This window comes from Neofelis nebulosa, chromosome 5, assembly GCF_028018385.1.
Source record: "Neofelis nebulosa isolate mNeoNeb1 chromosome 5, mNeoNeb1.pri, whole genome shotgun sequence".
NCBI classification, from domain to species: domain Eukaryota; kingdom Metazoa; phylum Chordata; class Mammalia; order Carnivora; family Felidae; genus Neofelis; species Neofelis nebulosa.
Genome location: NC_080786.1, coordinates 154,902,984 through 155,046,604, shown reverse-complemented (window position 1 = coordinate 155,046,604; position 143,621 = coordinate 154,902,984). Strand labels below are relative to the sequence as shown.

The 143,621-nt window shown below is 50.6% G+C and overlaps 1 protein-coding gene across 3 annotated transcripts; it reads right to left on the bottom strand.

Annotated features, from left to right (window-relative positions):
* Positions 1-41,279: 41,279 nt before the first annotated feature.
* BACE2 (beta-secretase 2) lies at positions 41,280-133,051 on the bottom strand. 3 transcript variants are annotated; one of them, XM_058732059.1, is made up of 9 exons: positions 132,331-133,042; positions 92,843-92,931; positions 82,237-82,453; positions 78,250-78,378; positions 76,723-76,857; positions 75,240-75,341; positions 70,445-70,594; positions 65,256-65,424; positions 41,280-41,770 (listed from the first exon to the last, which is right to left on the bottom strand). In XM_058732059.1, the coding sequence occupies exons 1-9, from the start codon at positions 132,619-132,621 to the stop codon at positions 41,517-41,519; spliced, it is 1,536 nt and encodes a 511-aa protein (XP_058588042.1). In that variant the 5' UTR covers positions 132,622-133,042; the 3' UTR covers positions 41,280-41,516. The 3 variants fall into 3 exon arrangements, with proteins under 3 accessions (XP_058588042.1, XP_058588043.1, XP_058588044.1); XM_058732060.1 differs by lacking the exon at positions 132,331-133,042 and adding an exon at positions 116,123-116,239; XM_058732061.1 differs by lacking the exon at positions 65,256-65,424 and having other exon boundaries at positions 41,567-41,770; positions 132,331-133,051.
* Positions 133,052-143,621: the final 10,570 nt, after the last annotated feature.

Here is a 143,621-nt window from a genome sequence, read left to right as displayed (position 1 = left end):
CACTTAGTATGACGTCCTCAAGGGGCATCCGTGTTGTGGCATGCGACAGGATTTCATGCTTTCTTAAGGCTGAATAATACTCCGTCGTGCATACGTTCCACATTTTGTTCATCCATTTATTTGTTGATGAACACTTGGGTTATTTCTGCCTCGTGACTACCGTGAGTAACGCTGCTATGAACATAGCAGATGGATGCACATCTCTTCGAGACCCTGCTTTCAATTATTTTTGGGTACACACCCTGAAATGAGATTGCTGGATCATATGGCAATTGTATTTATAAGTTTTTAAGGAACCACCGTGCAGTTCCCCTCGGTGGCTACACCATTTTATATTCCTAATATAAAGTATTGGTGTGCACGTATTCCAATTTGTCCACATCCTCACCAACACATGTTTTGTTTTGCTTTAAAATTTTTTAAATAGTAGCCATAAGGGCTATGGGCTGGTATCTCACTGTGGTTTGATTTGCATGAGTCTCTAATGATGAGTGATATGGAGCATCTTTTCGTATGCTTTTTGGCCATCTGCATATCATCCTTGGAGAAATGTCTGTTCAAGTTCTTCGCACATTTTGTAGTCTGATTTTGTTGTTGTTGCTGCTGAGCTGTAGGGGTTCTTGAAATATTCTGGATATTAATTCCTTATCCGATGTACTGTTTGCAAATATATCCCGATTCGGCAGGTTTCTTTTCTGCTGTGTTGATTGTGTCCTACGATGCACAGTTGATAAGTTTGATAGAGTCTCCTCTATTTTTGTTGTTCTTGCCTGTGCTTTCAGTGTCACGTCCGAGAAATCATTGCCAAAGCCAGTGTTGTGAAGTTTTTCTCCTGTGTTTCTTCTAGGGGTTTTACTGTTTTAGGACCTACATTAAGGTCCTTAATCCATTTTGAGTTAGTTTTCGTATGTGGTGTTAGGGAAGGGCCTCATGACATTCTTTTGATGTGGATGTCCACTTTTCCCAATACCATTTGTTGAAGAGACTGTCCTTTCCCTATTGAATGGTCTTGGCATCCTTGTCCAAGATCATATGACCATATATGCAAGGGTCTCTTTTTGGGCTCTCTGGTACATTCCATTGATATATACAGAATCTTTCTTTATGCCAGTACCACGTTTTTGATTACTGTAGCTTTATAATAAGTTTTGAAATCAGGAAGTGTGAGCCTTCCAACTTTTTCTTTTTCAAGATTGTTTTGGATATTCAGAGCCCCCTCGGATTCCACTGGAATTTTTGGTTGGATTTTTCTATTTCCGTAAAAAAAAAAAAAACACAAAACATCATTGCGATTTTGATAGGGCTTTCATTGACTCTGTAGACTGTTTTGGGTGGTAATGATAGCTTAATGATAATAAACCTTCCAATCTGTGGACACCAGGTGTCTTTTCATTTATTGGTGACTTCCTTCCTTTCTTTCAGCTATGTTTTCTAGTTTTCAGTGTATAAGTTTTTCTGCTTCCTTGGTTAAGTTAGGGTTTGTTTTCATTTTGCTCTAATCACCTGCATTAGACCCTCTTCCCCATTCTCAGCCAGTCTGTAACAAACATGTCTAATCAATTCTCCCTAGCAGCTCCCATTATTTGAGAAAAAAAAAAATGATATAATTTCCATTTCTGCTGATCTATACTAAGGAATTTTTTTTCTTTTATAAAAAGTAAACGCTATGTATACTAACAGTGAAAAATGTAAAAAAAAAAATCTATGAGGCTAATAAAAGGCGGGATGACTATTTAAATAAATTACTATTACCCACTTGGAACTCAACTCAGGAACTTAAAATGATTGGTATCAAGATTATATATTACTTGTAATATACATGGAAAATATACATGAAATTTACTTTAAGTGAAAAAGCAGGAACAAAAGCAGACATTTATGCCTATAAGAAGACTAGACGGAAACACATAAAAGCAAAAAACCTGTGGTATTTGCCTGTGCATACTATAAAGCCACATTACCTAAAAAAAAATTTAAATAAATAAGCACTACAAGATATGGAAGCAACCTAAGCGTCCATCGATAGAGAGATGGGTAAAGATCTGCTGTAGATATATAATGGGATATTACTCAGCTATAAAAAAGAATGAAACCTTGCCATTTGTGACAACATGGATAGACTTGGAGAGTATAATGCTAAGTGAAGCAAGTCAGACAGAGAAAGACAAATACGACATAATCTCACTTCTATGTGGAATCGAAAAAACCTACCAACCAACCAACCAACCAACCAACCAACAAAAACCAGAAACAGACTCATGAATACAGAGAACTGGTGGGTGCCAGAGGAGAGGGAGCTGGGAGGATGGGTGAAACAGGTGACGGGGACGAAGAGGCACAAACTTCTGCTTGTAAAATAAGTAAGTCCCAGGCTGAAAGGTACAGTACAATATTGGAATGCCTTTGTATGGGGACAGATGGTAACTAGCTGGCAGTGAGCGCTGTGTAGCAGTAAGGCATAGAATGCCGACTCATTGTGTTATCCACCTGAAATGAACACAGCACACAGTTCCTCCTCAATTCCTCATGCGTCTGTGGGCCACCTGGGCCACAGGCTCATCTGCACAGCTCTTCCCCCTCAACAGGCCCCTTCCCTCCGCTAGGTCCAGGGTTCCCTCCCCAGAGTCCCCAGAGACAGCTACTGTCCCTAGCATACCCCGTGGTCCTCAGAGCCTGTCTCCGCATACGCAAGCCTGCGTATATCTCCCTCAGCCTTTTTACACAAAAGATATATTGTACGTGGTGTTTCACAACTTACCTTTTTATGTTAGAATATCTTAGAAAGCTTTGTACATAAACACACCTGGGCTTTGCTTATTCTTCCTGAGTGCTGTGTTCAATTCCATGGTTGGGTGAAGCACGTCTCTGTTACTTTTTTTTTTTCAAAACTTTATTTAAATTCTAGTTAGTTAACATGTAGTGTAATATTGGTTCCAGGAGTAGAATTCAGTGGTTCATCACTGACACACAACACCCAGGGCTCATCACAACCAGTACGCCCATCACCCATTTAGCCTATCCCCCCCACCACCACCTCCTCTCCATCAACACTCAGTTTGTTAAGAGTCTCTTGTGGTTTGTTTATCTCTCTCTTCTTCCCCCCACGCCCTCCACCATGGTAAATCGTATCTTTAAGCCACACCTTTTATTTTGGGATGAACATATTCTTTAAATAGGTGTAGAAGGGCAGTTTTGGTTATTTTTAGTCTTTTGCACTATTAACAATGCTGCAGTGAATAACCTTCATGTATCCACGTTGGCATAAATATTGAGAAACGTTAAAAACAGATTTTCTAAAAAGTGACTGCTCGGACTTCAAGCTATACTACAAAGCTGTAACCATCAAGACAGTGTGGTACTGGCACAAAAAAAGACACTCAGATCAATGGAAGAGAATAGGGAACCCAGAAATGGACCCACAGACGTGTGGCCAACTAATCTTTGACAAAGCGGGAAAGAATATCCAATGGAATAAAGACAGTCTCTTCAGCAAGTGGTGCTGGGAAAACTGGACAGCGACATGCAGAACAATGAACCTGGACCACTTTCTTACGCCATACACAAAAATTAACTCAAAATGGATATAAGACCTAAACGTAAGACAGGAAGCCATCAAAATCCTCGAGGAGAAAGCAGGCAAAACCTTTTTGATCTTGGCCGCAGCAACTTCTTACTTGACATGTTTCTGGAGGCAAGGGAAGCAAAAGCAAAAATGAACTATTGGGACCTCAACAAAATAAAAAGCTTCTGCACAGCGAAGGAAACAATCAGCAAAACTAAAAGGCAACCACCAGAATGGGAGAAGATATGTGCAAATGACCTATCAGATAAAGGGTTAGTATCCAAAATCTATAAAGAACTTATCAAACTCAACACCCAAAAACCAAATAATCCAGTGAAGCAATCGGGAAAAGACATGAATATACGCTTCTCCAAAGAAGACATCCAGATGGCCAACCAACACATGAATAAGTGTTCAATATCACTCATCATCAGGAAAATAGAAATCAAAACCACACTGAGATACCACCTCACAACTGTCAGAATAGCTAACATGAACAACTCGGGCAACAACAGATGTTGGCAAGGATGCAGAGAAAGAGGATCTCTTTTGCACTGCTGGTGGGAATGCAAGCTGGTGCAGCCACTCTGGAAAACAATACGGAGGTTCCTCAAAACATTGAAAGTAGAACTACCCTACGACCTAGCAATTGCACTACTAGGTATTTATCCAAGGGATACAGGTGTGCTGTTTCAAAGGGATACATGCACCCCAATGTTTATAGCAGCGCTATGGACAATAGCCAAAGTATGGAGAGAGCCCAAATGTCCATTGATGGATGAATGGATAAAGAAGATGTGGTGTATGTATCTATCTATTTACAGATAGATATATGTATCTATATACGTATCTATATATATATATCTATAGATGTATCTATAGATATACACACACGCGCACACAATGGAGTATTACTCGGCAATCAAAAAGAATGAAATCTTGCCATTTGCAACTACGTGGATGGAACTGGAGGGTATTATGCTAAGTGAAATTAGTCAGTCAGAGAAAGACAAATGTCATATGACTTCACTCCTATGAGGACTTTAAGACACAGAACAGATGAACACAGGGAGGGGAAGCAAAAATAATATAAAAACAGGGAGGGGGACCAAACAGAAGAGACTCTTATTAAATATGGAGAAAAAAGAGTGTTGCTAGAGGGATTGTGGGGGGGAGGATGGGCTAAATGGTAAGGGGCATTAAGGAATCTACTGAAATCATTGCTGCACTATATGCTAACTTGGATGTAAATTAAAAAAAAAAAGTGATTGCTCTGGCATACTTTCGTAGGTTTAAAAGCCATTTGTGACTTGTATTTCTTTTTCAGGAACCATCTAGTCATATCAATTGCCCAGTCTTCTATGAAGCTGTTAGCCTTTTTCTTTTTGAGTTGTGGTAGCTGTGAGAAATACTTTGTTGACTAGATAATACATTTATATAGTCCAATTTTTTTTAAGTGTCTTAAAAGATATATGGTGATAAATCACCTCCGTACTCACATATCCTCTTTACCTAGTAGAAACCCGGAGTTATTAATTTCTTGGGTGTCCTTCCAGAATTTCTTCCGACATACCCAACCAAACCCCACCGCGCGTGCACACACGCACACACACACACACACACACACACGTGAACAAACTGTCACATACTCTGCCCCTGCCCCCACCTCTTGCTTGTCAAGGTATCTTGGAGAGTTTTCACTTGTGTCTACAGAACTCTCCCTCGTTCTTTCAACAGCTACAAAGCATCTGACAGCGTGGATGGACCATAATTTATCTAGCAAGCTCCTCACTAGAGACATTCTTTTCCACTTCTCATTAGGACTAACACTCTAACAAGAATCTTGCACGTAGAACTTTTCACTTACGTGAAATGAATAAAACAACAATAACAAAACTATCTTTGATGTTGGGGCGCCCAGCTGGCTCAGTTGGTAGAGCAGGGCAGTCTTGGTCTGGGGGTCACGAGTTGGAGCCCCATGCTGGGCATAGAACCTACTTAAAAAAAAACCCTAGAAGCGGAACTGCCGAGCTTCTGCTATTTGTAATTTTGATAAAAGTTTGCCAAGACGGACCTGGATGGCTGTTGCACTCATTGACAACCATGCTGATGCACGTTTGTTTTGTGATAAAGTCTTCTCCAGGATAATTTTCCCTACTCTTGATTTGCACTTTACTTGCTTACTTGGGAAAGCACTGCCATTTAAAATGGGTCTCCCCTTATTACACATTTAAAAAAAGGGGGGGCGGGTGCCTGGGTGGCTCAGTTGGTTGAGCGTCTGACTCTTGGTTTCGGCTCAGGTCATGATCATGGTTCCGTGGGTTCAAGCCCCACGTCGGGCTCCGTGCTGGCATCACGGAGCCTGCTTAAGTTTCTCTCCCTCTTCCTCTCTCTTCCCTTCTGCTACTCATGCTGTCTCTGTCTCTGTCAAAATAAATAAGTAAACGTTTTAAAAAATAAAACAATTATCTGATTTTTTGTTTTTACAGCTTTGGAGTTTTGCCTTACTTAGAAAGGCCTTTCTCCCCTTCCCCACAGTTTCTCATTTTTTGATTAAAATATTTGATCCCTCCATATTCACTCTGATGGAGATTTTATTCTCTTCCCGTCTGGCTAGCCGGTCGCTTGCTATTTGTTGAATGATCATTTCCTAACATTGACTGAATCGCCCCGTCACCATATTAAGGCTCAAGTGTACTTGTTTTGATGTCTGGACTTTATATTCTGTTCTCTCTGCCTCGTCTCCTTCTGCTCAGGTATTAGTGATCCTTGCGTGTTCACTTTACCCATGAATTTTGGATTCAGCTGTCACTGCTCATGTTGGCTGTCCCACTCCAGCCACAGAGCCCCCAGCATGGGACACACTCTGATCTGGAGGCTGGACTGAGAGATCTTTTTCAGCCCTCACAACAGCCTAAAGGGAAGTTATCTTAACCCCTTTACAAGTGGTAAAGTGAGAGGCGCCTGGGTGGCTCAGTCAGTGAAGCGTCCGATTTCGGCTCAGGTCATGATCTCGTGGTTTGTGAGTTCGAGCCCCACATCAGACTCTGTGCTGATGGCTTGGAGCCTGGAGCCTGCTTCGGATTCTGTGTCTCCCTCTCTCTCTACCCCTCCCCTACTCGCATTCTGTGTGTGTCTCTTTCAAAAATAAGGATTTAAAAACAAATTTTTAATGGTAAAATGAAGCATCAATTGTCATAAAAGCCATCAGCTAGGGAGTGAGGATTCCAAAGGATTCTAAGTGAGTCCGAATGTACTAAGTGTATTTGCTTGCTGAAGTCACAGCACAGGATGGGCCAGGGCCTCCTAATGGCAGTACTCTATAGTCACGGCCCCTAAGTTCTGTCTCCTTGGATCCTCAGAATGACCTGGCTTCCAAATTCTCCATCTCAAAAATCCATAGCACATAAGATGCTAAGGCCTTTTAACTCTTCTTTCAAAGAATTAGATTTAGCCTCTTAACAACTAAGCCAGTTGTTTTTCTTACTGATCCCATAGCTGGAGACTCCACATGTTGAAATGCCTGGAAATTTCTGGAAACGAACTTCCCTTCTTCTGGGGCAGGTGTTAGACGTCATCACTGTGTCTCCGCATCACTCACCCTTTATTCTGCACCCTCTTGTTTCTCTACGCTGCACTATGTTTATTTAGCTTTTTGTGACTTTCCGGTCACTAATTACATAGCTCTATCTAATCTGCTGTTAAACGTGGTCATTTGAGTTTGTTGTTATTGTACAGACTTTTATTTCTAGGAATTCGATTTGGTTCTTTTTCAAAGCTACTTATAATAGAACTTTATATTATATAATTTTCTGTTTCCTGAAGGTATCTTAAAGCCTGATTTGACTTTAATCATAATTAGTGTAGCCAGTTAACAGTCTAGAGCTATAACCTAGAGATTATTACAGTCTATAATCTGATTATAATTTGTTTGAAGTCTTTGCAAGCTGTTTTCCTGGTTTGTAGTTCATGGAGATTTTTGCCTGACTGGCTGTGCACTGGGCATTGTATTTGAAAAAAAAAATGTGTGAAAAAACGTCTTCGGGCCAGTGAAAGTAGTTTGCTCCTGAAAATATTTGTGTTTGTTTTTGCTGGGATCTGAGTCATGACCACTCTGGGACCATCTATAAAAATATACATATAGGGGTACCTGCATGTCTCAGTTGGTTAAGCATCCGACTTTGGCTCAGGTCATGATCTCAAGGTTCACGAGTCTGAGCCCTGCCTTGGGCTCTCTGCTGTTAACACAGAATCTGCTTCAGATCTTCTGTCCCCCCTCTCTCTGCCCCTCTCCCGCTGGCCCATGCGCTCTCTCACTCAAAAATGAATAAACATTAATATATATACACATATATATGTATATATACATATATATGTGTATATATATATACACACATATATGTATATATACATATATATGTGTATATATATATACACACATATATATATAGTCAAGGCTTGAAAACTCATGAATGACCTAGTTGATTCAAAACTGGCTATAATTCAACATAAGCTGTTCATTTGAGGTTAGTGTCTACCCTGATGGAGCTGGGCTCCCCGCCCCCCCCGCTTTTTTTTTTTTTTTACGTGGAAGGTCTGCTGTCATACTCCTTCGTGCTAATATGGGGGATTAACAGTGCCCTTGGATAGAATGCGGCTTCCTGGCATGCTGCCCCCAGAGGTGGGGGTGCCTCTTTGGGGAGCATAGGGAGGTGGTGAGCTCAGTCTGGAGTAGGGGGCACAAGGTGACTGGGATGCTAGAGAAACATCACGGTAAACAAGGAGGAACGCATTGTCAACAGGGAGGCCGTCAACTGTAAGGGACAACGAGCAGGAGACATAAGAGATAAGGGCAAGATCAGTCTACCCCCGTGACTGGTGGCCGAGGATAATGAGGACTTCTACATGACATTGACACATGCCCACAAAGGGGTCTCTGCAGAGAAGCCTTCCCTGGGCACCCAAAAGCATAAGCCCAGAGCCCCACTCCTCTCGCCCTATCACTCTTCTTCAGTGCACTTAGCACCAGCCAAGTTCTTTGCCTTGTTTGGGGAGCCGCTCAATGTCTGCGGGGCCACATCCCGTGCACTGCCGGCCCCCGGGTGCCCAGCACAGAGCCTGGCACAGAAGCGTTTCTCAACAGATCTCTGGTGAACACGCGAGTACGTGAACTAATGAGTGAACCAAGGATTCCACTGAATGAGACACAGGTCGGGAGGGCGGCAGACCGAAAGGGGAAAGGAGTTAGGACTCTGATTTAGGTACTGAGCGAGCAGGTCAAAGGCTGCCCAAAGGCAGAGTTCATAAACAGGAGGATTTACAGGAATCTGGAAAGAAGGAAGGTCACAAACAGGAAAGGAGTAATCCAACTAAAGGTAATAAAGACCCACCTGAGTTTTCTTCTGACCACGCGAGGGGCCACAAATGGAGGACACGGACAGCAGACCATGACTGTGGCCACACCGCACTGTCTTAGAGCCAAAATATATACCAGGTGTCTTTTTTTTTTTTTAACAATTTTTTTTAGAGCAGCTTTAGGTTCATAGCAAAATTGAACGGAAAATAGAGGTTTCCCATAGTCCCCCCTCCCCCACCCCGTCAACATTCCCCACGGAAGGGTACATTTGTTACAAACTGATCAATCTACACAGACATGTCATAATCACTCAGAGTCCACTGTCTACACTAGGATTTGCTCATGGTGTTGTAAATTCTGTAGGTGTGGACAAATGTACAGCGACAGGTTTCCAGCGTCATAGTATCACACGGAGTAGTTTCATTGCCATAAAAATCCTCTGGGCTCTGCCTGTCATCTCTCCCTGCCCCCAGCCCCTGGCAACCACTGATCGCTTTACTGTCTCCCCAGTTGTAGCGAGAATGTCCTACAGTTGTAATCATACAGTACGTAGCCTCTTCCACCTCTTCCGACGGGCTCCTCTCACTTAGCGATCTGTGTTTAACTTTCCTCCCCATGTCTTTTTACGACTTGGCAGATCATTTCTTTTAGCACTGATTAACCCATGGTTGTTTTGGATGCACCCGCTGGTCTCTTCACCAACTGAAGGACATCCCGGTTCCTTCCAAGCTTTGGCAATTATCAGGAAAGTCCCGAAAAACAACGGTGTGTGGGTTTTGGCGTGCACGTAAGCTTTCAAGTCCTTGGGGTAAAGATCAAGGAGCGTGACTGCTGGGTCATTCAGGAAGAATACGTTTAATTTTGTAAGAAACCCCCCAAATCGTCCAAAGTGGCTCTACTGTTTTGCATTCCTGATCCATATCCTCACCAGCATTTGGGGTTGTCAGTGCTCTGGGTTTCGCCTATTTTGAACAGGTGCATAGAGGTGTCTGTGTCTTAATTTGCACTTCCCTCAGGACATATGATGTGGATTATCTTTCCATTCACTTATCTGACATTTGTATATCTTTGGTGAGGTGTCTGTTAAATCCTTTGGTCCATTTTAAATTTAGTTGTCGGTTTTCTTATGGTTGAGTTTTTAGAGCTCTTTGTATACTTTGGGTGACAGTTCCTTGTCAGATGTGTCCTTTGCAGATATTTTCTCCTGGACTGTGGCTTGTCTTTTCATTCTCTTGACACTATCTTTTGGAGGGCAGACATGTTGAACTTCAATGAAGTCCAGCTTATCAATGATTTCTTTCAGGATCACGCCTTTTGTGTTGTATCTAAAAGGTCATCAGCATACCCAAGGTCATGTAGGTGTTCTCCTAGTTTATCTTCTGGGAGTTTTATAGTTTTGCATTTCACAGTTGTGTCTGGGATCAGTTTTTCTTTTTTTAATGTTTATTTATTATTTATTTTGAGAGGGAATGAGATTGCGTGAGTGGGGGAGGGGCAGAGAGAGAGAGGGAGAGAGAGAGAATCCCGGTCAGGCTCCGAGCTGTCAGTGCAGAGCCCGATGCAGTGCTCAGTCCCACAAACCGTGAGATCATGACCTGAGCCAAAATCAAGAGTTGCAATCTTGACTGAGCCACCCAGGAGCTCCCGGGATCAATTTTGAGTTAATTTTTGTAAAAGGTATAAGGTCTATTTCTAGATTTGGGGATTTTTTTTGGGGGGGGGGTTGGGTCTTTTTTTTTTTTTTGCATGTGGATGTTCCATTGTTCCAAGATCATTTGTTGAAAAGACTATCTTTGCTCCCTTGTCTTTGCTTCTTTGTCAAAGATCAGCTAACTATATGTGGGTCTATTACTAAGCTCTCTAGTCTGTCCCATTGATCTACTTGTCTATTCTGTCACCAACACCACAGTGTCTTAATCGCTGTAGCTTTATAGTAAGTCTTGAAGTTGGGTAATGTCAGTCCTGCGACTTTGTTTTTCTCCTTCAATACTGTGTTGGCTATTCTGAGTGGTTTCCTTCTCCATATAAACTTTAGAATCAACTTGTCAATATCCACAAAATAACTCTCTGGGATTTTGATTGACTGGGGTTGTAGTGAATCTACAGATCAAGTTGGAAAGAACTGACATCTTCCAAGTATTGAGTCCTCCTACCCATGAACATGGAATATCTCTCCCATTTACCTTTTCTTTGATTTTGTTCATTAGTGTTTTGTAGTTTTCCTCATATAGATCTTGTACATATTTTTTTTAGATTTATACCTAAGTATTTCATTTTGGGGGGTGATAATTAAATGGTATTATAACGCTTTTAGAACTGCTGAGATTAAATGAACTGATATATGGAATGTGCTGGCACAGACAGCCCGAAGCTAGCAGGCACTGAGACATGTTATTGTTTATGCACACTGCACTTTGTCCTATAAGGTACTGAGGGTTGCCAGAGTCTGCTGAGTTGGGAGTGAGGTTGTTCAGAGTCCAGGCCAGCTGACCAACCACAAGGAAAGTAAAGGCTCTCCATTTCCTGGGAGGTCTCCTAGGAAAGCCATAGGACAATGGAAGAGCCGACCCTTCCAAGTTCTTCCAACCTTGGAAGAGGAAATGTTCATCTTTTTTTTTTTTTAACATTTATTTATTATTGAGGGACAGAGAGAGACAGAGCATGAGAAGGGAGAGGGACAGCGAGAGAGGGAGACACAGAATTCGAAGCAGACTCCAGGGTCTGAGCTGTCAGTACAGAGCCCGACGCGGGGCTCGAACCCACACACGGCGAGATGTGAAGTGCCTGTGATCTGTTTCCTCATGCCTCCCCGGGGAATGGGAGGTTTGTGAGAAACAAAACCAAAAAAACAAACACCCAAACTCATTTCCTTTGCTGCTGGTTTTCACTTTTTATGAAACAATTTTTGCTGGCTACAGTGACTGAAATTTGGAGGATGAATAGCATGGAAATCAGATCAGACTGACCCTGATCTCCTAGCTCCATCTCTCGGCAGCTGGCTGGTCTGGGGTGGGAGCTACTTTGGAGGTGCAGAGCGGATGTCCACAACACCCATCCCAGAGGTGAGAGAATACAGAGAAGGTACCAGAACGATGCTGGATGTAAGAAGGGAACCCATAAATGGTCACTATTATTATTTTTAAGAGATTTTAGGAGTTATTTTATTTCTCACTGTCACAAGCAACCAAGAGGAAAAATTAGCTGAATTTCAGCTTTGATCTAGAAAAAAGTTGGGGCGCCTGGGTGGCTCAGTCACTTAAGCATCTGACTCTTGATTTCGGCTCAGGTCATGATCTCATGCTTCCTGACACGGAGGCCCCCATCAGGCTCTGCTCTGACAGTGCAGGGCCTACTGGGGATTCTCTCTCTCCATCCCTCTCCGCCCCTCCCCGGCTATCTCTCAAAATAAATTTTAACAATAAATAAATAAATAAATAAACGGAAAAAGTTAAGTAAGAGACTACCACAAACACACCGTGGGACACCTGTCCTAGAATATTCCGACGAGAAAAGATGTTTCCTAAAGGTAAGTCCTTTGGCAAAGAACACAAACCATGTCAACAGCGCGCGTAATGGTCCCAAAATGCTAAAAGGAGGAAAACACAGGATTGCTGAAACTCGGTGACTGGGAAGCGGGACCAGCTGCCATACGTTGGCGGTTGGGAACCTGGGGAGCACTGCCCTCGTCCTCCACCGCACCCCAAGCCGTCACCCATCACTGCCGGGCCCCCACGCGGAACCCGCAGCCCCACTTTCTCTTCCACCCTCCTGTGAGGCACCCGAGACGGCGGCCCCCTTCCCAGCCCCCCAGACAGCTGCCCACCTCCCCCACCTGGGGCGGGATCGGAGCCTCTCTCGGGATGAGTGACGCCTCACTTGGGACACGTCCTTTCGGGAGGGGGGTATCCTCGGAGAACTGAAAGCATCAGCAGCGAAGGGAAGGGCAAAGCGTCGCAGAACTCACCGCAGTCCCGCACCAACACGGGGGTCCCCCGCGGCCCCACTGCCCCGCCTGTCCCGCGCCACGCAGTTCTGGTGACGTCACCCCCCCCCACCCCCCCCACCCCCCCCACCCCCCCACCCCCCCACCCCCCCACCCCCCCCACCCCCCCACCCCCCCCACCCCCCCACCCCCCCCACCCCCCCACCCCCCCCACCCCCCCCCGCCCCGCTGGATGACCCGGATGGCACCCGCCGGGGGGGGGGGGGGGCCCTCCGCTGCCTCCCCAGCCTCCCCTGCCTCCCCTCCTTTCCGGATGCCCCCCACGTGTCTCGTCCGCCCCGCTTTCAAGGAGAAGCACGGGTCTCGGGCCCTGACCCCACGCGCGACCCCGGCCGCCCACGTGGGGTCAAGCCCGGAGGCCCTGTGTCGGGGCCGGGTGTCCCCGGCGGCCGAGAAGGGCCTGAGTCCTCCGACCCTCGCGCCGCATCCCCGACGTGAAGGGCGGCTCCCTTCCAACCCCGGGGTCCCGCCCCTGCCCCGCCTCGCCTCGCCCCGCCTCACCCCGCCTCACCCCGCCTCGCCCGCGCGCTCTCACCCTGCCGCCGCCCTTGTCCGTGGGCCGGAGCCGGTGTGCGCCGCCCCGCCATCCCCGCCGCTGGGGGCGCCTCTCCCGACCTGCCCCCTCCCTCCTCCGCCCTCCCCCCTCCCCGCCGCCTCCCCACCGCGCAGGCCCCGCGGCGCCGAAAGGGGGCCCCACCGCCTCTCCTGCGCCCCCCGGGTCCCGTGGGCGCCACCCCCGCCTCTCCTGCTGGGCGGACCCCGGGGAGCCACAGACGGACCACCGAGGCCTTCCCTCGGCCGCCCTGCCGTAGGACCCCCTCAAACTGCCTTAGGCTTTTCTGCCCTTGGGGTCGCTGAAACTGCTCAGCCGGAGGTCCCTGCAGGAGGGTCCCACAGCCAGAAGAGTGTGCCCCACAGCGGCGGGGCCTGCGAAGGGGCCCCTGCGGGGTAGTGTGAGAGCTCTCGGCCTGGAAGCCTCGTCATTGCTCCTGCTACCCGTAGGCACACACCGGGCCGGCTGCTCCAAGCCGGGCGTGGCTTCCTCCCTGCCCTTTATAATCACCACTCATTGTTGGAAGGTAAGAGGAGACTCCCTGGAAGGACTTTAGAATTAAAGTGCTTCTGAGAAAATGCTCCATTAGCTGTCTCAATCCTGCCCGGGCAGTACTTCTGCGTATAAAGTGGGATCAGGGACTGCTTTGGTAGACACCCCCGCAGGCCCGTGGAAGGCAGGGCCTGTGTTTTCTCTGGGTCCTTCTCTGGGTCCCCAGTCCACCGCCCTGGGTGGGGCACTCGGGGAGCGCTGGGCCACCACACGTGTGCTGAACGAATGCCTCTTAAAATGCAAAGCTGGCCCAAAGTCCAGGCTTCACCTAACTCCACTCCTTCTGAGCAGCTGTACCAGTCAGCTCGGGCCAGAACAGAACACCTCATACTGGGCAGCGAAAACAGCACAGGTTCATTTGCTTCCGGTTCTGGAGGCTTCAAAGGGCAGGACCAAGGTGCATGAACATTAGGTTCTTGGGGAAGTCTCTCTTCCAGGGTCACAGAAAGCTGCTGCTCTGCTGTGTGCTCATGTGATAGAGAGAGAGGGAGAGAGAGAGAGCACTCTGGTGTCTCTTCCTCTTCTTGGGCACTAGACCCTCATGACCTCCTCTAGGCCTGATTATCTACCATTGCACTGGGGGTTAGCACTTTAACATCCGCGTTTTGAGGGGACACAAGCCTCCGGTCCGTAACAGCATGATATCCAAACCCAGCACCCCGCAGCCTTCCAGGAGGAAGTTATGGGGAGTTCCCGCCCCATCCCCCGCCGGACCCCCTGCCCCTCAGTGCTTTCTGTTGCAGATGAGGACATTGGGAACCCAGTTAAGTGACTTGACTGTGGGGTATGCTGTGACTCCTGTGCTATGTATAAATCCTGTCCCTTTGAAGTCCCGATCTTCAAGAGCCCCATGTTGGATTCAACTGGGAGAAATAACAAGGTAGTATTTGGGGCACCACACTTGTGGCAGAAAACAATGCTTCGCACTCCTACCAACCAGTAAACTGTAATTTGAGTTCAGGCCACAGGGATCAGGAAGACGGTTGATGTCACACCTTCAATTCTTCCTGTCATCAGTGTTGACAGGTAAGGTGTGTTTGATCAAGGATTTGGCTGGAGGAAAGCTGTTTTCTGAGAGAAACAAAACCAGGAAGTTCTTTCTCACAGTTTGCTCTTGACCTTATTAAACGGAACAAGTCAGAAGGCCTGGTTAAGAATGCAGAGCAGGGGCGCCTGGGTAGCTCCATCGGTTAAGCATCCGACTTCGGCTCAGGTCGTGATCTCACGGTTCGTGGGTTCGAGACCCGCGTCGGGCCCTGTGCTGACAGCTCGGAGCCTGGAGCCTGTTTCAGAGTCTGTGTCTCCCTCTCTCTCTCTGCCCCTCCCCCACTCATGATCTGTCTCTCTGTCTCAAAAATAAAATAAAACATTAAAAAAGGTTAAAAAAAAAAAAAAGAACGCAAAGCAAAAAGTCCTCGGTCCCATTGCCTTAGAGCAGCCTTGCCAAGCAGCCTGGCTTACTTTGTCCCCATAACGGTAAACCTCCTTTGAGATGCGAGCAAAAAAGCTGCTTTTCCTTTCTAGAGTGAAACAGTGATCGGCAGTGATCAATTAAATTAAATACATATGATTAAATTAAATTAAATTTAATGTGATTAAATTAAATATATATGCACACGTCTTGCTTAGAGGCGACGAGAATTTTCAAAACTTGGTTTTTAAATATTTTTTATGTTTATTTATTTTTGAGAGAGAAAGAGAGAGACTGAGAGCGAGGGGGGGAGGGGAAGAGAGAGGGGGGAGACATAGAATCCGAAGCAGGCTCCAGGCTCCGAGCTGACAGCACAGAGCCCGAGGCGGGGCTCGAACTCGCAAACCAAGAGCTCGTGACCTGAGCTGAAGTCAGATGCTTAACGGACTGAGCCACTCAGGCACCCCAAAACCTGTTTAATAAGAATGTCTGCTTTCCTTCTAAAGGGAAAAACAAACGAAGTTGTTACTCTTTCTTTGATTCAACTTCTTCCCATCACCATGCACCTTCTTTTCCACCCAGTGTCGTAGAGAGGATGTGAGTGGATGAATCGACATTTCCTGCAGACCTGTCGCTTCGATGATTTCAATTTACAACCACAACAGTGCAGGAGTGGAGTTGCTGTACCCATTTCACAGATGAGGCCGCTGAGGATCAGAGAGGTGCGGTGAGTTGCTCAGTGTCCCACAGCTGGCAAGATGCAGGCTGAGGGTAGCGTGACAGTCCGCTCCTTTGTGGTCCTCCAGGGGCATCCATCACCCTGCATCGTAAGGATCTGGTCCCCTCATCTGCATGGGCACGAGCTCTCCAAGCCTTGTTTGTCCGGCAACTGGAAGGATCCTTGGCACACACTGCAGATTTTTCATGCGTCTGAATGAACAAATGAATGAACGAATGAATGACCGCGTGAATGAGCGAACAAATCAATTCTGTGGAAAGTGGAATAACGGTGGAGATTTCATGTGATTCGAACGGATAAGTTCCAGGTTCTGATCCCAGCTCTGCCTGTTTTCTAGGCAGCCCAGCCCGCTCTCCCAGCCCCTCATTTTCTAGCCTGTGCAACCACAGGACGATTGTTGTTATTCACCCCCTATTTTCATAAAAATGAGGTGAAAACTCCCGTGTAGTGTCTGTGCTGCCGGAAGCCAATCACGGCCAGGGGATGGGGGGAGGGGGCAGCAGGGAACCCGTCAGCTCTCCCCGGGGTGGAGGCTGAGCCCCACCCCCCCCCACCCCCCCACGCGCACAGAGTGGCCCTCGGGGTTTTCCCAGGTCCTGACGGAGCAGAGCACAAAATTCGGTTTGTGTTCGGGCTGCTCCACACCCTGGCAGCTGATGTTAGTTAAGAACGTGTGCTGTGCAGCCAAGCAGAGGGCGTGTGAAAAGTCCCAAACACCAGCCCTCGCCCCCAGCCCACGGCTTCCATCGCAGCAGTGCTGGTGAAGGCCTGCTTCTCAGCCGGGGTTGCACAGCGGACCCGCGAGTGCATCTGACAAGTACAGAACCAAGGTCTCACCCCCGAGATTGTGATGTCATGGTCTGGGAGAGACCCCGGGAACCGACATTCTTCGAAGAACCCGAGGTAACTCTCACGTGTCCACGAAATTAGGTCCTACTGAGTTGGGATGTAGGGTTTTTCAACCGGAACACTATTGATGTTTGGGGCCCGATAATTATCCGCCGCGGGGCTGTCCTGGACAGAGCGGGAGACTCAGCAGCACCCCTGATCTCTGTCTGCTGGTCGGCCAGCAGCAACACCACCCGTCGTGACCCCCAACAATGTCTCCCCGGTAGGCCTAAGGGCCCCCAGTTGAGAGCCACTGGATTTGAGAATGAGGAGGGGTCAGGCACCCGGGTGGCTCAGTCGGTTAAGCGTCCCACTTCGGCTCAGGTCATGATCTCCCGGTTCGTGAGTTCGAGCCCCACATCGGGCTCTGTGCTGACAGCTCGGAGCCTGGAGCCTGCTTCGGATTCTGTGTCCCCCTCTCTCTCGGCCCCTCCCCTGTTCGTGCTCTCTCTCTCTCTCTCAAGGATAAATAAACACTAAAAATAGAATGAAGGATGGGAGGAGAGAGACTACCGTGGTATTTGATTCCCAGTGGGCCACCCCAGGTCCTATATCACCTGGGAACTTGTTAGAACTGCAGACCCCACCCCCACTCCACCTGAAGGGGGATCCTCACATTCTCAAGATCCCTGGTGACTCACGTGCCCGTGAGTGTCTGAGAACGCGGCCAGGGCTCCAATGTTGCGATCGCTGGGAAGCAGCTGGTTTATTGCAATAGTAATTCACCGTCAGCATCCAGAGAGTAGGACATCAGAGCCTTGGAAGGTCAGCGTGCAAGGGGCGGGGAGCCACTGGAACCTCCCAGACGTGGTGGTTTGCTTCCCTGCATCAGAGCTCCGCTGGGCGAGTGGCAGGGAGGCAGGGGAGAGGTTGTCCCTGGGGTGTACCTGAGATGAGCTTTGCTTGATGGGAGGGCTGTGGGTGGGACAGCCCATTGAGAGGAACCCTAATGACCGTCATCACCAGGGAACTGGGTGAGCAAGTCTGCCATTGTCACAGGCAACCCTACGTTGCCCTACGTCTCCCTCCTCGACACCGCGCAAATGACAGTCATGTGAGGCCGGTGCTTCCTGCCGAGTGAAGGGGCCTGGCCTCTGGTGCGGTGAGGGTGAGGGAAGCGTGGGAGGGACTGAGCTGGCCTGGCCAGGGCCGTCAGGGCACAGTGTGGCGGGCACAGCCAGGGCCACAGCCGCCGGGGAGCAGAGGGCAGGCCTGCCAGCTGGCTTTGCACTCTGTCCCCTGACAACCACGCCTGGGTTGCCCTCCGGCCTCCCCCAGACACCTGTGTGGGCGAGAGCTGGGCGGGACACAGGTGTCAAGGGCAGCTTGGAAGGGCAGGGGAGCCACACAAGGGCAGCCTTGGGGATTTATGGAAATGGGATGGCGGCCCCATGATAATTATCCTGACTTCTCTCCCCTCCCCCACCCCCCAGCACTGAGCACTGACGGCAATTATCTCAGGCACTTCACTGTGAACTTGCTTGTTACCTAACCCTTCTGCCCTGGGCTGCAAGCTCCATGAGGAGAGGGTCTTTGACTCACTCAGAGCTGCCTCACCAGGGCCTTGGGTGGGACCTGGGCCACAGTCCCCACTCCCTAAATGTTTGTCCAGTGGCTGGAGACAGGAATGGAATATAAGGTAGACAGGCATCAGGTTTATTTTCATAACCGCGGAGGCCGCCTCTTCCTCCTTCCTCTTCCTCCGATGACTTGCTTTTCTTTATACTTCCCTGCTTTTGTGAAGTTAGTTTTAAGTGTTTATTTATTATGAGGGGGAGAGAGAGAGAGAAAGAGAGCAAGAAGGGAGGAGGGGGAGAGGGAGACACAGAATCTGAAGCAGGCTCCAGGCTCTGAGCTGTCAGCACAGAATCCGACGCGGGGCTTGAATTCATGAACCATGAGACCAGGACCTGAGCCGAAATCGAGTCTGATGCTTACCTGACTGAGCGAGCCAGGCACCCCATTTACCTGCTTTTTAAAAAGTTACTTGAGGGGCGCCTGGGTGGCGCAGTCGGTTAAGCGTCCGACTTCAGCCAGGTCACGATCTCGCGGTCCGTGAGTTCGAGCCCCGCGTCGGGCTCTGGGCTGATGGCTCGGAGCCTGGAGCCTGTTTCCAATTCTGTGTCTCCCTCTCTCTCTGCCGCTCCCCCGTTCATGCTCTGTCTCTCTCAGTCCCAAAAATAAAAAAATAAAAAAAAAATAAAAAAAAAAAAATTAAAAAAAAAAAAAAAAAAAGTTACTTGAGGGGCGCCTGGGTGGCTCAGTCGGTTGAGCGTCCGACTTCAGCTCAGCTCATGATCTCGCAGCTCGTGAGTTCGAGCCCCGCGTCGGGCTCTGTGCTGACAGCTCGGAGCCTGGAGCCTGCTTCCGATTCTGTGTCTCCCTCACTCTCTGCCCCTCCCACACTCATGCTCTGTCTCTATCTCAAAAATAAATAAACATTAAAAAAAAAATTTTTTTTTAAAGTTACTTGGGAGGAGGCACCTGGGTGGCTCAGTAGGTTAAGCGTCTGACTTTGGCTCAGGCCATGATCTCACAGTTTGTGGGTTTGAGCCCCAGGGTGGGCTCCCACAGAACCCACTTGGGATCTTCGGTCCCGTTCTCTCTTCTGCCCCTCTCCACCCTTTCTCAAAAATAAACAACTACAAATTTTTTTTAATAAAATAAAATTTTTTAAATAAATTAAATAAAATTAATTTTTTAAATAAATTAAAAATTTTTTAATAAAATAAAAGGTTACTTGGGGTTTCCCTAGCAAAGGACCCAGAGGGGTGTCTCCATCTTTCTGTTGCCAGGGGCCAGGGGTTTGCTTGCATTCATTCTCTTCTCTTTCAGAGACGTTAAAAACTGCTTGTAGGTGCGCCTGGGTGGGCTCAGTCAGTTGAGTCCGACTCTTAATCTCAGCTAGTTCATGATCTCATGGTTCATGGGTTCGAGCCCCGAGTCAGGCTCTGTGCTGACATCGTGGAACCTGCTTGGGATTCTGTCTCTCCCTCTCTCTGCCCCTCCTCTGCTCTCTTTCTCTCTCTCTCCCTCATAATAAATAACATTAAAAAAATAATAACTGCTTATGTCAACACTTCCTATTTCTTCTAAGAGTTCAGCTTAGCAAATGCTTCCATCCATCCATCCGTATATTCAGTGACAGAATAGGGACAAAGGTGAGGAAAAGCATGCCCCGGGTCACCTACGCCTGAGCCGCCACGGGGAGGCGGGTCTTGTATCCCCATCCTTCAGGGAGGGGTTATCAGTCGGGCCCCGTCCCCCTTCCACTCACACAGCTGCTCCCCGGGAGCTTGGGAGGCCCAGGCCTGAGGCTTGGAATGGGGGCCAGTTTTAAAGGGTGAGGGAAAGAAAGGCCTTATTGACAGCCGAGGCAGGGATCACGACACAGGCCACCGGGGCCATGACAGGCATAGACCCGGGCTCACAGCCTCCTTCCTTCCGGAGGGTTACGTTCAAAGTGCTGATCCCTGCTAGATACGTGGATGGGTGCGTGGGTGGGCGTGGGGAAGGGGCTGGGGGGTAAGCGGATTCGTGGGGAGGGCCACAGCACTTTCAAGGGTGGAACGGACAAGTTTTTGCCAAGTGCGTGGCACAGAAATGGATCTCAACACACGCCCCTAGTCCACTGAGGGTTTTTACCGTCTGGAGACTCAAAACTTTTTAATGAGGTTATAAAAAGCATAGAGAAACCCAGATAAGCTACCGTGCACTCACTGATCTAGAAAAGAGGCATCATCTACCCCCAGCCAGGCATGGCGCCCGATGCCGCAGCCTGCTTCCCACCAGGCTGGACACAGGCCCAGCTAATCAACATCCTCGGGGGGAGGGCTTGGTTTCTGTCCCATCTCAGGTCCTGCTGAGACGGCCTTCCTTCCAGCGGGAGGGGAGACCTGGCCGGGGTCTGAGAATGAGGGGCAGCAGCGTGTTTCCTGAAGGCAGGGTTGGGGGTGAGGGTGTAACCTAGGCCTTGTTACTTAAGGGGGACCCTATCAAGGGAGCTTGTCACAAAGGCCCCGCCCCTCCTGGGTGGCTCAGTTGGGTAAGTGGCTGACTTCAGCTCAGGTCGTGATCTCACGGTCCGTGGGTTGGAGCCCTGTGTCCAGCTCTGCGCTGACAGCTCGGAGCCTGGAGCCTGCTTCGGATCCTGTGTCTCCCTCTCTCTCTGTCCCTCAAAAAATGAATGAAAACGTCAAAAAACATTCAAAGAAAAAAAAAAAGAAAGGCCTCACCCCAGACACAGAATCCAAAGGCGAATTTTAACAAGATCCCGCCACGATTCGCATCATGTTAAACCCGAGAAGCTCTGGCCCAGAGAATTCTGTGCAAAGAGTATCTGCGGTCTTGGGGGTGAGAGTGAGTCTGGGGCCATTATGGGAACGAGCACGGGGCAGGTGAGTGGCAGCCAGGAGAGGTTTGAAAACCACTGTTTCCTCCATCTGTCCTCCTGAGGGGCCAGCAAGCCGGGGACTGGAGCGTCCCTGCTCTCAGCCAGCTCCCAGATCCTTCTCCTCCTTGGCACGGGTGCTTGTTCCCAGTGCATGGACTGCAGTCAATAAACAAGATGTAACTTAGCGACTCTGAGCGGAGAGATCTGCTCCTTCCCCGGCCTGCTGGGCCGGGACGCGCACTTCTCCTTGAACGTTCCTTCCTCACACGTGCAGGGCTCAGCCTTCGTGCTCATCCAGCAGAGCAAAGCTGAGACCCCGAGTAGAAAATGGACCAAGAAGGGGCGCCTGGGGGGCTCAGTCGCTTGAGCATCTGACTTTGGCTCAGGTCAGGATCTCATCGTTCGCGCGTTCGAGCCCCGTGCTTCTGATCCTCTGTCCCTGCCCCCCTCTGCCCCTCCCTGGCTTGCGCACTCTCTCTCCGTCTCAAAAAATAAAAAAAGTTAGGGGCGCCTGGGTGGCTCAGTCGGTTAAGCGTCCGACTTCAGCTCAGGTCACGATCTCATGGTCCATGAGTTCGAGCCCCGCGTCGGGCTCTGGGCTGATGGCTCAGAGCCTGGAGCCTGCTTCCAATTCTGTGTCTCCCTCTCTCTCTGCCCCTCCCCCGTTCATGCTCTGTCTCTCTCTGTCTCAAAAATAAATAAACATTAAAAAAAAAAAAAAAAGTTAGAAAAAAAGAAATACTATTTTTAAAAAATGGACCAATGAAATGAAGCAACCGTTTGCAAAACACGTGATACACAGAACAAAAAATGTAATGTTGCCAACAAGCGGGTGCCTCTAAAACTAGGCGGGGCTTGACAGATAATATTAACATATGTCAGGCGACCAGTCTCATCCCACTGCTGACAGGATTATGAATTTGGGTATCTTCCCGGAAAAGTATCCAAATACCGACAGAGCGGACAGACCCTCTGTTTCCCAGGACCCAGGGCTGCTGTCTGCACTACCTTACGGCACTATGAGAGGGATCCAAGGAGAACGTGGGGTCCAGAGAAAACAAGCCCAGAGACCACAACACGAGCGTTTCCCGCTAACACGTTCAAACGATCAAAACACGAATTGGGTGCTATAATGGTTGCCACGCAGGAATCTGGCGTTCCTATTCTCCCATGCTTCTAAGTTAGGACAAGTTACCATTTTCTTTCTTTTTTTTTTTTTTTATGTTTATTTATTTGGGGGGGGTGCGGAAAGAGAGGGAGACACAGAATCCAAATCCAAAGCAGGCTCCAGGCTCTGAGCTGTCAGCACAGAGCCCGACGGGGGGCTCGAACCCCTGAACTGTGAGGTCACGACCTGAGCCAAAGTCGGACACTTAACCGACTGAGCCACCCAGGCGCCCCACGACGAGTGACCATTTTCTAGCATGGTTTAGAACTGGTTCTGTCTGGACCCGGGTGCTCCGTGCTTCCTGCACTGCCAAGACCTCAGTAACAGGTCCTTCCACTGAGCACCTGTTACGTTCTCGGCGGGGCAGAGTCAGCCAGCATTGGTTCTGGTTGCTGGGACGGTCACATGGACCCAGGAGGGTGCCACAGGGCAGGGTATACAGAGATGGGAGTGCAGCAGGTGTGTCATGGGATAGAGATTCAGGTCAGGCTGAGGCTGGCCTTGAGTGCTTGAATTTGCCTTTTTTCTTCCTGCTGCTGCAGTAAGCCAGGGGCGGTGTTTAGGCTGGAGGTGATTCAACCCAGAGAGAAGGCGGTGTCAAGGTAGGACAGGCAGACGGCCAGGGTACAAACAAGGAGACCAACTCAAAAACCCAGAAGACAGGGGCACCTGGGTGGCTCGGTCGGTTAGGCATCTGACTTTGGCTCAGATCATGAGCTCGGGGTTTGTGAATTCAAGCCCCTCATTCGCCTCTCTGCTGTCAGCACAGAGCCCCCTTCGGATCCTCTGTCCCCATCCCCCTCTGCTCCTCCCACACTTGCATTCGCTCTCTCTCTCTCTCTGTCTCAAACATTGAAAAAAGAAAACCCTAGAAGACAGATCACTGGAGCACCTGAGTGAGAGGGGGATCGATATGAGGCCTCTAGAAGGTAGAACCAAGTGACTAATGACCCACCCAGGGTGGGGAATGGAGGACCAAGAGGACAGGAGAATGACTCAGGTTTCCCGCCCAGGCTGTGGTGGGGCTGCCATTGACCAAGACAGAAGGAAGGATCGAGGGAGAAGGAATCGAAGGAAGGATCAAGGGAGAGGGACAGCAAGAAATCAATGGGCAAGATTTTCAAATGTATTTTTTCATGGTACTTGCTGATTATAAATATATATTTAGGAAGTACATAACTTGTAAAAGAATGGTTTAAATCACCTGTAATTCCTTCGTCAACGTTTTGGTGTTTTTCTCTCCGGTATTTGGTCTGTCTCTGTCTGTACGTGTGTGTGTGTGTGTGTGTGTGTGTGTGTGTACATTTAAGACGGTGATCTCACTGCATAGACAGTTTATATCATTTTTCTCTTAGTATAATCATTTCCTGACCTTAAAATTATTAAAATAGATTTTTAAAAGTTGCCTTGCATTGTACCCTATGGGTGTATAACAATTACTCTATTCTGTTAGTGCTGGACACTTGGATCACTGCCTTTTTTTTCCACCTTGAAAAACACAACTGGGGGCGCCTGGAGGCTCAGTCAGTTAAGCGTCCAACTCTTGATTTCGGCTCAGGTCATGATCCCGGGGTCGTGAGGTCGAGCCCCGCGTCAGGCTCTGCACTGGTGTGGAGCCTGCTCTAAATTCTCTCTTTCTCTCTCTCTCTCTCTCAAAATAAAAAAAAGAAAAAGAAAAACACAACAATATGTTTGTAATAAAATCTTTATTCACGTTTCAATAAAAAGGTTTAAAAATATCTAAATAACCAAACGAAAACGTTCCAGTAGTAAAAAAACAAAAACAAAAACAACGCCTCCCCCCCCGCCAAAAAAACCCCCATTGAAATGATATAAAAATATATACAATAAATGGCAAAGGCCAGACTCCCCGGCAGGTAAGTCAGCAACTTGCCCTTCTTGTCCTGGGAATCACAGAAGCAACATGAGAAACACGAAAGAATGGGAGCCACAGAGCTTTGAACTCTGTATTTCTCCGGAAACCAGGAGCGGAGATAAGCCCAAGGAGAGATAAGCTGCCAAGGTTAGAGCCAGGAAACCCAGGAGGCTGTGTGAAACTCACATGCTCTGTCCCAGTGGGACCTCCTGTGGACAGCTGGTCCCCTGCTCCCCCGTGAGGGAGTGGTTTGAAAAGGAAATCGAGGTGCACCTGGGTGGCTCAGCCGGTTGAGCGTCCGACTTCTGCTCAGGTCGGGATCTCTCGGTTCCCGAGTTCGAGCCCCACGTCGGGCTCCCTGCTGTCAGCACAGAGCCTGCTTCAGATCCTCTGTGCGCCCTTCCCCCGCTCATGCTCTTTCTCTCTCTCTCTCAAAAAGTAAATTAAAATATAAAAAAAAATTAAAGAAAAAAAAGAAATAGAGCAGAACCGATGAGCCGATGTTACGAGAAATAACATGTGGGAAAGCTTCCCATCTAACAAAGAACGCTTTCCAGAAGAGGGTCTTCGGAGAGCGGATGACAAATGCGAGCATGCCTTTCATCACCAATTAAAACAAAACCAAAAACACCTCACGGAAGCAATTCCTTCAGGGAAGGAGACCCGTAATGAAGGAAAGCAAAGCAAACGTTTGAGGAGAGCAAAATGATAGGAAGAAATGAAATCCAAGCTGACCAAACTCAAGAAAGACGCAGAAGAAAAAGACAAAGTCATCAGAAGACACACACGTGGGGGAAACAATGCTTAGGAAACCAGAGTAGGCAACATGGTTCGAGAGAAATGAGGCCGGTAAAAAAAACTTGGGGGAATAAAGCAATATTTTTCAAGTATTATAAAGTGATGGTTATCAAAGACGAGCAAGACAGAGATCCCATATGTATAACTTAAGTTCACATACAAGTGGGGAGGGGCCAAAGCATCGGATCAGAAGAAACATTTAACTTTCCTGGACCCCAAATGGTCAGCATGAGACAGGTCATTATATACACATTAGAGAGCTTTTGAGTTAAGAGTCTTTAGGGCAGCTAGGGAAAAAAATGTCAAGTCATATAAAATAGGAGGGATAAAAAGCTGGTATCTGTTTCCCCCAAAGCCATGTTCAAAGCCAGAAGGCAGCAATGCTATGCCATAAGGTGCTCAAAAAAGAAAGAGGGGCGCCTGGGTGGTTCAGTCAGTTAAGTGTTAGGACTCTTCCCCCCCCCCCCAACATTTATTTTTGAGAGAGAGAGAGAGAGAGAGAGAGAGAGAGAGAGAGACAGAGTGTGAGTGGCAGAGGGACAGAGAGAGGGAGACACAGAATCTGAAGCAGCTCCAGGCTCCGAGCTGGCAGCACAGAGCCCGACTCAGAACCTCAAGATCATGACCAGAGTCGAAGTCGGTCACTCAACCCACTGAGCCACCCAGGCGCCCTGGTGTCAGGCCTCTTGCTTCCGCCTCAGGTCATGGTCTCCCAGTGGGAGGTCAGGCGCGCACTGGGCATGAAGCCTGGTTAAGATACAATTCTACCCGCACTCAGAGGAAAACGTATTGCCACAAAGCTTCTATCAAGGAAACAGAATGAAAATAAATGCATTAATCATCAATCAAGAAGACATGTAAGCAAAACAAAGAGAAAAGAGATTCATAAAACAGAAATGAATAAGGACAGTAAACAGTCGAATTAATCGGTAAAACCTTTAAAACAATAAACCCTTCAAAAAATAAAATGGGTAAGTCATGAGCTAACCTGACATAATAAAAAAAAGAGCACAGGGAGGGGTGCCTGGGCGGCTCAGTGGGTTAAGCATCCCACTTCGGCTCAGGTCATGATCTCACGGTCTGTGGGTGCGAGCCCCGCGTCGGGCTCTGTGCTGACAGCTCGGAGCCTGGAGCCTGCTTCAGATTCTGTGTCTCCCTCCCTCTCTGCCCCTCCCCCATTTGTTCTTTCTCTCTCTCTCTCTCAAAAATAAAGAAACAAAAGTAATTTTTAAAAAAGAGCACAGATACACAAAACGAAGAATAAAGGAAAAACAAGTTACAAAAACAGGCAAAATGGAGAAAGGAACCATAAGACTGTTATGCTTAACTTGTAAGGATAATCTGGCACCCTGAATTAAAATGCATAATTTTATAAGAAGATATAATTTATCAAAACTGATTTTAAGTCAAGAGAGAGAAAATCTAAACAGACTGTTTCCGCGGAAGACACAGAGAAAGGAGTCAACGTGCTAGTTGGCAAAACATCAGACACAGAGAATTCTAAGGAAAATCTACCAAACGTTTTAAGAGCCAGTAATCCCATTACCACACATAAGCTCTCCCAGAGCGCAGGAAAAGGGTAAACATCCAAATTATCTTTATGAAGTGAGCGCAGCATTGATAACACCTGGCAGGCTGCAGAAAAAGGAAACGATAGACAAAACACAGTTGTGAATATGGTTCAGAAGGTGTTAAGTAAAACACGAGCAAACAATCAAAAGAATCAAAAAGAAAAACACGTTACTGGGGCGCCTGGGTGCCCGACTTCAGCGTCCGACTTCAGCCAGGTCACGATCTCGCGGTCCGTGAGTTCGAGCCCCGCGTCAGGCTCTGGGCTGATGGCTCGGAGCCTGGAGCCTGTTTCTGATTCTGTGTCTCCCTCTCTCTCTGCCCCTCCCCCGTTCATGCTCTGTCTCTCTCTGTCCCAAAAATAAATAAAAAACGTTGAAAAAAAAAATTAAAAAAAAAAAAAAAAGAAAAGAAAAGAAAAACACGTCACAACCAAATACAGGTTATTCCAGAAGGGCAAATGGTTCACTATTAGGAAATCCGGAAATATAATTCACAATATTATTAAATCTAAGGAGATAAATCACGACGTCCTCCATAGATGATAAAAAAAAAAGTACCTAACATAATTGTAAAATTTATGATAAACTTCTCAATAAAATAGAAACAGATGGAGGCACCGTGGGTGGCTCAGTCAGTTTAGCATCCAACTCTTGATTTTGGCTCGGGTCATGATCCCAGGGCCATAGGATCGAGCCCCGTGACGGCTCTGCGCTGAACGTGGAGACTGATTGAGATTCTCTCTACCTCTGCCCCTCCCCAACTTGTGCACACACGCGTACGTCCTCTCTCTCTCTTAAAAAAAAAAAAAATAGGTGGTATAGCAGTTGGGGTTCTCCAGAAAAACAGAACCAAGAGGATGTATAGATACATAGATTTATTTTAAGGAATTGGCTCACATAATCGTGGAGCTTGGCCAAGTCCAAAATCTGGAGGACGACCAGGCAGCCTGAAGACCCAGGAAAGACTCCATTGGCAGTTTGAGTCTGAAAGCTGTCTGGAGGCAGAATTCCATCTTTTCTCTCTTAAGACCTTCAACTGAGTGGACGAGGCCCACCCACAGTATAGAGGGTAATGTGCTTTACTCAACGTCCACTCATCTAAACGTTAATCTCATCTAAAAAAATACCTCCATGGCCACACTGACACAAAGTTAACTATGAGAAATGGATACTTCCTCAACATAATAAATCATCTCTTTCTCAAGTAGTATCAGGTTTAAAGTCATGAAAGAGGGGTGCCTGGGTGGCTCAGTGGGTTAGGTGTCTGACCTCGGCCCAGGCCATGATCTCACAGCTCCTGAGTTCGAACCCCGCATCAGGCTTTCTGCTGTCAGCGTGGAGCCCGCGTTGGCCAAACTAAGGAATTCACTACGAAAGCATGATACAAAATCGGTATATAGAAACGAGCAGATTTGGGGGCACCTGGGTGGCTCAGTCGGTTGGGCATCCGACTTTGGCTCAGGCCATGATCTCACAGTTTGTGGGTTCAAGCCCCACGTCGGGCTCTGTGCCGACAGCTCAGAGCCTGGAGCCTGTTTCAGATTCTGTGTCTCCCTCTCTCTCTGACCCTCCCCCATTCATGCTCTCTCTCCGTCTCAAAAATAAATAAACATTAAAAAAATTAAAAAAAAAAAAAGAAAAAAGAAACGAGCAGATTTCATATTCAAAAACAACAACCGGTTAGGAGATGTATGTAACTGGAGAAAGATCTCATTTGCAGTAACAACGACAAAAGGTTAAACACCCAGAAATAAATTTAATAAGAAATTGGCAAGACTTTTACCAAGGAAACTTTAAAACGTCCCGAAGGAACAAAAAGGGAGAAATTAATGACTAGGAACACATTTCCTCTTCTTGGATAGGATACCTCAACAGCAGAAGGGTGTTGAGTCTCCCTAAGTTCCACTGCAAGTTTATGAGATCCCAATAAAAATTCCAATATATGTTTGGGGGAGGCATCTATACAAACTGATTCAATTGTTCATATGAAAAAATAATAGGAAACGTTTGAAAAAGAAGGGCAGTATGAGGGGCTCCTGGGTGGCTCAGTCAGTTAACCATCCGACTTCAGCTCAGGTCATGATCTCATGGTTCGTGAGTTCAAGCCCCACGTCGTGCTCTGTGCTGACAGCCCAGAGCCTGGAGCCTGCTTCGGACTCTGTGTCTCCCTCTCTCTCTACCCCTCCCTCTCACTCACGGTCTGTCTCTTTGTCTCTCTCAAAAATAAATAAATATTAAAAAATTTTTTTTAAAAAAAGAAGGGCAGTATGAACACAGTAGCCATGACTATGAAAACTTGTGTAAAATTATAATACAGAGGGGGCGCCTGGGTGGCTCAGTCAGTTAAGCATCCAACTCTTGGTTTTGGCTCAGGTCGTGATCTCACAGTTCGTGAGACTGAGCTCCGCACTGGGCTCTGCATTGTCAGAGGTTGGGATCCTCCCTCTCTCTCTCTCTCTCTCTCTCTCTCTCTCTCTCAAAATATATAAACTTTTTTTTTTTTAATTCTAAGACTGAAAAAGAAATTGTAACACTGAAACAACCAGGTGCTGGCAAGTCACAGAACAGACCAATGGAAAAGAAACACAGGGGAAAGAAAGAGAACGCACAGCACAGGGAACAGAGTCCGGAAGGAGGCACAACCCCACGCATCATTGGAGGCACAACCACACACAACAATGATGTGTGCGATAAAAAGGCATCGTAAGTCAACAGAAAGGGTGAGCTATTGAAAAAGAGTGAGAACTGGGTGCACCTCCCAATGGGAACACCACACCTCACACCTTGCATAAGCTTCTTCCAAATGGATTGAAGGTGAAATGTTTACCAAAAAAGCAATCCACAAATATAATCAGAAGAAAACATGTGTATAAGTCTCTTTATAAACACCCAGGTGGGAAGGCTTTTCTAACAGACTTAAATCCAGAAGGCTTATCAGAAAACATTGTGTAAAGTTGAGTATGTGTGAGAGTGCACACCTTTCTCAAAGGCAAAAACAAAACAGAACGCAACAACCCAAACCCATCATATTCAGTCAAAAGACGTGACGAACTGGAAAACAAAATTGCGACTGATAAGAACCGCCCCCCCCCCGCCAACCTGTCTACTTTATTATTTTATCTTATTTTATTTTATTTATTTTTAAGTAGGCTTAACACCCAGCACAGAGCCCAATGTGGGGCTTGAACTCACGAGGCTGAGACCTGAGCTGAGATTAAGAGTCGGATGTTTGGGGCGCCTGGGTGGCGCAGTCGGTTAAGCGTCCGACTTCAGCCAGGTCACGATCTCGCGGTCCGTGAGTTCGAGCCCCGCGTCAGGCTCTGGGCTGATGGCTCGGAGCCTGGAGCCTGTTTCCGATTCTGTGTCTCCCTCTCTCTCTGCCGCTCCCCCGTTCATGCTCTGTCTCTCTCTGTCCCAAAAATAAATAAAAAACGTTGAAAAGAATTAAAAAAAAAAAAAAAAAGAGTCGGACGCTTAACCAACTGAGCCACCAGGTGCACACCACCAGCCCCTCCCCTAACATCTTAAAAATGTTAAAAGCCATCATTTTAAAAAACCATCATCCCGGGGGGAGGCGGGACTTCTTATGCTACCAAGATGAGCTCAGTTACTTTGTATACCAACCCTGGGAGGGAGCGTTAGCATTAACACCATTTCACAGCTGGGAAATTCAAGCAGGAAGGGTTAGTTTGCCAAAATCACACAGCATGAAGTTAACACGTAAGGAGACTTCGGTATGTAAATCCTGTAATATACACCGATATACACGTGATGGTTCCCCAGAAGTTGACCAACAAAGAGTTTTATGGAAAAATGGCCAAAAGATGTGAAAAGCTCATAGGAAAAGAACTCAGTTGGCTTAAAAAATTTTTTTTAAATGTTTATTTTAGAGAGACTGAGCACGAGCGGAGGAGGGACAGAAAGAGAGGGAGACACAGAATCCGAAGCAGCCTCCAGGCTCTGAGCTGTCAGCACAGAGCCCGACGCGGGGCTCGAACCCATGAACCGTGAGATCATGACCTGAGCCGAAGTCGGCCCTCAACCAACTGAGCCACCCAGGCGCCCCAAAAGACCTCAGTTGGCTTTTAAATGCATAAAAAGATATCCAAAGTTGCTCATAATAAAAGACATGCAAATGAGAACTACACTGAAATGTCACCCTCCACCCATCAGCTTGGCAAACATTCTGCAAGTTAAGCTACCAGCTTCCTGATGAGAGAATAGGCACACTCATGCATTACTTGTGGGAGCATAATCTGGAATAACCCTTAAAAAGGGCAATTCGACAGCGCTTGTGAGGGTTACACATGTAGCTGTCTTCTGACCCCGCAACTCCCCTCCTGGAAACTCACCGTACACGTGGACCTGCCCACATAACGATGTTTGTACAAGGTTATTCATTGCAGCCACGTTTGTAGAAGCAAAAGAGAGCAAACAACCCAGATGATGTCACCAAGGGACCAGTTGCATCAAGAATGTACACGCATACTGCAGACGTGGAACATCTGGGAAATACACGGGAAGCAATCTCCCAAGGTGAGCTATCTGGGGGGCAAAAAAAAGAGAAGCAGAATGGTGTATACACTTACCTTTTTATATCAAAAGGAGAGAGAAAAAAAAAGCGTGTGCTGATCAATGCCTAAAGAAAAACTGGAAGGCTATACGGCAAACTCCTCTAACAGGTTACCTTGGGAGAGGTGGAGAGCAATACGGAAGAGAAAAACCAGGCGGATGAGGAGTCGGGAGTGGGAAGGAGACTTCTCATCAAGCTGTGTTTTGGTTTTTGAACTCTGCGAACATACAACCTATGCAAAAAGTAGGGAAAACGACAGCTCAAACATTGTATTTTATGCCATAACACACACACACACACACACACACACACACACACACACACACACACACAAAAGAACACAGAAGGCACAGATCTCAGAAAGGAGATAAGATTACCATCATTTGCAGATGACCTCATCGTCTTCCTGGAAACCCCCCAGACAAGTCAAAGCAGAACAAAACGTGTTAGAAACAATAAGTTTACTGATGTGGTCAATTACAGGATGAACATAGAAAAATCCCATTCATAATGATGACAGAAAATTCAAAACCCTGGGGAATTAAGTTATCAAGAAATAGGTGTGGATCTACATGCAATAAAGTCTGCTCGGGACGGGATAGAGGACAAGTCGAGACAAAACGACCTGCTCCATTGGGTTCAAAGTCTTCATTTCGTAACGATGTAAATTCTCCCCAAATTTATCTATCCATTTAGCATGGTTCCAAAACAAATCTCAACAGGATAGTTTTAGAAACATCACCCAATATCTCTAAAGGATATCTAGGAGAATCAGTATACAACGTTGAGCAGGATGACTAAGGGGGGGGATATTATATATTAATTCTATATTAATTCCATTAACCATCCTATATGTTAAAACCGTATTAATAAGTGTAGGGGTGAGTCGGGGGACCACTGCTTTTTATGAAAAGCCTCCTGAGATTATTTGAATTTTTAATAACGATGCCAATGTAGGACTTGAATAAAAACTAATTAAAAATCCCTAAACTATTCCTTTCACCCAGGATTCCCAATTTTTGAGGTAACAGGTTCGGGTGAATGTCATATACTCACTAGATTCTTACATTTTACACACTCGCGTTCCTATTCGTTTATTTCTCTTGAAAAATGGATGCGATACTGGCAAATCATTCTGCAAACCGCCTCTCTGCATCATTTCCTGGTTTGTCCACATTGCTATTTCTTGAGGATAGATTCCAGAAGTATCCATTCAGAGGGGACGTGGGTATTCTTCAGGCTCACCGGAATGCCTGCCCCAGCTTACACGCTGCCCCAGCACCATAGATGGCTCACCTCATAGGCAGCGACTGGTCATTAAAACCTGGGTTCACTAGGGGCGCCCCAGTGGCTCAGTTGGTTGAGCGTCCGACTTCAGCTCAGGTCATGGTCTCATGGTCTGTGGGTTCAAGCCCCGTGTCGGGCTCTACGCTGACAGCTCAGAACCTGAAGCCTGCTTTGGATTCTGTGTCTCCCTCTCTGTGCCCCTTCCCCACTCATGTTCTGTCTCTCAAAAATAAATAAATGGTTAAAAATTTTTTTTAAAAACTGGGTTCACTTGATTCCTAAGAATGTAAACTTCTGCACACATTGTAAGATCGATCAAGCGATTTCACGTTTCGTGACCATTTTCCCATTTGCCGGCTTTTGTATGTTTTTCTTCTTGGCTCTCATGTTCTTCTTTGGTGTTTTAACGGGTAGCTGAGGTTTGTTTTAATGAGGTATGGTAAGACAGCAGAAGCAGAAGGGGCTGTCATGAAGGAAGATCCCTGGAGACAGGAGGCGTGGCATGGCATTCAGGGCCACAGGGGGAGGCAGAGGGAGGAGGAGGGGGAAACAAGACCTTCACTCTGGTTTCCAGAGGAAGGAATGGGCAAGGCAGGGTTAAAAGGGGCTGTCTGGCCAGAATGAATGATCTCAGCAGGCCCTGGGGCACAGAGGTTGTCCTTAATTGTCTGGTACCTGACCCTGGGGTGATCTGGGTGGCAGGGGGGGTGGGGAGACAGTGGCCCAGAGTGTGGGAACCAGATAAAGGAGACCATTGTGGGGTATGGGCTCTGGCTTGCTTGGGTCACATTTGGAGCCAGTGTCGTTTACTCTGGAGTGAGCTGCTTGCTCTCTCTAGGAACTGGCGAACTCCGGGAGCCCAGTCTCTCCACAGCCAATAAGGTACCACATGTCTGAGCGTCAGAACACAGAAAATAAAGACATGGTTAGTACCTTTGGCTTTACTGGTATGAAATTTTTGTATGCAAAGGGCAGCAGGTCTTTTGGTTTTATTACTATTTTTCTTTTCTTACCATGATGACACGCTTAAGACCTTGGCCTATGGGCAGCTCTTTCTGCCCACGGGTCCTGTCCCCGTGCTTTAATAAAATCACCCCTTTGCACCCCCCCCCCCAAAAAAAGACCTTGGCCTACAGACTCTTCTCCTGTGGGCGAGAACTTCCTTTCCCCAGACCTCTCAATTTCTGTCATCTGTCCTCTCCGTCCGTACCCTTGCCTTCCACGCACAGTTCACAAGATATTTTTAGTAACGATGTGTACCTGCTTAGGGCCTGATCTGAGGAAGGAAATGTCATCATGTACCTGATCAGCCAGGCCAGAATTCATCGTCCAATAAATGTTTGCTTCATCCTTCTATTTATAAATACATACATATATGCCAATGTGTAAATACTCAGATATTTCTCCCAATACCTACCCAGGTAGCTTTTTTATTTTAGCATACATCAGTTCCCATTTTTAAAAATAGTTTTCTGGGGCGCCTGGGTGGCACAGTCGGTTAAGCGTCCGACTCCTGCCAGGTCACGATCTCACGGTCCGTGAGTTCGAGCCCCGCGTCAGGCTCTGGGCTGATGGCTCAGAGCCTGGAGCCTGTTTCCGATTCTGTGTCTCCCTCTCTCTCTGTCCCTCCCCCGTTCATGCTCTGTCTCTCTCTGTCCCAAAAATAAATAAACGTTGAAAAAAAAAATTAATAAATAAATAAATAAATAAATAAATAAAATAAAATAAAATAAAAATAGTTTTCTTTTTGATTCTCCATTTTTAACCTCATGAAAACAGTAGCAGAATATGGTTGTGATCACAGGTCTGGTAATCAGACAAGGTGGTTTTTCAAATCTGGACGCTGCCACTGACAGCGAGAACCCGGAGAGCTTACGGCACCTGTGACTCAGTTTCCTTCCCTGTGCGGCAGCCAAATAGGCTAGGAGGTGAAAATGCACATGTGGGGATCACCCCCCAAGATTTACTACATTTTCTAGCATCTTTCGAAGATTCTACTTCAGAGTAGAATGGAAGAGTAAACATCCTTGGATAGTTGTGGGGTATAGTTTCATTTCATGCACACACTTGATGAAATTTGCCAACAAAGGTACACAGAATGAAAAATAAATAATTAAAAGCAGAAATGTTATTTCACAAAGTTTTGCAACAGCACCACCTAGTGATGAGCACACAAAACCACATCTTCAACACCACCCACCGCTTAAGGAAGGGCAAAATATGATAAACCAGCATAGCAAAAAAAACCACACTGAAATCAAATGATCTCTTTCATGATAAGGAAGCAAACGTCCTGTTCTCTTTCTCCAGTGACTATTGCTTCACTTACTAATGGCTTGAAATTCCCTTCCTCCCCCACCCCCTCTTGCCTAGGTATCACCAAACGCATCTATCTAATCATTGAAAGGGGGTCTTTCAAGGTTTGGCGTAGCGGCTAGATCACAGCTCGCGGGTGACATCTGTCTTCGTTCATTACTTCTGCTTTCCCCCAAGTTGGCAACATCCCTGTCTGGAAGCTGAAACCACTCGGCTGGCCCCCGATGCTTCTGGAAGCTATGGCTCGGCACCGCACCTGGTGAGACAGTGTGGTGCAGATTTGCTCGGCAGGTGGACAGACCAGGGTCCCTTCCCAGGCGAATACTTTTCTGGCTGTGTGTTCCTGAGCGTGTGACCTGGGGCTGGTTGGTCTGTCGGATTCGGACACCATCTCCTTGCAGGGTGAACAGGGCGGGGCGGGCGGGGGATCCTGTCCAGTCCTTGTGACCCCTTAAACATGCTGATCTATAATACATGGTTTAGATGGTTAGGCGTGGCCTCACGTCCCGAAGTGCTCTATTCTCCGCCAGGTACATCATCCCCCTACCCTCAATTTTATCTTTCACGCTTCCCAGGAACCCATCTGGCAGCAGTGGAGGTGAGCGGAACATGACACGCGCCACGGCCAGCCACGTCGGAAGTGTGACTCGAAAAGCATGAAAACGACTCCAAGCCCAGTTAAGTTGAAAGCGGTGTTTATTCAAACAAACCAAGCTCCTCTGTTTCCTTCCCAACGGGATACATCTTAAAGTGGGGGAGGCCACAAGTATAAAAAGACAAGGGCTTTAGAAAACCCGACTGTGAGGTGCCCAACCACGTGGACCGTGGCTGTGGCTGCGAAGCCACTTCCGAGGCGGGGCGCGTACCTCCTCACGCCAACTGCTGGCCTGGCGCGCCCTCGGTTTCGATCACCGTGGCACGCCCCCAACGGAGGGACATCCCAAGAGGGACACAAAAAACAATCTTCAGCCTTGTCAGAAACGCAAGTTGCACAGAGCCGTGCACGGAAGATGTTCATCTGAGACACGCACGCCAACACGGTCTGCGAAGTGCTACGGTCGGCACCACTTGAGAATCCGAGGTTTGCAGCTTCCCGGCCCGAGCAGGCACACCCCAAGGCGGCAGCAAAGTCACCCTTCTTACGGGGGGAAAAAGAAAAAAAAGTCACCGCCTCCAGGGACCGGACGTGGAGATTTTAAGCCTGAAGTCTCCCTGACTGTGCAAATGAACAGGAGCAGTAGGAAATACCTCATCGTGGATGGCAAAAATTCACCTTTCATTCGCGCGTAGCAGATCCCAGCCATCGCTCCGGGGTTGAAACACGCTTATTACCAAAGTACAGCTGACCTACGAGCACTCGCTCAGGCCGCCTCCTCCCAGGTTCAATAGGGTTGCCAAGCTCACGGATACAAGAATGTTACACGTGACACATTAGATGCTGCATGGCCTCCAATTAGGAAAGTGAGAAAACGATCCCGATTGTAACTCCCAGCCACAAAGCACACACGGTTATTTAGGAAGGCAGATGGACCCTCCCGGCCCAGCCTTTGGCTACGGGCAGATCTTCAAGAGAAAAACGTGCGGCCACATCACCCAGCACGATGTAGTTTAGAAACGCCAGACACGTGTACGTAACACTGACGCTAAGAAACCCAGAGAAGGCTCAGGACTAGGGAGAAACGCTGTACTGATTGGCTGAAGTCACGTGTTTTCATGACACTCAAAATTCACCCTGGGAACTCACGAGACTAGAGGTTCCGCAGACAGGCTGGCTACAATCCGATTGTCACTACAATCCGGCCGCCCCGCCCCCAGGATGACATTCTCGTGGAAGCAGGGCGTGGGCTCAAGCGGCGGCTGGGGTTCACTAGACACGTGGGGAGCCTACGGAACTGCGCTGATTCTGAACAGAACCAGGGTGAGCTGCGAGATGTATGGCCTGTGAGATGCCACAAGGCCACGCTTGTGCACAGGGGCACAGGGGCTGACGCTTCCTTCTGCAAGTGTCTCCGACAGCAGGCGTCCCCAGAGGAGGAGTGCGGTCAGGGACCTGTCGGATTCTTCCTGAGTCAGGGGGCTGCCCGGCGGGGTTGGGCGGACGTGACTGTGTCTGAGTCGCTCTGGCTTTCAAGGCAACTGTCTGATGCCCACACCCCTAAGGTAACTGCCGACCACCCGCTCTGGCTTCGGCCCCTTGACCCTGCCCTAGGAACATCCCAGTGTACAACCTTGAGTCTACAGCCTAAGGACTAGGTCTTGCTTGGGAGTTCATGTGTCTCTAGTTGCGTTAGAATACAGGTGTTCTAATATGGCTGTAAAGCAAGTTTCCCTTTAGAGGTTCCTTTGGAAAATTCTTGGAAAGTATGGGTGCAAAAAAAATCATTTCCAGGGGGTGGAAATGAGTTGCCTATGACATCCTGGGACGTCCTCAGTTTGCCCAGAAGATCCTTCACAGCCATCTGCCGACAAAGGATCCGGCTTCCTACCCCACCTCCCTTCTCAGGTTCTAGAACCTTCGAAGTCCCAATCACCCCCTTCCCTGGTCCTCGAATGAACCAATCTTCACCTGGCTTGGGCAATGCGAAGTGTAAGGGGCCGCGTTATCACGTTGCCCATGCTGACACCTGACCCGTGACTCCGGCTTGAATGTTCTTGAAGTTTCGGGCTTGCTGCTGTAGAAAGTAAATCCCACCTGCCACTGATTCACCAACTCTAAGGGTAAGAAATGTGAGGATTCCCGGAATTAATTCGAGCAGCTTTTCCCAAACTGCGAATTCCGCTTATGTTGTCGCCATACTTTGGATTACGTGTTTATTTCCCTTCCCCACTCGCAAAATGTATTTTTCCAGCTTTGCCACGTAATTGGTCAAGCGACAGAAGTTCTGATCGGAAATTCTTAAAACCCACTACAAACGTATGCAAGAGCTTCTGCTGTATGGAGTCTTCTTGGCGCTAAAAACCTAGTCCCTCTCTTGGCAAAACCCAAATTCTACATTTTATAATGTTTAGTTGTTTTTCCTAAAGCAGAAAAAAAAAAACAACAACCTCTTGGTGGCAAAGTATTGGCTCTGAACAGTTGTGATATCAATTCTAATGAGTCTGTTCAAGACAAGAACATCTGGGGAGTCCACCCAAGTATCTGGTTTCCACTAAGAAGAATAAGTTGGTGAAACTCTATTATTGATGCTTATGGAACAGGATTTTGGGCGGGGGGGGGGGGGGGGGCAGGGTTTTATCTCCCGTGTCATCATGAGGCCCTGGGCCAGAACTCAGAACTGAACTGTGACGGTAATCCACCACACAGGGACCTGGAGAGAAGAACGTGACAAATTTTCATTTCCACGGGGACCTATTAAATGATCAAACAGTCCTTCCTCACTTCTTAAATAAGACAATGCTAAGTCAGAACTGTTTGCAAGATCTATCACCCATGGCTCTGCGGAGATGTCAGCGGTGGGGGCACTGCTGGGGATTACTTTCGTGATTCTGAGCCATAACTGACCCCACCTTGATCTCCAACCACAACACTCTGCATTTCACAAGGAGTCTGGTTCCAAGTTTTCAGGAGTGGGCTGCATTCAAGAAGGACAGCATTCCCAGAAGTCTCATGCAAGGAACCCGTTTCTTTAATGCCAGATACTGGTTTTTGGTTTAGAAAAAATACAGAATAGTGTGGTACCAATCACTGTGGCGCTTTTTAAAACTCCCGGGGGTGGGCGGGGGGAGGACTCAGTCCTCATCTTGTTTCTTGCTAGTTTTCAAAGAGCTCTAGAGACTGAAGACAGGACTGCATTTGGGGCTTCCAGATAACTTACCGAGAATATAAAATACCACCCTAGTAAAAAAAAAAAAAAAAAAAAACCTATGGTTCACGGAGAAGCATCCCACTTCTCATGGGAGGGTTGACAAGGTTTGACAAAAGCATAATGCTAAGTTGCAGCTTTCAAGAAAGGACTGTCTTCCAGCATTTTCCATAGCATGGTATAAGGTAAAAATGACACGGTCAGACAATTGCTACTTCCCTTCCTGTTCAAAGCAGGCCCGCTAGAAGGTTTCCCAAGCTCCGTATCAATTTACATAACTCGAGGAGGTGGGTGTCACGAACCAGGGTTTTGACTCAACATCCAATTTTCGACAGCAAAGCATGCCAGAAAAATGTCCCACATTCCACTGTCTATTTCATTCTGGTTGCTAACGTACACTTTTGTAATCTAAGCATTTCCATTAAAATGTCACATCCCATGACATCTGGGATGAAAAGGTGGCGAAATCTGATAGGAAACCCACAGCATTACAGCAAACTTCATCAGCTACCCTAGAGCTTGAAACTGACTTGCTGTCATCATGCATTCTGGGGACAGTGCCTGCTGGTCTAACACGAGCCCGGAAACCCAACACGAGAGACTGGACAGAAGATATCCGTGTGAAGGACGAGGCAGCAAAACCGCCCGGTTTTAGTTCCCTCGTTTTAGTGCACGAGCTTGGATTTTCACCGCCAAGGGAAGACCGGGTCTGGGAGGACCGCCATCACTTCCGTGCGAAGTGGACCACAAAGCGGGAACCCATGAAAAAGCCAACAGGACAAGAGAGTTAGGCTTCCAGAGATTTCGAACTCTGAAACGTGATTACTACGTGATTACTACGTGTCACCTAGCCGAGACCGGACCTGATAATGAGCATCCGATAAGGGAACCCCCCTCCTGCCATCCCATCTCTAGAGGGCCTCCTAACCCGCCATGTTCCAGCTGTTTCCTGAACAGAGCACAGAAGATTCACGCTCTAAGATCAACTCAAACCTCCTGTTGCTGTAGTGTCCACAAGGACACCACGACACGTATACGTGGCCCCACATCTCTGTGGTTGTCTATTCCTCAGGACGGATGTGCCCTGGTCCACTGAGCAGAGCAGATGGCTGACCGCCCCGCCCCACCGCGATGTAGCCTATTCTGAATATACGTGACGGTCCAGCCAGGGCAGAAACGCCAGTTAGCCCTCCCAGTAGGATTCCTGCATCCACCCAACTCACCCCAATAGCAATGCAAAGTGAACATGGACTTGGGCACCCAAACAAGAGAGGGGATATTGGCTTTGAACTGTGAACGCTTCTAATTACATCTGATCCACAGCAGGCTGAGTACAGAGCATGAAGGATTTTTTTTTTTTTTTGCGAAGAAATTAGTTTCTTCGCAAATAAATGATAGCAAGAGGGAGGTTCCCCAAATAAAGATCGCACTGCACACCCACCTCGTCGCCGGAGACCGAACACGCCAAAGGAGAGCAGCACGCAGGTCACGGATTTGTTCTCGCGGGTTCAGATGGCTACACTGGAGTCTAGGGGTTCTGCAGATGCGGACACATGGTCTGGAAGCACGGGAAAAGCCGAAGTTCCTTCAAGTCCTCCGCACATCTTGTGTCTTCCTTCCCCCTGAGTGTTGGTCACAAGGACGGGCATTCGGCCATTTCCCTACCTTCCTAAAAGGTAATAACCCAACCTACCTTCAGAGATCTGGAAAAAACAAACAACCAAGCTGGCGAAATAGGATGTTTTTCTCACCCAAACCCCACTTGTTAATTTTAAGTACGAGTACGCCTGTGGGATGATGGCCAGCTGGGTGACAGAACAGCACCTGTCACTCTCACCCAGCGGGGATGATGATTCTTCCAGCCGAGGGCAACAAGGGCAGCAAGCAAGCTGCCTGCGGCCCCCACCCGGGCGCGGGGCCCCGGGCAAAGTCTCAGCAGAGGTAGCTTCTTATTTTCAGACCCACGGTACTACACAAGTACGAGCACAAAAGAGGAGGCTTCCCTTGCACTCTACCATGATGGACAATACGCTTCCCGTCTTCAGAAGAGGCTGGTGAAGACCGTGGAGGGATGTTCTTCTCCCGGAGGATTCGAGCTCCCATTCAGACCACAGAGAGACCCAGAAAAGGGTTCTGTTTCCAACTCCGAAGCGGGCAGGATGGTCATATCATCAGGCCCCAGGTTGCTCCTCCTGCTGCCATATTGCAAGGCTCCCGTACACTCTGATCCAGGTTGAGGCCTGGTGCAAAATACCCTTCCATGCAATTAATATGAAAAGCTTCCCATCAGCTAGGAGGAGTTACGAACCAGACGTACTCCCTTCTCCAGAGACGGGAGGAAGGGGAGAATGAGCCAAAGCGGGTCTTGGCCGCACGCTTAGCCAGTCTGGCATAACCAGTCACAGAAAGCCTGAAGCCCAATTCACTCTGTTTTGGTTTAGAATGAGGTGTTTTTTATTATAATTTTTCTTGGAAGTGAGGGAGAAGAAGGAAGCTTTAAAATCAAGAATCAAAATACAGTGAATCTGGAAGGCATCTGGGAGCAGAACAGATTTAAGACTAGTGGTTACAGGAAGGAACCCTGCCTCATGACCCCGGCTGCCGCACCTAAAACGGAATCCTCCTAACAGAGAGTTCAAGGTCGCGCACAAGCTCGGACCCTGCTCTTCATTTCCAGCGATGCCGGACGAGCGAGGACTCGTCATTGACAACCTCGGGGTCCGGGGGCAGGCGCCGACACCGGAAAGGAAGTAGCAGCAGGACGATCAGGGTAAGAAGGATGATTCCACACACGCTCATGAGAGTGTAGGAGACAATCCACAAAATGGGCTCGTTCAAAGGCAGGGCGGGGACGCAGTTGCTGGCTACGTCGTCTGTTGAGAAAGGCCCAGAAATTTCAGACACTGGAGCACCGGCAATTTCTGGGGAGACAGAAAGGGGGAAAATCCACAGCTGTGAGGGGCGCAGCCCATCTCCGCCGCGTAACGAGAGAGAGAACGCCTGCTCTGTGAGACCACGGCCTCACGGGTCAGGAGCCGGTGGCTCAGGCAGGGGACCCCTGCGTCAGCACGGTGTCACGGCGTTCAGTGCCCGCACCCGAGCACGGCACGTCCCGCGGTCTCCAGGTGCTGCACCCACGTGGGGGATAACGATGTGCAGAAGGGCACATCCAGAAGCCTCGGGGGCCCGGCGGGCGAGGGTGCATCGCCCAGCGCCTGGGGAGGACGACTGAGACGGGGCGGCTGGGAGGGAAGGAGGGGAAGGAAGTAGGGAGGACAGTGGTATCCACGGCGAGGAGCTCGGCAGAGCCTGCCCGAAGCTCGGGGATGTCCCCGGTGCAGTCCACCTGACTTCATGCCGCCTTCACGTCAGCTGGCCCCACACTCCCGCTGGGGTCCAAGACCAGCCGGCCAGACCGGCCTGCCCAAGAGAGTCTTCCCTGCCCCGCGTCCCCCCTGCAGTGTGTGAAGGGCCCAGAATCAGGAACGGTATGTGAGTGCAACACTGAATTTGCACGAGGTCAGGAGGGTTCGTTCATTCCTCCCTCCCTCCCTCCCTTCCTTTTTCTTTTTTCTTTCCTTTTTTTTTTTTTTTTTTTAAGTAGGCTTCATGCCCAGGGAGGCCACCCAGGTGGGCTCAGTCAGTTAAGCGACCAACTTTGGCTCAGGTCATGATCTCACGGCTCATGAGTTCAAGCCCCGTGTCGGACCCTGTGCTGACAGCTCGGAGCCTGGAGCCTGGAGCCTGCTTCGGATTCTGTCACTCTCTGCCCATCCCCCACTCGCGCACGCGCTCTCTCTCTCTCAAAAATAATATAAACATTAAAAAAATTTTAGGGGCGCGTGGGTGGCTCAGCCGGTTAAGTGTCCGACTTCGGCTCAGGTCATGATCTCACGGTCCGTGAGTTCGAGCCCCGCGTCAGGCTCTGTGCTCACAGCTCGGAGCCTGGAGCCTGCTTCGGATTCGGTGTCTCTCTCTCTCTCTCTCTGACCCTCCCCTGCTCATGCTCTGTCTCTAAAATAAACGAACATTTTAAAAAAAAAATGTTTTTTTAATTAAAACAAATTGTAGGCTCCATGCCCAGAGCAGAGCCCAACACGGGGCTTAAACCCATGACCCTGAGATCAAGACCTGAGCTGAGATCAAGAGTCGGATGCTTAAGGGACTGAGCCACTCGGGCGCCCCGGAGAGGATTTCTCAAAGCAAGTCTGGGGGTTATCAGTACTGCATTTCTCTACCATCAGATTTATCTGCCCCTTTCAGAAGCACAGAATTTATGTGGCACTTTATGTTTTACTTGGAAAAAGAGAAAGGTCTTGCCACCCACTTCACCCATGTTTAATCGCAGAGATGCATATTGAGGCCCCAAAAAACACTGTCACTAAGCATTTGATTTTTCTGTAACTGGAAGCCTCAAGACCCTAAGGTCTGCCACATAACATCTTTTTTTGGTGAGGAAAGAAAAAGTCAAACTAACAATGGAATGATGGCCTTAGAAGAAGGGTTTAAAATGGGGGAAGAAACAGATGTGATTGGAACATTTTCCTGCTCATGGGGATTGTGTGTGTGTGTGTGTGTGTGTGTGTGTGTGTGTGTGGACTCACAGCGTCAGCTGGAAGAGCACAGCAAGGGACCAGAGCCTGTGTGTACCCAAGAACACAGGGGCGCTGGCCTCCTGTCCGTCCAGACGGCAGGTGCCGCGGCTGTGGTCACCATTTAAACAACAAACTCTTTGGCCATTTATATTTCTATTATAATTTCTGCCTTTTTCTCCTGAGCCGTAAGAATCCTTCACGTAGTAGAAACAAGTGGCAAGTGCCTTTCCAGAGCAGGTCCTCTGTCTTTTAAAAAGCGTGTTTACTTTATAAATTGGGAAGCATGCTTAGTGCAGGTACCAAAACCAGCACCAGTGCAGAACGTGAGGCGATGAAAATCACCTAAAACCACTTTTGCTTCAAGATGGAGTAAGAGGGGCCGCATTTACCCCCCCCCCACCTGAAACAACTAAAATACTGGACAAAATATATGATGAAACAAAGATTCTGAAGATATTGCAAACTGCGCAAGGAGCTTAAGTCCCGAGGGATAGAGGAAAGTGGCCTTGAGAACGTTTCTGGGTTTGGTGCAGGGAGGGGGACACAGGTAGAGGTGGGCAGCCTTCGGGGCAGGGGCGGGGCAGGGCTGGGAGGTCCAGGCAGGACTGAGAGGAGGGGCAGGGCAGAGGGGCAGGGCTGCGGGGACAGGGCAGGGCTGGGAAGCAGGGCAGAAGGGCAGGGCTGGGGGTGGGGAGCAAAGCAGGGCTGGGGACTGCTGGGGTTCACAAGGGCAGTGAAGGGCAGGAGGCAGCTGTAGACAGAAATTCCACACACCTCCAGAGGGCCCCCGCTGAGCCTTCAGCAGAGAGCTGACAAAGTTGAGCGGAGGGCCCAAGATCCACTTGAAAGGCCTAGAAGGAACAGGGCTTGGAGCTCCCGTACAGAGCTGACTACTGTATCTGCCGCCAACCGCTTTCTGTCTACACTGTGTCCCAGTGGAAAAAAAACCCAAACCCAACTCGCAGGGCAGGAGTCAGAGTACTAAGGGTCTCTCCTCCATCACGGGGAAAGGAACCATAGACTGCACAGCGCTCTGGTCTGATCTTAGAGGCTTAAAAGCAACACGGGCCACGGGCGCCTGGGTGGCTCAGTGGATTGAGCGTCCCACTCTTGGTTTCAGCCCAGGTCATGATCTTGTAACCGCTTTTCCAAAACGCGGGGATCGCGTTCTGGCAGATGGAAGCCACGATCAAGGCTGACAGCAGTCCTGGCACCCGGTTGATTAGGTCGAGAATGAAACCAAAGGAGTCTGGCTACCCGGGAGGGGCTCCTCCGCAGGAGGCCCGTTTAGACAAACATCCAATATATCTGGAGGCAGTTTATCAGCCTGATTAGTAGCCAAACACATTCTGCAAGAGGCCCTGAGATCGGGAGCCTGCTTTAGGGCCATTCACAGCTGGACGCAGGGTACCTCAGTCTACCTGTTCTGTTTCCTGCAGAAAAGAGGACTTCAGTAGTCAGTAGGGGACTCTGATGAAAAATAGTAAAGGCAGAATTCCATCATGGTCCAAGCCACATTCTGACACATATATAGTCCTTGCAGACCACTTCCTAGGAAACAGTCCTTGGCTGGGTTTTAAGTCGGTCGGGTCCTAGTTTCGGCCGGCTCCCAGTGGAGGTCCCAGGGCCAGAAGCAGCCAGACCAGGGATGTGGAGGGGATCACATCAGACCAATGAGGAGGAAATCTCATACGGCAGTCGTGAAGGTTGGCAGCCGTCCTGGTGACTTAGGTGGCTGTCCCATGCCCAAGACAGACAACGTCGTACAAGGACAGGGATAAAGAGAGGGCATCCAGCTCCTGGGTTTTACTACCAAATCGGCCGGGGTCCTAACTTCCAGCCAAAGGGCGGGCTTTGTCCTCCTCGGGGAGCAGCCCTGGACTAGAGGATTACAGCCCGAGCGATTGACATCAAAGTGTTCCATTAGGACCAAACTTCTCGAAAAGCCCCTGAGATGAGAGTAAAGGAAGAAGAGAGAGGACTCACCTAGTTCGCACGGAGGCGCAGAGCCCAGAGGATGCAAAGACTCACAGCCCCACGTAAGGGCGCCGAAACGATGAAATTACGGAGTGGGGTTCGTGAGCAAACGGCTAAGAAAGAATTCTTGCGACGTCTCTGGTGCAAAAGGTGATTTTCTTCCAGCTCGGGGACAGGACCCGGGGGCAGAAAGAGCTGCACCGCGCTTGTGAGGAGTGAGTGGCCATATACTTCTAAGTTAGTGGGGGTGAGGGGTGGCGTAAGTCTCTAAGGAACTTGGAAGCTAGGATTTCAGGACCTTGAGGGGCGAGGGGCTCGCTGCTGCTAAGATGAGGTTACCTTCGGTCTTTGATAAAACAAAAACACCAAGGCAGTAAGGCAGCCAGGAGCTCCCTGAGCAAGGTCACACTCGGCACGTGTCAGTGTCAGCGGGCTGCGAGCTGTAAGGAGATTTAACTTCAGCTACATTTCTCTTGCCTTTGTTTCCCTCATCAATCTCGGGGTTCCCGAGATCAAGCCCCAGGCTATCAACACAGAGCCTGCTTGGGATTCTCTCTCCCTCTCTCTCTGCCCCTCCCCTGCTCCCGCTCTATTTTTTTTTTTAATTTTTTTTTTTAACGTTTATTTATTTTTGAGACAGGGAGAGACAGAGCATGAACAGGGGAGGGTCAGAGAGAGGGAGACACAGAATATGAAGCAGGCTCCAGGCTCTGAGCTGTCAGCCCAGAGCCCGACGTGGGGCTAGAACTCACGGACCGCAAGATCATGACCTGAGCCGAAGTCGGCTGCCTAACCGACTGAGCCACCCAGGTGCCCCTCCCGCTGTATTTTCTAAAATTAAAAAAATAAGCATTAAGGAAAAAAAAAAAAAAAAAGCAAGACAAGGCAGGACTCTAACTTAAATGTGACCCAGGAACAGATCTCAAGCATATTTGCAGGAATACAGGAGTATTCAGCACTGTTTTGGATACCTGGACCCAATTTTAACATGCTGGGGCTTAAGTCACCAACAGGCAATTCTCACACCCCAGCTGGGTGTCCACGAATTCAACTCAATTCTGACACTGTCTACCCGGAAGCAGCATCAGATCCCACAGGTGAAGGGCTCCGTCCTACAAAGCTGTCCCCCAACCCCCGACCTTCAGACATCAGTTAAAAGCCCAGGTTGTTACCTATGCTTCTGACTGATGAACTACAGACTGGAGGTACCAACCACCCCCACCTTGAGCTTCATTCATTTGCTAGAGAGGCTCAGGGACTCAGAGAGACTGGGTACTTACTGAATTACTGGTTTACTAGAAAAGGACAAAACTCAGGGGCAGCCAGATGGCAGAGGTGGCCAGGGCGAGGTGTGGGGGGAGGGGGAGGAGCCTCCGTGCCTGCAGGTGCCGCTCTCACCATATTTCCACACATCCACCTGCCCCGAACCCTCTCCTTTTGGATTTTCATAGTGGGTTCGCTGCACAGACCTGATGGATGAAGTCACTGGCCAGTGGAGATGGCTTCGGTGACCAGCCCCTCCCTCCCTGGAGGCCAGGGGGAGGGACGGGAAGTTCCAACACTAATCACAGGCCAGCCCCACCCTTAGATGCTTTCCAAAGTCACCTCACTAACATAACAAAAGACAACACTCCTCGTTGGAAATTCCCAGGGTTTTAAGGAGCTCTGTGCCAGAAATGGAGGCAAATACCAAACACATATTTCTTGTAACCTGTAACATCACAAGCATCCAACAAGGTGAAATTCACAATGTCCGGCCTCCAATAAAAAAAAAAAAAAAAGAAAAAATCACCAAGTGTGCAAAGGAGCAGGAAAACACAATTCATAATTCACACAGAAGTAGAAAAACGCAGTTCATACCAAGGGGGGAAAGAATCAATCCTATGAAACTTGGCAAAGGAATGACACCCATGGTGGAATTCGTAGACAGGATATTGAAACAGCTACTGTAACTGCGTTCCACTCAGGACGCTGGAGGGAATATCGGGCGTGAATAGAGACACAACGGCTAGAATCACGTCAGACGTGTTAAACAGACAGACAGCAGCTATAAGACCTAAGTCAAATTTCTAGAGATGAAAACTGCAATGTGCAAGAGGGGAAATGCACTGCATGGTATTAATAGAGTATGTATCCGCAGGAGAAAAAGACCAGTCAACTTGACAACTTGAAACTAACCATGAAACACAGAGAGGGCAAAATCCTGAAAACATAAACAGAGAACGTCGGTAAACCGTAGGGCCACACTCAGAGGATCCAGATGAGGGGGGGGATGGGAGGCAGAAAACATATCTGAAACAATGATACCCCAAACCTTTCCAAACTTCAAGGAACCAGCAAGGTCACAGATCCAAGAGGCACAGGGATCCCCAAGCATGAGAAGCACGAGGCGGATTACACCAGGGAACTGCTGAAAACCGGTGACAGAGGGAAACTCTTTTTTTTTTTTTTTTTAATTTTTTTTTTCAACATTTTTTTTTAATTTATTTTTGGGACAGAGAGAGACAGAGCATGAACGGGGGAGGGGCAGAGAGAGAGGGAGACACAGAATCGGAAACAGGCTCCAGGCTCCGAGCCATCAGCCCAGAGCCTGACGCGGGGCTTGAACTCACGGACCGCGAGATCGTGACCTGGCTGAAGTCGGACGCTTAACCGACTGCGCCACCCAGGCGCCCCGAGAGGGAAACTCTTAAAAGCATACAGAGCAAAGCGAAACATTCTGTGCAAAGGAACAAACAGAATTAGAGCGACTTTCATGTCAGGAGGAGCGCGAGCGACAAGACTGTGCAGCGACAGCTTTCAAGTGCCGGAAGGGAAAACCGTGTCCATCTAGAATTCTGTACCAAGCAACAGGGTCTTTCAAAGTGAAGATAAAGATGTTTTCTGACACACACCAGCTGCAAGAATTTATCACAAGAAGAGACACGCACAGCCCTAAGAAAGAAGGAAATTCTGGGACACCCGGGTGGCTCAGTCAGCTAAGCATCCTAACTCTTTTTTTTCAACGTTTTTTATTTATTTTTTGGGGACGGAGAGAGACAGAGCATGAACGGGGGAGGGGCAGAGAGAGAGGGAGACGCAGAATCGGAAGCAGGCTCCGGGCTCCGAGCCGTCGGCCCGGAGCCCGACGCGGGGCTCGGACTCACGGACCGCGAGATCGTGACCTGGCTGAAGTCGGACGCTCAACCGACGGCGCCACCCAGGCGCCCCTAAGCATCCTAACTGTTGACTTCAGCTCAGGTCATGATCTCAGGGTCATGAGAACTGAGCCCCCGCATCAGGCTCTGCACTAGCAGCAAGGAGCCTGCTTGGGATTCTCTCTCTTCCTCTCTCTCTCTCTCTCTCTCTCTCTGCCTGTCCCTGGCTCTCTCTCTCAAACTTAACACACACACACACACACACACACACACACACACACACGGATAAACCTGGAGGACATTATGTTAAGTGACATAAGCCAGACAGAGAATCTGGCTGGATCTCACCTACACGTGGAATCTAAAATAGTTCAACTCAGCAGCAGAGAGTAGAATTGTGGGGGTAGATCTTAAGTGAAGGAAGGAAGGAAAGAAAGAAGAAAGGAAGAAAAGAGAAGAGAAAAGAGAAGAAAAAAAGAAGGAAGGAGGGAGGAAGAGGAGGAAAGGAAAGGAAGGGAAGGGAGGGGAGGGGAGGGGAGGGGAGGAGAGGAGAGGAGACGAGAGGAAAGGAAAGGAAAAGGAAAAGGAAAGGAAAGGAAAGGAAAGGAAAGGAAAGGAAAGGAAAGGAAGAGAAGAAGGAAGGAAGGAGGGAGGGAGGAAAAAGGAAAGGGAAGGGAAGGAAAGGAAGGAGACAGTACCTTTGTGAGGTAGGTGATGGATATGTTAGCTTCCAGGGATCATTCCACAACATACACATCTATCAAAGCATCAAGTTGTATACCTTAAATGCATATAGCTTTCATCTGTCAATTATATCTCAATAAAGCTGACCAAAAAAAGGAAGAAACCATCACAGCCAACTGCACCAAAACCACGGCAAAGCCAGCCCTTGGAGCAGAAATCGGTGATGTCGGATGGAAACTGGGATCCACACAAAGGGAAGACGAGCCCAGACTCGGTGACCACACGGGCAATTATAACGTCTCTCCTTTTCATTTTAAACACTGAAGAAGATAACTGGCTGAAAGCAAAAATAACACCAGTGTAGGGGGCGGTTTCTAACACATGCCTAAGTAAAACGTGTGACAGCAACATCGGGGGACAGGATGGCGAGAGACCATGCAAGAACACTGTAGGTCCCTTTCCTACCCGAAGCGGTCCCCTGTGTCAATCAAAGCCGCAGGCTACGAACCCTGTGGCAACCACCACCACACAACAGCCACAGCTCATAAACTCGCCGAGATCAAGAGAAACAAAAATATTCAATCCAAAGGCAGCCGAAAAAGGCGGGGAAGGGAGAGAAGAGGCCAACAGAAAACAGGTAGCAACGCGGGAACAGCATTCATTCCCACATGAATCATCACATTAAATATAATCTAAGCCGGGGGTCGGCAAACATTTCTGGGAAGGATCGGATAGCAAATGTGTTAGGGATTTTGGGGCCGCCTAGGATTCCTGTCCCCTTCTGTCCTGATTATTTTCACACCCCTTTAAAAATGTAAAACCGGGGCGCCCGGGTGGCTCAGTCAGTTAAGCGTCCGACTTCGGCTCAGGTCACGATCTCACGGTCCGTGGGTTCAAGCCCTGCGCAGGGCTCTGTGCTGACAGCTCGGAGCCTGGAGCCTGCTTCGGATTCTGTGTCTCCCTGTCTCTCTCTCTAACCCTCCCCCATTCATGCTCTGTCTCTCTCTGTCTCAAAAATAAATAAAACATTAGAAAAATAAAAAAATAAATTAAAAAAATGTAAAACCATCTTCAGAGGTGGTAGAAAAGACCTCCACCCGCCAGATCCGGCCTGCAGGCTGCCATCTGCCAACCTCGGGTCTCAACGCCCCAGCGACAACGCAGACACTGTGGAATTAGATATGAAGCAAGACCCGACTACTCGCGACCCGTAAGAAGCCCACTTTAAATACAAACACTCAAATACGTTGCAAGTCACAGGGTGGAAAAAAGACGGGTCAGGCTAACGGTAATCAAGAGAAAGGCAGTGGCCGTGTCAGTTATCAGACGCCGCAGACTCAGAGCAAAGAGGACTGCCAGGGACGAAGGCACTCATTTCCGAAGGGTTCGGGTTCAACGCACCAACAGGGCACAGCCATACTAAGGGTTTACACGCCTCCTAAGAATTTTGAAATGTAGGAAACAAGAATAAGGAACCTGCAGAAGTTTAGGGAGACCCGCCCTTACATTCTCAGCAAGAGCGGACGCGGGCAGGAAGGGAGTGCGGGTAGAGGCCACCCCAGCAGCACGACCCGCAAGCTTGACGCAAGCTTGACGTCACTGGCAATTACTCCGCCCACGCAGCGAATATTTTAATTTTTTTTCACGTCTATTTTTGAGAGAGAGGCAGAGAGTGAGCAGGGGAAGGACAGAGAGAGAGAGAGGGAGACACAGAATCCGAAGCAGGCTCCAGGCTCTGAGCCATCAGCACAGAGCCCGATGCAGGGCCCGAACCCAGGAACCGCGAGATCATGACCGGAGCTGAGGTCGGACGCTCAACCGAGGGAGCCACCCAGGCGCCCCGAATATACCTTGCTTTCAAGAGCACATTTAACCAACACAGGCTACATTCTGGGCCACGAAACAAGTTTCAAGACATTGAAAAGAATTCAGTTCAGGGGCGCTTGGGTGGCTCAGTGGGTTAAGCGTCTGACTTCAGCTCAGGTCATGATCTCACGGTTGGTGAGTTCGAGCCCCGCGTCTGGAGCCTGCTTCCGATTCTGTGTCTCCCTCTCTCTCTGCCCCTCCCCCACTCATGCTCTGTCTCAAAAATAAAAACACTTAAAGTTTTTTTAATAAAAAAAAAAAAAAAAAAAAAAAGAATTCAGTTCATACTGTGTTCTCTGACCACAGTGGAATTAAGTAAGAAGTCAGAAACAGAGGGGCGCCTGGGTGGCTTCGGCAGTTAAGTGTCCAACTCTTGACTTTGGCTCACTCAAGTCACGATCTCACAGTTCGTGAGTTCAAGCCCCACACGAGGCTCTGCTTGGGATTCTGTCTCTCTCTCTGCCCCTGCCCCGCTTGCGCACGCGCTCTCTCTCTCTCTCTCTGTCTGAAAATAAGCCTAAAAAATTAAAGAAAGAAAAATCAAAAGAACGGGGCAGTCAAGTATGTCAATGAACAGCACACATGATATGATTTCACTTAGGTTAAAAGAGAAAACCAAACAACAACAAAACCAAAACCAAGCCCAGATCTCCTAGGTATGGGGGGGAGGGGGGGGGGGTGATTAATTGATTCTAACATTTGCTCTTTGCTCTTCAAGATCGTATACATTTTTCATTTATACACAGATACAATAAAAATACATAAAAACCCTCAACCAACTCGTATTTTCTTCCATGTACACATATTCCTTTTTTTAATCAAAAAACATTTTTTTCAGTTTTTGGAAAAACAGCACCAGTTTAAGGCTGCCCGTCAAAATGTATCATCTGGAAACAGATGCATCTCACGTATTCCAAGCAGCTGCTTCACGTTAAAAGTCGGGTGCCCCTCTGGCTCAGTCTGGCTCGGCTGGAAGAGAGGGCAACTCTTGATCTCGAGGTTGTGAGTTGGAGCCCCACGCCAGGTATGGAGATTCCTTAAGTAAATCAATTTTTTGTTTTTAAATGAAGGGACGGGGCACCAGGGTGATGCGGTCGGTTAAGGGTCTGATTCTGGATTTCCGCTCAGGTCATGATCTCATGATTCATGAGTTCAAGGCACACAGCAGGCTCCGTGCTGACAGCTTGGAACCTGCTTGGGTCTTGGTCTCTCTCTCTCTCTCTCTCTCTCTCTCCCCCCCCACCTCTGTTCCTCCCCCACTCATGCTCTCTCACTCAAAATAAATAAATAAACTTTAAAGTAGTTTACAAAAATTAAGGGACAGTTGATTTAAAATTACTTCTGGAGGGTATTTTCCATTCACTGGATGATCTGCACATTTCTTATATATACTAATTATTCTATGACCATGGAATAGATTTTAATTTTTTGTACTGAAATTATGAGGCCATCCTACATACTGGTTAAGAGCATGGACCCTGGGGTCAGGCTTCTGGGGTTCAAATCCTACTTCCCACGTATGAGCTGTGTCACCTTAGCCAACTTCCTTAACTTCTTTGCCCCTCAGTTTCCTTATCTGTAAAATGGGAGATGGCAATGGTACCCACAAATCATAGTCTTAGTGAATGGGGACCAAGCTAATAGAAGGCACTTAGTACAGTGCCTGGGGTAAGGGCAGTGCTTCCTAAGCACCACGTGTTAATATCTTGTTATTTTAAATCTTTCATCAATGTCTTGGGTTAAAATTGTAACTATGTGTTTTCTCGGTTCTATCTTCCAGAAGACCCAGTTGATAATGAGCACCTGAGGAAGATCCATCAACTTACCAACTATAAAAATTATCATGGTTGGGGTCTTTTCTGCCATGGCATGTAAAATAAAGTGATGGTACCGAGATGCCTTTCGAGCAGCCGTGGTTCACTTGGAAGAACATTCTGGAGCTCCAGGACAGGCATTCCAGACCCAGGGCCATTTTGTGCTGCAACTACACGAAAACCTCTTACTAACTACCCCAGGCCTCGGTGTTCTTTTGAGACTGCATGATTCATGTCTTTGGGGACCCTTGGCTTTGCAATCCTTTGATTATATTCTAAGTAGATGGGAGAGGCCTCGCTCTGAAACTCTGTTCTTAACAGCTAACTTTCCTATTTTTAAACATGAATATGTACCAGATGATCCACTTTCAACCTGCACAAGGAAATTCACAGCGAAACGACTGCCACAATCCATGGTACGTCTCAAGTTGTAAAAGCTCAACTCTATACAGCTCTTGGGTGTTAAATGTCTCAATCTATAAAAAGACACGAGTGGTATTTCAGAAGCTTTGGATACATTAAGAGAGATCTGTCAATCTTAACGCTCTGTTATCCTTCTAGCTCTAGGACACTTGGCCCAGCCAACACAGAGGCATCTGAAAGTGCACCGGCCTTGAACGTCTGTCTGTCTGTCTGTCTGCTGCTGACTTGTGAGACTATCTGTACGCTGAAGCCCCAGGCCGGCCAGCACTATGACACGCGGTGACCACCGCCGTATTTATCCGGCTCCGATCTGAGACCAGAATAGTGATTCTTTGTAGGGGTTGGGGGGGGGGGGGGTGAGGCGAGGAGAGGCAGGGCAGCACAAGAGAAGCATCTGTGGATCTTTTTCCAAAATAACCATCACCCTCCCACCTACCACCATTCTGATACACCCTGGCTGAAAAAGGAGGGGAGGGTGTGGGCCACCATGTATTTTAAAAAGCTCCCCGGCAAAGTCCTCAAAGAGCTCCCACTCGCTGCTCTCCTTCCCACCCTGTCCCAACCCTTAGAGACAAGCCGAATCCCATAGCGGAGTGTGGTGTGACAAACACCGATTATTACGGAAACCCAATAAAAGACATCAAGAGAAAAGGGAAGCTCCCAAAGGTTTGGGCTCCACCAAATGCTAGCTGGCACCGAGAGAGAACGTCCTCCTCCTCCCACACCCAGAAAAGATGATAAACTCATATTTTTAAATATGTAGATGAGCCCGGAAATAGGTGCTAGGACTGGGGATCCAAAGCCCAGGGACAGGGGTGCGGAGGGGGATGGGAAAAAGACTTGACCCCGGCACCACGGAGGGGGCTGGTAGAGGCTGGCTCGCTGGGGGAGGGAGCCGGGAAATTTCTGCCAACCAGGAAGCCGGACTCTGCCCGAGGTCTGGGGGCCGGAAGGGCAAGGAAGAACCTCCTGTGAGAAGCAGAGCTTCCCTGCCACCGCCTGGAGCAGGGCTGGCATCGAAATTTACACAGCTTGGTGTAGAAATCCTGAAGTGCTCATCGCCTCACCCTCAGCAGAAACAAATGCAAAATTGGTTTATGGCAACATTTTTACAACCCAAGGTGCACTGAACTCTCTCCAAAGGGAAAAAAAAAAAAAAAAAAAAAAAGCTCTCCCACTAAAGATAAGCTCACAACAAGTAGTTGCAAACCAAGTGAGAAGAAAATCTGCCACGAGAGAACAGCAGACACAAAACCAAAGAGATCAGCTCTCCGTAAACGATAGGAAAACAGAATATGCTGGAGATTACACAATCGCGGTGTTTAAAAACTCACTAAAATACTACCAAGGCTTTTTAATCAGGCTGATTGAAAAGTTCATAAAGGAAAATAAAATTGAGAAAGAACAGCGGGGGGTGGGGGGGGGCGCCTGGGTGGCTCAGTCAGTTAAGCGTCTGATGCTTGATTTCGATTCAGGTCATGATCTCACCGTTCATGAGATCAAGCCCCTCATCCAGCTATCGGCGTAGAACTTGTTTGGGATTCTCGGTCACCCTCTCTGCCCCTTCCTCACTCACGCATGTGTGAGCACATGCGCACACACTCTCTCCTGCTCTCTCAAGAGCAATAAATTAAAAAAAAAAAAAATACTGTAAGATATATCGATTGAACAGAATAGAAAATCCAGACATACAGACCTATCTCCCCAAATACTTACTGGAATTTGGTATGTGATAATATTCAAATCAGTGAAGAAAATGTGGATTATTTGGGAAAATGTTATAGGAACATGGGATAATCATATGGGGGGGCGGTTTAATCCATACAAACTATGTCAAGGTAAATCAAACATAGAAGTACTTGTACAAATCACGAAATAATTTCAATAAACAAGGTCATTTAAAATGTGGCTTTAAACCTAAGGGCCTTAAAGGAAAAGACTGACATATTTAAATACATGAAAGCATTTCTTCAATAAAATCCATTATCAGGGGCACCTGGGTGGCTCAGTCGGTTGAGCGGCCAACTTCGGCTCAGGTCATGATCTCGCGGTCCGTGAGTTCGAGCCCCGCGTCGGGCTCTGTGCTGACAGCTCAGAGCCTGGAGCCTGTTTCGGATTCTGTGTCTCCCTCTCTCTCTGCCCCTCCCCCGTTCATGCTCTGTCTCTCTCTGTCTCAAAAATAAATAAACGTTAAAAAATTTTTAAAAAAAATCCATTATCAGCAAAGTTTCTAAATAATGTAGAATTGAAATATGGATTATAGCCTTTTTCCCTCCAAATAGCTAATTACTCCATTACACCACAGAGATTCTACAAATCAATAGAAAACAACTAAAAACCCGACAGGAAAGAAAAAAAGGGGAAAGGATATGAGTGCCTAGTTCACAGAAAATGAGAAACAAATGCCCTAGACATTTACTTATAAAAATAAACTCCACCTCACGCATACAAAGTCATACAAATTAAAAACTACACTGAGATAACCTTCATCCATCAGATTGGCAAAATTCCCAAAGGGGTGACAACACCTTGTTGGTGACGCTGACTGGAGAGTCAGGCCACAGTATACGTTGCTAGACAAATGGTACAGCCAACGCAGAAAAGAGCACAACCTCCTTAGAAGGCGATGTGACGATACCCATCAAGATGACAAAATCTTAGGGCACCTGGGGGGCTCAGTTGGCTGAGCGACTGACTTCGGCTCAGGTCAGGATCTCACAGTTCGTGAGCTCGAGCCCTACCTGTATCGGGCTTGCTGCTGACAGGGCAAAGGCTGCTTCAGATCCTCTGCGCCCGCCCCCCCCTCCCCCTCCCCTGCCTGCACACTCTCTCAAAAATAAATAAACATTAGAAAGAAAAGATTCTTATATGTTTATACCCTTTAACCCAGCAATTGTACTTTCATATGTGAGAATAAACACAGACAAATGGCATCCACTGCAACACTGTCTATAACAACAGGAGACTGGAAACAACTTCAATGTATCCATAAGGAATTGTTAAATGAATTAGAGAAGAGCGACAGATTATGAGGCTCAAACAATAATGGGGAGAGGGGGCGCCTGGATGGCCCACTCGGTTAAGTGTCCGACTTCGGCTCAGGTCATGATCTCGCGGTTCAAGAGTTCGAGCCCTGCATCGAGCTCTCTGCTGTCAGTGCAAAACCCACTTTGGATCCCCTGTCCCCCTCTCTCACTGCCCCTCCCCTGCTCGTTCTCTCTCTCTCAAAATAAATAAACTTAAGAAAATAATGAGGGAACACTTGAAGTCTTTATAACTGCCTCTAACAGAGCGGGGCACTATATAACGCATTGTGATTTGAACATGATCTGGCCGTTTTCAAAAATTAAATAAAATAATGGAGATAAAGGGAATACAAGTCACAACAATATTTACAGAACAAAATTTACAGAGAAGTAAACTTGTCTATTTGAAGAAGTACACAGTGGAATTGCCAGAAATGAAAAATACAGTCGATGTAATTAAAAGCTCACTGAATAGTTTAAGTGGTCGACTGAACACAGTTGAAGAGAGAACTAGGGCACTACGGGATGTATCTGCGGAAAACTACACAGAATACAGCAAAGGTAAAGAGAAGAAAGTATGAGTGAGAGGTCAAGGGACATGGAGGAAATAAGGAGAAATCTCGAAATTTATCTCAGGAGGTCCAAAAGAAGGAACTAGTAAAAATGGCTGTGAGGTAATAGTGAAGGAGGCACCAGCTGAGAATTCTCTAGGATTGGTGATAAAAAACACGAATCCTTAGATTCAGAGAGCACAATGAGTCTTGAGCCAGATGAAAAACCATCTATACCTACATACATCATGGTGAAACTCCAGAAGACTAAAAATTTAACCTAAGTCTGAACAGCAAGCAGAGGAAACCGATGACCCTTTTTGGTACCACAACTGAAAGTGACTTTTCATCAGCAGTAATGTTGGCCAGAAGATGTTGAAACACCATCTTCAAAACACTAAGGGAAAAACGGTCACCCTAGAATTCCACACATAGTTAAATTATGATTCAAGAATTGGGGATGAATGAGGGGCATCTGGGTGGCTCAATTGGTTGAGCATCCAACGTCGGCTCAGGTCGTGATCTCACGGTTTTTGAGTTCGAGCCCCGCATAGGGCTCTGTGCTGACAGCTCAGAGCCTGGAGCCTGCTTCGGGTTCTGTGTCTCCCTCTCTCTCTGCACCTGCCCTGCTCATGCTGTGTGTCTCTCTCTCTCCAAAGTAAATATTAAAAAAAACTTTTTTTAATTTTTTAAATTTTTATTTATTTTTGGAGGAAAGAGAGAAACAGAGCATGAGCGGGGGAGGAGCAGAGAGAGAGAGAGAGACACAGAATCAGAAGCAGACTCCAGGCTCTGAGCTGTCAGCACAGAGCCCGACATGGGGCTCAAACCCACAAACTGTGAGATCATGACCTGAGCCAAAGTCGGACGCTCAACCGACTGAGCCACCCAGGCGCCCCCTAGAAATTTTTTTTAACTTGGGGGAAAAATGAAATTTAAAAGAAATCCTAAATTACATTCTTCAGCATAAGGAAAACTGCTGTGTCATAATGTTTATCCATTTTCCTTTGTTGAGCTTTGAACAGTTTTTAGTTTGATGAAAATGGCGGTTTTATGTAACAATGTAATTAGTGAATGATGTGCTTTAGTTTGTTTTATGAATAAAGCTGCTTCTGGTCAGGTCTTTGGGTGGAAACACACATTCATTTCCTCACTGCATCTACCTAAGAGTGCCGTTGCTGAGTCATGGAGTAGGAATATGTTTAACATTAGCAGAAAATGTCAAACCATTTTTCCATTCATACTAAACAATTTCAGCAAAGTGAGAATCCCTTAACGGAGGATTAGAAGGGAACTCCAAGAGCCTACTCCATGCACCAGACTATAGGACTGCTCTCACAAAAAATCCAAGTGACTAACAACTATTTTAAAAGGAGAATTTTAGCAACGTGACTGGATAGAAGATTAATATACAAACAAACCCTGTGTTGCCTGTATACCAATCAAAATAGGTATCTAAGCAAGAGGTATATGCACAAGAACTTCTTGAAGAAAACTGCAAAAACTCTGTAGGATATAATAGAAGACCTAAACAAGTAAGACTTAGCACATTCAGGAGGAGAAGACTTGTATAATAAAGATTTGATTTTGGGGGCGCCTGGGTGGCTCAGCCAGTGAAGCATCTGACTTCAGCTCAGGTCATGATCTCGTGGTTCGTGAGTTCGAGCCCCGCGTCGGGCTCTCTGCTCACAGCGCAGAGCCTGGAGCCTGCTTCAGATTCTGCCCCTCCCCTGCTCGCACTCTTGTCTCTCTCTCTCTCTCTCTCTCTCAAAAATAAATAAACATTAAAAACTAAATAAATAAAGATTCGATTTCTTCTCAAGTTAATCTGTACATCCAGTGCACTTGCAATCAAAATCCCAATAAGGTTCTTCAGAGATCTTGACAAGCTGAACAAAAGGACAAAAGTAGCCAGGACCATCGAAAGAAGAATAAGGAGAAGAGGTGAGCCCCTCCTGGATATCAGGTCTTATTATAACTACAGATATTAAACTATATGTTATACCACAGGGGCAGACAGCTACACCAGTGGGATAAAAGAGAATGTTCAGAAATAAGAGATCCAGGGGCACCTGGGGAGCTCAGTTGGTGGAGCGCAAGACTCTTGGTTTCGGCTCAGGTCATGATCTCACAGTTTGTGGGTTCAAGCCCTGAGTTCAGCTCCACACTGACAGCACAGAGCCTGCACAGAATCTCTCTCTCTCTGCCCCTCTCCCACTTGCACTCTCTCTCTCTCTCTCTCTCAAAATAAATAAATAAACTTAAAAAAAAAAAAATAGTTCCAGATTTATACTGGGTCTTGGTATACAGCAAAGATGTTATTAAAATTATTTAATTATTTAACTTGAATCCCAACCAAGCCAAGTTTATAGAAATGTGAGGTTAAATGAACATGTTAAATGATACCATTAGGGGGGGCGCCTGGGTGGCGCAGTCGGTTAAGCGTCCGACTGCAGCCAGGTCACGATCTCGCGGTCCCGTGAGTTCGAGCCCCGCGTCGGGCTCTGGGCTGATGGCTCGGAGCCTGGAGCCTGTTTCCGATTCTGTGTCTCCCTCTCTCTCTGCCCCTCCCCCGTTCATGCTCTGTTTCTCTCTCTGTCCCAAAAATAAATTTAAAAAGTTGAAAAAAAAAAAATTAAAAAAAAAAAATGATACCATTAGGAAAAATCCAGACAAATCTAAATATATCCTACAAAATAACTGGCTTTTGGGAAAAAAAAAAAAAGAACAGCTAAGAATACCATTTTGGGGGTAACTGAGGAAATATGAATATGGTCTAGATACTACACAATATTACAATGTAAATATTGTCGGTTTTTTAGGAGTCATAATGGTATTATGGTTATACACGAGCCTGTCCTTATTTTTAAGAGATATTTGTGGATGAGGTATTATGGAGTAAAATATTTAGGAGTAAAATGTCATGATATCTGCAGCCTATTTGCAAATGGCTCAAACAAAAACTACATACATACGTATACTAATACATATCAAAATATAAAAATTATTAAATCTAGATAGTGTGTATTTAGAATGTCATTATTTTTAGTCTTTCCGTATATTAAAATTTTTTATAATACAATATTGAAAATATCAGAGGAGAAAATATATTCCATAAATGGTACTGAGAAAACTGAATGCCCTTATAAAAATCAGATTCCTACTTCACAGTATGAGAAAATGGGGGGGAGGGCAAGTATACAGTATCTTTAGAAAAAAAATCTCTATTTTCTTAGATTAAAGAAAAATTTCTTAAATAAGGTACAGAGTAAAAGCTGTAAAGAAGAGATTGGTACATTTTATTTCCCTAAATGTCGATACACGTAAGTGAAAGCTAATAAAAACAAGTAAGAGAAATCCAGAGACTAGCAGATATTTACCACACATTAGCCCCCCAGAATTAACGGATCAAATATTAAGACTGTGTAGCCATCAATAAAAGAGATGGTAGAAAAATGTCCCTGGGGCACCTGGGGGGCTCAGTCGGTTGAGCGTCCGACATCGGCTCAGGTCACGATCTCGCGGTTCGTGAGTTCGAGCCCCGCGTCGGGCTCTGGGCTGATGGCTCGGAGCCTGGAGCCTGCTTCCGATTCTGTGTCTCCCTCTCTCTCTGCCCCTCCCCCGTTCATGCTCTGTTTCTCTCTGTCCCAAAAATAAATAAACGTTAAAAAAAATTAAAAAAAAAAAGAAAAATGCCCATAAGCTATTAGAAAAATTCACCATAAGAGAGAAAGCTCAGACACCCCGAAAACATCCACAGTTGCATCATCTCAGAAGTAATCAAACTGTGACACTATTTCACACATACAGATTGGCAAAAAGCAAAAACCAAAACAAAACAAATAGAATAGAATAGTTTGAGGAAATGAAAACTCTTGTAGAATCCTGATGGTCCAGGTACCTTGAGGATAAATCCAACAGCAGCCAGTAATCCCAAAGACTGGCATACCAAACCATCTAGAAATTCCATTTTCAGAAGATCTCATTCACAGGCAGAAAGATGTTCGCTGCAGTAGTGTTTATAACTGCAAATATTAGAAACAATCCAGATGTTAATCAAGGCAGGACTGGGTAAATAATCTGGGTATATTCGTACAAGAGGATACTATACAGCAGTCAAAATGGGTGATCTCCCATCAACACGGAAAATCTAGTAAATGTAATGCTGACCGATAAAGCAGGTGGACAAAAGATATATATTATTATATACAGTATTGTGTAGCATTCACATACATTTCATTTTATTATTTTTCAATAATTGTTTCCTTAAATTTTTTTAATGTTTATTTATTTTTGAGAGAGGGAGAGAGAAAGAAAGAGTGTGAGTAGGAGAGGGGCAGATTGAGAGGGAGACACAGAATCCGAAGCAGGCTCCAGGCTCCGAGCTGTCAGCGCAGAGCCCCACGTGGGGCTTGAACCCACAGACCGCGAGATCATGACCTGAGCCGAAGTCTGACGCTTAACCGACTGAGCCACCCAGGCGCCCCCATATACATTTTAAAACACCAAAAACCCTCGACCAACCAACCTATGTTGGTTGTTATATGGTACTTATTTACAGGTATATGGGAGACAGCTTCTAAGGCGACGCCGACAATCCCCGCTCCCCGGTGTTTACACTTGTGTAATCCCCCTCCCACAGTGCACCAGGGTGGTTCTGTGCAACCAACAGAATAGGGCGGAAGCGACAGTATGCCCTTTCAAAATTGGTTGGAAAAAAGACTGTGGCTTCTGTCTTGGTTGCTCTATTGCCCTTCTACTCCCTGCAATCGCTTGCTCCCGGGTGACCGGACGACTGTCCTAAGTGTGCTCAGGGAAGCCTGGTGTGAGGTCCAAACGGCAAGTAACGGAGGGTTCCTCCCGCCAACCACAAGAGTGAGCTTCCAAGAGTCCCCTCCAGCCTCACGAGAGACCCTAGACCACGGAGACCCTAGACCAGAACCACCAGCTAAGCCACTCCTCGGCTGCTGACCTTCAGCACCTGCACAAGGTCATCAAGTACTGCTAAACTGGGGGCTAAGTTGTTACCAAGCAAGAGATGATGAATGCAAGGTACTCATACCTGTGTAGTGAAATGTTAAGTGCGTAGTAATTATAAGAACGTACACTGGGGGCGCCTGGATGGCGCAGTCGGTTAAGCGTCCGACTTCAGCCAGGTCACGATCTCGCGGTCCGTGAGTTCGAGCCCCGCGTCAGGCTCTGGGGCTGATGGCTCAGAGCCTGGAGCCTGCTTCCGATTCTGTGTCTCCCTCTCTCTCTCTGCCCCTCCCCCGTTCATGCTCTGTCTCTCTCTGTCCCAAAAATAAATAAAAAACGTTGAAAAAAAATTTAAAAAAAAAAAAAAAGAACGTACACTGGTTTCAAGCTAAAGGGTAATTCTGGGGAAGGCAGTGGGGTGGGGCTCTAACTCCATTTACTTTGTTTCCATGACAAATTTTTGAAGAAAATACGACAAAAACGTTAGCATTTGTTAAATCTGGGTGTTCCAAAAGTGTGTACAAAGCACATGATTTCCTGTGACTTAAATCATTTTCTTTGTTATTTAAAGCAGGTTATGAATTAAAAATAAACACTTCTAGAAAGAGAAAAAAAAAAGCGGTGTCTCTCTTCCATTTATTACAGCGCCACAGACCACTGTCTGGCTCCTAATTGCAGCTTGGAGGGAAGGAATTACTTTAATGGCTAAACGGTTTGCACGGGAGAGGAGACATAGCTTCGTGTATTCCCATGGCTGGTGAAATCAAATGTTTAAGTACCAAAACCCTAAATATATATATTTTTAAATAGTAACAGAAAAACTTCTTTAAGCACACCTACCAAAGGATTCATGCTGAAACGCAGGAACGAATGTTGCTTTGCCTGGAGACGCTTCATACTAAACTATTTCCAACAGCAATTCACTTAGGAGACACGGTGATTCCGCTCCCTGCGGTATTAAGTGGACGATACACGGCTGTTGCCATAGTAGCCTCTACTTTAATGGTATTTAACAAGAGAGCAGAAATTGTGAGGCAAATTGCTTTCGTTCTTAGTTCTCTGGGTTATAAGAAGTAAAACATTCAGGGGCAGCTGGGTGGCTCTGTCAGTTAAGCGTCCGACTTCGGCTCAGGTCACGATCTCACGGTTCGTGAGTTCGAGCCCCGCGTCGGGCTCTGGGCTGACGGCGCGAAGCCTGGAGCCCGCTTCGGACTCTGTGTCTCTTTCTGTCTCTGCCCCTCTCCCACTTGTGCTCTCTCTGTCTCTCAAAAATAAATACATGTAAAAAAAAAAAAAGTAAAAAAAAAAAAAAGAATATTCACATCCAGGAGACAGAGTAGCATCTCAGATTATACACTCCCAGGTAGTGCCCAGAGAAAGGTCTCCCCCAGGGATACCTCACAGGCTAAAAACAGTTAATGCGCTCTCAAAGATAAACATTATCTCAAGGACTCTGAGCCTGCTCACCAATAAAGTCAGAGGAATCTGCGTTAACGTTTAAGAAGGTATTTGCAACAAATATGTACGTGGTGTTGGGTATTTTCTTTTTTTTTCTTATGTTTTATTTTTGAGAGAGAGAGCAAGCGGGGAAGAGAGACGAGGGCAGGGGGGCAGACAGAAAATCCAAAGCGGGCTCCATGCTGAGAGCAGAGAGCCCACTGCGGGGCTCGAACTCACAAAGTATGAGATCATGACCGGAGCCGAGGTCGGACGCTTAACCGACTGAGCCACCCAGGTGCCCCAGGGTGGTTTTTTTTAGACAGCACATGAGTAGGGCCAATATTCCGGATGTAAGGTCTCCTTTCACTATTTCTCTTCACCCACTCTCCAAATTGTTATGTTACCCTTCGAGAACGCCAATGTGTCTAAACGAGGCTGTGATGCACCGTGACGCATCGCTGACCTGCCTTCTTAACCAGGATCCCAATGTTACGACCACGATTTGGGTAGCAAGTAATAACTGAAACCTCCCTCTCCGGAATAAATCAGCGGAGATCGTTTGACACTCTCCCCCAAATTCTCCCGTTGGTTTTAGATCCCAGGGAAGGTCTGGTCAGGGTCGAAGCGACCAGCACAGTTAGTCAGCCTTCCTGCCCATCCTGTTGCTACGTCTAGTGCCTAAGGATGCTTTCATCTAACCCGCACACCTCCACCCCTGCACTGCATGGTGGTCTTGTATTTCACCCCAGCCTCTAATTTTCTTCGGTTCCACCTCCCTGTTGCCCACTCTTTGGCTGCCTCACGTTTGCTTAGTTTTTTTCCTCTCCTTGGCATGTTACCCACCAACTCTGAATCCAAAGTGCCAGGATTTGTGAGTTCCCTGGAATCCTACCCAGAAGCACCGTGGCACCCGGCCACTGCCTGCTCATGCGCTCTCCATGCGTCTGGGCGATTCCATCCCATGCCACGTCCAGCCCTGGCCTTTTCCACACCAGCCTGGGCTACTGCTAGACGTACTCGACCCCCCGCCCCCACCCCGCTAAACCATGCGCTGTGCGGACACCCCATTCTAGCAAATTGTTCATCTACAGACATTCTCGAGTTTGGGGGGATTACCCACCCATCGTCTTTCCTGTCCTCTCCTGGTTTCTCTGAACACCTGCCCCACTCTCTCAAGCTCAGCTCTGCAGAGCCACGCTGCTGACTCACCCTCAAACCAGCTCTCCAAAAGAATTCTAGGAGAAAAACACGCTCCTTGATCTCATTATTTTAGCATTTCAAGAAATAGCAATGATAGGCGTTGACTTATTTCACAACGAAGATTTCTTGGAGGGAAAGAAAAACACACAGCTTACCCATGAATCTGCTTTATTTATTTTGATTTCACCGTCAAAAACCCTGTAATTCATCCCCAAGGCCGCGTATGTTTATTCTATGGTGTGAGATACCCTTTTTTTTAATGTTTATTTGTTTTTGAGAGAGAAAGACAGAGCGAGAGTGGGGGTGGGGCAGAGAGCGGGGGAGACACAGAATGTGAAACAGGCTCCAGGCTCTGAGCTGTCAGCACAGGGCCCGACGCGGGGCTCGAACCCACGAACCGTGAGATCATGACCGGAGCCGAAGTTGGAATCTCAACTGACTGAGCCAGCCAGGCGCCCCTTTGAGATACCATTCTAAATTTAACCCGAGAGACAACTATCACGCTAACATTTACAAGCACTCCCCATGTGTCAAGCACAGGACTAAACGTCTTACGTGGATTGTCTCCACAATCCTACCGTACGTCTTACTGGTAAGACCGATCAGTGACGACAGGCCCGCACCGAACAATTCAGTAGCAACTGACACACTACCAAGAATCGCTTCCAATAAAGCGCTCCGGTTAGGGTCCTCTGCCCAACGCACGCGTCGCTTACCTGCACAGGGGCTTGCTGCAAAGCCCACCCTCTTCCGAGCTCTGTCAAAGACCACGTAGAAGCCCTCCATCACGGTAGCACCGATCACCAGCGCGTTGGTGGAAGGTGAAATGCCGAATCGGTAACATTCATAGTTCAGGCCAGCCCCCATCATGGGCTGGATGTAAAGCTACACAAGAGGACAGAGCAAACAAACAAGGAGGGGCATGAATCGGGCAGCGTCGCGGAGCTGTCGAGGTCACGCCGCGTTCGGAACCCCCGCCCCCGCCTCCCAGGTGCTGTGGGGAGATACACGGTGGGGTGGGGTGGGGAGGGGTGCGGGGGACATCACCCTGCCATCCAGAAGCTGAGAGCACAAGCGTGGTGATAAGCATCGCTGAAGGTGACCAAGGCTCCACCTGTAACTCCACGGGGGCGCCACGGTGATGTCCGTCCGGCCAGCCAACCAGCCAGCTCTTATTGACAGAGCACTTGGCATGGCTTAGATACTGCCTCAGGGCCAGCACCACGGGGCTGATGGACACCCCGTGCCTGCCCCCTTGAAGCTCCCCGTCTACGGAGGAGGCAGGAGGTAAATGTGGAGTCGGGGGGAACAGCTCCGACAGGCCCCTCCACGGCAATGTCGCCCAGCGAACTCTCCCCCTCAGACCTCTTCCTTCGCTTGGCTTCTGAGAAAGGGTTCTCTCCTCTTCCTCCCAACTCACTGGCCGCTAATTTCTTCACTGCAAGCATCGGAGAACTCCAGGGCTCTGGCCTCTCCTTCGGGCTGTCCCCCTGGGTGACCCATGTGGGCCCATGACCCTAAGCACACCCCTGGGCTCTATGCTGACCCCCAAATCTTGACCTCCAGGCAGATCTCTGCTGCCATAGCCACACTCTTATGTCTTCCTGCCCATTCGCCACTCAACCGGCATCTCAAATCTAATATTAAAAAAACTGAACTGGGAACATTTCCCCCAAATGTGCCTTTTGTTTAAGGTCTTCTGTCTCAGTCAGTCCGTGATTCACCCAGTTACTCAGGCCCTACAACACCGGGCCAGGATCTCTTTCCCTACATAGCAGGCCTTCCTCTGAAATGGAATCCGAATGCAATCATCGCTCCCATCCCCATGGCTACCGCCCAGTCTGGACCATCGGCATCATCTTCTCTCCCGAGCAACAGCAAAGGCTCCTAACTGGCCTAGGACACTGTCCTTGTCATCCTCCGCCAAAGGGAGCTTCCAAGGAGGCAGCAAGGCAGAAGCAGGAGGATCTATTCCCTCAGTCAAAGAGAGAGAAGCCGTCAGAGTCAGAGAGAAGATATAGCACGCCCGTGGAAGAAGGGTCTGTCATGGCTGAGGGCCATTTCTTGCAGGGGCTGTGAAGTTCAATAAACACAAACATGGTCCTTGAGGTCCTTGGGTGGGGGGGGGGGGGGGTGCAGGGCACGGAGGGGTGGGGCACCAGTTCCAGAGGAAATGAGTCAAAACTTAAAACAATCAGAGAGCAAATCATCCTTGCATCAGTAAGAAGGCTCTCTTTGTTCTTTTAACAGCAAAGTATTCAAATGCAGGCAACCGAGAGAATACAGTGGCTTAGTAACACAAAATACCAAACATTTGGAAAATAAAGCGTAAGATTACAACAGAAGTAGGAAGAAGGACCTTCTTGTGAGTACTGACTGGCCCTAAAGGGCAAAAGCACGAGGAAAGATTTGGTGGGAAAGGTCTGGAGCCCTGGGCTTTATTGCCAGAAGGAGAGTGTGTGTGTGTGTGTGGGGGGGGGGGGGGGCACGGGTATTTTCAGAGGGTGCAGCAGGGAGGGGCTGTCCCAAGGAAGGAATGGTTTGCCTCCCGGCTACACCCCGATAGCAGGAGGCAGGACAGAGCACCAGCCACAAGGAGTGACTACACGAGAGCAGGAAAGGAAACCAGAAGTCAGGCTGCAGAGAGAGTATCTGATCAAACGGACCCCTGAGGAAGAGGAACATCACTGCCCCCGTCAGTGCAGAGAAGGCGAGAGGGAGGGCGGCTGCAAGGCAGGGAGGCGAGCAAGGACATCGCCTGCTAGACAGGGAGCGGCTGCTGCGTCCAGGGAACAGCCTTGCCCTTAGAACCCTGCCCGACTGGTCTGTCTGTCTCCAAGCCCTCCTTCAAGACAAGGACCCATTCATTCCGTTCCTCACTGTATCCTGGTGCCTAGGCTTCTAGGGTACGACAGGCACACAGGAGGACCTCAGGAGGTGTGCGCTACGTTGAGTGAGAGGGGCTAAGCATCATCAGCACCAAATGGAAAGCACGACTTCCCAGGATCAACTTAAATTAGGCAAAGGCAGGGGACAGATACACTTACCTGCCGTCAAAGCACCTTCACCTAAGGTTCTGTAAGCAAGCCCTAGGAAAGTACACGAACATGCACACACACACTCCCCCAACTGATTCTATAATAAAACCCAATCAATCATCACGTTGTCCTGTAACAGACGCCACCGATACAAAAACACGCAGACTGAATCTGGGATCTTTTACTCTTCCTGCGCGTCTCCCGGACGACTTCCAGTAAAGGTTCCAGACTGTAGATACTGGAACATGCTAGGAGAGCTGCAGTATTGCTAGATCTCAGAATAAACTGTCTGCCTCACGCGAAAATAGCACCCGTAGACCAATCAGGGGTAGACTGGCATTATTTACATTTTTAGGGTTCTGGGAAAAAGAAAACCGGAATTCGCCCGTGGGCTGGGGTTGGGGGCCGCTTTTGAAAACTGGCCAAAACAGATTCAGCCCATGTGCTTTTGGAAAAGAGCGCCGGAGACGGACAAAATTTCAGGGATGCCTCTGACACCCTCCAGTACTGCTGTTACCAGAGGTCCGAGGCAGGAGCCCCCCATTGTAAAACTTTGGGGACAAGGAGCCCTGATGGCTGCCCTAAATGTTAGGAAGTGGGGGGGCAGGAGTATTAGCAGATGCCCCCCCCCCCACCCCCAGCGCTGACCCTGAGGGGTGTGTCAGTGGCACCCAGAGCTTGTGAGATTCTCAGCAGGCGACAGTTCACAACTGCCCATCCAACCGCCCGCTGTGGACATAACAGATTTTCCGCCGAATGCCTGTTTTCTTGCTTTCTTAGGAGTCCCTGATTCTGGCAGCCAGCCCCATGCCATTAATTTACCATTACGTGCTCACCTTTGTCCTGAAGCTAGGATTCAACTTTAGTTACAAACCACGCTGATGAAATGATGCCTACCTCTCGAGGTGTGCCCAAAATGCAATCACGGCACGCAATTATTTTAAAGACACAGAAAACACAGCACCGTATGCAGTGAAAATGTCTCTGGCAAGTATCATGAATCCTCTTTTATAGTTAAAGGGACAGACGGAGAAAGGGCGAGGCGATCTGCTCAAAGTTACAGTGTGAGTCAGGGGCAGAGCTGAGAAGGTAACCGAAGCCTCGGGCTCCGGCCGCGTGCATCCTCCGTGAAGCCTTCTCCCGAGGCTTCTGGGCTCTTCCCCACTAACCCTCCATTCCTGGAAGGCACGTCCCCCCTCCCCCCATATACAGTCGAGAAGGAAAAAGGCAATATTATCACTTCCTTTTTTCCTCTGAAATGACTCCTCCTTCCTTACCCCCCCCCCCCCCCATCCCATCCTTTATCCCCAATTCACCAAGTCACAACAAAGGCACACTCATCCGGTCTGTTCAAAAAACAGTTACTACCCACTAGCCTCCCCGGCCCAGTCATTCCTGGGAAGGAACAAGGTCTTCAGTCTCCTGGTTCTTATCTTCGAGGAATTAATGTAGCTGAGGGAGAACTGTAAGGGTGTGTGCGTGTGCTTTTAAAGAAAACAGAAGGCAAATGAAAAAGGCAGCAGCATAAAACACACCCTACAGACACGACTAAACAACATGCATTATGAGTCTGAAGGGCAGCCTCACAACGGGTTATTCTGCTCAGCGGAGGGTCAACAAAAGAGGGTTTGTCTGAGTTGGATCTTGAAGGATGGGAAGAATCTGGATATGCAGAGGGAGTAGGGAGGAGAGGGCATTTCAGGCAGGGGCTTGGCAGGAGCAAAGGTTAAGCGATCGGAGCGAGCACAGAGCCCTAGAGGACGGTGACCGGTGAGTGGTGGGTCAAGGGCGTAGCAGGGCGCAGGCTGGAGGGCGAGGAAGGGTCCAGCGAGGCCCAGAAAGCCACCGGGAATGAGGGCGTCAGTACGCACGGAGCGGGGACTCACTGATGGCTCACGGCAGGCAGAGCAGGCTCAGAGCGGCCACATAGAAGATTACGTGGCAACATTTTTAGGGGAGAAAGAAGGGGGCTGGGGTACGTGGAGGGCACTTGGGAGGTTCCCGAAGGGGGACCAGAGCGAGAGCCAGAGCGAGATGGAGCAGGGCACAAAACGCTGTTCGATTAGAAGCTTAGGAAGAGGAGGGGGCGCCTGGGGGGCTCAGTCGGTTGAGCGTCCGACTTCGGCTCCGGTCATGATCTCACGGTTCGAGCCCCGCGTCGGGCTCTGTGCTGACGGCTCGGAGCCCGGAGCCTGCTTCACGTTCTGTGTCTCCCTCTCTCTCTGCCCCTCCCAAGCTCATGCTCGGTCTCTCTCTGTCTCTCAATAATAAACATTACAAAAATTAAAAATAAAGTAAAAAAAAAAAAACAAAACACCACCAAAAACCAAAACACGTACTGGTGCTTTGGTGGATACTGCAAAAATGTCCTCAATTCCCGACCTTCCCTTGTTGCCGGGCCCTTGCGATGGCACTGAGCTGCCCCTCCTGTTGGGAGGTGGGCGCACTTCCCCCGCCCGGGCCCCCAGGGGCAGCAGTGCACGGGAGGTGATGGCCAGCTGTGCGCCTGCTCCGGGGGCTCCTGCGTGTCTCCCCTCTCTCTCGGAGCCCCCGCCACCCCCGTGCGTCAGCCACTGGACGGTGGGAGTCATCTGGGAGCCACTAGACTCGTGAGCGAGGCCACCCTAGACCACCCAAGCGAGGCCCGGCCAAGCACGCCGGCGAGCCTGCGGAGACCAGGCAACCCGCCCAGACTCACGCTCGCGGATAGAGCTGCTGGCTTTTGCGGTCACCTGTCACACGGCATCACCGTGGCGATCGACACCCCACAACACAGACGTGCTATCTGCACCGGCACGTCCCGCACCAAGTGCCTGACTTCCGCACGGGCCGCGCTCCGGGAGAGAAGCACACGGGCCGGTTCGTACCTGAGGCAGGATGGTTAGGCGGAACGATCGGCTGGAGTTCTCGTCTCTCAGGTAGATGGAGATTTTAGGGAAGTAAGACCAAGGCGTCTCAGAATTCGTCCAGCAAGCCAGCTGGGACCCAGTCCAGAAACCATCAGAGAATTCTGGAATCTGGACAGAAAGAGAGCACGTGAGAAACCATGACTCGTCTGGCGCGTCGAGAGGAAACCGCTCCCAGCTCTCCTCATCCCCTCGCCAGATGCCCGCGGCGGTAAACAACGTTTCCTCGGGACGGCCTGGCCGAGACAGCAGTCTTCTGGAAGGCGAGCGGTGATGACGAACCCCCAGCTATTCAGATCCCCCAGGCACACGGAGTCCTAAGTATCAGGCGCTGTTCCGAGCCCCCTGCAGCAGTAATTCCTTGAAGTCTCAAAAAACCCCACCAGCACAGTATCACCCCACCCCACCCCACCCCCCAGCACTTTGTGGGCGAGGAAACCGGAGCACAGGTGAAGTAACGCGCCCAGGGTCACAGCAGTGGCCAAGGACCCTTTAGGAGAGAGAACCTTCCGAGCCTTTCGGGCATCGCCTCTCCTTTGAACTCCAAGCACGGAACTCATCCCGGTGCGCAGCCCTGTGGGGGGCTCTCTGCTCTCGGGCGATATCGTTCTGCTCCTCCAGACGTCAGCTCAGACGCCCTCCCGTCCAGGAAACCGTCCCCACCGTGCGGCTACCCCGTCACGCAGCTCTCCCCCTCGCTCTTTCTTCCTGCGGTGGTTAGAATTTGACATTCGTTGGTGGAACTGCCGAAATTCTGTTTCCTGCACCACAGTCCGAGTCCTTTAAGGACAAAGGCCTGCTGTCTGTCCCACCTGGCAGTTCTGACACCGGGCCCCCAGGAGAGACTCAGGAAGCATTCGCGCGAAAAGCGAACAGCCAAGGCCACACAGCGCCCACCTGGGCCTCCCGCCCTGGGTCTGGACGGACAACGCCACCGGCACATGCCCACCAGTTGCCGAGTCCACAAGTCACACGCAGCTAACTCCCATGGGCTCACCAGGGCGAGTGTAGGTTCCGGAGGACATCTACCCGCACCTGCCAGCTCAAAGAGGGAAGAACCGTGCCGGGTGTGTCTCTTCGAAAACGGCCGGCAGAGCGAGGGCCCAGCTCAGGTCAGAACGAGAGAAGTGTGCGACAGGAAGAGCTCTAGGAGTGTACGTGACAGGAACAGATCTGGGAGAGCCTGGGACAGGGGCACGGCTGGGACTGAGTGCGATGGAGCGGAGGCAGGAAAGCAAGGGAGGGGGCGGAGCCAGGAGGCATGGGAAGGGGCGGGACCAGGAGGGCAAGGGACCGTGTGGAGCCAGGAGGGCATGGGAGGGGGTGCAGCTAGGAGAGCACCGACTTGGAGTAACAGGTGACTGTCAAGAGAGCATCTCCAAGAAGCTGAGCTAAGGGCGGGGGTGGGGGGCCAGCACGAGATGTGTCTGAGGGAGGGAGGACGGGCAGAGAAGCTGCCTCAATGGGTAAAACCGAGGTCAGCAGTGGAGGCTGGTGGGGCGGATCGGAAGGAACAGAGGGGAGACAGAGGAAATGATAGTGTCCTGGCATCTTCACCAGAGGCCATTAAGAGAGGTGTGAGCTTTGTGGCAAGCCAGTAAGGGGTCCAAGTGGGATTTGCACAGGCCACTGGTTCTCGAGTCTCAACTCCAGGGGGCGGGCCTGGCTAGAGTCACTGATGGGTGGTGATGCGGCGTAGATGGAATCCCTCCGAGAGAACACAGGGAGAAGGGAGGGGCCTAGGACCCACCCTGGATCAGGCTGGCAAAGGAGACCCCATGAAGAGGGTGCAGGGACCAGAAGTCCAGGAGGAGGGTGTTATGGAAGCAGAGAGGAGGTAAGACGGGTAAGCAGGGATGGTGTGCAGGCCAATCGGGGCAAGAACTGAGAAAACTGGGTGTTGCTGCACGAACCCTGAGTGCCGCGTACTATAGGACCACACCCGGCAGGTGCAAGCCCCCCTCCACCCCATTCTGGGCCACACAATGGGGAGAAAATGCCCCAAAGTTTTTCGTCCTCCCACGGAACATCCATCATGAAACTTAGTGACTGATCTGTAAAATTTCTAATGTTGGCGTTAATATATTTTCACCTTTTATAAAAGTTAAGTCGAGTTGAACTGTGTATCAGAGGGCAGAATCCCCTGCCAGTGCAGCTGAGAAGGGTGGGGCTGTCATCTGCTGGACCCAGGGATGAGCTAAGACAAGGGCGGCCGGGCCTGCACCCGGGGAAGGGGGCCCCACGTCAGTGCTGGGAGCGGCTCCGATGTGCAGACGGAGGGATCAGGCCCAGGGGGGTGCCCAGTAACTCACCTAAGGGGTATAGCTCTGAATCGGATGGGGGACCGTCTACCTCCAAAGAGGTGTCTGTGAGTCCGAGGGCCTCCCAGAAGGCTAAGCTACGTGTCCTCGGGGGACAGTTTTGACCCTCAGATCACAGAGTTTGGGGTCAGAAGTCATCCAAAAGCAGGTGTCGTCCCGCTTCTGGATTTTACAGATGGGGAAGCGCTGGGCAGAACACAGCGGCACTTCACCTAGGAGGACGGGGAGCCCAGGTCTCTGCCATACACGGAACTCCCCATGAGGATCCTCTCAAATTACAGACCTATAAACCACACATTCCTAAAATCCCAACTGAACAATCCAGGCCACGAGCCCAACATCTGCACTGCGTCTAACTCCCCAAAGCCGGCCATTTCCCGGGGCGCCTGGGTGGCTCAGTCGGGTAAGCGTCTGACTTCAGCTGAGGTCATGATCTCGCGGTTTGTGGGTTCGAGCCCCACGTCGGGCTCCGCGCCGATGGTGTGGAGCCTGCTTGGGCTTCTCTCTCTCTGCCCCTCCCCCACTTGTTACACACACTCTCTCTCTCAAAAATAAATAAACTTAAAAAAAAAAGAAGTCAGCCATCCCCTTAACTGGAAAGAAACCCTACGCCACGACAGGCGAGAACACTGGCCACCTGTGGTCCACGTACGCTGACCCAGGGACCCCGTCTGCCCTCCCTGGACTTTCTCGGCCCAAGTCAGAGAGCCTGCCCGGGTCCTCCCCTCCCTGACACAGGCTCTGAGGTCACAGGGTAATTTTAGACAAGGCAAACACATTCTGTAATCTCATTCCTTCTACCTCCTGCTTTTCTCACAAAGTCCGTCGCCGCTGAACGGGGGCTGTGACGCCGTCTGGGGTCCCAGCGCCTGGCAGGCGTGGCCCGCTCTCTCCCCGCGGGGCTCACACAGGGGCGGGGGTCGTGGGCCCCGCACAGGCCGGGGCTGGCCACAGGCTGGCTGGGGTCACACATACACACGCATCGAGCATTTCTGCAGGATAAGCCCGAACACATTTACGGCCCAGAATACTCCGTCTGAAGAGGCTCATGTCAGGTCTGCTGAGGACATTTTCACTACTGAAGAAAATCAGCATATGGCTCCTTATTTTAAGCATGGTCTGATTTTCAGCCAGCGTTCTGAATTTAGGGCACTAAAAACTTTACTTGCCACTTTTTTCTGATTCAGCAGATACGAGACAAGAGAGGAGCTTTACTCTGGCTTTTTGACCGCTGCTGCCTGGAAATCCTCTCAAGCTCAAAAAGGGCCTCGGCCCTACGTCTGTTTCACGGCCCCTCTTCGTCCTCTCGGATCACCTGCCGCTCTTCCCATGACGGTCTCGGACTCTTGAAGTCTGGTTCAGGACAACCAAAAGCCCCGTGCTCCTCCCCATGCTTCTGTGAGAAGCTGTCACAAAGCAACTGCTACGCATGTTCCGATCACTGGTTCTTTGAATCCGGCCAGTGGAGCAGTGGGACGGTCGGGCCGGCATTCGTACCAGGAGAAAGACTCTGGGTGGGAGACGCGCGCTTTTGGTGACCTTGCAAGCGTGGCCCTGTGCAGACAGAGGCTTATGAAAACACCCAAGAAGCTGAGGGAAACGTTTGGCACGCGTCCGAACAAGGAGCAGCAGCGGCACCGTGGTTTGAACATGAAACAGAGGCTTCCTCTCCCCGAGCATCACCCTGTGGGGGCTTTCTACCTCGGCCCTCACGACAGCCCGGCGACGAGGGCATGGAGACTCCGAGGGCCCGAATCCTACCCCGGGCACCTAGCTACGTTCAAGCGCATCAGACCCCTGAAGCTGTGCTCTTCCCCAGTCAATGCCTTTGGTCCATCCCGTTGCCCCGAACCAACTGGAAAGTTGGAGCCATACTGGAACACCCGTCAGCCAGTTCTCCAAAATGCATGCCGCCCTTGGCCGTGGTTTTAATCATGATTACGCGGGCTTGATTTTGATTGACCTTCGTCTTCTGTGAATCACATTCTTTTACAGAAGTAAGGAATTAAAATTCCAGCACAGCTTGGATGAAGGCCAAAAAAAAAAAAAAGAGTACAATTTTTGGTTTATTTGTTTTGTTTTACAGGCTGCAAATATATCCTCTGTCTACCGTGTACTTTAATACAGAGTATTACCAAGTGGATTTTTTTTTCTTAGATTAAAAAAAAAAAAGTCCTACACCCACTACACTATTATTTGAAACACTAAACAGCATTGCACCTTCAAATCCAAGTCCTCTGAGGTTAAAGTAAAGAAATTCTTTGCTGGTTAAGAGTAAGACTGTGAATTTAATAAGTCATAGTTTAAAAAAAAAAAAAAACACCCAGCCCCTCAAAATCCTCAGATGATGACTATTGGGAGTACAAAGCAGTACCCCTCAGCACGTGGTCATGACCTGGCGGTCCCCGAGATTTATCAGCGCCCCGAGGACTCACCAGAGACGTGCGGGCCACGGCTTCAACGACCGCATCAAACACCTTCTGGGGCAGGCGCAGAAGTGTGGTGCCGCTATCCACGATGGCTTTGTCTGCATTGTACTAGAACAGAGGAGAGTTAGCGGGGAAAAGGCACAGACATGAAACTCCATAATCGATGCGTGGCTGCAGCCTGCTATTGCTGTCATTGCTACATACAGATCCAGGCAGCCGTGGTCCCTCACTGGTGGCTAAATTCCTTTCCTATTCTTGGAACTTGGACACTAACCCAAATGCTCACTTCCCGGATAAGGAAACTGAGGCCAGGAAAAGGAAGTGACGTGACCGCCGTCCACAGCTCTCTCCAAGCAGAAATTCCCCCATTTGGGGGCGCTCAAATGTCCTCGGAGGAGCCCCCGAGGGCAAAGACCCACTTGGCTTTCCAGACGGGCGCGACATGTTAATTACCATGTATACAAATCATACAGTCAAGTGTTATCCCACAAATGGAGAAAGAGAAGGACAGACAGTCTTTATTTAACAGACACCTGCTACCTGCATTTGATGGAAGCACAGCCACGTTCAGGAAAAGGCTCTCACACCCACATGTGGAATTTGTATTTTATTGTAGGCCCTCCCATTTGGTTCTACCGCCGGATTCTTTGACGGCAGATAAGGGTCTCTGACGACAAACCGGCTTTGGGGCCTATCGCAGTGCAAGGGAGCACCGCTTTATCGAGCTCTGACGGGTGTGCGTTTGGGAACTGGTGGCAGAAGGCATGGACCGTAAGGAAGCGATGGCAGGTGGGGATTTAATGAAATGCTGTGGTTTTTATAAACCATCCTGAAAGCTCGTTTGGTTTTGTATTTTTCATCCTGAACATTCTACAAACCAGGCCCACCTCGTCACGTTGTCCTCCTCATAATGCCATCGTGGCCACAAAGGAGCCAGACGCAGACAGGGTGTGAATACGGCTCATACGTGACTTTGTGCCCCAGCTCTACACATGTGCCTCCCGCGAGGACAGGCGAGGTGCGCCCCCTCGAGTGACAGCTGAGCGCTGGGGAGGGCGGGGGGGGGGGTGGCGAATGGAGGATTAAGCTGATGATCTGAGTTTCATTTTGCTTATTTCTAGCCCCCCCCCGCCCCCCTGCCGCCTTTCCCCGTCGCACTGACGAAACCTGCTTATTCCATTCTCTTCAACACAGTCCAGTCACCATCAGGCCCAGACGAACAGTGAAAGCCGTGGCCCCTGGACACTCCTCCGCACACACCATTTTATGCTAATTTTCCCCTGCGAAGCCAAGTGACTGGAAGGAAACAAATTTTCTGGAAGGAGGAGTTCATTATCATACAAAAAGGCCCTATAACTTTTAATGTAATGAATCTTTGATTTCTCTTTTAATGTAATGGACCTTCTATTTTTCTATTCGGGTCCCAGCGGTAGTATTTAAGCGACCCAGCCACACAAGGGTAGACACAAAGAGATCACGGTGCAAATACCTCTCTGCAGTCCAGATTAAGGCTCTGGCCTCCAATTTCCAATTTCAGAATTTCTATCTGGTAATACCACTCCTCCTTAATAGGGGTATACCAGATGTCTCCTTTGTACAAACTCGGTTCAATTCCACCCAGGACCTGAGAAGAAAAATATTTATGGGGGTAAGAAAAAATACGTAGGCATAGCAACACGTTACACAGAGAAAGCATGCGATCAGAAGGTGAATCCTCACTGGGATCAGTACCTTCACATTATTGTGATGTTACAAAACAGATAGCTATGCTTGAAAATTAAACAGGGAACGTTTGGGGGCCATGTATCCAAAGGTCCAACAATATCATACCCTAGTCTAATCGAGATGCTCTGGGGGTTTCCATTATGTAAAGGAAGTACACACAATTTAGCCTTATGGTCTCGAGACTTCGCTTCCTCCAAACACCTGAAGCGAAATAGTTAACTGCGTTGATTGACGGGAATTTCGTTCCTCAGAGGACTTAGACTTACTGTCTTGCAATTGTGCGTGGAAAGCAGAACAGAAGAGCTTCCCTACCCCAAACTGCATGCTGTCAAACTATGAAACATCGCCCCATGAATCCTAGGCTGCCCTCTGTCCAGAAAAGGGGGTACATAAGGTATTAAGATCGTGTGTACTCGGGGCGCCTGGGTGGCTCAGTCGGTTGGGCGTCCGACTTCGGCTCAGGTCAAGATCTCACGGCCCGTGAGTTCGAGCCCCGCGTCGGGCTCTGTGCTGACAGCTCGGAGCCTGGAGCCCGCTTCTGCTTCTGCGTCTCCCTCTCTCTCTGCCCTTCCCCCACTCACGCTCTGTCTCTATCAAAAAATGAATAAACGTTAAAAAAAATAAAAAGACTCTGTGTACTGTTAGCAAACGAAAGCAACTGGGCTTGCTTCGATTAGAGGTGTTGTGGGCACGTGCCCTGAGGTGCCCTTCTTGTACATCGTCCCTGTCACCTCCTGCTTTAGACATCGGGGTGCAGGGCTCACTGAGGGGACGCCCAGGCCACAGCATATCCACAGCGCTGATGGCCTTGATCTGTCTGTGTAATAGAAAGCTTTCCGCTGTGCGCGCACGCGTGCGCACAGAGAGACAAAGGATATACAGGTGTGCCTGTCTCCCCACCGCACTGATGACATCACCAGCATTTCCCTCTGCTTCCCCAAGGCAGAGAAAAGCCCGCTCACCGCACCCCCTACGGTTCCTCACCTGCCCCTCCCCAACCTGCCAAAAACTGTTACCCTTCAAAGAAAAAAAACTTTTTTAAGAAGCTTTAATGGATTTGGGGGAAGCAATGACAATCATCAGCTTTTGGATGGCAAGGTAATTAGGAAAGATAAAAATAATTCCCAATTGTATCCGTTTTCTAAAGGTTCTAGAACAAAGGTTATCAAAATTCCACAGGACTTCTGCATGCGCCCACGTCTCCTATTCCTATCAGGGTGTCAATAAAACAGAAAAAACTGCCCGATTGATTTGTGATCTTTCCCCCCCTTTAAGACTAAAAGATACCCACAAGACTACCTCCGTTGGTACCGGATCCAGCGACGGGCAGTCCCGCCCCACACATCTGCATGGAGAAGACGTTGGGGATTCTCGCTTGTGCCACCAGAGAATCAAAGAATGTCTCCAGGGAACTTGACGGCTGTAGGAGGGAAAACGGCGACAGAACAGATGAGTGACCCAAAGCAGACACCACGCGTGATGTACAAACCGTTTTCCTCATTTGTCTCACGCTAAACAACAAACAAGCTGCAGTAATTCCGAAAAACCTACAACAGACTTCCCACCAGGCGGCATTTTCCCCGCTGGAGCGGCTCTGTTGTAAAAATAAGACAGTATTTCTAAAATTGGAGCGATACAGTAGATTGGCGAGGCCCCTGCGCGGGGACGGCATGCAAAAAGAAGAGGGTATTTGTAGAGCAACCGCGACACCGTCTCATTTGTCACCACGACTTTCCGGGAGGCAGGGGTGAGATGTGGAAGTAGGTTGCCGAGATGGGTGGTGAACTCTAATCATGGCCATCTCAGAGTAACGAGAGAACGGTCTCCAGGTGCGGCCTTTGTGGCTTCAGAAAACGTCACTCACTCCTTTCAGCCACGGTCGTCTGGCGCCGCGAGACATCCCTGATCACAGCACCCACTGAACGCCGGGGAGCAGGAAAGCAGCAGGGAAGGGACAGTCCTGGGATCCTCAGGTTGAAAAGCCCCTATTCCCTGCTGGGCCCAAGCGGCCCGTGCCCCCCTTCCCGTGGAGCTGGCAGTCACTTGGGCACCCCCAAGTCTCCAGGACTCAGAGGAAGAGGCACGGTGTGCGAGCGGCTCTGAGCTGGGGGTGGGCCTCCCCCTGGCGGTCTCAGGGCAGGTCAGGGACCTCCGGGCAGATTTTTGACAACTGGGAGATACCAGTCACTTGGAGTTGTTAGTTTCTTAAGTTTATTTCTTTTGAGAGAGAGAGAGAGAGAGAGAGAGAGAGAGAGAGGGCAAGCTGGGGAAGGGCAGAGAGAGAGGGCGAATCTCAAGCAGGCTCCGTGGGGGTCAGCACAGAGCCCGACGCGGGGCTCAAACCCACAAACCGTGAGATCATGACCTGAGCCGAAACCAAGAGGCAGGCGCTCAACCGACCGAGTCACCCAGGCGCCCCTCGGAGTTGGTTCTTGACGGAAACTCGCCTGTGGTGGCACAGGTGCCATTGGCACATTCTGACCACCGACGGTCACCGTCAGAACTACTTGCTACCTGTAAGAATTAAAACTGAAATTCTGGGGGGAGCAGGAGAAGAGCCTGCTGGCCACGAGAAATCTTCCCACGTATTTAACTCTATTGTCTCTGGCCTCCTAGTCCTGCTTCCACGACTCTCTGCCAGGAGTCGGCACAATCTCTGTACGCGAGGTGGGCAGAGGACTTGGCATCTGGGTCGATGACGGAGAGACAAAGTCCCCTCCTGCAGGAGGCCGGGTGTGGTGCTGACCCAGGCCGCTGTGCCTCCGGTCACCCGCATGGGAGGCAGCGAAGTAAATAAACGCTGCCTGGAACTAAATTCTGGCTCCATCCCTTGCCAGCCGTGTGACTTGTTCCTTTGTTTCTTTATCTGGAAAATGGGAAAATAATAGCCTCCTAGAGCTGTCGTGGGACTCAAATGGGTCCATACGCACAAAGGACTTGGAATAGTGCCTGGTGCCCGGCAAGGGATCCATTGTCACTCTGTCGAGTCACTTTTCAGGAGGACGGTGCCTCAGGATCCCTCTTGAGGTTTAAAAACACACAGGTGCCAGGATCCACCAAGAGAACCAGATTCAGGAGGCGTGTAGGGGGACCGAGACACCACACGCTGTGGTGGCCGCTGAGTGGCTCGGCCAGTCTCTTCCAGACCCCAGTCCAGACTGCGCCGCCTGGCACGGGTCTCCCGCCACGCGCCTCACCCCACCCATCCCGCGACTGCCTCCCCCAGCCTGGGACGGGACCCCATCGCTGGTAATCTCGGAATTTCACGCACAGAAAGGTCACGTGGGGAGTCCGGACACCCCAAGGGACCCCGGACTCATTACTTCCCAGGAAGTTTATTATCAACATTATCAATTCCGGGAAATTCAGCTTCATTCTGCCATCCTCCAAATAATCCGCCGTGACACCAACCGGGCACACCTTTCGCGGTCAATGTCAGGTAAACACGGAATGGTTTGTCCTTGGTCACGCTGTCGGGGAAATCGCATTTAGGAAGGTAGGTGATTGGGGTGCCTGGGTGGCTCAGTCGGTTGTGTGTAGGACTCTTGAGCTCGTCGTGGTTCATAGGATCGGGCCCCGTGTGGGGCTCTGTGCTGACAGCTGGGAGCCTGCTTGGGATCCTTGCTCTCTCTCTGCTCCTCCCCCTCCCCTCTACCTCTCAAAATCAATAAAAATAAACTTAACAAAAAGGAATGTAGGTCAAGAGTCTGCAGATTTCCCATTAAGCTCGCCACACAGTACTGAGAGGAAAAGGGGGCTCCAGAACCCCCCCCCCCGGGTCTGCAGACGGGCTCTGGGCAAGGAAGGTAAGCTTCTCTGACCCTCAGTCTGCACAGCCATAAAATGGGAGAACACGGCCTTCCAAAGTTGGCCTCATGGGGAGGTCTCAAGATTCAAGGGAACCAACATCCTGTGATGTGCCTCACGGGCTGTCTCTCCTTGAGAAGCCACAGGGTTGGGAACCTCCCCTGACCCCTCCCTGCTGCCCCCTCCCCGCCTGGCCCCCCTGCACCGTTTACTAGGGGGCTTGGGCTGGAATAAACGTCCTTGCAGGGAGAGAAAACAGGCCCCCCCTCCTGGGCCCTCACGGACCACGGGGGGCTCCGCCGTTACTGGGTGGGTAGGTCCTACATGCGTGTGCCTTGTGGTTTCACACTCCGCTCTGGCTCCAAGCCTGGCACCGAACAATGAGCAGGGCAAGGTGTGGTGCCCGCTGCAGACTAGGTGGGGTGACCTCCCGCTTTGCTCAGGTGTGCACAGCCCGAGCCCCGGGCACACCCTGGGTCCTAATCTGCTGGCCTCTGGCTCCCTTCCTGATGGAAATCCCCCGGCCTGTGAGCAAGCCCCCCCCCCCCCACACTCCTGCACACCAATGTCCCTTCCTTTGGGCCGGCCTGAGTCCAAATGTTTGGAGAACATTCAATTCTGTCTTTCCCATTTTGTGCAGGTTCTGATGCTGAAGAGAGCGAGGGTTCCACGCTTTCCCCCCGCACCTCCTGGGCCACTGGCTGGCGGTCCCTAGGACGTGCATTCAGGCCCCACTTGGGCTCCAGGGCGGTGGGGGGGGGGGGGCTCCGCAGGGGTGTCTGCAGCCACAGCAAGAAAGCACGACGCTCTCCTCCGTGGTGGGGAGCCTCCCGGCTGAGGTTCAGGACCTCCTGCAGGCTCCGTGTCTCCACGCGAAGGTGGGAGTTTAATAAATGTCTTTTTGGGGCGTCGGGGTGGCTCAGTCGGGTGGGAATCCGACTTCGGCTCAGGTCATGATCTCGAGGTCCGTGAGCTCGAGCCCCACATCGGGCTCTGTGCCGACAGCTCAGAGCCTGGAGCCTGTTTCAGATACTGTGTCTCCCTCTCTCTCTCTGACCCTCCCCTGTTCATGCTCTGTCTCTCTCTGTCTCAAAAGTAAATAAACGTTAAAAAAAAAAATGTGTTTTCTTTTGACCCTACCCGAAGAAAAACCCGTCACCACCATAATTCAAGTGATTCAGGTTCTGTTAACATTTTTACACGGCAGAAGTAAAATAAGCAGAACTAAGATAAATAAGGGAAAGTGATGCTTCGGGTGTATCTTGGCAGGAAAGTTCGAAGGACTGCACCGTTTACCTTAAGCTTCAAAGATGCCCAGAAACACGATGCACTGTGTGACCACGGTCTGCCTCCACCACGGGAGTCTCACAGACCGCCTGCGCCCCGCGGCCCGGACCCACCTGCCGCCCGTCCGAGCACTGGCCCCAGACGCGTCCCACCTCTGAAGCACTCAGGCCCACGCTGGCCTTACCTTGGCCAGGGCAGCATACGCGAGTCCCAGAATCCCGTTCCATTTGACACCGGGCAGAAAGAAGTTCTCTGACTCGAAGATAGTGGCAATGTTGACAAGAAATGAGCTATTGAAGCCTTTCGGGATGGTGACCACGTCCTCCCCCACGAAGCCGGTCCAGCTCCCTTGCGTGTACTTGACGGTGACGTCAAAGCCCTTGGAGCGGTACGTGCTGGACCTGGCGGAACACGAGGGAAGGCATCGTATTCGTCTGTGAACCCGCGTGCTGACACGGCGGCCGGTCACCGTGGCGGAGACCGCTGTGCTAAGCGCCGGGGGGGTTTTACGGTCAACTCTTCAGGACTAACAGTGGCCCTGCTGACCAAGTGGCATTTCCCACAAGACACGATCACTAGCATTTGGGTAGCAGTGGTTCCGTGCCACGTGTGAGGGAGGTACCGGGGTCGACATCTGCCCCTGTGAAGCCAGTAAGTCAGGGGCTTTACTTAACTGGATGAGCCTTTGAAGGCAGAAATCAAACCTGGGCACCTGCCTGGCCCTCTGGCTTCACAGGGGCCCTGCAGTGGCTTCTCTGTGACACAGGGAGGGGCCGCGGGCTGTGGCCCGGGGTTCAGATTCACATGTACAATCAGTGTGAAAATACCAAGTGATCCCCTCCACCTCCACGGCCTTCCTCCTGATGTCACAGGCTCCTTCTCCAGGTTGTCCCCAAGGCTCCAAAGCTCATTATACTCATAACAAAACATGAAGGGATTCAGACGATGGTCAAGGGCAGAGGAGAATCCTGCCCTTGGGGAGACCGACAGTAAACAAACGAATCCACAAAATTCCAAGTGGTGATAAAGAGTGTTAAGGACTCTCCAGAGAATAAATCGGTGGGGGGAGGGGGGGGGGTTGGCAGTGACGTGGAGGTGACCCGGGCGTCTGCAAAGCAACCACATGTGTGTGAGACACGCACAAAGACAACGAGCCACATAGGAAGGACTTTCGGGAGGGAGGACAGCAGGTGTCATGGCCCTGTGGTGTCCCAACCTGTAAAGTAATTCTCTTACCCAGCTGAGTTTAAAAACTCTGCTGATTTACAGCAAAGGACCCAAAGAAGGTCTCTAGGCAAATATGTGAGCATTCACACCACACTCACCCTAGGAAAACTGTCCACTTCCTCAGAGAAGTGTCAAATCACCAAACAGATCAGTGGAAAGTGCCCCCATTTGCCTGTGGTTTTTATTTCGCTGATTTATCACTGAACACTCAGTCCTTGTTGTAGGGTTACATGGGCTAATGCAGTCTTGCCTGAGGTCAGGAAGGAAGTTAAATCGGAGATGATATGACCTCTTTTGGGTGGGGGGTGGGGTGGGGGGTGGTGCGCACATCTCTTAAGCTTTAACTATATTTAACAGTTTTTAATTCGGTAATCACGCTTCTGAGAATTTGATCCTAAGGAAACGCCCATGATGCACGTGGAGACTCAGGTACAAAGACAGCCATTATGTTTTATCTATAATAGCAAATGGTTGGAAACAACCTAAGCCCCAGTAAAAAGGAAACAGTTTAGCAAACCATATCTCTATGATGGAATATTACATAAAACCGAAACAGACTAAGTCATTTTCAACGACACAGGAATAAGGTACAAGAAAAATGTCGGTGGCTCCCTTGGGTGGTGGGGTGTGTAGGGGAGACTCCCCTCGTTTTTTAGGCCCATCTACAATTTCTGCATACTTAACTTCCACAATCAGAAAAAAAAAAAAAGAGTTATTTTTAAAATGTCTGGCAGACATGGGGCACCTGGGTGGCTCAGTCAGTTAAGCATCTGACTCTGGATTTCCGCTCAGGTCATGATCTCGCACTTTGCGGGTTTGAGCCCCGCGTCGGGCTCCGTGCTGACAGTGTGGAGCCTGCTTGGGATTCCCTCTCTCCCTCTCTCTCTGCCCCTCCCCTGCTGGCATGCGTCGGAGTGCCCTCTCTCCCTCAAACAATAAACTTTACAAACTGGCAGAAGATTTTTGGAGAAATTTGATCTACGTTAGCTTCGTAATGGGATACAAACTGTACAGAACGGCTGCTTTAAACATTTGCCGTCTTAGATCGCTCTGCTATGACCTCTAAGGGGCGGCAGCATTTATTAAGTGACTCGTGTGCACCTGTCTCCTGACAAGGGAGAGCACAGAAGAGCGAGGGGGGAGGGGTCCATGCACGCGGAGAACTAGGGGACCCATCAGAAGTCGCACGTGTCAGGCAGTCAGGTCGCTGAGACGCGGGCACCCGAGGGTCGCTGTGACGCCCAGTTTACCGCCAGCACTAACTCAGGTGTGCCTGGTGTGTGGCAGGGGCTGCATGCAGCGACGGTGACCCACAATGAAACCACGGAATTATTCGGGCCCTGCCGACAATCTCGGGTCATTCCTCAAGTCCGCAAATCCACCACTGCTAACGAGAGCGGCTACCTAGGATCCACTCCAGGGTCAGCACACTGTTTCTGGAAAGGGCTAGGAAGCAAGTGCTTTACCTTTGGCAGATCATGTGATCTGTTCCAGCTCCCCAGCTATGCAAATCTAATGAGGACGGAGGCCACAGACGGTACATCAACAAGGCCCGCTGTTGTATTCTAATAATGTTTTATGAACAGAAACACAACAGCAGGTTGGGTCGTAGCCTGCGGGTCCTGGTTTGCCAACTTCCGATCTAAAAGATTAATTATCTTGGGCGCCTGGGTGGCTCAGTTAAGCGTCTGACTTCGGCTCAGGTCAAGATCTCGCGGGTTCACGAGATCGAGCCCCGAGTCGGGCTCTCCGCGCTGTCAGGGCAGAACCTGCTTGGGATTCTCTTCCTCCCTCTCTTCTCTCTCTGCTCTTCTGCTGCTCACGCTCTCTCTCTCTCAAAATAAATAAAAAAATAAAAATTTAGAAATAAAATAAAAAGTCTGCCTTAATAAATGTTAAATGATTAGTTATCTCCCCAAAACCGTCTGAAGTACCACAACTGTCCTTTGAGAAGTTGTTTTATTTCTACTGTGCCCAGAGTATAGAATACTCATTAGAATTTGCTAATATCGTCGGAGTCTGAGCCACCCTCTTACATGTATTTGGCGTGTTTTCTACACTACCCTGACCAGCTTGCTACTCCCCTCATGGGGGAGGCATTCTGGATATTTCAGTGCCACCCGCAGAGCTGAGAGGCAGGTGATGTCACGCTGACTGCGTTCAACCGCTTATTAGCTGTGTGATACGGGCCAGGTTGCTTAACCTCTCTGTGCCTCTGGCCGAAAGGAGACAACATAGCACCACACCTCGTGCGGTGGTTTAACTTTGAGGAACAAGAGTTAATACTGGAAAGCGTTTAGAACAAAATCCCTGGGACACAGCAGGTACGCAACAAAAATAGCTGCCATTATGATAATTATCTAATCACTTGCTATCTTTATTCAATCTAGGAACTACTATTAGAAGAGGTAAGAATTTTTTTCCCTGAAAACGCTCCTACAGAGTTACTCTTACTGAATACCCAAAACGGTCTCATTTGGAAGTCCAGCCATCCCTTGGAAAGGGGGTTAGTCTGTCAAACGGCTTGGTTAAGGTGGTCAGGAGCGGCGGAGGGGGCTTGGTGTCTAAAGGCAGAGTTCTCCTGCGTCCTAGAGAGGTGCGGTCCAACAGAACTGGCCGCAGATCGGTGCTGTCCAACATGGTAACCGTAGGGGCCACTGAGCGGTAAAATACGATTACAGATTACAGGGTGACTGAAGAGGTAAACTGGTTTCACCTAACGTTGCGTATTTTCAACAGCCACATGCGGCTAGCAGTCACCCCTGTAGAAAGCACAGCTGTGAATAACGCGAGAAAAAAGTAAATGCACGCTGTCCGAGCTCCCCGAAACGAACCTCAAAGGGCAAACACCTCAGGGATGAATGGTAAGCAACTCTGAGGGTTATGGACGTATAGTTTCCAGGACTGAATTAAAAAAGAAAAGTCTTCCTCTGCCTTCATGCTCTAACATCCTACTCGTTGGCACTAAAATGCTGTGGCTCTCAAGGGCTCCGCTCACTAATTAGCGACACTGAGAGAGAACCCCACATTGGCTCCTCCCGTGGCGTCCATTCTGGGCGCTCAGAAACCCCAATCCATCAAGGATGCAGGCAGCCAGGAAAAAGTCTGCTCACAGCAATAAAACCCACTTGGAACCGGGGGCGCCTGGGTGGCTCAGCTGGTCGGGCGACCGACTTCAGCTCAGGTCGTGATCTCACAACTCGTGAGTTCGAGCCCCGCATCAGGCTCTGCGCTGACAGCTCAGAGCCCGGAGCCTGCTTAGGATTCTGGGTCTCCCTCTCTCTCTGCCCCTCCCCCACTCACACTCTGCCCCCCTCTCTCTGTCAAAAATAAATAAACATTAAAAAAAAAAACCCACTTGGAACCCAGTTCAGGAGGCATTCTGCCTCTGAGTGTTGCCTGAACACAGGAGTGGAAAGTGAAATCAATGAGCAGAGGAGAAAAGAGCCACAGAACATTGTAGTGTTTTGAAAGAAACCCCCTGTTGTTTTCAGAGGACATAAAAAGAGAAGGTGTAAGGGCAGAATTGAAGAGTGGGGTCCTGAGGTCTGACCTGGTTCTCTTAAACCACCGCACCCCGGGAACGTGGAACCTCCGGAAGAATGCAGCCAGGGGCTCTTCTGCCTGTTTGGGGTTTGGAACCTACCTTTGGGGTTGCTGGGCTGGCCCAAGTGACCAGATACTCCCTCCCCTTCTCTGCTCGCTCTGGGAGTGACCGGACCAGAGTGGGTGGGGCCACTGATGGCCCTTGGGGCTGCTGCTCAGCTAGCCTGTCTATCCTGGAGACTCGTCAACACCCTCAACAGTGGCCAAAGCTCATGGGCTCCAACAGTCCCGTCTGGGACAGGCAAACAATGGGTGGGCTTGAGAAATGATCTAAATCATCAAATGTCCGCATCGTCGCACACGGAGACATGAGGCATTTCTTGGGGGCATCAGGGGTCCAGCTCAGCCTCCTTCCGTTGGTCACCGGTAGTCCCCTAACATCCTAATTCTACCGACAGGCATCGACTGCTCCTTTGCCACGACTACCCTGGGGGCTTCACCCCGCATGGAGTATGGGAGGAGGAGACATTTTAATGGAAAGATGTTTAATTTCCCGAAGAGATTAGTAGAAGGTCAGGGGAATGAGTATGTTGGCTCTTTAATCAAGCCAATTGGCCGGAGGCTATTTTATTGGCTAAAAAAGAAGTACATCTAAAGAAATACACAATCTTCTTTTGCCATGTAGAAATTCATCGGAACGTTTGCCACCATGAAAGGCGGGCTTCTGATGGGAAAAAGCTACACAAATGATTAATGGTAGTCTGACAGCTCATTCCATAAATCAAAGAACTCTTGTCAAAGAACCCCAAGCCAAAGCTCCAATTACTGGGAAATGTTTCAGGAAGCATTAAACCTGAATATCCAAAGACTGGGGGACTTGAATCAGAGGCTGACAAACCCAACCAGGAACCTTATTATAACTGAGGGAGATCAGAGGGACAGGCAAACACAGAAACATCATAGAGCAGGCAGCTACATCTCAGAAAAGAACCCTTTGTCAGAAACTAAGAAGGGAAGGGAGAACGTTCTCTTGGCATCCATCAAATACAATGGGGGAAAGCATACCGTAGGCCAACTGTAAAGTCAGCTCAAAGCAACAGGCAAATTAGTAATACATAATTTACACAGAAAACGCTCCTATCTTTCCAATATTAAATCTGCGTCAAAGAGAAGCCTGGGAGAAACATGGCGGGGCGGGGGGTGGGGGGCACAGAGGAAGGGAGAGAAAAGAACGTTGGCGTAAATCTGAGTGAGTGCTTAACCTGCAGACGCCCGCTGTTAGTAGGGACGCCACTGACTGAGCAGAACCGGCCCCAAACTCAGAAATGTGATGCTTCACGGAACAGTCCTCTTAAAAGGCCGGCCAGAGGCCCAAAATGTGGGTGATGTCTTCTGGGTACTGAGAACTTTTCAACATCACCTGTGAACCAAGAAGGTGGGCTCCGGTCTGGGCGACAGAGCCAGGGGCGTCCCCCGCCCGCTGGTAGGTTCTGTTATCTCTGCTCGTCCACGTGTGGACAGCCCAGGAGACCCTTGAGGGCCCCAAAAGCTGGCAGGGAGCCCTCAGCCCTCCTGTGCGAGTTAGCGGGAGGGAAGGCTTAGCCATCGGGGGAGCTACAGACGTTCTCACGAGTTTCACCTTAAAACGGGGCTCAACACCTAAATATGAAAAACAGAAACATCTGCCGCCTGACCACAAACCCGGCCGGCGAGGTTAGCGGCGAGGTTAGAAAGACGTGTCCTCCCGAAGCCTGAGACGGGACCACCGTCCGGCCAAACCGTGAACAAAGCAAAAGGTAAAGTAGAAAAGACCCCCGCAGGCTACGGTCGGGTAAATACCGTACACGGTTATTTGTAACGTTGCCTGCGACCTACCCCGGTTTCAATAACCGCATCTGCGCGGCAGAAGGGACTGGCTTGCAAAGCGCTCTTTTGGCCTTTATTGATCCCTGGCTGCGGGCGCTTGCCCGAGCACTACTGTCTACCCACTGGGAAGGGAACACTCATCCACAGGGTTAAATCTGCACACTTGAGGGGCGCCTGGGTGGCTCAGTGGGTTGAGCGTCCGACTCTTGATTCCAGCTCGGGTCATGATCTCACGGTTCGTGGGTTCGAGCCCCGCGTCGGGCTCTGTGCCGACAGCTCGGAGCCTGGAGCCTGCTGCGGATTCTGTGTCTCCCTCTCTGTCTGCCCCTCCCCTGCTCGTGCTCTCTCTCTCTCTTTCAAAAATAAATAAACATTAAAAAAAACTTTTTTTAAAAATTGCATCCTGGAATCTAATGTGAGTACACACGTCTCTCAAATGTTGGCTTCACTCTGCTGAACTTTCTCCTACTGTCTCTCGTGTCTGCAAATCCGTGATGAAAACCAGAACTACCCCAGGGGAGGAAAACCCCTAAAGACACAGCTGAGCCTCGAATACGAGGTTCAGAGCACAGGGAGTGTGCTGCACACACGTGTTCTGAGCACAGGGTAGGTGTGGGGACACCAGGTACGTGTTGCGACTACAGCCTGCAGTGTGAAGAAGACGGAGGGCTAAGGTTGCTACGCCACCCAGATACATTTTTTTTACGTATTTTTAATATGCATTTGCACTTTCCAGAAATGCGAGTCAACCGGGGAAGGTGACACTTTTGGGGGAGGGACAACTTTACCAAGATTCTTCGCCTGTTTGTTAAATCATGTCACCAACCCAAGCCGCTCTGGGGGTCCGAGTCCACTTCAACTCCCCTTCTCCCCGTCTGCACTGGCTGCTGCAAGGCCCCCGGGGATGCTCACAGCCTCGTGTGCCCCCACCTCCCAGCCCTCCCCCTGCAGCCCACCCAGAGTGTGCACAGACCAAGGTACCGACCACCTCTGTCCACATGACCGCTTTCCATCCTCCCCGTACGGTCCCGGGGCGTCTAGACGCAACACATGCAGGTAAGCGATACTGCCTTTGCAATTCATTCAGGGCATTCCCAAATACTTGCTAGAAAAAGGGGGTGTGCCAGGGCTGAAGGTTCAGGAACTGTTGACCTAGAAGCTTGATCTTGGACAAGTCTCTTGGCCTCCCGGGCCTCCTGTGCTACGTGAATAAAATCAAGGTCTGGACCAAGTCCAAGTCCTGCTCTAGGACGAAACAGTCCAGACTGAGCAGCTGGGGGGAGGGGATGTGGATGGACGGCCCGTCAGAAGGGGAAAGGGCAGAGGGTAGCCCCCAGCCCCGTGCACACGCGCGCGTGCACACACATACGCCCCCCTGCTGCACATCTGTGGCTATAGCAAAAGCTCTGGGGCACCCACAAGTCTTCTTCTGTCATAAACAGTCACTGGCTGGGAAGTTCGCCCCGGAATTTCAGTAATGACAGGTTCTCGGTGCACGGGGTCATACACTAAGCCACAGGCTCTTCGAAGGACGGGCCCACAGGGTATCTGGTGGCCCCACGAGGCCTGCCTAGCACCTGCCACCACAGCTCTCCAGCTGTGCCTACAGAGGACCACATCTCTTGTGCCACCAAAATGGAGACCGAGTTGTGGCATCGGGAGAAGACAGGCGGGCACTTCTCCCACACGGGGCGACGTCTCCTGCCTTACTATCGACGCCCACAGTTTTCTGAAGCTTCCCAATTGTTATTTTCCCTCAACCAAAGTTGGGGGAACAGAGACTGTGGACGAGGAAAGTGAGCAGGGAGGCATGTAGAGGACGGGCAGCAGGGCACTGAATGTGGAAGCTCAGGGTCTGGCAACGGCTCACCAGCCTGAAGAGCCAACCGCATTCCCCTTATTTGTTTTCTCTGTTTAAGGTTAAATTTTAGGGTCACAAAAAGAGATGTGAAATCGAAATGTGCATGGCATTTGGGCAGCAACGGCACCCAGAAGACGGCGACTCTGACCCCGTGGGCTCCTCTGGGGCCCAACGCTGCCACGAGGCCCCGGGGGCCGTCCCGGGAGCCCAGCGGGGGCCGCCCGATGCCATCCAGGCTCCACACTGTTCTCAGGTGCCTGCCCCACAACGGCAGGCTTGGAGCCCTGTCCTCAGACCGAATGTTCTGTGCTCCTTTCTAAGCGAGTCACAGAAGTGGTCCCAGTGAACCACACCTTGACCACCATTGAACTTCGGGACAGCAAAGGTGGCTCTCCGAGCAAGCCCAGGCCGCTGCCCGGAACAGCCTCACGCTGACGCCTAACGCTCCCCTCCCGGCTCGAGCCCCTGCCACATCAGGACTAGAGGGGCTCGAGGACCGTCAGAGGACGGTGTGCTGTCTGCAAACCGGGTGTGACTACAAAAAGGCCAGCTGACTCAGATTTTTATCAAGTCAATGCCAGGAGAAGGCACCACAGCTGGTAGGAGAATCCTCCTGTGGATTCCCCTGGCAGGAGTTCATACCTGTGTGTACACGCATACCCAGACAAGTACACGACTCACAGGAAAACACACAACCATATACTCACAGCGAGATCGACACATACACAACCGTATACACATATGCAAATATCTACATACACACAGATGTCTACACATGCACACAAGGGACCCACAACCATATGCACGTATGCAAATATCTACATACACAGATGTCTACACATGCACACAAAGGACCCACAACCATATGCACGTATGCAAATATCTACATACACACAGATGTCTACAAACACACACACAACCATATACACAAATACACAACCATACAAACATATGCAGGTATCTACACATAACACAAAAACATATGCATACACATAAATATACAATAATCATAGACACATACAGATATGTACATATACACAGATGTCTACACATACACAATGATACACAGTCATATAGACACATAAATATACACACAACCATATATACATATGCACAGATATCTAAACATACACACAAATATATACATATACATACAACCATACACACATATGAATATACACACAACTATTTACACATAGGCACAGATATCTGCGCATATACACAAAGACAATCATATACACATACACAGATATCTACACATCTACATACCCACAGATATATACACAACCATTTACACATACACACGAATATACAATCGTATGCACAACTATACACACGTATGCAGCTATCTACATATACAAATAAATATTTACATACACATAAATATACACACATACATACACAGATATCTATACATATACACAAATATATACATACACAGATATACACACACCATATGCTCAAATATACACACAACCATATACACATATGCACAGATATCTACACACATACAACCATATACACTTACACAGATATCTGTGCATCTATATACACACAGATATACACACAACCACATACACATACCCACAGATATATACACAACTATATACACATATACGCATATATAGAACCATACACACATACGCAGATATCTACACACACAAATATTTAGATACATATAAATATACACACAATCGTACACACACGATATCTACATACACACATGTCTACACATACACACAACCATATATGCATGCACAGATATCTACAAATACACACACAAATGGACATGCAACCATATACGTATACACACAAATAGATACACAACCATACACACGTATGCAAGTATCTACACATACACACAAATACGCACACAATTATATACAAATATCTACATATACAGATGTCTACAAATACAAATACACACAACCACACACACAGAGTACATACAGAACCATATACAGATATCTACACCTACACAAATATATACACACAAATACACACAACCATACAAATGTCTATACATACACAGAAATATGTACACACACACACAAATATACACACAAATGTCTACACAAATAGATGCATGCACACAGGTCTACATATACACAGATATCTAGGCATACAAATATACACGTAGATGTCTACACAGACACACGAATACATACATACACGGACCCCCCCCCCTTTAAACAACACAGCCTTTCGGCTTCTCTTAGGCCAGTGTCTGCTCAGTATTCACGCGGTGCCCCGAAACCCTGCCGCACCCAGCCACGCGCCCGTCACTCACCTCTCCGTGTCAAAGTACGAGTCTATGTAAGAATGCGGGGCACCTGCCACGGCGAAGTTGCTGCTTCCAGTGTCCACGAGAATCTGCAGCTTTTATTTTGAAGGGGAAAAAATAGAAACTATCAGGTTACTGGAAGAAGGCAATGCTCGAAGAATTCTTTCTGAAACTAAGCACCAAGAACAAAAAACTTGCTTGGAAAAAAACTTGTATCAATGAGAAATTTGTGTTAAAAGTCGTTATGAAATTGAAATCTGAACAGTCCATTAAGAAGCTAACAGCAGGGAGGGGCACCTGGGGGGCTCAGTCGGTTAAGTGTCCGACTTTGGCTCAGGTCATGATCTCACAGTTTGCGGGTTCAAGCCCCGTGTCGGGCTCTGTGCTGACGTCTCAGAGCCCGGAGCCTGCTTTGGATTCTGTGTCTCCCTCTCTTTCTGACCCTCCCCTACTCACACTCTGTGTGTGTCTCTCTCTCTCTCGAAAATAAACATTAAAAAGATTTTTTTAATACACAAACCTTAAAAAAAAAAACTGCTAAGAAACATAAGCTATTGATGAGATAACCCAGGTGGGTAAGTATTTACCTAGAATTCTCTCAACACTTACACAGCTGCTCTGGGAAAAACCCTCAGTTTTGCCAAATACAGTGTTTTCCACGCTTCTCTCACTTGACCCCCTCCCTCAGCAGAATCTTGCCCAGTCAGCCACTCTGTCCTGGAAATACGGTCTTCGTTCTGGGTTCCGGGACTCTACGCTCCCAGTTTTCCTCCGACTTCCTGCCTGCCCACTTCAGTCTCACTGTTGGGTGCCTCTCCTCTGCCCCGTGTGCGGGAGTCCCCCACAGGTTGGCCCTGCGACCACCAGGCACCAGCCACACTCGCCCTGTGGCAGCGACCTCATCAGTCTCACGGCTTTGCCCTCCACACGCCTGTGACTCCCCTACATCTCCCACGCGGGCACCCCCAGGCCTTCCCCGCTCAACACCTCCACTTGGATGCCCAAGAGCCATCCGTTAGGGGTTGAAATGTGTCCCCCAGAAAGTCACACCATGGTCCTAACCCCCCAGAACCTGTGACTGTGACCTGACTTGGAAATAGGGTCTTTGCGGATGCCATTAAGATGAGGTCATTAGGGTGGCCGTCATCCGACAGGACTGCGGTCCTTACAAGAGGAAAACACCATGTGAAGATATAGACACACAGGAAGAAGGCCAGGGGACAGGGGCAGAGACTGGACAGAGGCAGGTGCAGCCAAGGGGCACCAGAGACTAACGGCCATCACCGGCAACCAGCAGACTCAAGGAAGGACTCGACCCAGAGTCCCAGAGGGAGGGCGGGCCGGCCGCCAACTTGACCTCAGACTTCTGGCCTCCAGACTGTGAGAGGAGACATTTCTGTGTCAGACCACCCGGTCTGTGCTTCACTATGGCTGCCCCAGGAAACAAACACACTGTCTCACGTCTGACGTGTCCAGAACTGAGCCCCCGGCACCCCCAGGCCTGCCGCGTCCATAGACTTTGTTGCTGTTTTGTTAACAGTGGCTCTGTCACGTCAGCTCAGGCCAGACAGCGTGGTGACACCTTCACCGCTTCTCTCCCCCAGGCCCCACATCCAGACCCCCTCCTCCGGGCTGTATTCCGCGCCTGCCCGTCTCTCATCACCTCTGCCGGGACCAACGTGGCCAGTGGCGTGACCATCTCCCGCCTTTCCCAACCAGCGTCCCCGTCTCCTCCCTCGGTCCACTCCACCCAGTGGCCACCGTGACGCTACAAAAGTGTAAGTCAGAGTGCACCACCCCCTGCCCTCCCTCGGCTCGACAGCCTCAGTCCTCACACCGGCTGCCAAGTCCCCGGCGCCCCGACTTCACTCCACCCCCACCATGCTGTTCCGTGGACATTCCAGACTGGGGCCGTCCCTGCCCCCCGACCCGCTGCCTGTGCCGAAGTGGACTGCCCTCCCGGGGGGGGGGGGGGACCCAGGACATGGCGTGCCCTCCCGGGAGGACCCGGGACACGGAGTGCCCTCCCAGGGAAGCTGCAGTGCACATCCCCCCATGTCCTCCAAGGCTTTACTCAACGGGCACCTCTCAATGTACCCTTCTGAATGGCAACTCCCTGCCTCTGCTGGGCACCCCCTTCCCTTCATCCCTCTGCTCCCATGACGCTCATGCCCTCCTGGGGTAACAACAGCAATGGCAGGCATCTAGCAGCACCTACTATGTGCCAAGGACTCAGCACCTACTATGTGCCAGGGACTCCTTACAGTGCTGCACAGACACTAACGTGTTGAACCCTCACAAGGGCCTTCTGAGGGCAGCATCGACACCCTTATTCACAGATAGGGCAAGCAGGTGCAGAGGGGCTGACCAACCTGGTCACACGCGGGTGTGTGCGTGGCAGGGCGGGGTCTGAACCCACGCCGTCTTACTCCAAACACGTTATTTTAACCCGCCTACCCACTTCCTGGCTCTAGGAGCTGCCCATTTCCCCTTCACCCCATTAGCGTGTGAGCTCTCAGGCAGGGATATGTGCTATTTTGTTCGCTGCTCTGTCCCCGTGCCCGGAACGGGGCCAGGCACAGAGTAGACGCTCAAATATGTGTTGAGTGAACAGCTAAATGATTCTCAAAGGTTAAAAAAAAAAATCAAAGACACCAACTTTTCCTTTGAAAGACAATACAGATTCGGGAAAAAATAAACAAGGTACAGTTGGGGCGCCTGAACGTGCTGTGGGCAGGCTCCGCGGAGGCCCTGTTTTAGGCTGCCAGGCAGACAGCAATTCTGGCTCCCGCTTCGCCGATCGAAGTGCCCTGGCCTTCCCCTGCAGGAGGCTGTGGAAATGGCCGGGAGTAACGACCCGTCCCGGGAGCACCTGCCCTGGAGCTGTGGGCACAGCGAATGCACTGCCCACGTTTTCCCAAACAAGAGCCAATTCTGTGACCTCAGAGGGTGCCCTTCCCAGCACTGAAGATCCCATCCATGACACTTGGCGGAATGGCGGACAGATCTGGGGCCTGAGGCCTGACGTGACTCTAAAACGTACTGAATAAAGAGATGACAAAAATCACTCGATACGCCTTAACTTCAGGAAGTGAATTCTGCCCTTCGTCTGCATCTACTAACACAGAGTCACTGGAAAAGGTGCAAAATCTCACTCCCCTACAGAGAGGAGATGTCAGACAGCCTGCAGTTTGAATAAAAATCATCCGGTTCCCCGTTCGAGCATGTGATGCCCAACAGCCCCGAGGCTGTCGCCAAGTCTGCGTGTACTTGGGCCGGACCGGAAAGGAGCTGCAGAGACCTCGCGTGCCTCCAGCAGTCAGGGCAGGTGCGCCCGGGGGAGGAGTTCGTGCGCAGGTCAGCCGGGAGGGCCGGCTATTCCTACAGGGCAGAGCTCTCCGCTCCCACTCTCAGTGTCAGTGACTCAACACAACATGATCCTCAAAGCAGGCTTATCAGAATCTCTGTGCAGGTTTTTAAAAAGTCCCTTCACATTGGGGCACCTGGGTGGCTCAGTCAGTTAAGCGTCCGACTCCGGCTCAGGTCATGATCTCCAGGCTCATGTGCTGACAGCTCGGAGCCTGGAGCCTGCTTCCGATTCTGTCTCCCTCTCTCTCTGCCCCTCCCCCACTCATGCTCGTGCTCTCTCTCTCTCTCTCAAAAATAAACGTAAAAAAAATTTTACAAATAAAATAAAAATGATAAATAAACAAACGTAAAAGCAATCCCCTCAAAATCAGTTCTTTTAAGACAGGAACCCATCCCACATACGTCCAACTCAATACATTTTTCCTAATCCTATGGCTTCCCATGTCCCATTTCCATTTTGATCCTGTAGTTTACGTTTTCATGGAGGCCTCACACTCAGGATGGCTGATGAAATCGTCGGCCGCTGATGACTGGGTCAACCTCCAGCCCGTCTGCCCTCCCGAGGCGAGCCTGAACTCCAACTCTCCTCCCAGGTTGGTTCCCCGTCCCAAGAGCAAGCTCATTAACGTCACTCAGGTGTGGGCGGACGGGGGCTTGCTCTGAATAGCAGTCCTATCCCTGGGGGAGCTCCTCGGGTTTCAGGAGCTCTGCCAGGAACTGGACCAAGATCAAACATAGATTTCTTCTAGTAAGTCGCAGTATCACATATGGCCAATGTGAAAACAGCAAAGGATGGCACCTTTACCCGTCCTGGGAACGAACTGCCAAAATGCAACCTGTCAAGCACCAAGGCTTTTGTCCCAGCAGCAGACACTGGGTCCAAGCTGACACACGCTCAGCCGTGCAACACACGGGATCCCGCTTCCAGATTTAAATGGTTCCGGAGGACAAGAAGAGCTTCTCAAGTTGCTTGGAGGAAAGCAGCAGAGAAACAAAGGAGAAGGGTAAAACCCCAGGACTCCTTCATGAGGCCAATCGGGGAATTTGACACCTTTAAAAACAGAGAGTGAGGGGCGCCTGGGTGGCTCGGTCAGTGAAGCATCCGACTCTTGATTTCAGCTCAGATCATGATCTCGTGGTTCACGGGTTCGAGCCCCACGTCGGGCTGTGCGCTGACAGCGCGGACCCTGCTTGGATTCTCTCTCGGCCTCTCTCTCTGCCCCTCCCGTGCTCATGCTCTCGCGCCCTCTCAAATAAATAAAAGAAGAAAGTGTGGCAAGACCTATCAATCACCCGAAAAATAAAACAAAACAACAAAAAACAATTTCACAACAGTGAGGAATACTTCATCTGTCATTAAATCACAGATGAGAAAACTCTAGAATCCTGAACATGAGCATCCTCCCTGCCCACACTCATGGTCGGTCAGGAAAAGCGTGCCACCTTTACGAGCGCTTCCGGGTCTCCACGCACACAGCCACCCAGCAGGAAAGGCCGGCTGCCTGGGGGCATCCCACCTCCACACCGAGTGCTTTTTCACAACAAGCGTGGTCAGAGGCACAATCGCCTAGGAGAATTTCTGGGTAGACATCCACCCCCTAACAGCCTCCGCATCTTACCAGAACTTTCACACACCCCTGCGCTTACGTCTACCGCAACAAACAAAGCCCTGCTTTGCAGAGGCAGGGGGACACGAAAGCAGAGAAAGCTGCACCAGAATACAGACTCCGTTCTTTTACACAGCCGACTCCTAACCGTCCAGGCATCTGGTACGAGCCTCTCTTTCCCAGCGAGTTCAGCAGGGCTCAGCTTGCAAGAAAATTCAATTCGAGTCATGGCTCGGCAAAGCCGGCCACCTCAGTTGTTCCTGGAGCAAAGGATCTGAGGAGAGAAATCACCCCAATAAATGAGGCAGTCCAAAGTCAGGCAAGGGACGGATGTCCAGGGAAACCACCGTGGGTTTGTGTTTCAAGTAACGTCTCTGCACAGCAGCAAGCCGACACTTTTTTCTGTGCGACGATGCTGGAGACAGACGTCGTGTGTGCTGACGTCCCGCCATAGCTCCCCTTTTGGGAGGAATCCAAGCCACAAGGGAAAAAAGGTAGTGCCACCCGCCCCGTGCCTCTGCTCTGCAACAAGCTGAACCTCCGAGGCTCAGGGTACCGGTTTCTTAGCCTCACTCCACGCATTCACACTGCCTTCTGCAGCATCCTTCATCCTGAACTTCCAAAAGCATTTTCTGCCTCCTTGGGCTCAAGTCCACACACCCATGATGGTCTAAACCCCAGGACGCTCAGCCCCATCAAGGGACGTTGAAGATGCAGATAGATTAACATTTAAAAAAAAAAAAAAAAAAAGGTCCAGAACTGCAGGAATTAACAGGACAAATTTTTTGTCACTCCGTAAAAACAATAAAAACTCCAAACACTCCCTGGAGCCACTGCCCTGTGCCTCCCAGCACGGCCAGGCATCACTGAGCTAAACTTCCGTCTCGATTACAAGCGTGTAAGCAGCACAGGCAACTACTGACCAGTGCCCCTGGAAGCTCCAGAAACATTACCTTCCTAGTTTTCCCACCACAGCCCTCCTATCTCATCCCCCCTGCAGATACTTCCCTCCTCTGTGCTCTTGGAAACGCCGTACACGTTGTTCCTAGGAATTCTGTGTCCCCAGCCCCTGGTGCACCATTTCCACACTGGACGGCGCCCCACGGTCTTCTCCAGGGGACATCCCAGCACGGGGCACCCTGCAGGGGAGCAGGGCCTGGGTGGGATTCGCCGCTTCGGCCCCAGTACCTTGGACAGCGCCCAGGGCATCTTGGCCGCTGGAAAGCCGTGAACAAGTCGCTGCGTATTCTGGGCAAAAGAAACTTGTTTATTCATTTATAAGGCAAGTCTGTATTCCACACGCACCAATAATACGCAAATTATCAAGAAGGCAAAAGATCTGAGACCGTCTATTCTAGAAGACGAGAGAGAAGACGTAGGAGACTCCTACTACCCCTAAAGCAAACACTTTCCCCTTTGGCGTGTACTTCTTCAACGATATTCTCCAAGCCCAGCAGCCCCAGCTGAACCCACGCGATGCCATTCTACAAAATAATCCTGAAGCAAGGACACCATTCGGCACACTGGTGGGTGAGGACTGGGCAGGTTTCGAAATGTGAACAGCCAGTGTCTTCATGACAACGTGCTTCTGAGCCACTTTGCTGAGCGGTGACAGAGCCCTGGATCCAGGGGGCCCCACCTCTCACAAGCCTGCGTCTGGGCAGGACCCCACCTCGCTGCCCGTGCCTCGCTGCTCCCTGGTGCAGACTCTCAGTGAGCCAGCAATACCTGCTTGTGCCAATTACACATGCAAGTCTCTGCATGTCAGTCCTCAGTGGCCACCACCACAAACTCCAGGACATCCCAAGGGACCTCTGGCCAAGGGCTGGTTCCAGAGCAGTTTGAATCTAACGGGTTCTTCAGGACGTTCCCTTTAGGAGTGTCCTTGGGGACAGTCAGGACTTTATCCTCACGCCCTGGCCTGCCTAGACAAAGCTCACTCATTTTTCAAATGGCACCTGCTGTGGGGTTTTATTTTCCTCATTGTGTGTTGGTGCGACGAGTCCGGCCTGTCTGGGTCTTTACTGGCCTTCCTTTTCTCCAAGTAGCTTTCCTTTCAAAGAGCTTGAAAGTTGCTTGAGGGCAAAACAGATTTTCCTGTCTCCTTTTGTCATTCCCCACAATGACTACCTCAGGCATCTGCTAATCAGCTGACCTGTAGGGGTAAGAACACACCTGGGAGAAGGTGCACCTGCCAAGAAGCTGGAGGGAGATGGAGATCAAACTCCTGATATGTGCGCGCAAAGTATCTAGGTTTTCTAGAAATGGCTAGGGTGGGCTCACTTCATGTCCCAGGTGCTCTACAAAATAACCACACGTTTAGCTCTTAAATATCCAAGGATAACCAATGTTAGAATCAAGATGATGGGGGCACCTGGGTGGCTCAGTCGGTTAAGCATCTGACTTCGGCTCAGGTCATAGATGTCACGGTTCATGGGTTCGAGCCCCGTGACGGGCTCTGGGCTGACAGCTCGGAGCCTGGAGCCTGCTTCGGATTCTGTGTCTCCCTCTCTCTCTCTCTGCCCCTCCCCTGCTCGCACTCTCTCTCAAAAATAAATAAACATTAAAACATTTTTAAAGGAATTCAGACAACAGCAGAGGTTCTGGTGCCCTCTCATGTGCCCTGGTATTTACTGGAGCTTCCGGTACATTCTCTAGCTGCAGCAGCAAAGACCCTTCAAGCATCCAGGGCGGCATGAAGTGCCAGGAAGTGAACACAGCATCGGATGGCCTGAGACCTCCACCTGCCGGCTCCTCACCTGGACAGCTGGACAGCGCGCTCTGCCGCCTCCCAGAAGTCCGGACAGCCCCAGACCCAGCTGTTCCCTGTAGTCACGGGCTCCTCCCTGCAGTCACGGGCTCCTCCCTGCCTCACTGCCTTGCCCCCACCAGTGTCTCAGGGCAGGGAGAAACGCGAGAAGGGTGACTCCGGCAAACCTTGCCTCATGTGCCCCAGAGACCAAATATGCTTAAACTCAGAGACCCTGAACGGAACGAAAGCCAAGTGTGGTCAGGAAAGCGAAGAGCCCTCCAAGACGATGACCCACCTGACCGTTCTACCACCAGCCAAAACCTACATCCAGACTGTGCGTGTCTCCCACTGTCTGTCCCTCCTTAATCTTCTGCTGATGCACGGGGCAATCACCTTGCAGAAAGTCATTTGCTCGTCACTGCAGGAGGGCAAAACATCGCGTTAAAGGAAAGAACTGGGTGACGCGTCCAGTTAGTGATTAGCAGCTGGAGATCTCTCAGATATCACTGTCTCTTTTTCAGCAGGTTAATAGATAGGAAAATGAGCAGATCGTTTAAATAATGGCTCATTGAACACAACGATCCCTAATTACATTAGCCGCCCATCTGCTGAAGTCGGCCGGCAAGCAGAACCCGCAAGCAGCGGCATTTTCCGGCCCAGCTACACGGGCTGTTTGCCCACAGTTATTACGCGTGATTATAGGCGCTGATCTTGTTAACCAGGTTCTTTCTCCGCTTCGGTTCTGGAGATGAATCTCATTTACTTAAACACATCTTGTTGAAGAAAGCAAAAATAATTGCCACGCACCATTTCTCCACAATCTAAAATTAAGGTTGTTTTATAAAGAACGGGGTGGGGGGGGAATCACTTTCAAAGGGCTCCACTTAACACAAACAGATGTTACCGAACTCAGCTAAGAGGAGCTTGATTATACGATTTATTCAGGCTCCGCGCTCACGCACGCTTGGGCTTTCACTACTGCAACGAGGCTCCTACTAGAAAAACACACGTCAAGGGCCACATGGATTCCTCAGCTCCTTTTGGAGGAAAAAAGAAACAAAAAAAAACCAGCAGTGAAGGTTTTCCACAGGGTGCTCAGGGCTTGGCAGGTTAATTCTGGCCGTACAGGTGGAGGTTAGGAGCGCGGGATCTGGGGTGCGGGAGGGTTGATGCGGGGGTCCCTGTTTTAAGAACCGAAGTGAACCCCAGATCAGACACGGCTGATCTCCTTCCGGACACAGGAGTTACGGCTCCCTCTGCAGTGAAAACCCATCCCCGGGGTGGTTTTACCGCAGGGAGGGAGGGTCCCTGAGTTTTGAAACTTTCCAGACACAACCCCCACCCCGGTAGCAAGACTGGAGAGGCGAAGGGTGGGGGAGATTTCATCACACATCCAGAGCCCGGGCCCTTAATGGTGTCCATTCATAGGCTGCTGGCTTCAGGTTCATTTTCCGCCAACGGTCCCAGGATACGCTCTGCACCTTCTCTAAAGCAGAGCAGCATGACAATACAGTGGCTTCAGGGTCTGTGACGCCTGGATTTGGGCCCCGGCTTAGCCTCCTACTGGCTGGCTGTGGGAGCTCAGGTAAATGACACACCCTCTCCGGGCATTGGTGTCCTCATCCACCTGTGAAGCGGAAGGCTAAAGGCTGCTGTTCTGAGGGGCACCTGAGATCGTTCACGTGTGGTGCGCCCAGAATTGTGCCCTGCTCACCGGGATGTTTTAACTTCTCAAAGGGGTTGGAGCGACTCTGTCCGCCCTCGTCTGCGGGCTGACTTGCATCGCGGTGTATCAGCGCCAGAACTGGCACGGGGTCCCCGGGGGGGGGGGCACTGCGGCCACTCCCCTGCAGCAGGCGGTGCCCGCGTGAACGTGGCCATGTGCCGAAACACCGGGGTGGTGGCCCGGGCGCCAGGAGCACCCACACTCGGCTCAGACTCTAAACCCCAGGGCCAGCGAGGCCGCTTCACTCCACCAGTCCTTCTTCCACACTCGGTCCCCTGGGGGACTGGGACCCTCCACCTCCTTTCCTCTTCCCTCTGCCTCCATTTCCACGAGTCTCTGTGTCCCGTATGTTCCATGCGCCGGACCTTTCCTCGAGCTGTTCCGCTTCCTCTGCCTCCTTGGGTCACCCCAGCGGCTTCGATGCACTAGCCCTGAGCACAGAGCTCAATAAAGGTTTGCTGAGTCAATGAATGAGTGGTGCCGTCTGTACTCAGAGCTGGAGCCAGTTAATCTCCGCCCTCCGGATGGGTTTTCCTAGTGTCTGATGCCCTCAGGGCTTCGGGGGTTCCACTGGGCTCCCGGTTTCTCTCCCATGGCGCCTCTAGTGGCCGTCCTTACCCTCTGGGGCCACCGCGGAGTGGAACTCACACTTGGGTGATGGGTGACGGGGGAGGGGGGGCTGTGGCAGGACCCACCGGGCCCGTGCCCCACCCTCAGCAGCCTGACCGCCCTTCGCACCTCAAGGCTAACCAGCAAAGGTGATGTTGGTGAACGAGATCCTGGTGAACAGCCTGCACAACTCTGAAGCTCCGACTTCTTGCACATGCTTCTCCCAGCCAGCCCCCGGGGAGCGCAGGAGGGCGGCAGAGAGATGGGCTTTCCCGCTGATGGGAAGTCCACATGACCTGGCCCCGCCCCCACAAGGCAAAGGAACCCTCTAAGCACCTAGGGTCTCAAATACCCTTTTGTCCCCCGTGGAAGACGCAGTGGCGGTAGAGCGTGGGGGCACTGCCCGGATTCCCCACTGCCCGGCTGCGAGAGGTCACCTGGCCTCTTCCCCCAAGGTCACGCCCTTCCTGGGGACAGCCACAGATAATGACGAGTGACACTGGATAACAAAGGCTTGGCCACGTCCGCCAAACTCGGGAGGGCTCTGCAGGGCCCTCCTAGTGCCTGAGTGCCCCGGGGCGGGGGGGGGGGGGCAGTTGAGGCCACCTTTGGGCTTCATCAGACCCTCTGCCCACTCCTGCTTCCTCGGCCCCTCATGGATCCTAAGAGCACTACCGTGAACGCCCCGCAGCTACACTCTGCTCAGAGCCTGCTCCTCGGAGCCCAGCCCACACCGGCCCTCTCGGCTGGACACGTGCTCCAGGAGCACTTCTCCAAGGGCTTCCCTCTGAACAGAACCTCAGTAGGTACCTAAGCCTGGTTCGTAAATGGGGAGTCTCCAAAGCAGAGGCCTGGGCCTGTCTCCCAAAGCAGACAGAGCCAGATGCCTCCCCAAGCGTCAAAGGCGAGGGACAGAGGCCCCCCCCCCAGTGAAGCGGTGAGATCTGGTCTCCACTTGGCCGCTAGCTGGCTGTACAGTCACTTTTAAGTTCTATGTAGTTAAGTAATCTCTACACCCGACATGGGGCTCCAATTCACGAGCCTGAGATCAAGAGTCGGAAGCAATTCCAGCTGAACCAGCCAGGCGCCCCGGGAATAGTCCTCTTTGGCCCTGAGTTTGCTCATCTGTAAAACGGGAGGGAATAGTTTCAGCCTTCGAAATCTGTGCGCCTAAGTCTAGCTGTTGCCCACAGAATTCAGACAAGGAAGGACATTTGGAGCCTGGGTCTCCCCCAGTGTGCAGGGGCACCCCACAAGGCTGGGCTTCCTCCGGGCAGAGTTGGCCTAAGGCTCAGCCCCCAGCAGCCCGGACAGGGCATCAGCCTCCCGGGTCCAAGGACAGTTTTCATTGTGAGTAGCAACGGCCTCAGAGCACACATGGAAAGAGGCAACAGAACCCTCTAAACCCACCTCCAAGCCCTGATGAAGCTGTGTCTGTGGGTTTCCGGCTCTTGCTCTCAGCCTCACCTATGAACGTGGTGTTCTAGGCCTCCGCCTGTGCTGTAGGCTGCAGAGACTGGAGACAACATCGACACGCCAAGTCCTGGGAGTGGTCAGGCACGCAGGGCTGCCCTGACCGGTGACCAGCAACGCCAGGGCCAGGGCCAGGAGCCCATGTGTCACTGGGCTCACCGTAGCCGGTGTCAAGCCCGAAGAAGGGTGGGCTGTTGGCTACATCTTCAAGAATCAAAACAGTCCGGGGGTCTGCTTCTCTGCCCCTTGGACACAGAAGTCAAGCACAGACTCCTGGGGGCACTGCCATAAGCAGCCTCACAACGACCAAGCTTCTGGAAGAGCAGTTGGAAGCCACAACGCTTGCTTGTTTGCAAAGGGATATTCCGTGACAGGTGGCCTGGATGATTCCGTTTGCTTGCCCGGCCCCTCCCTCTTGTAGGTAAACTGGGGAGGGGGCTGGGGAGGTGGAGGCCTCTCTTCTATGGAGATGTCACAGCCCTGGACACCTCCCAGGCTGGAGTCTCCCTTGGCCTCTGGGCTTATGTAAGCTACCTGTTGTCAGGATGCGATTACACTGACAGAGGAAGGCGGATATTTAAGCAGTCATGTGTCAGAGTTACAAGGCTAGACCTCGTTTCCTGAGGCCAATGATAATAATGATTCTCTTTGTCATGGAGAAGAAAATTCACGCTAAATGGCGCTTTTTAAAGAAAGCACTATTAAAAAGTTCAAAAGCAGCGGCTGGCTCAGTGACTTTGGCTCAGGTTACGACCTCACGGTTCATGGGTTCAAGCCACGCGTCGGGCTCTGTGCCGACAGCTCAGAGCAGGAGCCTGCTTCGGATTCTGTGTCTCCCTCTCTCTCTGCTCCCTTCCCTACTCACTCTCTATCTGTCTCTCTCAAAACTACACATTAAAAAAAGTTTTTTAAAGAAAATCATTAAACAAAATAAAATAAATAAAAAGCTCAAAAGCAGGTATGTCCCATATTCGGGTGACTGTGGAGGGAGGGAAACTTCTATTTCCAGAAGGCAAGGTAGCCTCTTCCTTCCCAAAGAGACAACTAACCGCTCCGTCCCCAAAATCCATTATAGGTTTCCAGGGATCTTAGGAGACATCGTTTTAGCTTAAAATCAGCCCTTTCTGCACATTTTCTGAAGGAGTTTAAGCAGACTCTCATCAAAGGTATGACGTCTTCACTCTCAAGATATTTCCGGAGTTTCACTAAATGCTCCCTTGTGCTCAAGAGTTGGTAACCGCAATTGAGAAGCCATTTCAGATCTAAACTTTCCGAAAAGAGACACGGGATTAACTTCGCCCAGGTTCCCACGTTCAAGTACTGCCAGTTTTTAGTCAACGTTAGGAAGAAAGACAAAGCGTTTACACTTGTACTGCAGCAACGGGCAAGACCGTCAAGTTGCCGTTATTATAAAACGGCTACTTTTGGCCATTATTCTAGACAGTAAGAGTCATGTTCTTAATCGTGGTGAAATACACATAACGTTTGCCCTCTTAACCATTCTGGAGTCTGCAGGTCAGCGCTGTTACGTCCATTCCCACCGCTGTAACAGCCACCCCCCGCCGTCCACCTCCAGAACTTACTCGTCTTCCCCAAATTGAAACTCTGTCCACTGGAAACACTAACGCCTCATTCCCTCCTCCAGCCCCCACCACCCTACCCGCCGACGCTGGGACTCTGACTCTCCAGTGGGATCCCACAGTTTTTCTCTGTGTCTGTCAGATTTCGCTCAGCATCATGTCCCCGAGGTTCATCCACGCTGTAACCGGTGTCAGAATGTCCAGAACGTCCTTCCTTTTTAGGGCCGAACAATAATCCACCGTATGGATATATCACATTGTGGTTATCACTCGTCCGCCAACAGACACCCACACTGCTTGCACCTGTTGGCTATGGCGCTAAGGCTGCTGAGAACACGGGTGTGCAAATATCTCTTCGAAATTCTGTTTCAAGTCTTTGGGGAAGATTATTTTTTCCGATAAATATTTAGTGAGCAGCTACCATGTGCCCGGGGCCACGGCGACAAAGAAGATTGGGTGTTGGTTTAGTGTCCCACTTTAGTTCAGGTCATTGTCTCATGGTCCGTGAGTTCGAGCCCCGCGTCAGGCTCTGGGCTTATGGCTCGGAGCCTGGAGCCTGTTTCCGATTCTGTGTCTCCCTCTCTCTCTGCCCCTCCCCCGTTCATGCTCTGTCTCTCTCTGTCCCCAAAAAAATAAATAAAAAACGTTGAAAAAAAAAATTATCTTTTAAAAACAGCTTTCTCTTTTATGATGGCCTTCAGTCTCTGCTGAATCAACTGTAGGACGGGAAAATGAATGAAGCACACACAATCAGAGATTAATTACTTGAGGTTTGTCCAATGAATTAAAAGTTTAATGTCTAAGTCCTTTCCCCTGCTACACAACACACTTAAGAAAAATAACTCCCTCTGTTTTATGATGCTGTTTGTCAAAGGTACTGTAGTCAATGTTAAGTGTGTGAAACACAAAAGAATGAGACTAGGGACGTGAAATGCCGACTACACAACCTGTTACTGTACCGTGAATAAACAGCGCTGAACTCACCAGCCATGGGAACGCAAGCTGGTGCAGCCACTCTGGGAAACAGTACGGAGGTTCCTCAAAAAACTAAAAACAGAACTACCCTACGACCCAGCAATTGCACTACTAGGCATTTATCCCCGGGATACAGGTGTGCTGTTTCGAAGGGACACAGGCACCCCCATGTTTATAGCAGCACTATCAACAATAGCCAAAGTATGGAAAGAGCCCAAATGTCCATCGATGGATGAATGGATAAAGGAGATGTGGTATATATACACAATGGAGTATTACTCGGCAATCAAAAAGAATGAAATCTTGCCATTTGCAACTGCGTGGATGGAACTGGAGGGTGTTATGCTAAGCGAAATTACAGAAAGCCAAAAATCATATGACTTCACTCATATGAGGACTTTAAGAGACAAAACAGATGAACATAAGGGAAGGGAAACAAAAATAATACGAAAACAGGGAGGGAGACAAAACAGAAGAGACTCCTAAATATGGAGAACAAACAGAGGGTTACTAGAGGGGTTGTGGGAGGGGGGATAGGCTAGATGGGGGAGGGGCACTAAGGAATCTACTCCTGAAATCATTGTTGCACTAGATGCTAACTAACTTGGATGTAAATTTTTAAAAAATAAAAAAAATAAAATTGAAACAAAAAGCAATAAATATAAAGATCCAAAAAAAAAAAAAAAAACCCTCACTGGCCAAACGGACTTGCCAGGTTAGCCTCACACAGTTTTATGAAAATACACGTTCAATACGATCATGGAAGTGCTTTGGAAGCAGACAGTGTGACTTAAACCCTAAGCGTCGCAAAGGCACGAAAGCCATCTAGCGACACTGATGCTTCTACGTGATGAGGGGCTGGGTAAGAATCCTTGTACTCAGCTTACCGTGGAACGGGACCGAGCCTTTGCAACGACACCTTCTCAAAATCGAAAGCATTAAGCCCGTTTTGCATCATGTCTTTGCACTGCTGTCTGATGGGCCCAAACCGGGAAGGTGTCACCCAGAAAGGCCATTGTTTTGGGTTTGCTGGCCTTTGCTAATTTCAGGCCAGCCATTTAAGAAACAGGCTACTTCTATGTGATTTGTAAAAGGCTTTGATGGTCTTTTCTTGTGAAACCCACGAGGGGAAAAAAGTGTTTTAATAGGCATATGGCGATCAAAGAGATCATTCTCCGCTAAAAAGATTTTTTAAAGCCCTTCCAAGTAAATTCCTCTCAGGAAAGACATTAAATCTCCATTGATCTTCACATTTTTACGGTGTCCAGATATTTTGAAAGAATGCTAACCCAAAAGAGAAGTGACAGATGCCTCCCTCTTTTGTCTCCACGCCAGTGAAATACAGATATTTCCCTAATTAGAGTACAGAACAGCCGCACACAAATCTTCCAGAACATTCTAGAGGCAGGAAAAACTAAGACTTGGCTAAAAAAGAATGCAACATACTAACCTCGGCAAGATCTCCGACATACGTGTGAGAGAACCCTTCTGTATGACATCTAAATGCCCTTGATGCAGCAAAGGTAGAGACAGATCCCACCCACCCCTCCCAACTCCCACCCACCCCTCCCAACTGCCACCACCACCCACTCAGGATGGCACAGCACCGATGCCCCCGACTCTCTTCCGCATCGTCAGCACATCCCCCCAGGATCGCTCCCACCTGCTTACAAACGGGCTGTTCCATTTCCCATCTGGACAAACGCAACAACCCACAACTGTCTTCGCCTCAGAGCTTCCTACAGCCACGGCCCCTGCGCACCTGTAGGGAAACCCCTTGCAAGAGGTGACTGTGCTTGGGGTGCCTGGGGGGCTCGGTGGGGTAAGCGTAGGACTCTTGGTTTTGGCTCAGGTCACGATCTCAGGGTTCGTGGGTTCAAGCCCCACGTGGGGCTCTGTGCTGACGGCGCGGAGCCTGCTTGGGATTCTCTCTCTCTGCCCCTCCCCTCCTCTCTGTCTCTCTCAAAAATAAATAAATAAACTTAAAACATTTCAAAGAAAGAGGTGACTGTACTTATTCACGGCTTCAAAGCCCTCTGCTTCCTTCTCTCTTGAACTGCTGGGGACAGCTCTTACCCACATCACACACCAAGACCAACCGCTAGACCTCCCGCCCCTTGGCCATCAGGGCATTTGGACCTTTCCTGAGTCCCCACCTTCCCCCTGCCCCCCCGCCCCCCGGACACGACCACTTTCCTGTTCTCCTCCCATCCCCCTACTGCTCCTCCTCGGGCCCCCAGACCATTCCTCCTCACCTCCCCAGCCTCCAAGTTCTGGGGTGTCTCAGGGCCCGTCCTCGGACCTCACCTCTGCGTCCAGGCTCACGCTGCGGGAGACCACGTCTAATCTCATGGCTTCACAAGGCTGCTCTCACGGTGACACTCTTGTGGAACCCCACGTGCATATTCAGCTGCCACTGAAGGGATCTCAATTTAGCATTTCCAAGACTAATCTCCTAATTTTACCTTCTTGACCACGTAGCTGCCAGCCACCTTTCCTCTTACTGACACACCGGCGTGCTCCACATGGGGCCTCCTGGGGGCACCTCTAACACGCAAGCACACATCCTCCTCAGGGCCTTTGCCCTGGCTATTCCCTCCGCCTGGAACACCCTTCCCCACATACCTCACTCTCTCGGTCTTCAGGCCTCTGCTCCAGGGCTGCCTCATTGAAGACCCCTCCCCTGACCACCCCGCAGCACCCAAGAACACCCCCCCACGCCCAGCATGCCTTTGTCTGCGTTTCAATCCACCTTCCAAGTAGCAGCGTATTTACTGGATCGGTCTCTTCTCCCTAAATGTAACACCAGATGTACTGTGGCTGTGGCTCACTGCGGTACCCTCCGTGCCTGGGGGGGGGGGGGGGGGGCGCACCCCCCCAGGGGGGTCACATGACCACTGACATGTGTCGATGCACATCAAATATCTGCTGAGTGTGCTTTGTGACAAGTGAGTTAGAGTAACTGCCTTACCAGTTAACCAAACTCGGACACCAGGCTGCATTTTATTGAGAAACATAAAAACAGAAGAACTGAATCTAAGGGGTCATCGTTTTGTCCACTGGAATCATCCCAGGAACCACTATATATAATCTCCAACCCAGAGAACAGAACCTGGAATCCATACCATTCTTTGAATGCTTATTTATTTTTAGGAGACAGCGCACGAGTGGGGCGGGGGGCAGAGAGAGAGGGAGACACAGGATCCGAAGCGGGCTCCGGGCTCCGAGCCGTCAGCCCGGAGCCCGACGCGGGGCTCGAACTCACGGACCGCAAGATCACGACCTGAGCCGAAGTCGGACGCTTAACCAACTGGGCCCCCCCAGGCGCCCCTGAAGTGTTCCTTCTCTTTAATACAGGAAGGATGCAGAGGACACTCATCATCATGGGCCCTGAGTGACGTACCAAATGGCTGCATCACTCTACAGCACACCGGAAACTAATATAACACTGTGGTAACTATACTTCAGTAAAGAGCACCTGACTCTCGACTACGATCTGCGTCCACCGCACATCCGTGCCACGATACACACAACACTGGATGACAGTCCCCCCGCCCACTTATCACAAACGCCTGCGCAAACAATTCACAGTCAAAGTCGTCTTACGTGATTTCACTATTCCTTACGACATTAAAAGCCAACATCAGCCCAAAACCGGATTTATGCCTGATAAAGACCCGCACACTCCCAAGCACGCTGTCCTGTGCGGAGCATGGAACTGTTCGCATCCCCCGCAGGTTCTAAAACAATCAACTTTTAGGGGCGCCTGGGTAGCTCAGCCGGTTAAGGGTCGGACTCTTGGTTTCAGCTCAGGGCGCGAGGTCACTGTTTCGTGGGTTCGAGTCCCGCGTCGGGCTCCGGGCTGACAGTGTGGGGCCTGCTTGGAACTCTCTCCCTCTCTCTCTGCCCTTTTTCCCTGCTCACGCTCTCTCCCTCAAAAATGAAGAAATAAACTTAAAAAAAAAAACAAACAATCAACTTTTGGCGTTAATCACTAACAACAGGCCTAAAGGATGCCGGGAGAATATGGATTACATGCTTGCGATTGCAGAAACTGACACACTTTTTCTCCTCCGCTGTCAGAATGGCTATGCCTCAGAGAGGAGTGTGAACACACACTTGGGAAAAGCATTCCACCTCCCGATCTCCTGCTCTGATTTACACGAGAGCCCGCGGCCGTGGCCCACAGCTCCTACCCGGCACCCAGGCACACCTCGCAGCTCCCGCACAAAGTGGACGTTCGCACCGGCCGTTCTGTCTTAAATCTCCTCTCCCCGGAGGATGCCTCTGCCAGGTTTGAGATCAATGAACTGCGAGACAGGCGAGACGGTAAGAATCCAAGCTGAAAGCCTCATACGCTTAAGTGCCAGGCCTCGTACAAAACATTCCAGTCCTTCTGGTTTCAACTGCTCAGAAAGGCAGGTGGCTGGCTGGCCCGGGCCCCCGGATCACTGGCCATAAAAGAAGCCATAATTTTCTGATGCACCTGAATGTCACAATTTCTCCCAAGTGGATGTGTCTTGATTCGCGAAAAATAAATAAGCTTAACTCTATTAAATGTGCTTCTCCTGGGCGCCAGGGGCGGCTCAGTCATTAGCACCTGACTTTGGCTCAGGTTGTAATCTCACAGTTTGTGAGTTCGAGCCCGCATGGGTGAGCCCTTGCCCCACGAGTGGTGAGCTTGTGCCCTGGGTGAGACCAAATCTCTCCTTCCCTCTCTCTCTGCCCATCGGGGGATTCTTCCTCTCTCTCTCTCTCTCTCTGACCCTCACTCACCTGCACCCTCTCTCTCAAAAAATGTTTCTCTTAAATCTGCCATTAGTGCGGTAAGAACACAGTCGTTTGACCTGCAGCGTGCTATCTTAGCATTCGCTGATTGAAGAATAAAAGACTTAATAAGAGCTGGGTTTTTTTATTTGTTATTTTGAGGGAGAAAGAGAGAACACCAGCAGGGGAGGAGCAGAGAAAAGGAGAGAAAGAATCCCAAGCTGGCTCCGCACCATCAGCACAGAGCCCCATGCGGGGCTCGAACTCTCGAACCACAAGATCATGACCTGAGCCAAGAATGAGAGTCGATGTTTAACCGATGGAACCACCAGGTGCCCCAGACCTGTTTTTTATGGTCCAGAAAATAAAGCCTGATGGGATATCACAGCAAAAGAACATTTCTATCAGGGAAGGCCCGCCCCCCCGTCCTCCTTCCTTGCCCGGTGACCAAGGGCAGTGTGGGAAAAGCGGGGAGACCTCCGGACGGCCACGTGCCCTAGGACCCCATCGTGCACTGGGACCCCATCCTGCGCTGGGACGGAGGCAGGGCGCGTCAGTTGGCTCAGACTAGTGTCTTAACAGAAATCCATCTCCTCATAGCTCTGGAGGCTGGAAGTCCAAGGTCAAGGAGTCAGCGGGGCCGGTTTCCTCTGCGGCCTCTCTCCTGGGTGCGTGGATGGCCACCTTCCTGCTGCCTCTCCAGGTGGCTGGTCCTCTGTGCCCGTGCACCCTGCCACCGGCACCCTCACCTCTCAGAAGGTCAAGGGGCAAAGAACTAGGGCCTGACAGCCTCTTTTATTGCAGGCACCTTTCAAAGGCCCTACCTCCAAATACAGTCACATTCGGAGGTACTGGGTTTAGGGGGGGCACGCAGGGGAGACACACAATGCAGCCCTAACAGAAGCCGGGCCCACACAGCGCTGGGACACGGCCCAAAGATCACACGGTTTCAGTCCAAGTCCCCATGCGCAAGCATGCACAGACATCCAAACCCAGAGTAAGACGGGAAGGACAGATGGGATGACCCTTGTCTTCTCTGCTTCCCGGAGCTTCTGCAGCTCAGGACACTTGCCAGAGACCAAGTGAGGCACGCGGTGCCCGAATTTAAAGTTCCAAAGATTTGCCTTTTGTTGTTCCTTTTTTTTTTTTTTTTTTGAAGTAGGCTCCACGACCAAAGTGGGGTTTGAACCCACCACCCTGAGATCGAGGGTTGCACACTCTACCGACTGAGCCAGCCAGGCGCCCCTAGAGTTCCACAGATTTGGACAGACTCACGCAGTAAGCAAAGTGCTTCGCGTGTCCCCCTCACCAGCTGCAGGAAGCTGAGCACACATGGCAGGAGAGGGGATTCTACTCAGGGTTCACAAGAGGAGGCTGTCTGCAGGGGTGTGGGGAGTAGGGAGAGACTGTCCACAGGGGTGTGGAGGGGGAGGGGCCGTCCACAGGGTATGAAGATGGGAGGGGCTCTCTGCAGGGATGTGGGGGGTTGTCCACAGGGGGAGGGGAGGCTGTCAGCAGAGGTGGCTGGGGAGGGCTATCTGCTGGGGTGTAGGGGGTAGGGAGGGGCTGTCCACAGGAGTGGGGAGGTGGGAGGGGCTGTCTGCAGGGATGTGGGGGGGGTGTGCGCAGGGGGTGGGGGCTGTCTGTAGGAGTGGGGGGGAGGGGCTGTCTGCTGGGGTGTGGGGGGGTAGGGAGGGGCTGTCTGCAGGGGTATGGAGGGGGGAGGGGCTGCCCACAGGGGTGTGGAGGTGGGAAGGGCTGTCTGCAGGGATGTGGGGGGGGTGTCCGCAGGGGGGGAGGGGTGCTGTCTGCAGGGGTGGTGGGGGAGAGGCTGTCTGTTGGGGTGTGGGAAGGGGTAGGATCACAGAGCCAGGTGGCCAGGGGCCTGCGGCCCAGGGAGGAGGGGCAAGGTGGGCCGGGTCCTGGAAGAGGTCAGGGCTCGACAGCCGCCGTGCTGGAGGGAAGCCCAGCCACCCTGAACCCGGAGCGGAGAGGGGGAGGGGGTGGGATTTCCACACCAGCTTCTCTCACCCCTCATCCCAAGCCAAGGGAAAAGGGAGCCTGAGCGGTGCAGTTCATAGAAGCTGGCCCCCAGACCGCGTCCCAGGAAAACCAGCTCCTCCTTGGGGCCCCCCGTGTGGTGCCATGTGCACTCGGTCACCCAGATCAGATGCCACCCGCACAGGCGTCCCTAGCACCTTGCTCCTAGCCGGCCTCCTCCCCCTCCTCCCCTTTCCAGCAGCATCCACCAGAAGGAGGCAGGGAGGCAGGCAGGAGTGAGAACCAGAGGGAGGACGGAGGGGAGCCAGCAGGCTGGGGGGGGGGGGACCCACACGCCTCCCCACCTACGCAGGTGGGAAAAGTCAAGCAAATCCAAGCCGCACCCTGACTTCTGCGGTTGCCCGTAAAAAAGCGGACAGCGCCACAACTCAGGCGGGCGTAAGTGACACCCGCCGATGGGAAAGGGGAGACACCACACGCAGGCTCTGCCCGGCCATCGCTGCTGGGAGTTGATATTTATGGTTTAGATAAAGCTTCCGACTGCCCGGCGCTATCCTGGGGCTGCTCCGGGAGAGGCGCTTATTAAACAAGGCAGCCCGCACATCTTCCAGAAGGCCGGGCGTCCGAACAGGCTGGCGGATGAACCAATGAATGCCTCTTTCCTGGGCGTCTATGCTATTCCAAGACACCCACGAACTCAGCTCATCGATGAGCAGTTTCTCTTGAATGGAACCAGCCCCACCCCCCCTTACAGGGCACCCGATTTCTCACAGACTAGTGACTCTGAAAATTGGTGGAGAAATTAGTCCGTCAAGAAAAATATTCTTGGGGCGCCTGGGTGGCTCAGTCGGTTGAGGGTCCGACTTCGGCTCAGGTCACGATCTCGCGGTCCGTGAGCTCGAGCCCCGCGTCGGGCTCTGGGCTGATGGCTCGGAGCCTGGAGCCTGCTTCAGATTCTGTGTCTCCCTCTCTCTCTGCCCCTCCCCCGCTTGCACTCGGTCCCTCTCTCTCTCAAAAATAAACATTAAAAACAGTTTTTTAAAAAAGAAAAAGAGTTTTGAGTACTCAGCCCCATGCATGTATACATCTAGGACTTACATGCTAAGAGCGAGTTTAGCAGTGGTTCAGGGCACAAGATCGGGGCCCAGACCAGCTGTTTTCAAATCCTGGCTCTGCTCGCCCACCAGCTATGCCTCAGGTTCCTCATCTGTGAAATGGGGATGATGAATCCTAAACTTTCACCTTCCCTAATGTCAATCGGTAGTTCTAGCAAACTAACCAGAAGGCGCTACTTCTCTCTAGGTGGTTGGTTTTTTGTTTTTTTTTTTTTTTCCTTAAGTAATTAAAATTCTTTGGAAGATTTCTACACAGGTAATAAATGGTCTCCAAGGGTTCAAAAGTGTTTATGCACATAGCAAACATACCATTTCCGGGTGGCAGAAGTTAAATAATGATGGAAACATTTAAAGATATCATCTTTGGGGGTGTGCCTGAGTGGCTCAGTCAGTTAAGCGTCTGACTCTTGATTTTGGCTCAGGTCATGATCCCAGGGTCATGCGACTGAGCCCCACATCGGGCTCCACACACAGCACGGAGTCTGCTTGGGTTTCTCTCTTTCTCTCCCCTTCTTCCCTGTTCATGTTCCCATTCTCTCTAAAAAATTAAATTAAAATAAGTAAAGATACCATCTTCCGGAGACTTCTCTCCTTAGGAGTTTCTTACGAAAAAGCCGTTTCTAACGCGGTGTGAAAATATCACCTTAAAAAGGGACCTGTTTTAATTGCTTATTATTTTTTGTCAGTATCTGCTAAGTAGCAAACCACTGCCAGTCACCCTGTAATCACAATAAAAGCCAGCCAGTCTGCAACGGTGGCTTTCTGGGAAGTGAAAGCACGTAACTTTATCTTGAGAGGTCTTGATCTTTCCAACATACCAGACGGATAATGTGCTGGAGCCTGGAGAATGTTCTGCGGGCTGTCAGCAGAGAACAGGTGACTGGAACAAAGGCAGCGCTCACGGAGCCGCACAGTCACCCAGCTCTCGGGGCCTCTGTCCCGCACCATCGAGGGGGGGTGGGGGGAGGGGAGACAGGCGCCTACACACGCCTACCTGCTTTCCTAGACGCATGCTACCCTCTTTTCCCCATCTGGCTTTCCTGACTTGAAGGTGTTTTGTTGTGGTTGTTGTTGTTTAGCTTATTTATTTATGTTGAGAGAGAGAGAGAGTGAGCACAAGCAGGGGAGGGGCAGAGACAGAGGGAGAGGGAGAATCCCAAGCAGCCTTGCACTGCCAGCACGGAGCCTGATGTGGGTCTCGAACTCATGAACCAGGGAGATCACGACCTGGGCCGAAATCAAGGGTCTTAACGGACTGAGCCACCCAGGAGCCCCTCCTCACTTGAAGTTTTGAACGACAGTCCTCACTCACAGCTGCATCGCGTCCCACAGTGTAGACCAACACTTCCTTCCGGGAGTCGCCTTTCCACAAACATCCGGGTTGTCTCCAATGGTTTGCGGCTGCAGGTGACATCACCAGAGCCTTGGGGGATGCTTTTCATGCCCTCCCCCCATAACCTGTGTAAACCCGCAGAAGCAAATTTGTGAGCCAAAGGGCAAATGCGTACATAATTCTGAGACATTCCCCAACCCCCCTCCATAGCCTTTGTATGATGGCGTCACATTTTGGTAGAACGTTGTCGTCACACGACTGCCTTCAAACACGCTCTGAAACTTGCTCTTCCCCATCCTTGAATGAAGTCTTGGGCAAAGGCTGCATTCTTCCAAAAGCTTTGTGGGAATTCATTCATTTTCAGACATGATCGGCGGAGCCCTGTCTAAGGACAAAACTCAAGCTCGTCCAGTATGGTAGGCCTGCCTTAGGCTCAGAAATCCACCCTGGGGAAGGGGAGGCATGACTGGATTTACTTCTGTTTCCCCACCTGGTTCACAATAATGCCTGTGATCTCCCCAGGACTGGAGCCAAAGGAAAGGGGGGGTTGAGGGAAGAACACGTTCACCTGACTTCGCGACTGGTACATCCTGGAGGTGGCCGATGTCTACACCCTCAACCCTCATCTTGCGGGGTATTCGGTGGGTTCCTCAGAGAGCCAAGAGCTCCCCCGCCCCCATGCCCACCACAGAGAGCTCCCACCTGCCGGTGTGAGCAAAACCACCGCCAGCCAGCTGGCCACCTAGGCCCACTCATCTCAACTCTGCCACTGTAGGGTGAGACGACTTACAACACATAACCATCATCCATATGGCTGCATTCCAATAAAACTTTACAGAAACAGGCAGATTTGGCCCATGGGCCTTAGTCTGCTCGCCCTCTCACTCCTCCTGGTGGTCCTAAGCGTCTGGCCAATAGCAGCAATAAAGACATTAAGGAGAAGACTTTTTTGGACTTGTCCTCCTCTTCTTGGGAGAGGTTAAGAAGAATGACAAATTGCATTAAGTAATTTTTTAATTTTTACCTTAGAGAGCATACAAGCAAGCGAGAGGAGCAGAGGGAGGGAGGGAGGGAGGGAGGGAGAGAGAGAGAGAGAGAATATCTTAAGCAGGCTCCATGCTTGGCGTGGAGCCCAAAGCACGGCTTGATCCCACAACCCTGGGATCGTGACCTGAGCTGAAATCAAGAGTCGGGACACAACCCGCTGAGCCACCCAGGGGCCTCTCAAGTATTTCTTTTTTTAATTAGTAAGCTATTTTTTTCCCAAAAACTTCTGATGGCACAACATTTGGAACATTTTTGGCTGCAAGTAAAAACCAGATTTCAAGCGGCTCAAACAAGTGGGGATTATTCTCCACGTCCAGAAGTGTCTAGAGAGAATTGGTATTAGATCAACACCTCACAGAAAACCAGCGTCAAATCTCTGCTGCTCCCCCCAAACCTGTCTCTCAAGGTCAGATGCTGGCTACCTGTTGACAGGCTTTCACCTTCATCAATGGCAGGAAGGAGCAGAAATTATAATCCCAGCCACATCCATTGCTTCAATCAGGAGAAGCTTCCCAGAAATCCTCCAGGAGACCCCAATTTACGTCCCACCGTCCACCGCTATGGGCTGAGTCACACAGGCCACCGCAGGCCAGAGAGGAGAGAATTGGGAAGGTGTTCTGATCTGACCACCCAAGTGGAAGTATCGCTCACTGGTCAGGTAACAGGGTCACTGTCACCGCCATGTTTCAAAACCTAGGCACGCATATAAATAACGAAAACTCACTCTATACGCGGTCCACACACACAGCCTTCCTCTTGGTCTTTTAACGCTTCCCTTTAATTGATTTACTTTTTAAAATTTTTTTTTAATCTTTATTTTTGAGAGAGAGAGAAACAGAGTGTGAGCAGGGGAGGGGCAGAGAGAGACAGGGAGACACAGAATCCGAAGCAGGCTCCAGGCCCTGAGCTGTCGGCACAGAGCCTGACACGGGGCTCAAACCCACAAACCAGGAGATCATGACCTGAGCCCGATTCAGACGCTCAACCGACTGAGCCCCCAGGCGCCCCTACGTGATTTACTTTTTTAAAGTAGGCTGCATGCCCAGCGTGGGGCTTGAACTCCCAACCCTGAGACCGTGAGTCACATGCTCTACCGACTGAGCCAGGCACTCCCAACACTTGCCTTTTAAATATGAACAGTCAGCCACTAATCCCTGGACATCTGAGGGAAGAAAGTCTGTGGCGTGTGACACAGACCAGACCAGGCCCCTAAGGGCAGGATTCAGGGGCAGCAGAGAAAAGGCAGGAAGCGGGAAGAAAATTTCCAAAAAAAAAAAAAAAAAGAAAGAAAATCGCAAGTAATTTCCTCAGAGAAATAGCAGATATGCAGTTTTGGAACAAGAATAAAGTACAAGCATGAAACGGAACATTCAGAGGAACAAGAAAGCGCTCTCGAAAGTGAAAGTGAAGGTGGCAGCCGAGAATCTGCCATAGAAGCAAAGACCAAGGGATGGGGACAGGAGACCGAACCAGAAGTTCAACATCTGGGTAACTCTTTTTGGTCCCCCCAAAAAGAGAGCGGACATTTTAACTAGAAAATCCCTCAGAACTGAACATCCTGAGCTTCTAGACCGAAAAGACGGCGTGCCCAACATTAAAAAACCAACCAACCAACAAAAACAGCCATTCGAAGGCACACTGCCATGAAATTTCAGACAACCAGACCTCAGAACGCCGCTTTTCCGGTATTTCCCTTAGCTCACTATCTCACACTTGGTTCGCTTACAACGAATCAGACACCAGAGTGCCTGGGGGGGGGGGGGGGGTGGGGCTCAGTCGGTTGACGGTCCAACTTCGGCTCAGGTCATGATCTCACGGTTCGTGGGTTCGAGCTCCGCATCGGGCTCTGTGCTGACAGCTCGGAGCTTGGAGCCCTGCCTCCGAGTCTGTGTCTCCCTCTCTCTCTGCCCCTCCCCTGCTCGTGCTCTGTCCCTCTCTCTCTCTCTCTGTCCAAAATAAATAAACATTCAAAGAAAGAAAAACAAAGAATCACAAACCACAGCTGCAACAGCGTCCGTGTGGAAGGCAAGGTGACACTGCAGGTTGCGGAGGGATGCTGTCTGTCCGGCTGGAGGGGCCAGAACGGCTGGGTCTGTATTCACTCCTGGGGCGGGGGGCAGAGGGGACCTGAGGTGGGGCCGGCCCCCAGGCAGCCACAGGAAATGTGTGCCGCTGACTGGGAGTCCCACGCACGGCACTGGCAGAGCTGGGGTGGAGCGTGAGGCTGAGATTGGAGGCTGGGCAGGCCCCCGCCTCCCTGGAGGCCTGAACACAAACACTAGGATGTTTCACTTGTCCGGCCAGCGGCATGGCTCACAAACCCAGGACTGGGATGAACAGGTCCCCTAGTGAGTGAGCTAGTGAGTGAGCCAGCGAGGCACCAGCTCAGAGGTGGAGGGGAAGGTGGGGATGGTCTCCGCCCTCTATAAAGAGCCCAGCACGAGGCCTGCAACCCCACCCACCCAAAGACCACCAGTCTCTCCCATTTGGGTGGGGCAGATGGGGTCACAGAAACTACCAGGTCCCGTGCAGGGGTAAGGGGCCAAAATGCACATATGTCTACAGACTTTAGGGCGACAGAACACATCTTAGGTATTTCTGAAATGAGCGTACATTCAAGGACTGGTGTCAGACAGGGTGCCTGGGTGGCTCGGTGGAGCCCGACTCTTGATTTCAGCTCGGGTCATGAGCTCCCAGTTTGTGGGTTCGAGCCCCGCGTCGGGCTCTGCACTGGCAGCGCGGAGCCTGCTTGGGATTCTCTCTCTGCCCCTCCCCTGCTTGCCCGCCTCCCCCACCCCTCAAAATAAATAAATAAACTTAAAAAAAAAAAAAAGAAAAGAGAAAAGAATTGGTGGTGGGGCACCCGGGTGGCTCAGTTGGTTAAGAGTCTGACTTCAGCTCAGGTCATGATCTCACCGTTCATGAGTTCAAGCCCCGCGTCAGGCCCTGTTCTGAAAAGCTCAGAGCCTGGAGCCTGCTTTGGAATCTGTGTCTCCCTCTCTCTCTCTGCCCCTTCTCTGCTTGAGCTCTGTCTCTGTCTCTCAACACTGAATAAACGTTAAGAAAAATTTTTTTAATTGGTGTTATATACGCTATACGTGCACAGCTGGATGATAAATCGTTAGGCTTCGGTAAGCTTGTGGATTTCACGAGAGTGTCAGGGTGTCTGGGACCTGACCCTGTCCTGTACCCCTTGCTTCACTGCCTTCAGACATCGCAAGGCACCTGGCACGCAAAAGTGTTGAAGTCTCGGGTTCAGAGCACTCGACCTTCAAAGGAGGTTTTGTGGTTGTTTTTAACCTCAAAACATCATCTCCCTTTGCCCTCCCCCCCACCAAGCATTCTCCCTTGCTCAGTGCCCACACATCACATCCTCCTCTTCTGGAAAAAAGTTCAAAGTACGCGTCTCAATGAGAAGCACACTCGGGACTGACTCACAGAGGCTTCCGTGAGTTAGATTCTAGAGCGCTTTAGGAAGTTAGGATTTTAAAGCAGCGTTTCCAAACTGCTTTGTGAAAGGCCGAATGATGCCCTCAAGTACATTCAGTGACGGAACCGTATTCCTTCTTTCCTTGCCCAGATATTGGCCTAACCGGTGCCAGCCACAGCTCCAGTGGGAGGGCTGCAGCGGCCGCAGCAAACCCCGTGCTGAGCCAACAGTTCCGTGTATCTGACCCTCAAAGCCCCAAGTGCGCGGCCCCTGTGACCGCCTGGAGGCCTGCTCTAACCAGCTGTAGGACCACAAATGCCAAAGGTTAGCCATTAGTTCGCCCACTCTGGAGCAGCCTTGGGCACACACCTGCAGGAGCAGGGGTGGGGGTGGGGAGCCCAGCGCCCTTGCCCTTCACCTGGGACCCCCAGTCCGTTGGGCATCCTCTCAGAGACCCTCAGGGGGCTCGTGTACTGCTGCCCACACCTGCAACCTCTCCCCGCACGCTCCCCTTCCCTTCTCCCCTCCCCCACCCTCTACACATGAATCCCAGGACCACCTGCCAAATATAGCACCCATCCACACGCTTAGCTCCATCTGTCCCTGGGGAACCTGACCGAAGGCACTGTTAGAAAACAAGCAACGGTCGTCTGGCATCCCACCTCCCTTGGGCACGCTGAGCGTCATTTTGCTTTCTTTTTTTTAATTTTTTTTCTAAGTTTTATTTATTTATTTTGAGGGAGAACATACAAGCAGGGGAGGGGCAGAGGGAGAGAGAGAGAGAGGAGAGGGGGGGATCCCAAGCAGGCTCCGTGCTGTCAGCACAGAGCCGGACGCGGGGCTCCCCGCGAACCGTGAGATCATGACCTGCGCTGAAATCAAGAGTCGGACGCGTAACTGACCAAGCCACCGAGGCGCCCCCGTAATTTTCTTTTTTAATTCAGAAATTCCTGGCTAACCATGGTTAGCTCACCCCACCCACTCTTCACTCCCTACGGGCACACACACGCACACGCACGCATACACACACACACACACACACACACACACACACACACACACACTGCCTCTCTAAGGACTCTGTTCTAATAAAATCTAACCCCAAAGCGCAATTTTAAAATAGAGGAAAGACAGGGTTGCCTGGGTGGCTCAGTCGATTAAGTGCCGGACTTCGGCTCAGGTCATGATCTCACAGTTCGTGGGTTCGAGCCCCGCGTCAGGCTCTGACAGCTCGGAGCCTGGAGTCTGCTTCGGATTCTGTGTCTCCCTCTCTCTCTGCCCCACCCCCACTCATGCTCTGTCTGTCTCTCTCTCAAAAATAAACCAACATTAAAAAAATTTAAAAAAGGGGCGCCTGGGTGGCTCAGTCAGTTGAGCGGCCGACTTCGACTCAGGTCATGATCTCGCAGTCTGTGAGTTCGAGCCCCGCGTCGGGCTCTGTGCTGACAGCTCGGAGCCTGGAGCCTGTTTCAGATTCTGTGTCTCTTTCTCTTTGACCCTCCCCCGTTCATGCTCTGTCTCTGTCTCAAAAATAAATAAACGTTAAAAAAATTTAAAAAAGAGGGGCGCCTGGATGGCGCAGTCGGTTGAGCGTCCGACTTCAGCCAGGTCACGATCTCGCGGTCCGTGAGTTCGAGCCCCGCGTCAGGCTCTGGGCTGATGGCTCGGAGCCTGGAGCCTGTTTCCGATTCTGTGTCTCCCTCTCTCTCTGCCCCTCCCCCGTTCATGCTCTGTCTCTGTCTCAAAAATAAATAAACGTTAAAAAAATTTAAAAAAGAAAATAGAGGAAAGATGAGCTACTCCCAAGGCCAATGCATCCGTCAGCAGCACCCAGGGCCCACGTGCATTCACGGTGAGGGACCCTGCCCAGTGCACAGCCCTTGCCTTTGCCTGCCTGGCCTCACCTGGTTCCCTCCACGTCTTCCCACGCTGCTGGCCACAGCCAAACTGCACTCCCTCCCCCCCCCCCCCCCCGGAGAACAGGGCCTGGCACACAGTAGTCACTCAATAAATGTGCCCAAGGAGGAGACCCGCAGTGCTGGAACAAGACAGGGCTTTGAAGATCAGGGGAGGTCCACGGGCGTCACGAGCAGCCACTGTTGGCGCGTGCCCACAGCAGATGCTTCTCGTGGGCATTCTCCCCTCACTGCTCCCGGGCCGGCGCAGGTGGCAGGCCAAGTTACCAGGATTTCTCACCCTTGGCATCGGTGACAGTTCAGACCAGACCATCATCTATCTGCCATGGGGAGCCGTCCCGTGCCTCCCTTGCAGGATGTTCAACAGCGTCCCTGGCTTCCACCGGATGCCAGTGGCACCACCCAAGTTGTAACAACCAAAAAACATCTCAAGACAGTGCCCAATGTCCCCGAGAAGGCACAACATCCTGGGATAGAAAACCTCTGGGTTAGACCTATTTGCTGCCGGGTATAAAAGCTCTCTTTCCACTCCCACTGGAGAGGGGCTGGGAAGCACAGAAACCAGCACCACCATATTCCCTTTCCACTTTAGCAAAAATAACCACCGTCCCACTAAAGGGAGGGACAGCAAAACAAAATCAGTGGCTGGAACCACTTCTAATAACTTCTGACTTGCCCCGCGTCTTACAGAGCAAGCTTTCTAGAACACGTGTATCAGTGAGAAGTCTGGCCTCCCCAGACTGCCCGATCCACAAGCCCAACAGTTAGGGCTGATCGGCAACGAGGTAGCCACAGGATGGGAGAGGAAGCCTTGAAACAGACATCAGCCCAACCAGGAAACCGGATGTCCGCTGCACCCAGGAACTGAAAAAGGAGCGCTTGTATTTACGTACTTTTTAATTTCCATTTTGTTCTCCTACTAACTCATTTTTATCGCTTTACAAATTATTGCCCCGTGACAGACTGAAAAGTTAAAAAGGACACCGTCAGCACACGCGCCGTGAGAGCACGGTCCCTGGAGAAAACGCTCTCCTCGTTTCCAACCTGCCAAACACAAGGAAGCTTCTGGAAGGCAGTCTGCTTGAGGTTGCTGAACCCGCAGAGGAGACACTGACCAAATAACATTTAGGAAGATGAAAAAAGCTACTCATTCCAGGTTCCACGCAGACAACCACCACGCAGAGGAGAAGCTGGCCTCTGTCCCGCTCGCAAACAGCGTCCCCGGGCTGGGGCCGAGTGCCTGATTAAGGGGAACCAGGGGAACAGGACAAAATGCAGAGGACTCACCCATGACATGGGGGCTGGGTCCTGGGAAACTGCTTCGACCCAGCCCTACCAGGCACTCTTAGTCCCTCCCGGCCAGCTGTGACCTGTGACCCGTGCCCTCCCCTCCCCCCAGGGTGCGGAGCCAGATTCTGCATTTTAACAGATGCCCGGGTGACTGCACACAGCTGAATATTAGAGCTTTCGCGAGCGCTCAGAACTGAAACAGATTGTAAACGTTGCGTGTTAGAGCCTCTGAAGGGATCTCAAGTCACCGGGTCGAATTTACAGATGAAGAAACTGAGGCTCTGAGAGGTTCTCCCACACCAGCACTTGGCAAGCAGCACCTCTACGGTCAGCACCCAAACACCTGCTTCCCAAATGACTGCACAGCTCTGCCGGCTCCCCAGCGGCCTGTCTGGCTGAAAAAAGCTTATGGTTTCCGGGCGCGGCCTGATGTAGTGGAAAGGGCTCTGGATGCCCACGGAGGCTTCTGGAATCCACACCTACCTTCCCCGAGGAGCGTGTCTTCTCACCAGGGTCCTGGCTGTCCTAACCTCTCTGCTCCCGGGAAAACTTTTTGATTCGGTACCTTCCCCCGTTTTCCTCCACGGCACCACTTTCTGAGGGCCTGGCTTGTGGGCTGACTTTTTGTTTGTTTCTGGGGTGGGTTGCAGGGCTGGCAAACTGAAGCAGTCCCCCCACATACCGCCAATAAGGCCACTTATTCAGCGCGCGTGCGCTTTGGAGGCGCTCCTGGCACTGGGGAGCGCGAGCCTGGCCTTAGCGAGGCCAGGTATAAATCGTGGTGCTGGAAGGAGAGAAGTTTCCCACCGCCCTTTACGGCTCCCTGGAATGATGAAGCTGGCCCAGGGCAGCACCGTTTTACTCTTCAGACAGTGCTCTCTATCTTCCTAAAACGGCAGTGCTGAGATTGTGTATTACCAGGTACAGGTATATGACGTGCCATATAATAAAGATCCCAAAACGTCCAACCTGTGACCGGTGCTGGCTGGTGTGCACAAACTCATAAACAAACCTCCTAGTTGAGTGTCTTGAATGTGGTTACACCAGCAAGCCAGGAGCATTTTGTCCTCTTTGGGGATCCCAGGGGTGAAAAAAGCTACCGAACAGCAATGGGCAAAAAATAAATAAGTAAATAATCAAATCGTCCGTTTGGGCCAGAAGAGGACCCCCAAGGGGTGGCCAATCCAGCCATGCATCACACACCAGTTCTCCACGGCTCGGGAAAGGAGCTCAGAATACCGGCACACACCCTTACACTCTACCTGTAAATACGGGTAGACGTAAATACACACGATGTCACAGAAGCTAAGCAGGGCCATCCACCTGCCTCACAGCCATTCTGTTTCCAGGTAGTATCCACGGTCACCAGCATACGGTGAGCCCCGCTGTCAACATCGAACCCAGGCTGGGCAAGCAAAACAGAGTGAGAGGAATCCATGGCATATGGCAATGGAGCCAAGTGTGAGTAGAGGCCTCACTGCTGGTCATACAAGGAGGCTCTTGGGTTGGAGACAGAAGTGCCCATCGTTGTGAGAAGGGAGAGGATTCATTGTTGGAAATACTGACACCTGGGTGGCTCAGTCGGTTAAGCATCTTCTGACTCTTGATTTCTGCTCGGATCATGATCTCACGGTTTGTGAGTTCAAGCCCTGCATTGGGTTTAGCACTGACAGTGTAGAACCTGCTTGGGATTCTCTCTCTCACTCTCTCACTGCCCCTTGCCCAGTCTCTCTCTTATCTCTCTAAATAAATAAACTTAAAAAATTTTTTAAAGAAATACCAAATAAACGCCGTGCTGTCTAGTTAAATAGTAGGCTTATAACCTATTGGAAATATGTACAACCCCCCTTCCCCACAATGGAGTCCCAAACCCTTAGACATTTCACTTCTGGTTCTTCTTCCCCCCTCTGTCTCACGGGCTTATTTTCGGGGGCTTTGCAATGAGCATGCACCAAAGAACAAAGGGAGGAGGGACTGAAAGTCTCTGTGTCACCTCAGGGAATGTACGTTTGTTCCAACCAGACCACTTTTGGCTTTCCGTGGGCATAGGCGACTTCCTGGTAAGGCTGCAACCCCCCCCCCCCCCACCGTAGTGCTCAGCCAATGAGGAACCAGGGGAGGGACTTGCACGCGAGGAGATAAATTGTCTGCTGTAACTGCCCTGAGTGTGCCTGTGCATCAGACACCTGCTCTTGCAAGAACGTTGATTAAAGCCTCACTTCACTGTGCTTGAGTCTCCGCATCCCTCCTTTGATTGGGTCGGTGGGCTTATTTCTAACATCATCGCAATGGACGCACCAGCTACTCCTGCTGCACTCTGCCTGGGGCTGGGGCAAAAGTCAGCGCCCACCAACCCCCACCCTCAGCCTAGGTGGACCCCGAAACCCGGGCCAAAGGCTTGACCTGCTCATACCGTGTCTGTGATATAAAATAAACCCAAGGGCTGCCAGGCGCCACAGGGAAGGGAAAAAGCCACCGCCTTGAAACTCCTGTCCTCGGGTTCAACACAGCATGGACTCCCACCGTGGAGAAATCACTCATCTCGCGAGCTAACCTTAAACCTCCCCTTTTCAAGTTTTAGTTAGGAGACGCCAGCAATCATTCCAGGAAGAAGCAGGAAGCCCGAAGGAGGTTAAGCCCACCTATCTGCAACAAAGGAAGTCAGAAGTTGAGAAAGGGCTAGATATGACAGGTAGGAGTACTACAAGTGAAAGGTGTGTATTCTATATCAAATATGTTCAATAAAGACGGGTGACAGATGCCTTATAGTCTTTAAAACATGAAATACAAGCTTTCAAGCCTTTTACATCTTTGTTGTTCCCAACATGAGTATTTCTTAGTCATAGGTATTTAAAATACCAGTGATCCGAGCTTACACAAATGGACTTTGCTCAAGTTAGGCAATGATTCTGGCAACTCGAGAATTTGTGCAACGTGACAAGAAATGTTTAAAAAATATGTTGAGTCCTGGGGCACCTGGGTGGCTCAGTCAGTTGGGCCTCAGACTTCGGCTCAGGTCATGATCTCATAGTTCCAGAGTTCGAGCCCCGCGTCGGGCTCTGTGCTGGCAGCTCAGAGCCCAGAGTCTGCTTCGGATTCTGTGTCTCCCTCTCTCTCTGCCCCTGCCCCGCTTACACTCTGTCTCTCTCTCTCAAAAATAAATGAATATTTAAAAATAAATAAATACATAAAAATAAAATTATTGGCAACTGAAACATGGGATAGAATGAAAGAAAATACACGGAATGACAAACTCAGAATGAACTTCTGGATTAAAACTCGTGTCCCGCTGGGGCGCCTGGGTGGCTCAGTCGGTTTCCCCCACAGAAATTATGTAGAAATCCTAACCCCTGGCGCCTGTCTTTACAGATGTGAAGAAACTAAGATGAGGTCAGACCGGATCAGGGTGAACCCTAATGCAATGACCAGTGTCATTCTAAGAAGCAGCAAATTTGGACACAGAGACATACACGGCGGGGGATTTCCTGTGAAGACGGAGGCAGAGGCTGGCTGCTGGGGGAGGCAGGAGAGGGAACGGGATCCTGGCGACACCTTGATTCCGGATGGCCGCCCTCCAGAGCAGTGAGTGAATGTATTTCTGCTGTTTAAAATTTTTTTTTTTTAACATTTATTTATTTTTGAGACAGAGAGAGACAGAGCATGAACGGGGAAGGGTCAGAGAGAGAGGGAGACACAGAATCTGAAACGGGCTCCAGGCTCCGAGCCATCAGCCCAGAGCCTGACGCGGGGCTCGAACTCACGGACCGCGAGATCGTGACCTGGCTGAAGTCGGACGCTTAACCGACTGCGCCACCCAGGCGCCCCTGTATTTCTGCTGTTTAAAGTCACCTAGTTTGCGGCCATTTGTCACAGCAGCTGCAGGAAACTAAGAACTCAAAAAGATCGCCAACCGATAAGAGCAGGGCAGCACAGGGCGGCCGATCGCCTGTCCTCGGTCACGAGTGTGTGATGCCACAGCGTCCTGGAGGCTCCCCGCAAAACCCAGGTCATCCACGGGTAAATTAAAATGGGTATTTTTTTTGAAAGTCCAGATGCAAAAGAGGGGTAGTGGCCCGGGGAGCTGGGCAGACCCCACGGATCGATACCCCAGCTGGGCCTCTCACCAGTGGGACCACGGACAGATTGCTGGGCCTCTCGGGATCTCGCTCTCTCCATCTGAAAACTACTAAGTCAAGTCACTTACCCGCCCTTCGCAGGGCTGTTTGCAGGATTAGAGGAGGTGACCTGTGCAAAATGCTTAGCGTGGGGCCCAACATCCAGTGAGCCTGAAATAAAGGTTGGCTATTAATATTAACAGTTGCTAGCGACTTCTCAGACGGTCCCTCTAAGGTGCTTTGCGCAGATGTCTCGGCCTGGCCTTTCCATCTTCCGCAGGAGGACTTGGATCATAATTCTTTCTCTGGAGCTCAGGAGCTGGCACCTTTCACTCACAGAAGCTGGTGGGAACCTAGCCTTGACTTTCTTGTTCTTTTAACCCCAGACACGTCATTGTCCGTAATATTTACCATGTCATTGTGTTCCAGCAAATGTATTCTCGGGGGACGCCGGGGCGGCTCAGTGGGTTAAGCGTCCGACTCTTCATTTCGGCTCAGGTCATGATCTCCCGGTTTGTGGGTTTGAACCCCGCATCAGGCTCTATGCTGACAGCTCAGAGCCTGCTTGGATTTCTGTCTCTCTCTCTCTCTCTTTGCCCTATTCTCTGCACGCACAAACACATGCTCTCTCTCTCTCTCTCTCTCTCTAAAAAATAAACATTAAAAAAAACAACAACACTTATTCTCGGTGCCCATCCCTTTTTCCAGCCTTGCCTGCAGTGAGGCTTAATGTAATTCAGGGACACTGGATTGCTTGTTCTAAAAAAGACAAACTCCTAAACTGCATATCCTTGGCACATATTTTCAATCCAAAGTCTTCCAAACAATTGTGTACTAAGAAGTGATAAGCCAACATGCCGTGATTAAAATGGGTGTCCCCAAAATAATTTTGTAGCTCTTTACATTCGAATGGTTAAGTATGAAGATCGTATTTCTGTCTGTTTCATCCCTATTGGTGGAGAGAGGACAGAACAATCCTTCAACAGAAACCCCGGAGGCCTTCTGAGGCCATTACCAGGTACAGAGCTGCAGACCCCCTAGCATCTCCAGTGGCTTTATCGTGTCAGCATGGAAGCCTTTTTCTTGTTTAAATAATGGAAATTGCTATAATTACCATCATTTTAGCACGCCATTATTATTAATACGACCAAACGGTATGGTTCGAGCAGAGGCGGGTTCTCTACTGTTCGAACGAGGTCACATGATGGTGTCCAACACCTGGCCCGCATCCCCATGCCCACGTGGTCCTGCTCTCCCACGGGCTTCGGGGCAGATGCCCGTGATGTCTTGAAGAGCGTCAGGCAGAACGACAGACCCCCCCCCTCCCCCCCCCAGTTCTTGATCAAGGCATGCGGGGACCGAGCACGTGTGCGCATGTCCGACAGTTGGCTCTCCCTTGGGAGAGGGTTTAGGTTTAGGGTCCAGGGAGCTCTGGCTGGACAGGGAGGGTACTTGGAGGCCAAATTTTTCTTTTTAAAGGGAAACGGAGGGGTGCCTGGGTGCCTCTGTCTGTTGAGCGTCTGGCTCTTGCTTTTTCGGCTCAGGTCAGGATCTCACGGTTTGTGAGTTTGAGCCCCGAGTTGGGCTCTGTGCTGACAGCACAGAGCCCTCTTGGGATTCTCTCTGTCTCTGTCTCTCTCTCTCTCTGTCTCTCTCTCTCCCTCCCTCTTTGCCCCTCCCCTGCTCTCTCTCAAAAATAAACAAACTTTAAAAAGGGAAAAGTAAAATAAAGGAGGCGGGAAGGAAAGGGAGCAGGTAGGCAGGGGCCCGGTGGTTCGGAACTCGGCTTCTGGACTCCAGCCACCTGGGCCCGATTTCTGGCTCTCTTTCTTGTCCTGTCCCCTGGGCCAGCCATTCAACTTCCTCAGGTTTGTTGTCCCATCCCCTAAATGGGTATCAGAACTGGGAGGTGGTTGTGAGAACCCCCAAGGAGAGCACCCGTGAGACACGCAGCAGGCTGCTTGCCACGAGGGGAGCCCTCCGAACGATCTGCGACTGTTACTTCTCCAAAAATTCTTGGTTATTTAATGCTTGAATTTACAATTTCATTTTTCTCTCCACCTAAGCAAGTTTTATTTTAGGCTTAGGAGAATCAGCAGAGAATAAATGCATAACTCTTGGCCATTAATAGAGCAGGAAACCTCACTCCAAGTTCAGAAGTCACCCCAGGGCCTGCTGCAAACACCCTGCTGGTGGCCAGAGACATTTCGGGAGGAGACAGGGAAGAAATGAATCCCAGTGCACTTGTCACTAACACCTATAGTAGGCATTTGGAAAGATCGTACACACGGATGTTGCTATAAAACAGCTTATTACTAAATCAGGCCAAGAAGGAGGAACAGAATATTTCATTCCCCGTCAAATGTAAAAATTAAATCTGGATTGTTAAAAACAGCCTTCCCTGGAAACATGCTAATCTTTAACTGAGACATAACCTTGAATGAACTACTCCCTTGGCCAAGGTAAGGATACAAACACGAGGCATTGAATACATTCCTGTTATTTAAACTTCATCATTTTAAAGTAAAGGTCACTGGGGCGCCTAGCTGGCTCAGCCTGTAGAGCATGCGACTCTTGATCTCGGGGTTGTGAGTGCAAGGCTCACGTTGGACCCAGAGCTTACTTAAAAAAATAATAAAATAAAGGAAAGGTCACTGCATTAATTAATAAAGAAAAGCTATCATTTATGAAAGTTTTTGTTGTGAGAGCCCCAGAGAAAGCTTTTTTTTTTTTTTTTTTTTTAAGCTTTTCTTGAGACTTTTTTTCCCCCCCATCCCCTTTCTCTCTGGCGGGAGGCAGACTTCAAACCCCCTTTTATCACAGCACCCAAACTGCCCTCATCTTTTCTTCAGTACAAAGAATTCCTTTCCACTCAAAAAATTAACAGGAGCTCTTGCCCTCAAGGCACACATTCCCAAGGGGAGAGTCATTTCCGGTCCCAAAACATCATCCTTAGGCCACAAAAGAGGTTGATCGTCAACATCTTGAGAAATCTTGGGAAGGCAGAAAAGTACAAAGTTCCCACTACCAGCTGGAGTATTCACGTGGCGGCTTTGACCAGCACCAGCCTCTGCGGTCAAGTTAAGCTTCCTCAGCTGACTCCTTCCCCCTCCTCCCTCCCCACCATCCACCCCGGGAGCCACCACTTAGACGGAAGGCAAAAAGCAGAGTCAAAGTTTTGAGCTGAACACATTTCCGAAGGGTTTTGTTGTGTTGTTTTTTTTTTAAACTAATTAAGCAAGTATAGAAGTTATTCTGCAGAGTTTCTTTTTTTAAAAGAATTAGCATGGCGCATCTTTCCTCTTCAGAAAAGTCTTGAATAATTTAATTAGAATTACACCCAAGTCATGAGTACGTTCTATTTATGGGGGAATCATAGCTGAATTAAAACCCAAATGACAACGTTAAAAATAAAAATAAAGTATCTTGAGACTGTACTCAATTGATAAGAAAAACCTGACTTCACATCACACTTGGATTAGGTAATGTGTTAGGAGGAGGAGAGCCAACTCGACTCCTGAAATTTTCCTGTTCTTCAGATTACCGAGCCTGAGGCCACTGGGTTCTCGTTACCAAAAAAAAAAAAAAAAAAAAAGTGCTAATAAATGAAAATCAGATTAAGAGAAAAAGAATGCCGCTTGGTTTTATTTTTATTTTGTCCTCGGGAGGCCACTCGGTCCCCGGCAGCCTGGCTCAGCCCCCGTGTGCTCCGCAGGCGCCGGACTGCGTTTTCATACATTCGGCAGCCACGTGTGCGGACGCCGGGCTCGGTGCAGAGCGGCTGGGCGGCCGGACCGGCGAGAGCACGCCGACGAGCCAACTCCGGGAGAGGGACGCGGCCACGCGGCCCCCTCCGCCGGGCGCACGCACACATCCTTCTCCCCGGGCGCTGCGCCGCCGGGGCCGGCCACGGGCTCCCGTGGCCATGAGACAGCATGGGGGTGGGGGGATCGTGGGGAGCAGAAGAGGAACCCGAAGCGAGCCCCTTGGCGGCCTCGGCATCGCGCCCGAGGCCCACGGCGCCGGCTCCCCGCTCGCCAGGAGGGCTGCCCCTTAGAGGCGCTCGCCGCCCGGCGGCTCGGGGCGGAGGACGCACAAGTTCTGAAACACTCGCGCACGCCCTCGGCAGCGCCCCGGGGCAGGACGCCCGGCCGCCCCGCGTCCCCAGGGCGCGCGCCCCGCTCCCGGCCCGGCGGGGGCCCCTCGGCGTCCCGCCCCGCCCCCCAGCTCTGCCCTGCCGGCGTGTGGTCGGGGGCGACCCTAAGCCGCGCGCGGGCACCGCCGGGCGCCCCCCGCCCCACCCCCCCTACCGGCCCCCCGGGAAACCCGCGGCTGCAGCCTGGGGGGCCGCAGGGGCGGTGGGGAGCGGGCGAGCGCCCACCAACCTACCTTCTGCGGGGGGGTCCCGATCAGCATCTCCAGGTAGTAGCCGCGGCCGGAGTCCCCCTGCAGGTTGTCCACCATGGCCAAGAAGTTGGCCGCGCCGCCGGCGGGCTCCAGGGCGAGCGCCAGGCCGTCGGCTCGGGGCGCGGCGCGGGGCGCGGCGGGGGTCCCGGGCCCGGGGGTGGGCGCGGCCACGCGGAGGGGCAGCGTGAGGGGTGCGGGGGCCGGCGCCGGGGCTGCGCGCAGGAGCCAGTGGGCCAGCAGCGGCAGCAGCAGCGCCCGGGCCTGCGCGCCCATGCCCGCGGCGGGGCCCGGGGGGCGCGCGCGGCCCGGCCCGGCCCGTCCCGTCCGGCGGTGGCGGCGGCGGCGGCGGCTCGGAGGTTCGGCGCGGGGCTGCGGGCAGGGCCGGGCGCGCACGGGGCGGGCGGGCGGCGACGGCGGCGGCGGCGGCTGGGAGGAGCACCGCGGGAGGAGGACTGCAGGAGCGGGAGGAGGCGCCGGAGCCGGAGCCGCCCCAGCCCGCGCCGCCAACTTGAGCAAGTTGGTCGCCGCTGCCCCCTCTGGCGGGCGGCGGCTGCCCCGCAGGGGCCGGGCCCCTCCCCCGCGGCCAAGGTCACGGCGGAGCGCGGGGTCCGCGGGAGCGCCCCGGGCGCGCCCCGCCCGCCCTCGCTCGTCTCGGGCCGCGCCTCTTCCCCGGGAAACTCGAGTCCCGAATTTCCTCGGAACGCGCCCCGCTGCTACGGCCAACGGATGTGACGAGGCTCATCTGATACCAGGGGGAAAGTTTCGGGAACCCTTAAAGGGGCAGCAAGGGCCTGAACTGGCCCCGGGACCCCGCGCGCGAGGGGGCCCCGCAGGGGCGGGGGGCGGGGGTGAGTGGAGGGTCAGAGAGGAGAGTGGGGAATCGTCAAAGAGCCGCGAGCGTCACCAGGAGTCAGCGCCTCCCCTCGCCAAGTTCCTCCCCGCCGCACTTCAGCCCGGCGGAGTCTGGCTGCCTCTCTGGGCATTTTCCGTGCGCTGAACACCCACCCCCATCCCCACCCCCATGCCTGCTCACTCCCGCTTCCTTGTCCCCACTTCGGCCCCCCGGCAGATTTGGAAGAAATCTGAGTGGAGGCGGGGGTGGGGGAGGCAGGGAGGACGCGAGAGCTTTGGAGACTTCTCCCTAGGAATCTTGGGGGTGGAGGGGATGGGGCTTGGATGCCTCTGCTGGCTGCCCGAGCCTCGGCTCCCCCTGGCGCCCACCGTCACCGCCCGGGAGGTGGTGTCCGCTTCTGGCTTTGAGCTTGGGCTTCTCCGCCCCACGCTTGTCCGTAATGCAGATGGGAAGCTGGCGGGAGCTGCTCCCTCACCTCCCCCAGGACTCCCTCAGTCCACCAAGCGAGTTGCAGTCACGATGCAAAAATCAGGGCCGCCAAGGCTGCACGTTGCCTTTCAACCCTCCGCTTCCCCCTCCGCCAGCTCCCGGCGGATTATCTAATTAATACTTGTTTAGCCGCAGACACCAAGACCAAAGAAGGGGCTCAGCAGTGCTAGCAACGAGGGTTATTTTATTCTAGGTACTAAACGCGGGGTGGGGGGGGGGGGGGTAACAGTTACACAAACTAAGGTCCATTGATTTCCACTGAAACAAGGAGCAGGCGAATCTTTTCTACCTCCTCCAGCTGAAATATGCTGGCTGTTTTAGAAAACAAACAAGCCCGTCTTCAAACAGTGGGAAGGTTGGAGCAAAGCTTCGCTCCTCGCTGTAATTTCCAGCTACTTCTATCCAAGATTTGATTTTTATTCCTGTCTTCTCGATTTTAGAATCAGGTCTCGCTCTGCAAGAGACCCATATGTCAGAGATCTTCGGTTGTGCGTATAAAAATCACATTTTCCCCAGACTGTATCCCAACTTTAACAAATCCCCAGCCTCAAAAAAGAAAGGCCTAGTAGGGCCTGTGATATAACCTAAATTGATATCCCCATAAATCTGCATAGTAATTCCAGAGCTATTATATTCATATATTCACATTTCGAATTCAAGGTTGTAGACGAAGTATAATTTTTAAAGAATGATTATTTATACTCCTTGGTGTCCAGTCTTGAGGGGGTCCAAACAGAAGTGCAGACAGTTGTCGGAAGAACACAACCTTGGGGGGAAAAAAAAAAGCACATGCAATTTATTAAGAACGTTGGCATAGGGGCTACCTGACTGGAAGTTCAACATCAGAGACATTTGCTCTCATAATTAAAAACCATCAGGGAAAATTTTGAAAATCAAGTCTAATTAAGGTGTGTCCTTTGTGGGACTCGGGCCCCCGCCTAGTGTGAGCATTCATGAGCTTTTCACTTTGAAAACGCCAGTTTAAGTTTACGGGGAAACAGACGCATTAAGATCTGATCACAGGGGACCTCATGTAGTTTTCATGGACGCTGGAGCTGTCTTCTCAGAAACGAATAGGGCTGAAGTGACGGCATCTGATGACTGTCCCCATGGCCGTCTCTGTTACGAATGGTCTTGCAGTTCTGGACCCGACCCCTACTCACAACGAGGGTGCAGCCTGGGTCTGGGAAACAATAGTTTTACCTCCCAGGTGTTCTCCCTGGAACCTTATGTGGCAGGCCTGTCATTCTGGAGCTAATTAGGGGTTCTTTATACACTCCCCGAAGCCCTTCTCTAAGAAAGAAGCTGTGTCCCAAAGCATTGGTGAGCGGCAGGGAGAAGGTGGACCCCTCACACCCCTGCAGCACCCCAGCATTCCCCAAGAATCTCTGTAAGAGACACCATTTCGGCCACACTTTCTGGGTCCACATGGGGAAACCGAGGCCTACGAGTGAGACTGGCCCACCCCTCCTTGCAAAGAGCAAACGTCCTCAACCAGAAATGTCTGGCACAGCTGAGGGTGAGAAAGGGTCTTGCCCTCCTGCCCAAGGAGCCCACCAAGGATTCCTTCCAGGAATACGTGTTGCTTGGTCACGAAGATTGTCACCGATGTGTTTGTTGACGTTCATTGGTTCTTAGCACTAACTCTGAGCTCCTTCTATACCAACAATTCTCACACTTTTGGGTCTGAGGACCCTCTTACTCCCTTAAAAACTAAGGACCCTAGGGGCGCCTGGCTGGCTCAGTCAGTGGAGCATACGACTCTTGACCTGGGGGTTGTGAGTTCGAGCCCCACACTGGGTGTAGAGATTGCTTAAAAATAAAATCTTTTAAGATTTTATTTTTATTTTTTAAGTAATCTCTGGACCATCTCGAGTTGTGGGGCTCGAACTCACAACCCGGAGATCAGGAGTGGCACGCTCCCCGGACTGAGCCAGGCAGGCGCCCCAGGAACTTGTGTTTATGTAGATCATACCTATCAATAGTTACCAAATTAGGAAATAAAACAAATGTTAACAATATGTAATAATGCACTTAAAAAATAATGTAACAAACCCATTATACAACAACATAAAATAACATTTTAATTTTTTTTTATATTTATTTTTGAGAGAGAGAGAGAGAGAGACAGTGTGAGCAGGGGAGGGACAGAGAGAGAGGGAGACACAGAATCCGAAGCGGGCTCCAGGCTCTGAGCTGTCATCACAGAGCCCCACGCGGGGCTCGAACCCACGGACTCTGAGATCATGACCTGAGCCGAAGTCGGACACTTTTACCGACGGAGCCACCCAAGGTGCCCCCATCAAATACCATTTTAACGAAAACTAACTTTTTCAAAAAGTGAGAAGAATGATTATTTTGCATTTTTGCAAGTCTCTGTATCTGGCTTAACGGGAGGCAGCTGGATTCTCATATACGCTTCTGCGTTCCGTCCATTCGGAAACCTCTGGAAAATTCCACCCAGCCCGCAGAACCGAAGGAAAGTGAAAAAGACGAGTAACACTTTACCGTCATCATGAAAATAGCGCTGAGCTGAAGGACCCTCTGAAAGGGTCAGACCATACTCGGAGAATCAGAGGGCCCTTTCCTGTGTCTCTCCCAGGGCCTCCCAGACGGAGCAAGACGCCAACCCCCTACAGCCCAGGGGAATCTTATCAGCTCATCTCTTTAGTATCCTGTGGTTTCCTTTTCTGTCTGCCTCATGGTTCCTTCTCAGAAACTTACAAACATGCAGACAGCCCCCACTTCCCTTTTGGTAAAACCCATCTTGACCCCACTTGTGAAGGCTGCTGGCTTATCTCCTTCCCCGTGCAGCCACCCTTCTGGAAGGTGCTGTCTGCCTCCTTATCTCTATTTCTACCTCCTTGCACTCCTTACCCTAACAGAGCTTCACTCCTGGATGGACGGGCTTGTAGACAGGTCTCCAGCTTTATTCCTACCCAGCCCCCCGGGCGGCCCCGAGCACTGGTTCCTGGGCACCAAGCCTGGCTGCTCCGTGAGGCACCTGCGGGATCCCACCTGGCAGTTGGTTTGGGGCCGGCCTCTGGAACGGCTCGTTTTAAATTTTTTTTTTTTTTTTAACGTTTATTTATTTTTGAGGCAGAGAGAGACAGAGCATGAACGGGGGAGGGGCAGAGAGAGAGGGAGGCACAGAATCTGAAACAGGCTCCAGGCTCTGAGCTGTCGGCACAGAGCCCGAGGTGGGGCTCGAACTCACGGACCGCGAGATCATGACCTGAGCCGAAGTCGGCCGCTTAACCGACTGAGCCACCCAGGCGCCCCTAGGAACGGCTGGTTTTAAAAGCTCCCCGGGTAAACCAGGAAATAGAGCATGGGAGAAAGGGAATAAGGTGTCCGACTGAAGAGATCTGGAGACTTGTGGTCCTGAATTGATTTGGAAATTCCAGTAGGTACTCCTGAGGTCGTTCTTACTTAAAAAAAAGTAAATAAATAAACCTTGGGGCGCCTGGGTGGCTCAGTTATTAAGCATCTGACTTCCGCTCAGGTCACGATCTCATGGTTCGTGAATTCAAGCCCTGCATCGGCCTCTGTGCTGACCGTGTGGAGCCTGCTTGGGACTCTCTCTCTCTCTCTTTATCTGTCCCTCCCTTGCTCACACTTTCTCTCTCTCTCAAAATAAATAGATAAAACTTAAAAAAAAAAAAAAAAGAAGAAGAAGAAGCCTTGCTGTGTCTACTGGAAACGCCTACATACGATGAACATCTGTAGTGCCTACATTAGGGCTTCTAAATATCACATCCCCCACCCCCTCCCCGTAAAGCAAACGGTGGCTCCCCAGAGAAGGCTGATCCCAGGTCTGGGGACGAAACTGAGCATCGTGACCCTGGAGCGTCTTGTCTTACCAGGAAGCAAGGCTGTAATCAATGGCTCTGGAGGCTCTGTCCAGAGCTAAGGCAGAGCCTGGACGATTCAAACAGCATCCGAAGTGGTAACTGCAATGGCTCAAAACACTTCAATTATCTTGAAACCTATTCGATCACAATGTTCTTTGAAAAAGTACATTGATTATTTTGGAAGCATGCTAAGGAACCCAATGCGTTATTTTCAAAAACTGGCAGAGAGGGGCTCCTGGGTGGCTCAGTCGGTTGAGCATCCAACTCCTTTATTTTTTTTTTTGGGGGGGGGGGATTTTTTTTTAAGTTTATTTATTTATTTTGAGAGAGAAAGCACAAGCAGGGGAAGGGAGAGAGAGAGAGAGAGATAATCCCAAGGAGGCTATGCACTGTCCACGCAGAGCCTGATGCAAGGCTCAAACCCAGGGACCACGAGATCATGACCTGAGCCGAAGCCGAGAGTTGGACTCTTAACCGACTGAGCCACCCAGGCGCCCTGCATCTGACTCTTGATTTTGGCTCAGGCCATGACCTCAGGGTTCATGGGACCAAGCCCTGGGTCGGGCTCTGTGCTGACAGCATGGAGCCTGCTTGGGATTCTTTTTCTCCCTCTCTCTCTGCCTCTCTCTCAATCTCTCTCCTCTCTCTCTCTCTCAAAAAATAAATAAATAAAGTTAAAAAAAAAAAACCCCGGCAGAGAAGGGAAAAGAATCACGCATCTATTGTCTTGACTTTCCTGTACAAACTACACCTCAGTATAACCAAATAATTGATGAGGGGAAACTTCTCTTCACAGAAGGTTTGCAGCTGATACACGAAGAAGAAAGATGATGGGCTTGGAACACTGTCACTGAGCAGCCCTTAAGGGGGTAACGGATCTGGGCACTGAGCATCCCTGGCTGAGAACTTCACAGACAAAGCAGAGGGACCACCCAGCATTCCGTGCTTCCTCGTGGAAGTCCACAATGCTACCAGTGAAATGTTCTCGCCGGAAAATCGAACCCGAATCTGATTAAGCCTCTACGTCGCGGGTTGGCACATGACATCGGGGGACCAATTCAGCCCCGCTGCCTGTTTTTGTGAATAAAGCTTTATTGAAACGTAGCCGTGTCTGTTTCAGTAGTTGCTACAGGGACCATGTGGCTTCGAAGGCTAACATGTTTACCATCTAACCCTTTCCAGAAAGTTTGCCAAGTCTTGTCATAGATCAAAAGAGTCCCAAGACCCTTATCAGTCATTTGCAGCACAGGGATCTTCTTTGGCTCATGACTAAACAAAAAGGAAAAGTTACTTGTAAGACAATTAGAGAAAATTGAACACTGGTTGGATGATGTTATGGAACTATTACTGATATTTTCAGAGTATTTTAGAGTCATATTTTTAGAGTAATGGCATTGAGAGTGTGTGTGTGTGTGTGTGTGTGTGTGTGTGTGTGTGTTTAACAGATATTATTTAGATCAGACATGCTGCAATATTTATGAATGAAACGAGATTTATTTCAAAATAGTATCGGTTGGTAGAAAACATGCCAGTCCTCTCAGTGAAATATATACTCCTAATAATAAGTGTTAGCAGGCACCATGATTATTCTCATTTTACAAATGAGATACGGAGGCAGAGATGATATGTTTTTTGTGTGGGTTTTTTTCTTTTTCTTTCTTTCTTTCTTTCTTTTTTTTTTTTTTTTTTGAGGGACCGTGCGAGCAGAGGAGAGGGGCAGAGGGAGAGAGAAAATCTAAAGCAGGCTCCGGGCCCAGCGCAGAGCCCAACACGGGGCTCCCACCCACACCCCTGGGATCGTGACCTGAGCCAAAATCAAGAGTCAGCAGCTCAACCAACTGAGCCTCCCAGGCGCCCCCGGAGTTGATATTTGACTGCTGAGTGGTGGGACTGGGATTCAGATTCTGAAGACCTCACAGCCTGTGCTCCTTATCATGTGACCTTTCTGAGAGACCACAGGATGGTCCAGCTGGAGAGGACCCCAGAACACGGGCCCGGGGAGCGTACAGAAGGTGAGGAGGGCCAGGTGATCCTGCGGACGGCATCCCCGTGGCTCGTTTAACAGACATGCTGAGCCGTCCTTTGTGCCACTGACCACATCAGAGCTGGAGCCACCTGGGACAAATAGCCCCTTCCATCAGAGATGACAGGTTAGCAAGGTCACACCACAAATACATTTTCTTTTTGGAAACACGACTCCAGCTCAGGTGGAGGAGAGATGGGTGGTGGTGAGCCCAGAGACAGAGGGACCGATTAGAAGGCTGCTGCAAGAATCCATGAGGAGGGGACAAGGGGCACAGAGAGGGAGCAGTTAGCATTTAGCGTGGAGAGGGTAGGACTCACCAGCGCTGTCCAGACAGGTGCACAGCGGCTCCTTCCGTGTGCTCAGTGCCCACTCACTGCCGCTAAGTTTTCGCAGCGATGTGACTCTTGCACAGTGAGAAGCAGGCAGGGCAGATGTCCCCGTTTCGGAGGGACAGCGAAGGACAGCGGCGCTGAGGTCCCACCGCGTCCTGGGCACTGACTGCGTCCTCTGTCGCTCCGGGGCAGGTGTCCTGTGCCCGTGCCACAGTGGGGGGCGTTGAGGATCTGCCTTAGATCCCAGCAGACAACGATGAGCTGGATCTGAAGCCTTCGCCAGCCGCCGAAGCCTGGGTTCTTCTACCTGGACGAGGTTCCCTTCTCAAAGGGACGAATCAGGCACATTTTAGCACAGGAGGAAATAAGACTCACGTCAGGCTTCCCTTTAAATACCAACTATCCTGGGGCACCTGGGTGGCTCGGTAGGTCAAGTGTCTGACTCTCGGTTTCAGCTCAGGTGATGATCTCACGGTTCGTGAGTTCGAGCCCTGCGTCGGGCTCTGTGCTGACAGCGTGGAGCCTGCTTGGGACTCTCTGTCTCTCTCTGTCTCTCTCTGTCTCTCTCTCTGCCCCTCCCCTGCTCAAGCTCTTTCTCTCTCTCTCCCAAAATAAGTGAATAAACATTTAAAAAATTAAAGAAAGGAATAACTCACCAGTCTATTTCACCTATATTTTTTTTTAAATTTTTTTTTTTAACGTTTATTTATTTTTGAGACAGAGAGAGACAGAGCATGAACGGGGGAGGGGCAGAGAGAGAGGGAAACACAGAATCGGAAGCAGGCTCCAGGCTCCGAGCCATCAGCCCAAAGCCCGACGCGGGGCTCGAACTCGCGGACCGCGAGATCGTGACCTGAGCCGAAGTCGGACGCTTAACCGACTGAGCCACCCAGGCGCCCCTATTTCACCTATATTTTATGTTCACACAGGAATGGCCAAGTAGGACTATAAACCTCTTTCAAAGATACAAAACAAAACCCCTAAGTGATAAGAAACCCTCATGTCATGGGGTAATGGTAACATATCTTTTTCTTTGTGGTTCACGAAATGATGGTTCTTTCTGCTCAGGTGTGTATTTGACCATCGTGAGAGTCAACGGCACAGAACAACCTATGTGGGCGTACTCGCTAGGTAGGGATCAGTCAACGTTTACCTTCCCCGAAAATGTCTTGGATGTTAAGACCTGCCCCTGGGCTGTGTGTTTCTGGGGTCTGGGGGGTGCCTACCCGAGCTGTCAGCCTTCCTCAGCTCCAGGGCTTGGTCAGAATGGCCTCGTTCCCTCTCTGTAACCACGCGGCTCCGTCCTTCCCATTGTTCTGGGAACCGCTTCCAGTCCTCATTCTGGAGACTGGGGTTTGGTTGGGATCCCACAGGTGAGGCTGGGTGGGGGGACAGTGCGGGGGGGAGCGGGAATCCTCTTTGCCACAGTTAGCATCCTTCCGGAGTTCACAGCTCTCCTGCGTACTTGGAATTTTACATCATCACGATTCATTGATATTAACACCAAGGCAGGTGGAGTCCCTGAGTGGCGGAATCAGAAGCGGGTTGGTGGCCACAGACGACGTCTTCTTTACTGTGTCGTATTTGTTTTGGTCAGCTTCTGAAAGCTTCTTTGTGTCCCTTTCCCGGTGAAAGTCTGGAGGAAGACAAATTCGAGCATCTGTTTGGACAGGGGCCATTTGGAGAACGGGACTGTCCTCTGTGTGGATTTATGAGTTTGTCGGAGCACAGAATAGGGGTGCAGAAGGGAGGCAGTGAAGGAGACAAACAAGGAAGAAGGTGCGGAGAAGAGGCAGGCGAGTCTCTGCCCCCCCCCCCCCACTCCCAGTGTCAGTCAGATCTGGGTCATCTCCGCTGGAAGGAGAAGTAATGTGGCCTGGAAACCACCCCCTCAAGGTCGGGGTACAGAACCCCATCCCCAACCAACAAGCTCAGGGTACGACGGCCCACGGTGGGTGGTCCGGGCAGGGTCGGAGGAGAAGGCAGGTGGTCCCCTAGACCACAAAGAGGCAGGGCCCTCCCTGTACCTAAAGTAGCCAAGCCTAACATCTGACCTGCTTGCCCCTGTGGGCTGCCTGCTGGGGGATGGGGGTACAACTCCTGGTCTGGCAGGTCCCTTAGTGAACAGCCAGGACCCAGAGGGGAGAGGACAGGGCTGCAGGTCACGTGGGGATCCCATAACAAAAAGGAGGGGGAGGGAGGCTGGGGCAGCCCCGAAAGGCCCAAGCTTGTCTGGCCCCTGCCAAGAGCTTCTCTGGTGTTTCCCTGTGACCTCTTAGAGACATGCCTGGAGTCCCACCAGCAGAGGGAGGCTGGAAGGGTGGGTGGGCAGATCTGGAGCAGCTATGGGAGCACTCATTAGAAACATCAGAAATCCCATCGGAGTGCTGCGCACAGGGTGGCCGGCAGCCTTTGCCTGCAGAGTCAAGGGCTCAGGACCACCCGCTGGGCTCATAATGGCAGCCGCTCTTAGCCATTGCCCACCTGTCTCCATGCTATCTCTGCACCATTTCCAAGGAGAAGCATGTCAGCTCACCCCACCCCCAGGTTCATTCTCCGCCCTCCCCTGGAGACCCCCACTGGTTACAGAGAGAGTCCAGGCTAGCCCCCCAGATGCATCCGTCTTAGCGTTTGCTTACGTGTGCAGACAATGAGAAGCTCCCAGACTCACGAGGAGAGTCTGGCTGAAAGAGGGCCATCGAGCCAATACTTCCTGAGCTAATTTTGAGCTAACATTGTTTCCCCCTCAGGGAAGTCTCAGAACCTATTACATGAAGGAAAGAAGAGATTTTACTGTGTTTATTATTTTTTTTGTGTTATTTTTTAAAAATTTCTTTTAATGTTTATTTTTGAGAGACAGAGCATGAGCAGGGGAGGGGCGGAGAGAGAGGGAGACACAGAATGTGAAGCAGGCTCGAGGCCGTCAGCACAGAGCCCGACACGGGGCACCAGCTCAAGAACTGCGAGATCGTGACCCGAGCCGAAGTCGGACGCTCAACCGACTGAGCCACCCAGGCGCCCCGAGATTTTACTGTTTTGAAAAGAATGAGCACTTGGAGCTCCAAGAAGAGTTTTTCGGAGAAACAGATATAATGTTTGAGAAGAAATGAAAAGCTGAGTAGGGACAGCAGCAGGCAGAAAGGAGAGAGCTGAAGCCCGTTGTGCTAGATCAGCCGGTCAACATAACTCTCGTAACTTGGGGAATTGTTACAACCCCAGAGCAAAAGGGCCGGGGAGGGAGAGCCACGAAAGGCAGTATTTACGACCGAGGGAAACCCACCAGATCTTGTCTTTGACTTTGCAGAAGTCCAGGGAGAAGGAAGCTGGCGGAGGTGAAGACACCTACGAGAGTTCCTCGAGCTGGAGACGTCAGACCACAAGGGTTCCCCAACGTCCGGGTGGGGTGATTTCAAAAAGGCACTTGGGAATTCCAAAGGTACACAGGAAATTGTTTGCACTGTGTGCCCCACGACAGGGGCTCCTCTCTCGAATACCGAGTGGCGGGAGACAGGCGCAGAACGCACCCAAGGTAAAAAGAGATCGGTCCCAGATTCTGTCCTTCCCGCGGGAGGGAGGGGAGGACAGCACGGGGTGCGGGGAGGGGAGGTGTACAAGCGAGAGTGACCTAGGGTAGCGTTGAGCTTGCGGTTGAATCTGGACAGCTGTGGACAATATGACCAGAAGACGTGAGTCGTGTGACGGTTGAGAAAGAATTCTTG

What these genes read in the sequence shown, in the direction of transcription:
- BACE2 (XM_058732059.1), bottom strand. Translation starts at nt 132,621, where the DNA reads ATGGGCGCGCAGGCCCGGGCGCTGCTGCTGCCGCTGCTGGCCCACTGG. An exon ending in TTAATCTGGACTGCAGAGAG is followed by an intron (nt 75,342 to 76,722) that starts GTATTTGCACCG and finishes CCTCTGTTCTAG; the next exon opens with TACAATGCAGACAAAGCCAT. An exon ending in TGCAGCAAGCCCCTGTGCAG is followed by an intron (nt 41,771 to 65,255) that starts GTAAGCGACGCG and finishes CTGTCTCCCCAG; the next exon opens with AAATTGCCGGTGCTCCAGTG.